Source organism: Lutra lutra, chromosome 16 (genome assembly GCF_902655055.1).
Source record: "Lutra lutra chromosome 16, mLutLut1.2, whole genome shotgun sequence".
NCBI lineage: Eukaryota > Metazoa > Chordata > Mammalia > Carnivora > Mustelidae > Lutra > Lutra lutra.
The window spans coordinates 34,467,176-34,594,821 of NC_062293.1; the positions used below are offsets into that span (position 1 = coordinate 34,467,176).

Genomic DNA, 127,646 nt, shown 5'->3' on the forward strand with positions numbered 1-127,646 from the left:
TGGGACAGACCAGGTTATCAGCTGCCAACATACAAGATGAAAAGAGAATCAACAAGTACAGTTACAGGAAACATCGGAAAAACAAAAGCAGCAAAAGGAAAAGATAGAAGTAGTCTGAGGTCAGGAGAATAGGAAAAATAATTTAGAAGAGAGACATCAGAACAAAGGGAAGAATCATTCATTTCTTAGGTAGCAACAGGCCCCTAACAGGTGATAAGCCCAAGCTAATAGGCCTGGAGGAGAGAGATGAGATGAAGAACCGCCAGTTTCCAGCTTGCAAGGAAGACAGAGCCAGGTACTAACTAGACTGAGAGACAAGTAGCTCCTGCATGCCCTTAGTAGTAGTGTCAGCTTTCCAACACAACTAATTATGGATGCCAGACAGTGAAGGACAAGGAGAACATCAGCCCTCAGAAGGTAACAAATCAACTCTATCCAGAGTGAAGAACTTCAGCCAGTCAAAACAGCTTTGGTTTCATCATGATTACAGTGTTACTATTTTGGCAGTTCATAACGCACTATTTTGAACTTCCTTTTCCCACATCTTACTCAAGTTTTCCCATTAGTTCTCCTAGGAAAACTTGTAATAAATAATCTGCACGAGAATAAAGGGATTAAATAAGATATAAGTAAGATCATGGGGGTAAAAATTGTCTTGTAAACACTTAATTGCTCTACAAATGCAAAATGCTATTATTTTTAAGGGAAGCAGGTTCAAGTATTAGTGTTCGGAGAGAGAAGTGTTGGAGCCCCACGGCTGAGATGAGTAGTTCTAAAGCTGGTAAAAACCACAGACGTTGGGTAGAGACCACATTGCTAATTGCTGGCCTTGTGAACTCTCCTCCCTTGCTCTGACCCTCACTTCTGTCCCAACGCCCAACAGTTTTGAAAGTGGTGTTTGGTATCATTTAACTTCAGACAAGTTTGTAAACTGAGGTTGCAAAAAAAAAAAAAAAAAGCAAGAGAGAGAGAGCACGCTAATGGGTGTTTAACCACTGTATCAAATTAATAATAAAAAAATCAATAATCAAATATCTGGATACAAGTAACTCAGAAAGAAATGAGAGTAAAGCACAGATAATCATCTCTTCTAGCTTCAATTGTATCAAAGAAAGAAGAATTTCTGAATAGAAAGAATTTCTGAATAGGGAAGCAAAATTTATGGGGAAATACTTGTAGGCTGAAAGGAGGGCAGGCACAGTAATAAGAATAATTTCTTAAATTAATCTTATCATAAACACTACGGGAGGTCTGTAAGGGCCTTTTCTGCTAAATTAGCCTCAACTACAAAGCCATAGAAATATACCAGAAAAGATGTTTGACTCTGTCTATAAGATTCAAAATAATTTTCACTTACTCTTATTCAGCAAGTATTTATTGAGTAATTATATACATGGTATTCTCTGCCTTCAGTTCACTGAAGTACATTCACTGTACTATTATACAGGCATATGTTTTTCATAGTTTAATCAGAGTATGCTATTTTGTGTCTCTTCTCTCCTGTTTATATTACTCTATACACATTTCCATGTACAGACCTAAGTGAGGCTCTTATCAATTTTGGTAGCTACTTGGCATTCCATTATATCCATATAGGCTGTGGGCCTTTCGAATCATCACTGAGTTGCGCAAAGTTATGTAAGCCAACACTAATACTTTGTGTTAATGTTTTTTAATAGAAAAATAATATCTGTAGCTGCTTTGTAAATTATGTTTAAAAAATCACATTTTCTTAATCTAGTTTACTCATATTTTCTTTTTTAAAAGGAGACCAGCTCATTCTGTGTGTTTTCTAAGTGTTATTCTTATTTAAGTTTTTTAAAGAATATAAAATGAAGACAATTATCATATGATCTCACTGATATGAGGAATCAGAAACATGACAAAGGATCATAGAGGAAGGGAGGGAAAAATGAAACAAGATGAAACCAGAGAGGGAGACAAACCATAAGAGACTCTTAATCTCAGGAAACAAACTGAGGGTTGCTGGGGGCCCAGAATAGGGGGTGCGAAGGATGGGGTGGCTGGGTGATGGACATTGGGGAGGGTATGTGCTATGGTGAGAAAAATAAATAAAATAAAATTAGGAGCCCCTGGGTGGCTCAGTGGGTATAAGCCTCTGCCTTCGGCTTGGGTCATGATCCCAGGGTCCTGGGATCCACCGGGCTCTCTGGTCAGTGGGGAGCCTGCTTCCCCCCCCCTTTCTCTGCTTGCCTCTCTACCTACTTGTGATCTCTCTCTGTCAAATAAATAAATAAAATCTTTAAAAAAATTAAAAAGTATATAAAATTGTTAAGGTACAAATATACGCAAAGTAAATAGTTTTGCATCGAAAATTGTCAAGCCCATTTAGTACTGATTCGAAATGTGTACATATTTAGATTCCTGATTATTTTTTGTAATTTGTCTTTCTGGTCATGGCTATTCTGCATTTGAATATATAAAAAGACCTTAAAAAATATGATTCTTCTCCATTTTTTTTCCATCTCCCCTATTTCCTTCTCTCCTTTCCATCTGGAAAATAGAGGAAAAGAGTCTTACAAAGGTGAATACCTCCAAAGTTTTTTCAATACTTCTCAAAATGTCTCAAAATTTATAACATTTATTTTCCAAAGTCCAATTTTGGGAAAATTAAGCCCAGATTTATAATGTAATGATCATTTCGTGGTTTTGCAGTGTCTTATTTTTCTTGAAGGTCATTATTATGAAAAAAAGCAGATTTTTAAAAATGTCTAGTTCATATTTGAATTGCAGATTGAATAGACTGCTTTGCATCCAGAGAAAACTGAAAGGCAAGGAGTAACACAACCATAAATTAAGCTTTTTAATCATTGTTATTTTTGTAGTTCCTTCATTTCAACATTTTGAAATCACTAATCACAATATGTCTCCTAAGACAAGGGAAACAAAAGCAAAAATAAACTATTGGGACTACATCAGAATAAAAGCTTCTGCACAGTGAAGAAAACAATCAACAAAACTAAAAGTCAATCTACAGAATGGGAGAAGATATTTGCAAATGACATATCTGATAAAGGGGTATATATATATGTGTGTGTGTGTGTACATATATATATACATATACATATATATATATATATCCCTTTAAAAACTCAGCACCTCAAAACCAAATAATCCAATTAAAAATGGGCAGAAGACACGAACAGACATTTTTCCAAAGAAGACATACAGATGAGGGCACCTGGGTGGGTCAGTTGGTTAAGTGTCTGCGTTCAGCTCAGGTCGTGATCTCAGGGTCCTGGGATTGAGCCCTGCCTCAGGCTTCCTGGTCAGCGGGAATCTGCTTCTCCTTCTCTCTCCCTTGGCCCCACCCCACCCTGCTCATGTGCTTGTTCTCTTTCCCTCTCTCTCAAATAAGTAAGTAAATCTTAAAAAAAAGAAGAAGAAGAAGAAGAAGAAGAAGACATACAGATGGCCAACAGACACATGAAAAGATGCTCATCATCACTTATCATCAGGGAAATGCAAATCAAAACTATAATGAGGTGTCACCTCACACCTGCCAGAATGGCTAAAATAAAAAACACAGAAACTTTAAGTGTTGGCAAGGATGTGGAGAAAAAGGAACCCTAGTGTCCTGTTAGAGGGAATGCAAACTGGTATAGACACTGTGAAAAACAGCATGGAGGTTCTTCAAAAAGTTAAAAATAGAACTACCTTATCTAGCAATCATACTACTGGGCACTGCACTCCTATGTTTATAGCAGAATTATTTACAATAGCCAAGATAAAACAGCCCAAATGTCCCTCAACTGATTGGATAAAGATGTTATACACATCATTATATCCATCTCTGGATACATGTTATACACATCATTATATCCATCTCTGGATACATGTTATACACACACACATACACACACACATGCGTGCATGCAGAGGAATATTTTTTTAAAGGATTTTATTTATTTATTTGACAGACAGAGATCACAAGTAGGCAGAGAGGCAGGCAGAGAGAGAGGAGGAAGCAGGCTCCTGCTGAGCAGAGAGCCCCATGTGGGGCTCGATCCCAGGACCCTGAGATCATGACCTGAGCTGAAGGCGGAGACTTAACCCACTGAGCTACCCAGGTGCCCCCATGCAGAGGAATATTATCCAGCCATAAATAAGAATGGAATTTTGCCATTTGTAACCATGTAGAAGGAGCTAGAGAGTATAATGCTAAGTGAAATAAGTCAGTCAGAGAAAGAAAATACCATATGATTTCACTCATATGTGGAATTTCAGAAATGAAACAAACAAGCAAAGGGAGAAAAATAATAGAGAAGTCAAGAAACATACTCTTAATTATTGAGAACAAACTGATAGTTATCAGATGGGGGGATGGGTTAAATAGGTGATGGGGATTAAGGAGTACTCTTGTTGAGAAGAGCACTGGGTGATGTGTGGAATTGTTGATCACTATATTGTACACTTGAAACTAATATAACACTGTGTGCTAATTACTGGAATGAAAATAAATTTTTTTTTTGAAAATAAACTTTAAAAAAGTCACTAATCACAGATGTTATGTAGCACCAGGAGTAGATAAGAACTGAAGACTGCAAGGTGAACTCATGGGTAGTAGCATTGCTTGCCCAAATTGTTAAGAGTAACTATCATTTGAGACAATACTGCGGAGGACATGGGGAGCTGGAGAGGAGAAGGGAGTTGGGGGAAATTGGAGGGGAAGATGAACCATGAGAGACTGTGGACTCTGAGAGACAATTTGAGGGTTTTGGAGGGGAGGGGTATGGGAGGCTGGGTGAGCCTGGTGGTGGGTATTATGGAGGGCACGTACTGGCAAGGAGCACTGGGTGTGGTGCATAAACAATGAATTCAGGAACACTGAAAAGAAATTAAAAAAAAATAAATAAAGGCTATAAAGAGTAACTGTCATTTGTTGAGCCCTCACTCTGACAGGCATTTTGCTAAGTATTATATTATATAATTTAATCCTCAGTTTGGTTATAGTCCCTCCATTCTGCAGATTAGTAAACAGAGGTTTGGAGAAGTATGGTAACTTGCACGAGGTCATACGACTAGCAGAGTCAGGATAGAAATCTTAAATTCCAAAGTTTATGCTTTTCATATACCATACTGCCTTTATTTGGCACATCACTGAGGGAAAGTGCAATAGTTTACCTTTGGAATAGTCTCCTAGAGAAGAGATATATAAAGGTCAAGGTTGTTCTTATAAGAAAAATTTAAGTCTTTTTATTAATTAAAATGTCAACATTTATTCTGGTTATATACTTTTAGTATCTTATCCCACATTAAAAGGTACAGATTTTGAGTGAATGCAGTTTGGACTTTTAAAAGAAAAAAGTTACTGATTATTTATATAATTTTCATGTGCTTAAAAAGAGGCCTTCTAAAATCAAGCCTGTCAGATATTATATATACCTGCCCCCTCCCAAAAGATGAGTTTGTTTACAGTGAGTAGAAAAATAAAATAACTGGTACCACAAACTACTTTTCTTCATCAATGATGAAATTTCAGCCTTCAGATAAATCTTTGTTCTTGAGAGATTCCTGGCTTGCTTAACTTTTGCGGTAAGAAATCCCATACGTTTTTTGAAAACAGAAATCTAGAAGACTGGCAAACCTTGCACTGGAATTTTTCACAATTTGACCAGAGAATATGGTGCTTTCAATATGGCTACATGATTTGGCTATCCAAGATGTCTTGAAAGTAGCTTTGTTTGAGGGAAAGAATATTAACAGAGGCATCTAGAAAGATAGAAAATACACTCTGGTAGCTATCCTCCAAGATAACATAGACTGATCCTCATATCTTGGTATTTCCCCTCCTACATTGAATCAGGGCTGATTCTTGTGACAGATTATTATAGAAGTGACAATGTAGGCCTTCTGAGGCTAAACAATAAAAGACAATATAATTTTTGCCATGGCTCCTTCGGTCCCTTGCCCTGGGGAAAGGCAGTCACCATGAATGCAAGGACCCCTGAAAATTAACTGAGGCCTCCTGTTGACAGCCAGCACTAACTTGCCATTCATGTAAGTGAGCCACCTTAGAAGCAGGTCTAGGAGCCTCAGTTGAGTCTTCAGATGATTGCAGGCACAACCACCATCTGACTTAACCTCATGAAAATCTCTAAGCTAGAACCAAACAGCCACAGAAGCTATGAGAGATAATAAATGTTATTGTTTGAGCCAAAAAGTTTGGGGATAATTTGTTTTGCAGAAATAGGTAACTAATGTACACATTAACATTTAAATATTTCTTTTCTTAAAAGATGTTTATACTCTAATTACTAGCTCATTGTTTCCCTGAGATATACTTCCACCTTCTTTTCTTTTCTTTTTTCTTTTTTTTTTTTGAAGATTTTTTATTTATTTATTTGACAGACAGAGATCACAGGTAGGCAGAGAGGCAGGCAGAGAGAGAGGAAGGGAAGCAGGCTCCCTGCCAAGCAAAGAGCCTGACTCGGGGCTCGATCCCAGGGACTCGATCCCAGGACCCTGGGATCACGACCTGAGCCAAAGGCAGAGGCTATAACCCACTGAGCCACCCAGGCGCCCCATCCATCTTCTTTTATCACCAATTCTTTTCAAAAAAGAATTCCTCTATCTTTTAACTTCTCTGACAAAACTGGTTTTTAGGGGCATACATCGAAGCATTTTCTTTCCTCCTGAGGAAATATCATTCTCTTTTCTCTAGTTCACTAATTATACTAGGTAATTCTGCATATAAAAGGAAAATAAAGGGTATTGCTATAATTAAACAGTTTAGCTCAACAATTCTAACTTTGTACCTAACAGGAGGCAACCTTCAGTGACTCCCCAGTGCCTATAGGATCAAGTTCAAACACCTTGCCCTATATGATTCAGCCTCCACCCTCTTCTCACCATGTTTTCTACTGCTTTCCTTCACAAGCTCATTGTTCCAGTCAAATTGAACTATGATGTTTCTAATTCATGGTTTTTGCATCCAAGCTATTAGGTGCATGTAAAACCAAAACAAACAAACAAAAAAAGCAGGGCTTGTGATAAAAGGAATTTGGGAAATGCTGTCTGTTGTAGATTTCTCAGGGAGGTTTACAATGTATTTAGCATATTAAGGGCTCTGAAAAGTCCCACAGTAAAGAAATCTGTTCACCTCAAACAAAACTTTGTTCAACTCAACAAGACTTAGTTGACTAACATATGAATCAGGATCCAGAACAGAAAACAGCACCTATGCCAGGGAATCAATAAAAGGAACCTGACATGAGAAACTAGTTTTTAACATTTTAGAGGAATTCAAAGAGTAACAGTGGGACAGCCCACAGATGAACAATATGAGGGAGATGCTACCCCCTAGACTCTAGGGACTAAGGGAAGAGGTAGTGCTGCCCAGATGTGGTAATACATTTTTTGGTAGATTCTCCAGCCCCAGTTAAGCCTTGTGGTAACAGAAGTTCTAGCTGACATTCTGTCTGATTGCATCTTCATTAGAAAGCCTGAGCCAGAACCTCATAGCCAAGCCAGGTCTCAGGATTCCTGATCCTCAGAAAGTGTGTGAGATAATAAATAAATATTTGCTGTTTTAAACTGGTAAGTTTCAGAATAATATGTTTCATAGACGTAGATAATTAATGCAGGTATTGGTACCTAGAAGTACGATTCTCCTGTAACAGAATCCTAAAATGCAGAGGTGACTTTGGAACTGGGGGCTGGACTCTGGAGATAGTGAAAGTCCAAAGTACTTGAGGAAACCATTAATAGAGGTATCAGGATTCAGGTGAAGGCTTGCAAGAAAATGAGGTGATGTTATTTGCTACTAGAGGAAAGGGGATCCTTATTATACAGTGGCAAAAAGTTCAGCAACACTGTTGCCTGCTGTAACTGAAAGGTAGAAAATGTGTCTAATGAACTAGGTGTCAGGCAAAGCTCTCTTCTTGTTGCCTATAGGAACATGTGGAGGACCAAAGTAAAATAAAGGAAGAACTTTCAACAAAAAGGAGACTGAGTTTGCTGATTTTGAAAATTCTCACCTCTCCAAATAGTAAACAGTTCTAACATTAAGATACAGCTTCTGAGCAAAGATCAAGTCCAGGGCATTGCCAGTAAAACACAGTCTAAAGATGAAACAATGGTGTAACAGTAAATCTTTTGTCAGATTCTCAAAAAGATTTAAGGTTGTGTGTGAGAGTACTATTCTGTTCAGATAAAATGTCCTCTAAGGAGACTAAAGGTATGTCTCACATAGTCTCTCAATAAAAAGATAAAGCATCTAGGAAGCTTAGAGTCATTAGCCTTCAGCCATCTCATCAGAAAGATATTTGTTGGTGTACCTTTTGTCTAATTGGGGTGAATCCAGTAAGAATCACAGAAAGAATAAAAGGCCTTTAGTCTCTCAAAGTTCTACTGGCAGAAGTAGGCTGAGAAAACTCCTCAGCTGTAAACATGGGCTCTCTTTCATGGAAAAGGGAGAATGACTCAGAAGTCAGAACCAAGACCCCAGAACATGAAGCTCAGAGTCAGGGAGAATTATTCTGAGACCTTGAGACTTAATCAAGGAACCTTCAACATTTGCTCAGCTGGATTTAGGAATTACAATGGACAAGTGACTCCTCTGTGCCTGCCATTTTCCCTCTTTTTAAGCAGGAATATCTATAGCAGTTACACTATTATGCCTGTCTCTCCATTGTATGTTGGGTGAATGCAGGGCAGATAATATTGCTTTAGCTTCCATGGGGGAGAGGGACTGTATTCATTAAGGAACCATACTCAGGGAGCCTCAGCTGCCCTGGGACTTGATTTAGATAATGACGCGCTGACTTCAAGCTATTGCTAAAGGAGACTTTTGGTGACTTTGGGAGAAAGTAAATATACTTTACATGTGAGAGGGACATAGATCATTGGGGACCACAGGATTTACTGTGGTAAATAGCCTCCAAGAGAGCCTTCATATCCTTGCCTGTTGGTATTCATAGCCTTGTGTGTGTCCCTTCCACACTCAATCACAGTTAGTCTGTGTTACCAGCAGCATGTGACAGACGTGATGGTTTGTTAGTTCTGAGATTAGGGTATTAAAAAGACTGCGGCTTCTATTCTGGTATCTCTATCTCCTGGGTAGCTTCCTGTTGGAGAAACAAGTGGCCATGTTGTATGCAGCTATGAGGAGGCCACCTGGCAGAATACCGAAGTCTCTGGCCAATGGTCGGCTAGGAGCTCTGTCCTGCCAACAAGCGTGTGAATGAACTTGGAAGTGAACTCGGCAGCCCTACTCTGGCCTTGAGACAACTGGAGCCCCAGCCAAATCTTGACTGCAACCTCATGTGAGACCTTGAGCCAGAATCACCTGGCTAAGTCACTCTCAGATTACTAAACCTCAGGAATTGTGCGACATAATAAAATTTTTGTTGTTTTAAGCTGTGAAGTTTCAAGGTAACTTAACATGCATCAGTAGATAAGAAACACACAGCCCAGGAGCCAGGCCTACCCAGCAGAAGCTGGGACCACCAAGAGAAGGACTGTCCATCTGCAGTTGGAACCACAAAGGGGATGCAGTCACTACTGGAGATACTATCTGAAGTACAGGGAGAAAGAAAGATCTACCCTGCCCATGGTTCCTCATCTGCTGCCCTTGCCTTCAGTGGCCAAGCCAAACCACAAAGAAATTGATAAGAGAGCCTGAGAAATGTCATTTGTAAGGAGCAACTTCTTGAAATACAAAACATGGCAGCAGGAGAGAAGGAAAACAATTTGAGAACAAATAGGCCACTTACCAGCACAACTCAAAATGCTGTTTACCTGGAATTTCCAATATTCTTCAGTACCTTGTTTTCAAAGTCTACTGTGGGAAATAGTGGCCTAAATTGCTCTTTCCCAAATCTCTGCAAGTCCAAATCTTATACATAAATTATTGTCCACTTTAAATGCAAAGTTTTATTCCACTAACCTCTTGTTTCCCATTACTTGGGGTAACCCCATCTTCTTTAGATTCCATAATATTTTAGCTACACCCATTTTATGCATTTTTAAACCCAACTTACAGTTATTTAACATATCTTACTGTCTGAGAATTAATAAGCTTCTTCAGATTCAGATCTATTTCTTTTTTTTTTTAAAGATTTTATTTATTTATTTGACAGAGAGAGAGAGAGAGCACAAGTAGGCAGAGAGGCAGGCAGAGAGAGAGGGGGAAGCAGGCACCCCGCCAAGCAGAGAGCCCGATGTGGGGCTTGATCCCAGGACCCTGAGATCATGACCTGAGCCGAAGGCAGAGGCTTAACCCACTGAGCCACCCAGGCGCCCCCAGATCTATTTCTGATGTACTGTTGCATATCGCCTTATCATAGCACCTATCTCAGAATGCTGCTTATAGTAAATATCGATCGGTGTTAATTGAATGAATGAGCAGATGAATGGATGTCAAAGCTAGTGGTAGAAATGGTACGAAGCTATCACCTTCCTCTATGTTACTATTAAATCCCTTCCATACATGTAAGTCCTGTATGGTAGAAATAAGAGATTCTAGAATAATATTCCTATTTTATTGGCTCATTACCTCTTTTGAATTCCTGTGAACCTTTTCTTGGGGGAAGGGAACAATAAAATTGCAAACCGGTTTATATCTGGGTAGGAATAATTATCCTGTGAGATCAAAGTCCTGTCTGGAACTTTTTAGCAGGAGGAGAAGGTTCAGAGAACTGTGCTTGTCTCCTCTCAACATTGGCTGCTATTCTGAGAAAAATCATCTGCTTAGTAAGAAAGGAATGCTCAGCATTTTGCAAAAGCAATTTTCTCTACTTCCCTATCTTCCTTGCTAATAGAGGGAATAAATGTGAAGCAGGAAGGATGTTTCTTTTCTTTCATTCTTTCTCTCTCTCTCTCTCTTTCTTTCTTTTTATCTCTCTCTTTCTTTCTTTCAGGGGTGAGGGAGGGGCAGAGGGAAGAATCTTAAGCTGCCTCACACCCACCCTGGAGCCTCATGTGGGGCTTGACCTCCAGGGGCTCAATCTCACTTTTTTTTTTTTTTTTAAGATTCTGTTTATTTATTTGAGAGCAAGAGAGATAGTGAGAGAGCATGAGCAGGGAAGAGGGAGAAGCAGGCTCCCTGCTAAGCAGGGAGCTTGATGTGGGGCTTGATCCCAGGATCCTGGGGTCATGACCTGACCCAAAGGCAGACTCTTAACCGACTGAGCCACCCAGATGCCCCTCAATCTCTCTTTAGATAAGCCCCTCTTAATTAGCTTAGGCCTCTTCACTTCCTGTCTGGATTTCCATAATGCCCCCAACAAGTATCCTGGCATCTTACTTCTAAAAACAAATCTTAGCTCAGTACTGTCATGTTTAAATTTCTTCAATGGCGGGGCGCCTGGGTGGCTCAGTGGGTTAAAGCCTCTGCCTTCAGCTCAGGTCATGATCCCAGGACTCTGGGATCAAGCCTTGAGTTGGGTCCTCGGCTCAGCCGGGAGCCTGCTTCCCTTCCTCTCTCTCTGCCTGCCTGTGCATTCACTCAGCTTTTTAAAAAAAATTGAATTAAGTACAACATGAAACCATTAACATGACCTTAAGAAAATCAGTATTGTCCCCAGGCTCAAGACCATTCACTCCACAGCTTACTTGGTCCTTAACTCGCAGCTTTCATAGACGTGTGTTATCCAACACAGTAGCTACTAACCTTGTGTCGCTATTGGGCACTTGAAATGTGGCTTGTGTGAAATGAAATATACTGTAAGTAGAAATTCAAACAGGGATTTTGAAAAGTTTGGTTAAAAGAAAAAAGACAAGGGGCGCCTGGATGGCTCAGTGGGTTAAAGCCTCTGCCTTCAGCTCAGGTCATGATCCCAGCGTCCTGGGATCAAGCCCCTCATTGGGCTCTCTGCTCACTGGGAAGCCTGCTTCCTCCTCGCTCTCTGCCTGCTTCTCTGCCTACTCTCTTTCTCTATCAGATAAATAAAATCTTAAAAAAAAAGAATAAAAAGTAAAACTATCTCAATTTTTAAAAAGATTTATTTATTTGAGAGAGAGACAGAACACAAGAGTGTATGCGAGTAGGGGGAGGCACCCAGGGAGAGGGAGAGAGAGAATCCCAAGCAGACCTTGGGCTGAGCATGGAGCCCGATGGAGGGCTTGATCCCACAATCCCGAGATAATGACCTGAGCCAAAACCAAGAGTTAAGTGCTCAACTGACAGCCACCCAGGGACGCCATTTCAATAATTTTTTATATTGATTACATGTAAAATTATATTTAATTTAATTTTATATAATTATATTGGGATAAATAAATAATTAAAATTAATTTCACCTATTTCTTTTTTATCTTTTTTAATGTGGCTAATTAAAAATTTTTAATGTGGCTAATTAAAAAATTACTTCTTTAGCTAATGTTATATTTGCACTGGATAGCTCTGTTCTAGACCCTGTGATTTTTCAGAACAGGTGGGGAACATTAGTCCTAAGGTCAAACTTTGCTCTTTCCTGGACTATCTCTGCTTAGATGATGTAACTGTCACCCTTCCTGGAGGCCAGGCACATCCACTATCCCATTCAGAACGGAGCCCTTAAAAGGGTAGAGGAGTTAAAGAACAATTTTAAAGAACAAACAAACAATTGTTTGTTCAAGATCATTGAACAAACAAATGTAGTTTCAGAGAGTCAAAGACAACAGGTGATTATTATTCAAGGCAATGTCTAACATTCACCTTAATGTTCCTGATTGGCTCTCCTATTTTACTTAGATTATCTCTTTTAATTGCTACAACTCTAACATTTAGGTGCTAATTTTGCACATGCATTTTACTAATGAGTAATTGGAAGTTAGGGAGTTAGCAGGCAGTGGTGTGGAGTTTTGATCTTAGTTGGTCCAACTATCCAATTGCCTTATCTAGCAAGATTATGTGCTCCTTGTATATCCTATGCCTTGTCTATACATGACTGGACATGCATACTAGATAGTAAGTAAAATGTGTATATACTACAAGTAAGTATATACTATAAGTAAGTAAAATGTGTATATACTATAACTTCAGCTATGTGGGGATATATTTATGGAAATATATATTATTTACACCTATAAATATATTACATATATTATATATAGTTACAGTATATATTATATATAATTTATAAATTATATGAATATATAATATATTATATGAATATATTCATGTAATATATATGGAAAAGTCTGGAAAGAAAAAAAATCAGAATGTTAAGAGATGGTTGATTATGAATGATGACATGGGCATTTTTTTTTTAAAGATTTTATTTATTTATTTGACAGAGAGAGAGAAATTACAAGTAGGCAGACAGGCAGGCAGAGAGAGAAGGGAAAGCAGGATCCCCGCTGAGCAGAGAGCCTGATGCAGGGCTCATTCCCAGGACCCTGGGATCATGACCTGAGCCGAAGGCAGAGGCTTTAACCCACTGAGCCACCCAGGCGCCCTGGCATGGGCATTTTTAAAATAATGTGCATTTAAATGTTTTTCCTCTTTACACTTTATTGCATCTTCCAAATAGAAGATACTTTTTTGTATCTTTTTTTTGACAATGTGTGTATACTGTTTTAATTTCCATTACTTTTAAAATTGCAGAAAATAACGTTTTAAGGGAAGGTAGGTGGTTACTGACATGTTCTCTGCGTGCTAACATTGATCTTTTCTCTTCTCCTCGTGGTATTTCCATTCCTCTCACGTTTGGTGTCCTTCTCCTCCACTTCCTTCTCCATTCTCTCTCTCAATTTCTCTCTTTTGCTTTTTCACCTCTCTCTTTCTGTCTTGCTCCTTTCATGATCTTCTCTGAGATGTTCCCTCCCCCCCCCCCCCCCCCCCCCCCCCGGGTCTTCTTCCCTTGTCTCTTATCTCTCTCTTCTTTTCGAGAAGACTGATAGTCTAAAGAAAGGTCAAATGTTACTTTGCACCTGGTAGGTTTCAGGAGATTCTAGCTGCATCTGGAAGTCCTGAGGAAGGTGCTCAAGTTGGGGGCCGAGCAGTGAAGGGAAAGACTTCTAAAGAGGAGGGATATGTTTTAGATAAAAGGTGGGGGAGGATATTTCAGAGTGACAGAAGCAGTGGGAACAAAGGTCTGAGGATTCTATCAGGGAAAGAGAGATGAGGAGAGGGGTTCTTACCTTATGGGGTCTGAGGATTGCTGTCTCCTGGTGCTGGCTTTCAGAAAGGATATGGACTTCAACTGATTTGAGCTCCTGGATTAAATTAGTCTTGGTTGTATCACTGACTTTGATATGTGGCCTTTGGATCTGAATTGGGCTTAATAAGATTTAACTGCTTCAAAGGGCTTTGTAAGAATTCATTTTATCCTTCAAATTTGATTTCAAATGCTACATACTTTAAGACACCTTTTCTGATTTTGGTGCTCCTCCCGCAGAGCTCTTATTGTGCCCTAGTTGATACATACCTTATTCAAGCAATTACCTCCATTGTATTTTATCTTATTCTGTTGGAAGTGTTTCTTTTATTACCTCTCTTCAGGAATCTTGAGGGACAGGCAGGTATCTTATTCATATTTGTATCCCAGGCCTACCAAAGACCAGGAACACACTCAGTTGAGCACGCAGGTGCTCAATAATGATTTTTGAAAGTATTTTAATAGCTAACATTAATAAGCACTATGGTAAGCCCTATACCTACACTGTTTCATTCATCAGACACTTTAGGAGAAAAGTACTTTTATTATCCTCATTTTACAATAAGAAAACTGAGAGAGAAATTAATTTCATTTTGGACTAAATTTTACTTTGAAACCAATGAAACAGTGGCAGAACCTTTTCTACAGGCTTTAGGCTTCAAGATTTGGGCTCTTAATCATCATGGATGAATGAATGGGTAGATGAGGAATGCTTTTCATTCCATGGCTGAAGAGGTGACTTGGAAGAGTCCATCATTTATATTACAAAGGCAATTATGATGCCAAGTTATGGTAAATCCTAACTCACTAATGTTTCTAACTTTTAAATCACCTTTACCTTTACCTCTCTCCTTTCTTCCCTTACCTCCTCCCTTTCCTGCGGTCTCTCTCTCCTCTCCAAAACTCAAAGAAAATGTTTGAACTCATATACTGAAGTGTAATCTAGTGTTTTATAGGAAAGGGAAGTAACATTTGGTTCCCACTTCTTACCATTCATTCATTTGCAAATTTACAAATACCAAACACCTACTGTGTGCTAGTAAGCTTTTTTTAAGCACTAGAGTTATAGCTGTAAGCAAAACAAGGTTCTGATTCTCGGGAAGATTACACTAGTGGCACTTTACATACACTGGTTCAATTCCTCACAATAATCTTATGAGGTGAGGAAGACAGCAATGATAGATAACTCTTAGCAATGCATATCTGTGTCAGGCACTGGGCTACGTGCTTTATTTGTATTAACTCAGTTATCACAACACTCCTGTGAGATGGGGTTATGTTTTCCCCATTTTACAAGTGAGAAAACTGAGACACAGAACTGACGCACTCAAGGTTTGAACCCGAGCAAGTGTGGCTCTAACTCCTAGGCTTGTAACCATAAGGCTATATTGTTTCTCATACATTTCTTTCTTAATCTCACAACTTTTAAGTGTTCAAGGTATGTCTCAGATCGTCTGACTCCCCAGCTCAGGGGTTTGCGAGTGAAAATGACTGGGAATTTTTGCAACACTTTCTCTTCCGACGAAATCAAACTGATTTCCACGTAAATCTCCGATTTCTGATGTGAACCCTCTTGCACTGTAAATTCACTGGCAAGGAGAACGGGCCTGGGACGGGGTCATCTTACACTGGCTGGGGCACCCAGCAGATGGCGCTATCTTAGTAGCCGCCAGCTGGCTGTCCGGTCCCCAGGGCTCACCGCCTCCGCCGAAAGCTTCCCGGCCCTCTCTCACTCCCCTCTCTCTCCTCCTCCCCACGGAGCCCGGGCCCACGTGACCTCAAGGCGGCCAATGGGCGAGCAGAGAGGGCGAGCTGGTCCCTGTGGCCGCCATTAAAGCGAAGGGAAAACCCGTGAATTCGGATTAAAGGGGGAAAAACACCGCCCGCTGGGCCCACAAAATGGGGGAGACTACGGCGTCTGGGCGGTGAGGCCGCAGTAGAGCAGACATTAGGCCAGCTTGGCCCAGGGACGACACGAAGACATAGCCAGAGAATGGTCTGAGCCCGCAGACGCCGCCACCACCTCCGCCACTGAGGAGATTCTGGGCTTAAGGACATCGCCGCTGCCGGGCCGGGGGCCTGGGCTTCTCTCCCGGTTCTTGCCCTTCCTGCCCCTCTGCGGGCGCTTCCCCTCCCGGGAGAACCCTCAAGGGCTTGGGCTCTGCCCTCTCGGACTCGATTTTAATTATTTATTGTGTAATTTATTATTTTTTCTTGTGGAAGGGGCACATATCTCCTCCGTCGCCCAGAGAGGGACGAGCGTCCGCGGGCTCCGCGGCGGCCGCAGTCCGGCCCGCGGGGCAAGCGCGGCGCGGCCCTTCCGCCGGCCCTGGGCCCCCGGCGGCTAGGTGCCGGCCGGGCGGCGGGGGCTGCTCGCGGCGGCGGGGGGGGTGGGTGGGGAGGGCGGGCGGCCCGGCGGCCTCCTCTTCCACCGCTCCCCCAACCACCACCCCCCCGCCCTCCCCGGTGTCTGTGTTTCTCTCTCTGGTCGGAGGCGGCGGTAATGGCGGATGGTGGGTTGTGGCGCCGGCGGCGGCTGCTGTGAGGGACGATGAGTTCCTCCTTCGTGCCGAACGGGGCCAGCCTGGAAGATTGTCACTGTAACCTCTTCTGCCTGGTGAGTGCAGGGGCCGCGGGCGGGGGCCGTGGCAAGCGGGGCGGTGGGGGAGGGGGCCGCGAGGTGCGCCCTTGGGCCGTGGGGGAGGGGGTCCGGGTCTGATCCAGATGCCCGAGTCCCTAGGCTAGGCCCAGCCGGAGCTGGCGCGGCGGCAGAGCTCCGCACCCACCCCCTGAAACAGGTTCTTTCTCCCACCATCCTAGACTCTGGTTAAGGAGTGCAGGCTTTTTTTTTTTTTTTTTTTTTTTTTCTTTCTTGTTTCCGACTCTTCTTCACCGTAGTCTTGTCTTCAACTTGTGCTCCTATCTGGCAGGACAGTCACATTTTCCTCTGTGTTTCTTGCTTAACTATTGCTTTTCTCCTTATTGACCATGTATCCCTTCTTAACACTTTCCATTATTGCCTGTTCTCCCAGTGCCTTTATGCCTCACTCTGGTAATTTGGTTTCCCCCAATAAACAGGACACCGGAACTTATGTACTAAAAATCTCTTCGTTTTACATTTTCTAATGAGTCGAACTAACGGAAGATTAGTTTCTCCCTTAGATGAGTTAAGATCTCTCTGTGAAAATCAGTAGATACCATTTCATATGTTTTCTCTTTAAACTTTGAGGACATTTTGCCATTTTGACAATTTCTAGCCATCTTGCTTTTATTAGAACATTATGTTTGAAACGGGCTAATGGAGGTTCTGTGGTTTTGCACTAACTTTTATTATTATCATTACTTTTTTGTATTTGTTTTGCTTGTATTTTTAGAGTGCTTTGAGCAGGCTGCTCCTCCTTTTACTGAAAACTCTAGGGAAGCTGGATGTAGGAATGACAATTGTATAGGTTGGCCCAGTTCTGGGAACGGCCACAGTTAAGACTTTGAAAACTACCAACTGTTGCAAATATTTAGTCCTCTGTTGGACAGTAGCTTAGCTCCGTTCATGATTTAAAGTTTCAGTGACTTTCTTTTTTCATTTTTTGTGTGCTAGGAGAAATTCTAAGAGTATGTGATAGGTAAGTGAACTGAGTGGGCGGAGCACAACTAGTTGGCAAGTGTAAACTGCCAGTCATGTATCAGCAGTTTCATTTTTGGCACCTTATGCTTTGCACCTCTAAGTTAAAGAATAATTGAATTTCTTCTCTTGAATTTCTTTCACCGTGCCAAATTGGGATTTTTAATGCCGTCTCTTAGAAAATGTTTTCTTGTATAGTGTCCATTAATCAGCATCTCTTCGGATGCAGCAAAACATAACAGCAGGTTTTACATTTGTCTTCTTTGACTCTATTTTTAGTACTTTTAAGATCAAGTTCTTTGAAAGTAGATTAGTACAAATCTAACAGTTCTTTGTGAGCGCCTATTTCACTTTTCCTAAAAGGGATATGTGAAGAACTAACAATTTTTTCAGTTATAGTTCACATTTCTTTTCATTAGAGCCATCACTTCTATACACATGAAATGATGAGTCTTTTTTTTTTTTTTTAAGATTTTATTTATTTGACAGATCACAAGTAGGCAGAGAGGCAGGTGCAGAGAGAGAGGGGAAAGCAGGCTCCCTGCAGAGCAGAGAGCCCTATGTGGGGCTCCATCCCAGGACCCTGAGATCATGACCCTAGCTCCAGGACCCTGAGATCATGACCCTAGCCGAAGGTAGAGGCGTAACCCAAGTGAGCCACCCAGATGCCCTGAAATGATGAGTCTTTAAAAATTAATTTTCTGTTACATGTTTGACACCAGGGAATAAACATGACCAGTTGGAACAGAACTTAGAGGAAATGTTTACTAAGTGTGCTATATTAAAGTACATGTTTATATTTAACATTGTTAAGTTTCTTTTATTTATTTAATTTTATTTTTCTTTGGGACACATTTATTGCTATTCAGTGACATGTCAGTGTTAATAGTTTGGCTATTGAATGATCAAAGAATCATTTTTTTTGTCAGCTGCTTTAATATCTTACGTATATATTGAAAAATCGTAATGTCTCAATGAAATAAGGAGCTTTAAGAGAAAGTACTATTGACTTTGAATATGCGGTAATAATCATGCTTTCTTTTCTTTAGGCTGACTTGACGGGAATTAAATGGAAAAGATATGTATGGCAAGGCCCAACTTCTGCCCCTATTCTGTTTCCGGTGACAGAGGAAGACCCCATTTTGAGCAGTTTTAGTCGCTGCCTTAAGGCAGATGTACTTGGTGTTTGGCGGCGAGATCAAAGACCTGGAAGAAGAGAATTGTGGATATTTTGGTGGGGTGAAGACCCCAGTTTTGCTGACCTAATTCACCATGACTTGTCAGGTGAAAGCAACTTACTCTTTTTTTTTTTTTTTTTAAGATTTTATTTATTTATTTGACAGAGAGAGCACAAGTAGGGGAAGCAGCAGGCAGGGGGAGAAGCAGGTTCCCTGCCAAGCAAGGAGCCCAGTGCAGAACTTGATCCCAAGACTTTGGGATCATGAGCTGAGCTGAAGGCAGACAGAAACTTAATGGACTGAGTCACCCAGGCGTCCCACAACTTATCATTTCTAACTATAATGATATATAGCAACATTATATACTTTTTCTAAAAATCATTTATATTACAAATTATGATTTTTTTTTTTTTTCTGTGAAACACTGTTAGGTGTTAAGCCAGATAAAAATTTAGCTTACTGTTATATTTCACTGTGGTTGTTTTATTTTATGTAAATTTATCCATTTTATGGCAGGGTTTAGCCTTGAATAATTGTTCTTTCACCACCCAGCTTCCTTGTGAATTTCTTGCAGACAGGGAAGGCATGTTATTTAAGAAAAATGGAATGGGGGAGCATAAAGTTCCTGACAAAGTCATTTGCAGGCACCTGTAATTCACCATTTGAGTCCATTCTGCCACTGCTCTCTTGTATGAATATGCAGACAGTTGTAGGAGTATCTAGAAACGTTGTAACTTTTTCATGTGTTTTTTCAAGTTACATATTTTGTTGTTAATTGTGGTTGTATTAACATATGAAAACATATGTTAATTTTGTTATTTTTTGAGAGTGATTCTTTTAGATATTGTTCCTTCAAAGACTGACTAAAATGAGACTAGTGCCAACTTGTTTAGCTTTTATAGGACATGGAATCATACTCTGTAAAGTTACACAGAAATAATTTTATTATGAACCTATCAGTAAGACTACTTAGGACCAAATACTACTTTAGAAAGAGACTATCTCTCCATGTAGTCAGTGAAGCTTGTGCTTGCTTTAGACTCTTAAGAGTCAATGTTAACTGAATCTCAGGATAGGAATGTAAATGATTAGTTATTTGCTGCAAGGTCCATGGACTTCAGCAAGATGTTTGGTAATGATTCTTGCTTGACAGGTAAATTTTGGATTTTTAGATAACTAAAAGCATTTTTATTTGAAATTGAGTACTCTGAAGTTTCTGTTACTGTCCATTTGCCTTATAAGACCTATTTTATTTTTGGATATAATGTAATCCAGGTGACTGTCTGAAGACATTAAGAACACTAATGTTTCTGTAGAAATGTATGTGTTGCATTTGTTTTGATAGTTCCTTTTACCTTCTAATGAACAAAGCCTTTGGTGCTAATCTTTATTTTTGAGAGTGATTATAATTCTTTTCTGATAAATGCTTTTTAGCTTTTCTGGCTTTCCTAAGAAGATCTCTGCTGGAGATATTTGTCCTTCCTTCTGAATATGGTCTTTGAGTATGCAGTGTAGTTCTAAATATGTACAATGATGTCTTCACATATGTATGTGTATGTATAAGTATATGTGTATGCACACACACACACACATGTGTCAGGATATGACATTTCTCTATTAAGCTTGCAGGCTTCCTTTTTCCTTCCATTGACTTTGGTATGGTGGAATTATTTTATTCTTTATTTTAAGTGGTCATAAAGACCTTAACTAAAATGTTTGGAGACTGTTTTAATGTTATTGATAAACTATGCGCTATATAAACTAGTTGATAAACTATATACTATATGAACTGTAATGCTGACTTGGGGATTTCAGTATTGATAAAGTTGGCAGAGCATTTGAACAGACCATTTCCCCCCCAGATTTCATGTAATACATTTTGTAGAATCAGATAATTTTAACAGATGTGTAGTATTTAGTTTTACTGTAGTAGGCCTGTTCTTTTCAAAGCCTATTAAAATTAAATGTGAGCTGTCTTGATATATATTAAAACACTATGTGGATTTTTCCCCCTAAATTATGAATTAAATATGTTTTCTCCTAAAACTGGGCTACAGTTTAAAAAATTGCTTCTGTGGTTTAACTTTGCTTTTTTTGCATAATTTTAAAAAATGGTAATACCTGTAGTTTTAAAATACTGATCTTGAATGTGAATGAATATAATTTTGGAAGAATAGGTTTTAATTGTTAGATTTTGCTGAATGCCATTGAATGTTAATTAACTTTGAAAAACTTATCAGAGTGAAAGAATTGAAATAGCAAAGCAAAATATATTAGTAGTAGTATGTCTAATCGTAATTACCATTCCAAAGCCTGTTCTGTACTGTCTTAAACGATGTTTATAGTCAGTAGTATTTATGTAATGTTTTAGCTTTTTTCCTCCCTAACTTGTCACTTACTTCAGAATGTTGTTACTTATATCAGACCTATTTTAAAGAATAACAAGGTCTTTTCGGATGGAGTATATTTGTCTCGCCCTTTTCTTTGCTCCAGGGATACCGTCTGCCTCCCTTTTGGGATAATTAGTCTGCCTCTGTCTCTCTGGCTAACCCCTTTTTCATTTCTTTCCATCTGTGGCACTCTATTCCCTTCTTTTAAGCTCCCCTGAGAAGAGAGCAGCTGGACAGTAGGGGTGGCATCAGCTGCAGGAGGCAGTCCTGAGTTCCAAGTGGAGGTGTAGCACTGAGGAAAGGGGAACCGGAAGGACCCAGGTGGTAACTAAAAATCTGGTTAATTTAGTTGGAGCTTGCTGTTTGCAGGCACAGGCAGTGCCCTTCTGTTTGGCTTAGCACCTACCACATCTTGTTACTGAAATGTTGGTGACTATGGTGTTATTTCCCTTCTTGATGAGGGAAAGAGGGAAGGCGTTCTGTTTTGCAAAGATTAGAGTTCTGTTTTTCTTATTAACTGAAAGATCCAGTTATAAAAGTATAGAATTGCTTTTGCTCAGCCCCTTTTTTCTTTCATGTCCCCTATAGAGTATTTTAAAAAATAAACTTTTAATTTTAAAAGTGTTTTAGATTTATACAGAATTTGGGAAGATAGTATAGTGAGTTCCTATATAACCCTCACCCAGCTTCTTTTATTGTTACTACCAAGTATTGTGTACATTTTGCACAACTAATGAACCAATATTGATGCTGTTATTAACTAAAGCCTGTACTTTATTTGGATTTCCTTTATTTTTACCCAGAGTTCTTTTTCTATCCTATGTTCTCATCCAGCATACTACATTTAGTTGTGGTGTCTCCTTAGGCTATTCCAGATTGTGATATTTTCTCACACTTGCCTTGTTTTGATGATCCTTGATAGTTTTGAAGAGTCTAAACAGGTTCTATGGTGCATTTTAAATTTTGCCTGTCTGAATATCATGTGGCATGTGTTTCGGTCATTTTCATTTCAAGTGTAGATGAGATATAGAAACAATGTAAACTTAACTTTATTGCTAATTGGTGAAAATCTGTTAACAGCAAACCAAATCTAATTTGATACATACTTTAAACCCCTGTAACTGGTTTTGTAGCAGTAGCAGTCAGTACTGTTTAGTAATTTGCAAAGACCTAACGATTTTTGGGTTAGAAGTTTTGTTAACTAGTAATAGCTTAACTATAACATTCTAGGGAGAGATTTGTTCAGAATATCCCTTGAATCCCAAAGCCAAAAACTTTTTTTTTTTTTTAACTTTTTTGCTTTGCTTCCTCTAAGAGAATGGTTAGTTGAATCAATATCATTATGTTTTGTAGAAGAAGGATTAGGGAACAAAACTCTCTGATCATAGCTTTTTAAATTTTATTTATGCATATTTTTTAATTTAAAATTTGTAGCAGACCTCATTTAGTGGTTGTATGATAGAGGTATAAAATCGGTGCTGGGAAAATTTTAACTTAATTCCTCTGGTCATAACTCTCTGTATAATAGATAGGACTGATTGGTTCTTTTAAGTGTACTATTAGTTTTCATCAAAGCAAGATTGTTTTATTACCATTAATGTGTCCTTGAATGAGAAGAGTTTTCGGGTATTTTTCTTTTGTGCCTTAACCTTTTTGGAACTTTATTGCTGTCATTATTGGCTTTTAGTCCTCCCCTTAAGACAAAAATAAAAATAAAAACTACTCCCTCTCATGAGGTTGCATCTTTAAAAAAAAAAAAAAAACTATAGCAAGCTAGACTGCGATGAGACTCTTTGAGAAAACTGATACCTTGAGAACTAAAAAAACAGACTCAGGCAGGGCTAAAAATATTTGTTATTTTTTCTGGCTCCTGTGGTGTATATATGGGATTTTAGTAACTTGTCCAGATACTTTCATTATACCAGAATTTCATCATAATACTTTTAAACTAAATGGGCCATTGGTTGCTCTTAGAATTTAATTTTAGATTCTTTTATTGAAGGATGTTAATTATAGTGGAATTTTAACCTTAAGTGGCAGCTTTAAGAGGATTGAGAAACAGATAAATAGCAGCCAAGTATAGGAATCTAGTGTCAGCCAAATTAAAAAAAAAATTGTTATGTGCCCCAGCTGGCCTAAAGGGAGTTAATTCATTTCTATCTTCTGTTCCGTAGTTTACTTGTGACCCAACTTTTTGTATTATTTAGTCTAGGGACAATTTTGCTTGCCATATTTCTTCTGTGTACTGCCCATTTTAAGCAAAAACATACATCTTTTAAATTTTCAAATCAAAGATAATTATTTTATCAACATATATTCAGGGGATTTTTAAACCAGAGGTTTTCAGGTTTTGCCAGAGATCAGTGGTGCTGCCAGCTTAACGCTCTGAGTAATATTTGTTGAATGAATGGCTTTGAAAGAGCAATTATTACTTAAGACAAACACTGATTTAGATATTTAAACATTTCTCTTTATTCTCTGAGGAAATTCCGGTATTTTCTATAATTTTTGACCCATTCATTATTCATTAGTATATGTGGTGTTTTAAAAGGTTGGCAGAATTATTTAGGAAAAGATACTTTTTTTACTGGTTTATTACTGTGGAGTTATTAAAGATGTCAGTTCTGAGAAAAATGTTGAATGCGAGTACTGGGTGTATCAGCTTTTTTGTTTTTTCATTTTTTTTTCCACTCAGAATTATTTTGTTGACCGATCACATAGTTTGTGTCATCACTATAATCTATCCTTAGGAAGATTTTTGTGGTAATCAAATTTAGCATTTGAACTTTTGTATTGTTTTCTTCAAATATTTTGTAAAAAATTTTCAGGTAATGACGACAAAGAGTTCTAATCTAAGAGTTCTAATGAAAAAGTACTATGAACAAAATTGAATCTATTATCTTTGGGGATACAGAGACAAGAGGAGAAAAACATTTATTTAAATGCATTAAATAGACTTTTTCCATGAGGCTGTGGTTGATTAAATTCACGAGAGCTAGGTAAAGATTTGCCATGTGTTCCATCTATTTTGTTCTCTGTTAAAATACTGGTGTTAAAATTTAGGGGCTGGTTTTAATTAGTGTAAGAGGTGCATATCACTGTTTTGGGTGTGTTGATTGTACCATTTCACTTTTCATATCTGAATACACATGTAGAGAAGTACTTTTGCTATGCTTATTATAACATCAGGATATTAGAAGCTTGGCTGAGGTAGGCTCTTATTTCTAGATGACCTCCCCAGGCCCCCCACACACCAAGAACAAAACAAAAAAATCATCAGGCTTTTCGTTGAACATTATTAGGACTTATTTCCTCAGCAGTGAAAAATGGAATTGTTGCTTAGTGTAATAGTTGCTTAGTTACTTGCTATAGGTGAAGATAGCAGATATTTGTTGGCTTAGAAAACCCTAACAGGTGGTCCCTTCTTTGTTTTATGCATAACTCCCATTTAGTGTTAATGAAAATTGTGGGTGTTTGAGGGTATAATGTAAAATGAGGATTAAGTTAACCTAAATTTCTCTACATAAAAGCATTAAATTCACCTGATTCCTTAGATAAACTTTAGAGCAATGAGGGAGAAATGCCTGAATATTAGTACTGGCTGAATTTTTAAATTATATTTAGTATTCTTCTTAAACTTTCAACTTCAGGTTTAGCTGAGATAGACTTTTAAAATAAAAATCTTCAGAATTTTATGTAAAAAATGTATGTAAGTTACTGTATTACAGACTTCTGTTACTCCAAAAACTTTTTTATTTACTCTTTGTGGGAAGAAGACAGATTCATTCTCAAGTTTTGAATGAATAATTTTCTGATATTCGAAGTTTATAGTAACTGAACAACTTTGATATGTAATGGTAACAACTCTGTGTCTTGGATATGGATATTTGTGGCTTTAAAACTTAAAACTAGTTAAAAATATTTTGGCAAAGGTTTCTTGTGTAGGACAAATGTTATAACCATTGTGCTTCTCAGAAGGTAAGGAGTTTTGAGGTAAAGAGCAATAAAAATAAAGTATACTTAATAGATTACAAAGAAGTGAAGAACTGGGAGATATTCCCAGCATAACTGGAAATTAAAAGCATGTGTTTTTTTTTTCATAAATCGCAATTTGAGGTAAAACTCTTAATGTGACTAATTTTGAAATGACAGAATCTGATTAGGCTGAAAGCAGATTAAGATTTTTTTTTCTCAGTAACTCACAAATATACTTGTGATCTAGATCCTGAAATAATTAAAGTGAAGTCACTATGTGCCATGTCCCTTTTCTTCTAGCCTACTGTTTTCTTTAATAAAGTGAAACTTGTTAAGTTTTGGCTTTATATGGACATATATAAGGTTGTCTACAATATAACAGAAAATAAAACCTTTTTCTCTTTAATATTAATGATTTAAAATTATTCCAGCCCTCGAGTATTGTCACTTTTTGACGTTTACATCATTTTTTTTTAAAGCTTACCTTTTTGGAAAAACAGTTGACTTGAAAGACTTGCCTAATTTAGGAAACAATTTAAAGAACAACATAAAATCAACATTAACCTTTGTAGTTGCACAAATTTCTAGTGCAGTTAAAGTCCACTGTCACTTTGCTTTTTAGTCTACCCATTTATTGTGTAGATTATGAATATAAACCATGTGTCCCTCTTAATACATGCTTCTGCCTTTATTCAGAAGCATCATAGTTTATTATTATTCTTTGGGTATAGTGGAGACATTTTTAGTGTTGAATTAAGAAAGATTTTATCATTTATTTTTTACTTATATTGAAAGATGACCGGTATTTATAAAATTTTATATATTTATATTTATAAAATTTATAAAAAGTTTATAAAATGTTTATGAAGGTATATAGGAATGATATAAATTATATTTGAAATAGTAAGTTAAAAGCTCAATTATCATTTGTAGCAGGATTCATTGGATGGTTTGTTAAAGATATGAAATGGATAGAGAATAAATTTTTTTGAACTACATCTAGACTTAATTGAAAAATAGCTATGTTAACATTTTTTTGTTAAGCTGAAGTGGTTAATAGATGGGCTGGCAAAATTGAGGCTGTATAGTTAGTAGGGTAGTTATAACTTTGTATTGAAAGTTCTATTTTTTTTTTTTAAAGATTTTATTTATTTGATAGAATACAACCAGGGGGAGGGGCAGAGGGAGAAGTGGACTCTCCACTGGGCAGGGAGCCTGATGTGGGACTCCATCCCAGGACCCTGGGATCGTGACCTGAACTGAAGGCAGATGCTTAACGACTGAGCCACCCAGGTGCACCAAGACTTAAATTTTAAATACAACGCCTGAGTGGCTCATTCGGTTAAGTGCCTGCCTTTGGCTCAGGTCATGATCCCGGGGTCCTGGGATGGAGTCCTGGGTCTGGCTCCCTGCTCAGCGGGGAGACTGCTTCTCCCTTTCCCTCTGCTGCACCCCCTGTTTGTGCTCTCTCTCTATGTCAAATAAGTAAATAAAATCCTTTAAAAAATGTAAGTCTTTATATTTTAAAATTTCTTCAAGTGGGGATCCTATATTGAATAGTAATCATGGGACTCATTTGGTTGAAATGAGACCTAAGGTGGTCAATAATGCATCCCTTGTTGGGCTCTGTGCCACAAGCTTCCTTTTTATTCATCACTTATTTTTATAGTTGAGTCATGGATTAGAATGCTGATGGACCCAAAATATTATGAGTTAATTACTAACTGGCTAGGTCTTTTTTGGCAGGCTGAATGACTGGAGGAATTAGGACAAAGTAACTATCAAGTGAGCCAACTTAGAAATTGGCATCTTAGGTAGAGTACCTAATGTTTCCCAGCTTAATACAGATGTTCTTTGCATTGATATAGAAACCAAACCAGTATGTTTGCAGTATATCATTGACTTTTTACGCGGTAGGAAAATAGTTTTCAGGTACTTTAATGGAATACATGACACTTAACATGTTTTGCTCCTTATGGAGTAACTTTGAAACCTGATTATTTTAAAGTCTAGAGATACATTGAAGTGGTGGTAGCTCAGTATTCTGAGGTTTAGTAGGGTTTATGTAGTAGGGTTTATGAATTTAAACCATAACACTTTTTACTTGGCTCTGAGTAGATATAGTGCCACTACTTTACTTTTTGTTTCTTTCATTTCTCTTGTAGAAGAGGAAGATGGAGTGTGGGAGAATGGACTTTCCTATGAATGTCGTACTTTGCTGTTTAAAGCAGTTCACAATCTGTTGGAACGGTGTTTAATGAATCGGAACTTTGTACGCATTGGCAAATGGTTTGTAAAGCCTTATGAAAAAGATGAAAAACCTATAAATAAAAGGTAAGCTATCTTATGTAAACTCTTAACATTTTTTGGGATTGGTAATTTTTATAGCTTTATAGAAAATGTAGACTAAAACAAGCTGTCATATAGACATATGCAGGAGGTTAACTTCAGCAGAGTACTGTAAGTATTCAGTTTTCCTTGACCACTTCATCCTTTCTTTTATGCATTTTAAGAATTCTCTTGAAGTGGGAATAGGCTGTGTGTCTAATGACCTAAATTTTGGTTTGGGATGATAGAAAAAATGTGGAATGAAAGCAGAGGCTTAAGCAATGAAGTGTACTTTTTTAGTAGTAGTGCAAATATATTTACAGTACTGTTAAAATTAAGTAACATTAATACTTATTAAAGATAGTGATCTGTAGTTGTGTTTTGGATTGAATTAACCCTCTCATTCCCAAACCTCTAATTTTGCTTTAATTAAAGTAATTTAAATTTGTGTTTTTCTATATAAGACATATTTACTCTTGGAGTGTAATTTTCTTGAACTTAGAGTTAAGCAAATTTATGACACTAATTTGTAGAATAGTTGCAGATAGAGACACAGAAGACTTTAAGATAATTTCTTTTCCTGTGTAGTTAAAAGCTTTAGATTGCTGGAATGCCTGGGTGGCTCAGTCGGTTAAGCCACTGCCTTTGGCTCAGGTCATGACCCCAGGGTCCTGGGATCGAGTTCCGCATGGGGCTCCTTGCCGGGCAGGGAAGCTGCTTCTCTCTCCGCCTCTGCCTGCCACTCTGCCTGCTTGTGTGTGCGCCCTTGCTTTCTCGCTCTCTCTCTGACAAATAAATAAATGAAATCTTAAAAAAAAAAAAAAACAAAAACTTTAGATTGCTACCATTCTGTTTTATTTATTTATTTATTTTAGGTTTTATTTATTTACTAATTTGGGGCGGGGGAGAGAATGTATGAGAAGGGGGAGGGGCAGAGGGAGAAGGAGACAGAGAATCCCAGGCCGACTCCCCACCAAAAGCACAGCCTGACTCAGGGCTCTGTCCCATGACCCTGCGATCATGATCCAAGCCAAAATCAAGGGTTGGATACTCAGCCGACTGAGACACCCAGGCTCCCCAGTTCTCTTTGATTTAAATATGATACAAGATATATAGTCTCTTAGAAGATTTGGTCTTAAGCACTAGTTAAATTAGTGAGGCTTGAAGAAAGATGAAACCATAAGATGGGATGTGAGGGAAAAAGCAGTTTTTTAGTTTTCCCAGAAAGATGTGAGGATATGAAGGAAACATTTGGTTATGTTGTATCATTGTTTTTTTTTTTTGTTTGTTTTTGTTTGTTTTTTAAGATTTTATTTATTTGTCAGAGATATCACAAGTAGAGAGGCAGGCAGAGAGAGAGGGGGAAGCAGGCTCCCTGCCGAGCAGAGAGCCCAACAAGGGGCTCTATCCCAGGACCCTGGATCATGACCCGGGCTAAAAGCAGAGGCTTAACCCACTGATTGTTGAGATGCCATCTTTTATGTCACTTTTTTAAGTATTTTTTTGAAAAGATTTTATTTGAGATAGGGAGCACATGGGGGGTAGGTAGAGGCTGGGGAGGGAGGGGCGGATGGACAGGGAGAACCAGACTCCTTTCTGAGCGGGGAGCCGAGTGTTAGATTCGATTCTAGGATCCTGGGATCATACCTGAGCTAAAGGCAGGTGCTTAACCTGCTGTGCCACCCAGGTGTCCCCATCTTTTATGTCTTATGTACACACTGTTTTCAGTGTGTATGAGTCTTCAAACTTCCCTTTTTAGTTTTAAACATTTTTTTTTTTTTCAGATTTTATTATTTATTTGACAGAGAGAGACAGTGAGAGAGGGAACACAAGCAGGGGGAGTAGGAGAGGGAGAAGCAGACTTCTCACTGAGCAGGGAGCCTGATGACCCTGGGATATGACCTGAGCTGAAGGCAGATGCTTAACGACTGAGCCACCCAGGTGCCCCTCTTTTTAGTTTTAGTAGGATGGATGAGTAGATAAGCCTGGACAAATCAAGGCTCTTTCATTTTCTTTCTTTTTGAAAATGAACATAAATCTTTATTGTCAACAAAAATATTGTACAAGTTAGGAATGAATTCATTTGCAAAAGAGAGAACACCTAACTACTTGGCTTATGTAGGAATTGATTTTTCTTGGTAGCAAGGAGTCTGGAGTTAGGTAGCCCAATACTGGTGGGTCTGTTCAATAATGTCATCAAGGACTGGTATCTTGGAGTTTTCTGTGATGTATCTTTAGCCTTTAGCTTTCATCCACTTGGTCCCCAGGAGTGTTGCCTTTCTGGATTTCACTCACAGTGAAATGAGATAGGAAGAGGAAGGGAGAAAGCAAGAAAGGGTGACCCTTGGATCAGAAAATGGGTTCTTCCCTAGAGACTTCAGCTGACCTATCTTTGGCTACACCAACCAAGAGAAACAAATATTTTTTATGTGGGAGGGAGCATTGCCTCTCTGAACAAAATAAGGCTTCTGGTTTGTAAGAAGAAATGGAGAAGAGACATTAAGTAGGCAATAAGAAGAAGGGGAAATAAATGTCAGGTTGGTAATTAGCAGTATTCACCATATACATTAATAAAGTTTTAAGAAGTCGAGCTGATAACTGAGATTTAAAATGATAAAAAGCTGCCATCTGACCACCAAATACTAGATGTGCTCCTCAGAGGCATTCCCTTTTAATTCTTTTAACTTAATTTACCTATTTAGAAATTTAAAAGTAGGGCTTCTGGGTGGCTCAGCTGGTTAAGCGACTGTCTTCAGCTCAGGTCATGATCCTGGAGTCCCAGGATCGAGTCCTGCATCAGGCTCCCAGCTCCATGGGGAGTCCATGTCTCCTTCTGATCTTCTCCCCTCTCATGCTCTCTCTCTCTCAAATAAATAAAATCTTTTTAAAAAATAAAAGTAAATAACATACTGATTCTCGAGTTTTTAATTATTTCAGTTATTTAGTATTAACCTATTGACTTTTTAAAAAAGGATTTTATTTATTAGAGAGAGAGAGAGAGAGAGAGTGCAAGCAGGGGGAGAGGGATAGGGAGAGAGAGAATCTCAAGCAGACCCTGTGCCGAGTGTGGAGCCCAAGCGTGTGGAGCCCAACATGGGCTCGATCCCATGACCTTGACATCATGACTTGAGCTGAAATTAAGAGTCAGATGCTTAACCAGCTGAACTACCAAGGTGCCCCTATATATATTGACTTTGATAGTTTAACTATTTTACATTCTTCCCCCTCCATGCCAACCACTTGTATACACTCTACTTCCTTTGTTTCTTATCTTGCCAATAAGTTTATAAGAGTTGGTAAAAACAATAGCTGTTGTTTATACTATGATTATATAAATACTATCTGTAGCCGAGCCATATAGTATATTAGAATTAATGTTCCATTTTCTCTGTATCTTTTTGTTTTCTTCAGTGTTACGATTATCTTTTTTTTTCACTTAATTATCTATCTCAGATGTTGGTGAACTACCACTCCACAGGGTAAATATAGCCTGCCATGTGTTTTTGTAAATAAAATCTTACTGTAACACAGCCAGTTTCATTCATTTATAGATTATTTTATGCCTGCTTTCATACTATAGCAGAGTTGAATAGATGTGATAGGACAGATGGACCCACAAAGTGTAAAATCATTATCCTATAATATTTACTCTCTGGCTCTTTGCAGATGAAGTTTGCTGACCTCTGATCTAAGTACCTATTTGTGATCTCAGTACCTATTGGTGATTCCTTCCTAGAGGATCTACCAGAAAGAAAATCTCGCCTCTCTACCTTAAAGGAGTTTGTGTAATCTGTTGGTTTCTTTTTTTCTTTTCTCTCTTGTTAATTAATATCTCTGTTTGAACCCTTCATTCTTCTGTTCCAGTTTGGACTAGTTGTTTTATATAGGCTTGTCTCACAGCAGTCATCTTGCGAATTCCCTTTGCCTCTCTTTGTTAGGTTCCTTATTTCCTAGATCTTATAGATCTCATGTTTGCCCTTTTGGGGGGGGGGGGTGTCTTACTATTTTGGTAGTGCTCATCCACCAGTAGTTTCCTGAGAAGGGAATACATGACAAGTAATATTTTGGGATCCTGAATATACGAATCACCTCCTTTTCTACTCTTGAGGCTTCTGGGCACTAAAATGGCTGGAAATTCTATTTGTATGTGAATAGCTATGAAGTAGCAGGCTTTAGTAGATTGATTGGTCAAGGACCAAGCCATTTTATTGGGTGCCTGTTGCCCAGCTGTCTGTCTGTATGTGTCCCTCCCCACTCCCATCCTCTTAAAGTTAATCATTTTTCCCAGAGGAGTCCTTCAGGATCCTAACTAGGGAATATAAGCTTGGCTGTCAACATTTAGGGAGCCTACTAGGTAAAGCAGGCTATCCTTATATATTTATATTAGGGAAACACTATACTTCTATGGTATTTAGATTTTCACTTAATTCTTCTTTTAAATACATCATTTCAGCTGTATTTGCTCTCTCTTAAGTGTTGAGTTCCTGTTTCATCCAATTTAAAGTGAACTTCTAACTTTTCTACTGATAGGGAATAATGTAAAGAACCTGTCTGCAGGATAGAGAAGTGGGTCTAGAGTCTGACTTAAGAACTTACTCAAGAACTTTCATTCCTTTTGTTTTTGGTTGCACCATGCATCCACTTTCAGAGATCTACCAGTATCTTCACTTTTGTGCCTTTCTGGGATTTTGTGGTTTTGATTTAGTTTGCATCTTGTTTTTTCTCCCTTAGGCTTTATCTACTAAGCTAGTTACTATTTTTGCCTTTCTTTGTTAGCTCCCCAAATTTTGTGGCCAGTATTTGTCTGCTACCTTCACTTGTACCATTCTCTTTTTGCTCTTTTGCTCTCTATATGGAAGGTGTTTCACAGAGAAGTAGAGGTAAATGAATGTGTTCAATGAGCCATGTAAGATACTGGAAGTATCTTTATTTCTCTTCATGAAGGAGGCTTTTTTTTTTTTTTTTAAAGATTTTATTTATTTATTTGACAGAGATCTACAAGTAGGCAGAGAGTCAGGCAGAGAGAGAGAGAGGAGGAAGCAGGCTCCCTGCTGAGCAGAGAGCACAATGTGGGGCTCCATCCCAGGACCCTGAGATCATGACCTGAGCCGAAGGCAGAGGCTTCAACCCACTGAGCCACCCAGGCGCCCCTCTCTCAACTGCTTTTAATTACGGTTTGGGACTACATATTTTTCCATTGAATTCAGTGGAATGATAATAGGCATGTAGATAATGACTGGATTATAAATTACATTTCTGTCCCATTATGAGGTGAAACCATTTAGGGCCATATATACTATTTTTGTTTACTGATCCAGACACTTTCTGTTGAACTTGCATAAGCTTTTTTTTTTTTAAATTTTTAAATTTTACAGACAGCATCTGGGAGTAGGGGGAGGGTGAGAGAGAATTTTAAGCAGGCTCTAGGAGCCTGACATAGGGCTCCATCTCACAACCCTGACTGAGATCGTGACCTGAATCCAGATCAAGAGTCAGATGCTTAATTGATTGAGCTACCAAATGCCCCAAGAATTTGTTTAAACATTCTTAAAAAGAATTAATACAGTTGTCTGGGGCAGTGGGTGACTCAGTAGTTAAGCGACCAAGTCTTGATTTCAACTCTGGTCATGATCTCAGGGTTAGGAGATTGGCTGCTAAGGTTCCACATAAGGCCTCTGTGCTCAGTGGGGAGTCTGAGATTCTCTCTCCCTCTGCCCCACCCCCTGCTCATGGGCTCTCTTGTGCATGCTCTGTAAATAAATAAGTAAATAAATTAAAAAAAAATACAATTGTCAAGGAAGGAAGTTGGTATTGTGAAACTGGTTTCATTTGAACAAAGGAGAAAATATTTCTGACCTTTTCTTTCTTCTTCCTTCCTTTATCCTCCTTAAATATAGATTATCATCTAATAATGTGGATTTCAGTGTAGCTAGTTGTCTGATTAACAGTTTTCAGGGACTGAAAGAGAGGAAATGGAGTTAAATCTAGTGGTATAACTAGGTTAGCTATAAAGAACGCTTCAACTGTATAGGTAATTAACCAAGAAATTTAAGAAGTTATTAGGGTAATTAACACTAAGAAATTTAAAAGAATTGCTTTTAAATCTCCCATCTTCAGGTATTATTAAAAGAATGGACAGTGTTTTGTCTTAACAGTTTAGATGTTTTCCTGCAGTGTAGGAAACTAGATCAGATGCAGTTGCTGTGTTTGCTAGTGAAGCCACAGGTAAATGGCTGTAATAAGTACCAATGACTTACTGTAGTTTTAAGTATTATCTCAGTAAAAAGGCATCACAAACTTGTGATGTTTAAGTGTACATTAGGATAAGATTATTATTATTATTTTTTAATATTTTATTTATTTATTTGACAGAGAGAGAGAGATCACAAGTAGGCAGAGAGGCACGCAGAGAGAGGGGGGGGAAGCAGGCTCCCTGCTGAGCAGAGAGCCCCATGCGGGGCTCGATCCCAGGACCCTGAGATCATGACCTGAGCCGAAGGCAGAGGCTTAACCCACTGAGCCACCCAGGCGCCCCAGGATAAGATTATTTTGAAGAAGAACCTAAGTTTGTGCTTTGTTGGCTTTTTATCATTTAAATTTATTATAGCAGTTGAGCTGAATGGCCAGCTAAGTTTGTTTATTTAGTAAGAGTTTTTTTTTTTATTTTTTTTAAAGATTTTGTTTATTTATTTGACAGACAGAGATCACAAATAGGCAGAGAGGCAGGCAGAGAGAGAGAGAGAGAGAGGGAAGCAGGCTCTCCGCTGAGCAGAGAGCCCGATGCGGGGCTCGATCCCAGGACCCCGAGATCATGACCCGAGCCGAAGGCAGAGGCTTTAACCCACTGAGCCACCCAGGCGCCCCATTTAGTAAGAGTTTTAAATGCTTATAGGAAGGTACACAGAGTAGAAAGATATTAATAAGGATTTTTTTAAGACTGTTGGTTTATGTCTTCCAGTATGAATTTACATAGGAGGTCTGCTAATTAAGTGGCAGTTGAGATTGTATAGGAGAGTTAATAGGGGACATTTAATATATAATTTTACTCTGTGCCCTTAACTACAGATATAGCCATATAATTAATTTCTGTGGGAAAAAATGTATTATTCCGTTGGTAAATCTGCTTTGAGTTTTTACTCTACTGTTTAGCCTCAATTTTATTTATTTTTATTATTTTTATTTTTTAAAAGATTTTATGTATTTATTTAACAGAGATCACAAGTAGGCAGAGGGACAGGCAGAGAGAGAAAAAGGGAAGCAGGCTCCCCGCTGGGCAGAGAGCCTGATTCGGGGCTTGATCCCAGGACCCTGGGATCATGACCTGAGCCAAAGGCAGAGGCTTTCACCCACTGAGCCACCCAGGCACCCCTAGCCTCAATTTTAAAAGACAGTATAGAATATCTGTATATCATGTATATATCTGTGTGTATAATCACATGTGTATGCAAATAGGATAGAATAAATTTTTGCTGAATATAACAAAGGAGATTGGATCAAATGTCTGGTTCTGTATTTTTTTTTTTTTTTTAAGATTTTTATTTATTAGAGAGTGTGCGTGTGTGTGTGTGTGAGAGAGAGTGTGTGAGAGGGGAGGGAGAGAGAATCTCAAGCAGACTCACACTGAACATGGAGCCCCATATGGGGCTTGATCCCACGACCCTGAGATTATGACCTGAGCCAAAATCGGGCGTTGGATGCTTAACTGACTAAGCCACCCAGGTGCCCCAGGTTCTGTATGTTCTATGCCCTTATTTTGGGTTCTGGAGTTAAGGGTTAAGTGTTAGCAAAGAATCTGGCCCACAGGAAGAGATTTTGGTCTTGTGGGATGAAGCCGGTAAAGTTCACAGGAAGGAGAGGGGTAATTCCTAAGTATTCATAGAGTTAATTGTAACTAGAATATTAGGGCAAAATAAGGACATTTAATCCTTGCCTATTTATTTCTTTTATTTATTTATTCAAAAGATTTTATTTATTTATTTGACAGAGATTGCAAGTAGGCAGAGAGCTAGGCAGAGAGAGAGGGGAAGCAGGCTCCCTGCTGAGCATAGAGCCCGATGTAGGGCTCAATCCCAGGACTCTGAGATCATGACCTGAGCTAAAGGCAGAGGCTTAACCCACTGAGCCACCCAAGCACCCCTATTTATTTTGTTTTTAAAGCTCTTATTTGTTTGACAGAGAAACAGCAAGAGAGGGAACACAGGCAGGGGGAGAGGGAGAGGGAGAAAGGCTTTCCTCCAAGCAGGGAGTCCGATGGTGGGGCTCGAGTCCAGGTGCTGGGATCATGGCCTGAGCCAAAGGTGGACGCTTTAACAACTGAGTCACCCAAGCACCCTTTTTAAAAAAAAATTTATTTTGGGGCACCTGAGTGGCTCAGTGGGTTAAGCCGCTGCCTTCGGCTCAGGTCATGATCTCAGAGTCCTGGGATCGAGCCCCGCATCGGGCTCTCTGCTCAGCAGGGAGCCTGCTTCCTCCTCTCTCTCTGCCTGCCTCTCTGCCTGCTTGTGATCTGTCAAATAAATAAATAAAATCTTTTAAAAAAATATTTATTTTAATTTTAAAGATGCTTTAGATCTGTGCTGTTCAGGATAGTAGCCACTATTTAAATTTCGATTACTTAAAGAAATAAAATTACAATTCAGTTTCTTAGTTTCACTGGCTACATTTCAAGTTCTCCTGGACTAGTGGCTATTGTATTGGGTAATGTAGATATAGAGTATTTCCTTCATAGCTGAAAGTTCTTTTGGATAATGTTATTTACAGCAGAGCCTTTCCCTTATTATTAAAATAATACTTTAGGAGCTTTACTAAAGAAGTTGGTCAAGGTTGTTTTTGTTTTTAAGGCACTAGATGAAAGACTATACTTTAAATTTCACCCATAGAACTGTGTTTATCTTCCACTACACCTTTGGCTTTTACACAGTTCTTTTATCTCTAATATTTTAATTAAATGTGAGTAATACAAGATTTAAGTTTCCTCTAGTTACATTATTAACCATTTTTATATAGCTTTAGGATTTCCTTTGGTTGGGTTCCTTAATACCTTTGAAAACTTGAGCTTCTAGGGAAGCTAAGAGCAATCATTATGTTTTCTAAGGACTCATTTTCTTTCTTCCTGCCTTCTAAGGTAGCAGTGTCCTGTAAAAATACAATGTGAATCACATATGTAATTTTAAATCTTCTAGTAGGCACATTAAAAAAGGTAAAACAAAAACCCAGCTGAGATAAATATATTTAGCTCAGTATCTAAAATATTTTAGCATGTAATTAATTATGCAAAGAATATTAGTGAGATATTTTACTTTTTTTAAATAAGTTTTTTAAGTTTAATGTATATTCTATACTTAGAGTACATCTCCATTTGGATTGCCCGCATTTTATGTGCTCAGTAGTCATATATATATTGGCTGTTGCATTAACAGCATTTCTAGGGCTTCAAGCCCAACTGAGCTTGATATAATGTTTATTGGTAAAAGATGTTTTCTAACTGGGGCACCTGGGTAGCTTAGTTGATCAAGTGTCTGCCTTTGGCTCAGGTCACGATCTCAGGGTCCTGGGATTGAGCCCTGCTCTCCCTCTCCTCCACCACCACTCTGCTTGTGCTCTCATGGGTGCACTCTCTTTCTGTCAAATAAATAAATAAAATCTTAAAAAAAAAAAAAAAAGATTTTCTAACTGGTCTTCGAGTCCTCTTGGAATTGTATTCTAATATTTTAAAAGATTTCATTCATCCATTTATTTTAGAGAGTGAGAGCATGAGTGTGCAAGCAGTGGGAAGGTCAGAGGGAGAGGGGGGAGAGAGAGAATCTTAAGCAGACTCCATAACCATGAGGAGCCCAGTATGGGGCTTTATCCTACGACCCTGAGACCGTCACTGGAGCTGAAACTAAGAGTCAGACGCCCGACTGACTGGAGTCACCCAGGCACCCCATATGCTGAATTTTGAGTGTGATCTAGACTCTAAAAGATAGGGGAAACCTTCACCTTATCTCAGGGTACCCACTATTTGCCCACTTGGGCATAGTTGCTGTCTTTTTTTTGCCTCTCTGCAGCCTATGTTGGTTTGTTGTTAATGTCTTATCAAGATTATTATGCATCCTATTTTCTGAAACCTTAAGTGATGATATAATTGTACTTACGACCCATGAAATTTCTCTGATGCTTGAGTCATGAGGATTTGCATGATCAGTTGTCTACATTCTCATGCTTTCCAGAAACATTTATGAGAAAAATTAAGTGCTAAGACTTTACTCTTTTTCCTCTCTGTTAAGCTTTTCTTACTATCATTTTTTACATGATTTTTGCCATAGACTCCTATAAATTTGTCCTTTTGAACTATTGGTTTCAGATATGAATAATAATAGGGAAGTTTTGTTCCTGAAGGGGAGAAGGTAGTGAGAAACCTTCGCTTAAGCAGAACTGGCCCGGCTCTGTTTAGAATTAGGGCTTAACATTAACTCATTTCTTACAACTTTGTTCCTCCAGTTTTACAGTTGGTAAATCTAAAGCACAGAGAGGCTAAGTCACTTATCCAAGGTTATATAGTTTGCTAATAATGTTGGAGTAGGGTTATAGGGCATGAAAAATGAAACAGATTTGGGACCCTGTAGACCAACTGTACCTTCTCTTCCTACATCTTTTTTTTTTTAAAGATTGTAATTTTTTGAGAGAGAGAAAGGGAGTACGCGTGCCCACAAATGACTGGGGGGAGAGGCACGGGAGGAGGAACAAGTAGTCTTCCCCCAGAGCAGAAAGCCCAATCTCTGACCAGGGGCCTGGGGTGATGACCTGAGCCAAAGGCCAATGCTTACCCAACTGAACCACCAGGTGTCCTCTGCCTACATCTTTTTAAAGTGATAGAAAGTAGTAAAACAATACTTAAAAATTTCTTATATTGGGGAAATACAGGAATATAAAGAGTACTTGGAGAACACTTGAAGCTGTAAGCTGGAATATCATTGCTTTCTAAGGATTCTTTACTGTGTAGTTTAATATGTTCACTCAGTGAGCAGAAGTATATCCAAAATTCACAGATGAGGTGTTCTTCTGGATTTTAATAAAGGTCTCTTGTTCATGGAGGTATGTTCAGAATACCTAATGTTGAAGTTAATAACTATAAATTTAAAAAATAAAAATGTTATGAGAGGTACAAAAATATAGATGAATGCAGTAGTGAAACTTGTTGGGATGTGGAATACTGTTGAGATTCAAAAATACTGATGCCCTTTTTTAAATTTTGGAGTAGAGCCTAGGCTTTGGAATTTTAAAAAGATCTCCAGGTTATTGTGATAAAAAAGAGGTTCGGAAACTATTGAAATTAATGGGATCATACACCATTTTTCATTATGTTCAGTGGCATTAAGTATATTCACCTTGCTGTCCAGCTATCACCACTATATACAGAACCTTTTTTCATCATCCCACATTGAAAATCTGTCCATTAAAGAACTCCTTATTTTCCCTTTCTTTCAGCTGCTGGTAACCACCATTCTACCTTGTGTCTGAATTTGTTTTATTTACTTTATATAACTGGAGTTAACATAGTATTTGTCCTTTTGTGTCTGGCTTATTTCATTTAGCATAATGTTCTAAGGTTCTCATTCTTGTTATAGTACACACCACAATTTCTTTTTTTCATTTTGGGGGGATGGGGAGGGACAGAGAGAGAGGGAAAGAGAATGCAAGTAGGTTCCACACCCAGCACAGAGCCCTGGCATGGAGCCTGACACAGGGCTCTCTATCTCACAATTCCAAGATCATGACCTGAGCTGAAATCAAGAGTTGGACACCTAAGCAACTGACCTATCTAGGGGACCCATAATTTCATTTCTTTTTAAGGGTGAATGATATTCCATTGTATTTTTCTTTTTTTTCTTTTTCTTTTTTTTTTATAGATCTTATTTATTTATTTGACAGACAGAGATCACAAGTAGGCAGAGGCAGGCAGAGAGAGGGGAGGGGAAGCAGGCTCCCTGCTGAGCAGAGAGCCCGATGCGGGGCTCGAACCCAGGACCCTGGGATCATGACCCGAGCCGAAAGCAGAGGCTTCAACCCACTGAGCCACCCAGGCGCCTCTCCATTGTATTTTTATATTACATCTTGTTTATATATTCATCGGTCAGTAGAGGATTGGGTTTTTCCACTCTTTGTTATGAATAATGCTGTTTTATATATTGATGTGCGAATTTCTTTCAGATCCCTGCTTTTAGTTCTTTCGGGAATATATTTAGAAGTGGAATTGTTGGACCATACAGTAACTCTGTGTTTGATTTTTTATTTTCTTTTTTAAGGAATTGCCGTACTTCTTCATAGTAGCTGCACCATTTTACATTCCCACTAGGAGGGTTCCAGCTTTTCCACATCTTCACCACTTGTTTTCTAAAATGTTTTATTTAATAATAGCCATCGTATGGGTTGAAATGGTATATCATAGTTACGATTTGCATTTCCTTACTGATTAGTGTTGAGCATCTTTTCATGTGCTTGGTGGTCATTTGTATATCTTCTTTGGAGAAATATGTGTTTAAGTCCTTTGTCCATTTTGGTAGGATGACAACGGTTTTTGTTTTGTTTTTGAGAGAGAAAATGCTCTAGCAGGGTTTGGTGATTGAGGGAGAGGGAGAGAGAATCTTAAGCAGGCTCAATGCCTAGCATAGAGCCTGACACAGGGATCTCATGACCCTGAGATCCTGACCTGTGCTGAAATCAAGAATCAGACACTGAACCAACCAAGCCAGGCAGGGGCTCCAGGAAGACTAGGGTTTTAAGTCAGCATTGTCTTTAGTTTTAGGATTTAAGACAAGCCCTTTAACTTCTTTGTGCCTTGAGTTCCCTAACAGCAAAATGGGATATCATCTTTCTGTATCTACCTAACAGAAGTACTAAAAATAAATTAGATATGGCTCCTGCTAAAGCAGCATACATATTAAACTTCTGTATGCATAATTGGGTTCTTACAAAACCCCTTAGAGACATACTTTTCACTTTATGTCCACCAAATTTTTCTGATTTAAAAGTTATGATGGCACTTATTTGTGGAACATAAGGAATAGCATGGAGGACATTAGGAGACGGAAGGGAAAAATGAAGAGGGGAAATCAGAGTGGGAGATGAACCATGGGAGACTATGGACTTGGGGAATCAAACTGAGGGTTTTAGAGGGGAGGGGGGATGGGGGAATGGGGGGATGAGTAGGCTGGGTGAAAGGTGTTAAGGGAGGGCACATATTGCATGGAGCACTGGGTGTCATATGCAAAGATTGAGTCATGAAACACTATGTCAAAAACTAATGATGTACTGTATGGTGACTAACATAATAAAAAATTATATTAAAAAAGACATTTCAGTATACAGTAAAAAAATAATAAACAAATGTTACTATGGACAAATACTCATCGGGCATACGGAAAGGCTATATTGGACCTTCATCTTCATGGGCCATGGTGTTCATATATACCAGATTATATTTATTTTTCTAAATAATATTTACTAGACTCTAAGTAATGTACTTTAAAAAATATTTTCCAAATTATAATAATCTTTTTACGAAAATTTATAGTCACATTATTTGCTTTTTATGTCATGGCAAAAATCTATTTAGAATATCCTTTTTAATTCTCATTTAATATTTTACATATGAAATGAAACAGTTGGAAACTGTATTTTTAAGAACTATACTTCACTGATTAAAAGCAGTAAATATGACGATACAAGATTCAGGTTTCCTAGCCTCTTTGTCTTTTAAAGATAAAGAACATGAGACTGTTTTAGGTGGTTGCTTATACTTGCAAATGTTCTTGGAAATATTTGCAATTCAGATTTTAAAATCTATTCAGTTACTGAATAAGCACACAGCACTCATAATCATTTTTATAGAATACTTGATCCCTAAAACCAAGTTGTAATTTCTCTGTGTAATAGGTTATTCTTACTGGAGTCACTTTTTAATAAATGTTTTCTTTTGACATAAGTATTTTTAGTTAGTAATTCCCCTTTAAACTTAGAATTTTCCCCTTTATTGAGAAATATTTGTCTTCTGAAGTTTCCTAAAAAGTTTTTACCATTGTAATGGTAAGAAATACATAGTCATTCTAACCAGTTGAATATGAATTTTTCTTAACTTTTTTTCAGCATTTTTTCAGAATTTATTACCACCTTTTTGTTGTTTAGAGAAAGAAATGCTTTGAAAATTGATTTCTGCTTGTTTTATGTCAATACATAAAATGGGCATATCCTTCTCAGAAATTAAATATTAGTGGTTTGCTAAGACAAAAGTACTATTTAGGAATTATATATTTATATGCTCTGTTACTCAACCTTAACAATTACAGAAGAACTGTGTCAGAAAAGAGGACATTCAAAGAAAGATAAGTACAAATATGACTATGCATTTCCATATATAGTAACAAAACTTTTGCATATACGCTTGTTTACTTTAGATGCCTTCTTTGAGAAAAATGTATGGAGGCTTAGGAGTAATATTTGAAAATCCTAATGTTTCAGCTGGTACATGTATTTTTAACAAAGGGTATTAGAATCACACTCTTGATTTCTTTTTTTTCCTTGAAGCTGTTATATATAGGCCATACCATCACTTTGTTGAGAAATAGTACTATTTTCTAGCCTACAGGCTGACTGTATTCTCTCTAAATTATGCTTATAAACCAGGTTTTTTTTCCTAGTTCATCTCTTTTTCTTTTTAGTACCTATCAAATATAACTGGTAATAATCAAATTACATTTTGACTTGATCTTTGTTCTCCAACTCTGTAAATTCATTAGGCACATTTTCTGCTTTCTAGATTATTTCAGGCAACAGTTCTTTTTCTTTAAAGATTTTATTTATTAGAGAGAGTATGAGCTGGGGGAAGGGGCAGAAGGAGAGGGAGAAGCAGACTCCTAGCCTAGCAGGGAACCCAGTGCAGGGTTTGATCCCAGGACTCTGGGATCATGACCTGAGCCGGAGGAAGACACAACCTACTGAGCCATCCAGGAGCCCCTTCGGGCAACCGTTCTACGATGTATTTCTCCATTATATAACATGGGTCACAATATAATAATTTCCTCATCACTTTTTAGTGTGTAATGTTCCTTGCTATCAATCATCAGGTCCCCAAACCAGTGCCACATACTTAGATTTTTGTCATGGTAGACCTTTTTTTTTTGCCATTTTCCGTATTAGCCACTGTTGTGTAACAAAGTCCTGCCAAAACATGGAGGCTTAACACAGCAGTTATATATTCTCATTAATGTATCTGCTGGTCACCTGGGGGTTAGCCAGTTTAGTCCACATTGTAAACTGTAGGTGAGTAAAGGTATATTTCATATGATTCTTGTGGCAATGAAAGAAGCATTGGAAGGCAATCCAGATTGTATAAGCATGTTTTAAGCTTCTGCTTGGCCAAAGCAAGTCACAAAGCAAGCTTGAGTCAAGGTTGGGGAAATATATTTCACCTCTAATGGGAGAAACTGCAGTGTTACACCTAAGAGCCTTAATGAAGAGAGGGTGAGCAAAACACATAATTACAAAGCTACAATAATCAAACAGTATGGTAATAGCATACAGACCAGGTAAGCCAGTGGAGTAGAATGTCCAGAAATTAGTGTGGAAGAAAATGTTTGCAAATTATATATCTGATAAGGGGTTAATATCTAGCATGTGCAAATAACTACAACTCAACAACAAAGTCAAGTAACCCAATTTAAAATTGGGTGAAAGACTTGAAAAGATTTCTTCAACGATATAGGGATGGTCAATAGCATATAAAAAGATGGTCAGCATCACTAATCAGAGAAATGCAAGTCATATCTGTTAGGATGGCTACTATCAAAAAAAAGGAAAAAACTAACAAGTATTAAGATAGAGAAATTGGAACCCTTGTTGATTGTTGATGGGATTGTTAAATGATACAACCACTGTGGAAAACATTTATGGAGGTTCCTCAAAAAGTTAAAAATAGAACTACCATATAATCCAGCAGTCCTGCTTCTAAGAGAATTGAAAGGATCCTTTTTGTTTTCTTTTTAGAGTTTTTATTTAAATTCTAGTTAATTAACATATAGTGTAATACTGTTTTCAGAAGTATACTTTAGTGTTTCATCACATGTAACACTCAGTACTTAATCACAAGTGCCCTCCTTAATACCCATCACCCATTTAGCCCATCCCCCTTCTCACCACCCTTCCAGCAACCTTCAGTTTGTTCTCTGTAGTTTAGAGTCTGTTTTATGGTTTGCCTCTCTACCACACACCCCCTTAATATGTTCTGCTTTTTAAACTCCTCATGTGAGCGAAATCGTTAGGTATGTGTCTTTCCCTGACTGACTTATTAGCATAATATACTCTAGCTCCATCCACCTTGTTGCAAAGGGCAAGATTTCATTCGGTTTTATGGCTGAGTAATAGATTCCATTGTGTATGTGTACTACAACTTTATCCATTCACAGTTGATGGATTTGGGGCTCTTTTCATAATTGGCTATTATTGATAATGCTGCTGTAAACATCAGGTTGCGTGTATCCCTTTGAATCAGTTTTTGTATTTTTTTATCCTTTGGCTAAATACCTAGGAGTATGATTGCTGGGTCATAGGATAGTTGAAATTTTAACTTTTTGAGGAACCTCCATGCTGTTTTCCAGAGTGGCTGTACCAGTTTGCATTCCTGCCAACAGTGTAAGAACCTTCCCCTTTCTGGGCATCCTCACTAGCACCCGTTGTTTCTTGTGTTGTTAATTTTAGCCATTCTGACTGGTGTGAGGTGGCATCCCATTGTAGTTTTGTTTCTATTTCCCTGATGTTTAGTGATGTTGAGCATCTTTTCCTGTGTCTGTTAGCCATCTAGATGTCTTCTTTGGAAAAGTTTGTTCTTGTTTTCTGCCCATTTCTTGATTGTTTGTTTTTTGGGTGTTCAGTTTGATTAGTTCTTTGTAGATTTTGGATATTAACCTTTTGTCAGATGTCATTTGCAAATATCTTCTCCCATTCTGAAGGTTGCATTTTAGTTTTGTTGATCATTTCTTTCATTGTGCGAAAGGTTTTTTTTTTTCATCTTGAGGTGCCTGGCTGGCTCACTGGGTTAAGTTACTGACTCTTGGTTTGCTCAGGTCATGGATCTCGGTCTCCGGCTTGAGCCCTGCGTCGTGCTCTGCACTCTCTCAGAAGGGAGTCTACTTAAGGATTCTGTCCCTCCTGCCCCTGCCACCTGCTACTGCACCCTCTCTGTCTCTGTCTCTCTTATCTGTCTCAGATAAATAAATCTTAAAAAAAAGAAAAAAAAAAGCCTTTTATCTTGGTGAAGTCTCAGTAGTTCGTTTTTGCCTTTGTTTCCCTTGCCTCTGGAGATGCATCTAGTAAGAAGTTGTTACAGCCAATGTCAAAAGAGGTTGCTGCCTGTGTTCTCTAGAATTTTGAAGGATTCTTGTGTCACATTTAGGTCTTCCATCCATTTAAAATTTATTTTTATGTATGGTGAAAGAAAGTGGTCCAGTTTCTTTTCTTTTTTGCATGTGGCTGTGTAGTTTTCTCAACACCATTTGTTGAAGAGATTGTCTGTTTTCTGTTGGATATTTTTTCCTGCTTCATTGAAGATGAGTTGGCTATATAGTTCTAGGTCTGTTTCTGGGTTTTCTCTTCTGTTCCATTGATCTGTGTGTCTGTTTTTGTGCTAGTACCACACTGTCTTGACTATGGGAAAACAGGATCTTGAAGAGATTTGCATACCCATGTTCATAGCAGCACTATTACCAGTAGCTAAGAGGTGGAAACAACCCAAATGTCCTTTGATGGATGAATGGTTATGCAAGCTATGTTATGTACATAGTGGATTTTTATTCACCTTTTAAAAGGAGAGAAATCCTGTTACATGCTACACCATGAATCAACCTTGAGGACATTATGTTAAGTGGGAAAAGCCGGTCACAGAGACACAAACTGTATGACTTTACTTACGTGAGGTAGATCTAAAATAGATAAATTCATAGAAACAGAAAATATAATGGTGATTGCCAGGGGCTGGAAGAAGTAGAAGGAATTGTTGTTTAATGGGTATAATTTCAGATTTGCAATATGAAAAGTTGTGGTGATTTTTTTCAAAACAATGTGAAGGGGCGCCTGGGTGGCTCAGTGGGTTCTGCCTTCAGCCCAGGTCATGATCTCAGGGTCCTGGGATGGAGCCCCTCGTCGGGCTCTCTGCTCTGCGGGGAGCTTGCTTACCCCCATCTCTCTGCCTGCCTCTCTGCCTACTTGTGATCTCTCTGTCAAATAAATAAATAAAACCTTAAAAAAACCAATTTCATAAAAAAATCAATTTCAAAACAATGCGAATATACTTAACATTACTGAACAATACACTTAAAAATGATTAAGATGATAAATTTTATGTTGTGTTTTTTACCATGGTTAAAGAAATGAGAAAGAAGGGGGTGAAGAATTGGAACCAATAACTCAATTTTCTACCAATATTAAAGTTATAATTCTTTTTATTAAGGAATTTACAACTTGGCAGGGGAGTTCAATTAGTTAAATAATAAGTATGATGATAAATATTGGGATAAACATAGAGTATTATGGGAGCACGGAGATAATGTTTAAAGGAGTGTTGAAGTGGGGTGCCTGGGTGGCTGAGTCAGTTAAGCATCCAACTCTTGATTTTGGCTCTCATAAGTTCTGAGATCAAGCCTGGGAAGGACTTCTCACTCAGTGGGGAGTCAACTTGAAAGATTCTTTCTCCCTCTGCCCCCTCCTCACACTCCCTTGGACTCTCCCTCTCTCTAAAATAAATAAATCTTAAAAAAAAAAAAAAAGGAGTGTTGAATGCTTAAGAAGTGGGGAGGAATTTGTAGTAAACAAAAGGAGGAGTTCTTGGACTAAGTACCTCTGCCTGGAAAGATTAGCAAGGATCAGATAACAAAGGGTCTAAAGTGCTGTACTATGGGGGTTTTGTTGTTTTTTGTTTTTTTTTCTTTAGGGCATTGGGCAACTGTTGATTTTGAGCCACCAGTTACATGATCAGAATTAATTTTTAAAAAGATGCCTGTCAGCAGTGAAAAGCGAGAAGATAAATTAGAGATTTTAGTAGTTATTCAGAGCTTAAAAAGACAACTGACGAATCATGGGTATTTAAGAACTAGAATCAGGAGTTTAGGAAAAAAGAGTTGAGGATGATTCACTTTTCTAGCTTTGGACAACTATATAGATACAGACTTGATAAGAAAAGCAATGTTTGATTAGAAATAAGTTGCCTCAGATACAGTATTTAGTGCGTACCTACTGTGTGTCAAGGACCTATTCTAAAATCTGTGGATACAACCTTGAATAAAGAAGACACATTCCTCCTCCAGTAGAGCTTACATTCTGGGACAGCTATAAGAAAAAAGTAAATTAAAATTTTAGGTTACGATTATTTAGCCAAAGGAAACCTATCCCAGAATAGGAATTAAAGGACAATTTAAAGTAGGGTGATTGGTAAAATCAGCATCTACAAGGTATCTGAATAAAAAACCTAATGAAAGTGAACGTAGATATGTGGAGTGTTTCAGATTGAATAACAGTAGGTATAAAGGTCTGGTGTGTTTAAGGAACTGCAGAGAGGCCAGTTGAAAAGGAAAAAGTAATAAAGGAAGACTTAACTAGTAAGAGATGAGGTTGGAGAAGAAATAGGTATCTGGGGTAAGCTGATGTAATGTACCATGAGACATAAGGATAACTTTTGTATTGTTATCCAAGTTTGATTCTTTTCCACTTAAGAATCAAAGTTTGTTATCATTATCTAGGTCTTGTTGAGACAGTCTCATAGATCCTGTATCTGGTTTTTAAATAGCACTAAACATAACAGTAATTAAGTGTGTATTTACTATAGTGCCATGTGCTTAGCCATAAAATACTTGTTGAATAAAGGAATAATACTTGCTTTCATCTGGTGGCTTAGTATATAGTTCATTTAGATTTGAATATAATACTAAGTTTAATGTAGAGTTCTTTTGAATGTATGTACATGTTCTGCTTTAAGCATTTGGAGTTAGGTTAACCTATGTGTTTGGTACATTTCCCCTGTTTTACAGTATGCGTGCCTTACCATTGCTGGAAAGCAAAGATAAAATTGTCTTTATTTTAAATGGGTATTAGAAGTGGTCTGCTTTTTGATGGACAGGTCTCAAAAAGTTACTAGTTAAGTCTCTTGATGATTATTTTAGATTTTACTTTATACCTAAGCAAATGTCTGTAGGCTTTGTAATTAGTCAACCAATAGCTGTTCCAATAGGATTGGTCTTTGATAAGTAACAAGTTTAATATATAATTTAATAAATTTAATAAATAATTAAAGTAATTTTATTTCATATTTTAAAACTATTTGGCTTTATCATTTATGGTTCAGTAAACCTGAAAGGAAAGAATCTATTGGCTAAATGCAGGGTTGTATCTTGGATTGGATCCTGAAACCGAAAAATGGTCAAGTGGAAAATCTAGTGAAATCCAAATAAGGACTGGAATTAATGTACCAGTGTTAATTACTTGTTTGATGGATATAGCATTGTTATGTAAGATGTTTAACTTCAGGAGAAACTAGGTTGGATAAAGGATATATGGGAACTGTCTATGATACCTTTGCAACTTTTCTGAAAATTTGAAGTTATTCCAAAAATAAGTTTTTTAATTTTAATTTTTATTTATTTTTAAGGATTTTATTTATTTATTTGAGGGAGAGAGAGAAAGAGATCACAAATAGGCAGAGGCAGGCGAGGCGGGGGTGGGAGCAGGCTCCCTGCTGAGCAGAGAGCACTTGATGTGGGGCTGGATCCCGGAACCCTGAGATCATGACCTGAGCCGAATTAACTCCCTGAGCCACCGAGGTGCCCCAATAAGTTTATTTAAAAAAAAGGGGGGGGGGCAACAAAATCTGTTGGGGTGGGGAAAGATATAGTAAGCATTGATTAAATAATTCATAATTTTTATAAAAGATTATATATGCATTTATTTGAGAGGGAGAAACAGAGACTCCCTGCTGAGTGGAGAGCCCCAAGCAGAGCTTGATCCCAGGATCCTGAGATCATGACCTGAACTGAAGGCAGATGTTTAACCAAGACTGAGCCACCCAGGCATCCCAAGATTCATAATTTTTAAAGATTTAAAAATAATACACTTAAAGCAGTATAGAATAATATAAATTTCGAAAACCTAAAGATCCCTGCTTAATTACTTTAGTCCCATTCCCTAGACGTAACCAGGTTTAGTTTTCATCTTTGTGTTTTAACTTTTTTGCTTACTACTTCTAGTGGTTATTGCCATAATTACAGAGGTGCTTATACCTCTAGACCTTGATCTATCAACTTTAGACAGTATCTACTGATTCTTTACCATGAAAGATTGGTTTATTAGTGATAGTATTGTCAGTTTTTCTGTTGGTTATCTTTTTAACTTGAGAGATAGCTTAAATTTCAGTTTCTTAATATTTCTGTCAACTTCAGACAATCGTTGGCTCCCTGATATATATAAAGTGAAGAAATTCTCAGCTCTGCAGTACTCATCACCTCTTTCTGACATTTTATTTTCCCACTTTTGTTACTTTTACTCCCACTATAGTATTACTTTTACTGTAACTTATTTTTTTGTGCCCTTGTCCAGAAATAATTCAAGAGGGCTTATAGATAGATAACAACAGTATTTTGGCTTATAATGGTTATGTTTTAAAGAACTGGTTCTTTAAAACAAATTATTTTTTTTTCCCTCCCTTAAGATTTTATTTATTTATTTGGCACAGAGAGAGACAACGTGTGCACAAGCAGGGGGAGAGGCAGGCAGAGGGAAAAGGAAAAGCAGACTCCCCACCGAGCAAGGAGCCTGATAAGGGGCTCCATCCCAGGACCTTGGGATCATGACCCATGCCAAAGGCAGATGCTTAACCAACTGCACCACACAAGTGCCCAGGACAAATTCTTAAAATAAATGTGTGGAGAAGAAATAAGAGAAGTGGATTCTTCTTAGTGTACAGTCTTCTCTTCTGGGCCATTTGACCTGTCTGTATTTTATTCTGAGGATCTTTGTGCTTTCCTTCTGGGAACTTTTATTTTCTCAGCCATATCTAAGTTTCATAAGATGTTCTGCTTTGCATATAGCTTGGATTCTAGGATGCCTTCAATTGTAAGATCCTTCATTGCTTTAAAATAACTTACTATTAGGGGTGAGAGGAGAGCAGTACGTTAAATGCTTGACTGATTGAATGTAGTCCAATTTTAGAAATAATAAAATGAGAAAATCTAGTTGCATTTAATTTTTTAATTATAAGGGAAAATAAACATAAACATTAGGTCATCCTTAATTCAATTGCATACTTAGATTTTTTATATATTTTGGTGGATGTATTATAAGGGTATGTGTGGGTATACCTAACTTGTTTACTGGTTCCTCTATTTGCAGCTTTTTCTACTATAAACAGTGCTGTTTTTTTCTTTTTCTTAAAACTAAATCTTTGCTTATATCTGTGACTTTTTTTTTTTTTCTTTCAGATGATGAAGTAGAATTTCTGGGTTAAAGAGATGTGTATTTTTGTAGTATAACTTTTTAATAAAAGCAAGTTAACTTACATTTTCGCTATTAATCATCACTAAAATAAAACTTTTTCTTCTTTATTAGTGAACACTTGTCCTGCTCTTTCACCTTTTTCTTGCATGGAGATAGCAATGTTTGTACCAGTGTGGAAATTAACCAACATCAACCAGTATACCTTCTTAGTGAAGAGCATATCACCCTTGCTCAACAGTCTAATAGCCCATTTCAAGGTAGATTATTTTACTATCTTAGATATTTGATCTCTTATTGTTTCAAGAAAACTCGTACTGCAATTGGTAATTTTAAATTTTGGTATTAATGAGATTTCCCTGTTCTTTAGCCTAGCAATTACTCTTTTTTCCTGTTTTAAGTCAATGAAATAAGCTTTTTAATACAAATATTTTTAAAAATTCTTGTACATGAATGATAACGTATTTTAAAATGCTCTTTTAAATAGCACTTAGCAGATATATATGTTTATGCTTTCAAGGTCATCTTTTGTGTCCAGTCATGTAAGCCATTTTTAATGTTGGTACATGGGGATTTTGATATTTACATGAAATTGCTGATTGGTTTTTAAAGACTGACAGTATGTTCTTGTTTTAATTCTAACCCTAATATTTGCTTTTTAAAAATTTACATGGCAGTGCATAATGAAAGTACTTAGATTTATAGATACATGCACGCACACAGTTTTTCCTTAAGTTGCTTTTTCTTACTGGAAATCAAGAGAACTTGAAGGATATACGTAACACCCCAACTCATGTTGAAATTCTAACCATGTGAGATACTTTGGGTGAACAAAATTTTAAGATTTTATAATAAATATTGTGCTTTATCTTCACAATAGTGAGGTATAATAATTTTTTCTCTGAAATGACTGTTAATATGAGTTTCCTTTTATTTTTTAGATTGCATAATTACTTGTCAAACTATTCATTGTGATCTTACCTGGTGTACCAATCTTTAGTTACTTACTTGATGTCTCTTTTGGGTTTCTAGTAATCTTAAGCCCATTTGGACTAAATGGCACTCTCACAGGACAAGCATTCAAGATGTCTGATTCAGCTACCAAAAAACTGATTGGTGAATGGAAACAATTCTATCCTATCTCATCTTGCTTAAAGGAGATGTCTGAAGAAAAACAGGAAGATATGGATTGGGAAGATGATTCTTTAGCTGCAGTAGAAGTTCTTGTTGGTATGGATTCTGAGTATTAAATTTAAGGGGAAAGTATGTGACTGTATGTTGCTTAGATTTTGTTGAATGATAATTCCAATACCTTAGTGCCTTTCAGCATTAAACATGTATTTCTTTGTTTTCTCCTCACATTACATAAGGGCTGCGGTATGATTGTGGTTTGGCTCCTCATATCTTGTCATTATACAACCTAGGTTCAGTGATTACCCACTCTCAGGGACATGCTGTTCTTAAAGACCAGAGGAATAATAAGTACTGAGTGTAACTATGTAAGTGTATTTAAATCTTCTGCTAGGATATAATGTATGTTACATCTGCTTACACTGCATTAGAAAGAACTAGTCACTTTGTCATGCCAAAGTCATTGGGGCAAGGAAGTATATTTCACCTAGAGGTAAGCATGCTAAAGATGGGAAGAAGATAACTGTGAATGAGTAACATTTGGAAGCCGGAAAGTTGTCCACCAGTGTTGTGTAGTATTTTAACATTCGGTAAAACTTGCCTCTGATAACTTTTGGAAGGTAGAAGATACACTTAAGAACTCATGGCTTTGATCTGCTCTGCCCAGGTCAGCTCTTTTCATATTGGCTCTTCTATATGGTTTTCTCATTCAGGGACCCAGATTAACAAGGTAAACTATATTTGGGACATGTGCATCTTGAGGGAAAGAACAGGAATAAGAGAGGCTGGAGTGATCGTGAAGCACATTTAAAGCTCCTGTTGGGATCTGGTTTATATCACATGCAGGTCACACAGGCAAGCCTAACAATGGAGTGAATAGGTATTCTCCATATTAGAGAGATGGGGGAGGTGTGGGGAATGTATAATTGAGCAGATAATTAGGATTAGAATCTGCAGCAGTGTTTAATGGAATCATGTGGCTATATATGAAGATTGCCTTTTTCACTTTTTTTTTTTTAAATAAAAAGAATACCAGTATTGAATTTTAATAAATGCATTACTACCAGGGTAGTTGTGACAAAACCAGAAACAAAACACAAACATATATTAAGCTTTCATAAAAAGATGTATGAAGAAGAAAGCAGAAAATGGTCCTTAATTCTAGTGTCCAGATTACCTTTGTTAAACTTAAAAAATTTTAAAAATAGAATTATAGTTTTCAGCTTTATATATAAAGATTTAAAAGTAATATACACTCATGGTTAGAAAATCCAAAAATGAAAAGGGAAAGCTGCTTGCTTCTCAGTCTCTCACTGAAGGTAACCATTAAAGGTATTAACAGCTTCTCTTAGTTTCTTCCAAAAAACCTTATGCCAAAAGGAGCATATATTTATAAAAATTACATTAAGAGGGTGCCTGGGTGGCTCAGTGGGTTAAAGCCTCTGCCTTCCGCTCAGGTCATGATGTCAGGGTCCTGGGATCGAGCCCCGCATCAGGCTCTCTGCTCAGCAGGGAGCCTGCTTCCCTTCTTTCTGCCTGCCTCTCTGCCTACTTGTGATCTCTGTGTGTCAAATAAATAAATCTTTAAAAAAAAATACATTAAGTTTATTTAATTAAACAAATATAATCATATAAACTTTTCCATTACAGTACTTTTTTTTTTTTTTTTTTAAAGATTTTATTTATTTGACAGAGATCACAAGCAGGCAGAGAGGCAGGCAGAGAGAGAGGAGGAAGCAGGCTCCCTGCTGAGCAGAGAGCCCGATGCGGGGCTCGATCCCAGGACCCTGAGACCATGACCTGAGCCGAAGGCAGCGGCTTAACCCACTGAGCCACCCAGGCGCCCCTCCATTACAGTACTTTTGAGTGAAACTAATCCCACTATAGTCACAGTGGTAATTTATTTTCCTGTCCATTATTTTTTCCTTTCAGCTGGTGTCCGAATGATCTACCCAGCATGCTTTGTTCTAGTCCCTCAGTCAGACATTCCTACTCCTAGCTCTGTGGGATCCTCTCACTGTTCAGCTTCTTGCTTGGGTGTCCACCAAGTGCCTGCTTCCACAAGAGATCCTGCTATATCTTCAGTTACTCTTACACCACCTACATCTCCTGAGGAAGTCCAAACAGGTATGTATTAATCTGTTTCATTAACACTAGTTATAAATCTGTTGTAATTATTTTGAAATAATTTCAGACTTACTGAAGAGTTTCCATGTATAATACAAAGAACTCCCTCATCCAGATTTCCAAACTGTTAGCATTGGTTCCATCACCCTCTCTAGATGTATACATTTATTATCATTGGTCTTTTTCTGAATCATTTGAGAACAAGCTGCAGACACAATGCCCCATTATGCCCACTGACTCAGTGTTTTTCCCAAATTTAAGAACACTCTCCTGTATAACTACCATTTAATCCTCAAAGTCAGGGAGTTAGCATTGATAGAACACTACCACCAAGTTTACATCCTCTGTTTGGATTTTTTGCTTTCTGTATTTTTTTTTTTTAAGATTTTATTCATTTATTTGACAGAGATCACAAGTAGGCAGAGAGGCAGGCAGTGAGGATGGGGGAGGTAGGTTCCCTGCTGAGCAGAGATCCCCATGCAGGGCTTGATCCCAGGATCCTGGGATGATGACCTGAGCTGAAGGCAGAGCCTTTAACCCACTGAGCCACCCAGGCGCCCATGCTTTCTGTATTTTAAGTAAAGTAACATGCTTTTTGCTTCAAATATATGGAGGCAAATCAGATAACTGTGGAATACACTGCATAACAAATTAACAAGAAAAAAAAACCCAAGCCCAAACCCAAATAATGTTACTTTAAAAGTACTTTTATTCTCCTATAGCCTATTCTTTTTTGTTTGTTTTCAGTTGATCCTCAGTCTGCCCAGAAGTGGGTCAAATTTTCTTCAGTGTCTGATGGCTTCAACTCTGATAGTACTAACCACCATGGTGGGAAAATACCCAGAAAATTAGCAAATCATGTGGTGGATAGAGTTTGGCAAGAATGCAATATGAACAGAGCACAGAACAAGTACGTGTTTTCATTTTCAAGTTTAAAATACTGCATGTTGGTAGTTATTTGCACATAGATATTTAAAGTATAGAGTCATTTGTATGACTTTAAAAGTCTGACTTTTGAACTTCAATTTTAATGCTTAATTCATGGTTATAGAAAACCTTATGATTTCTAATGAATTTTATAATTTCAAATCTTAGGAGGAAATATTCAGCTTCATCAGGTGGTCTGTCTGAAGAAGAGATACCTGATAAAGTAGCATCCTGGGATTTTGTTGAAGCCACACAAAGAACAAACTGCAGCTGTTTGAGGTAGTTTTGCTTTTTTTTTTTCCCCCCTGTTGATGAATGTTTATATATGTGGGTGTGATAGTGTCTTATGCTGTTGAAAAGTTAGGTCTCACTTCGAGCTAGCTTAACCTAAGCACAATTTGTGAGGATTTTTTTCAAAAGAAAAATTTGAGGGGAAAAAAAATTCAGTGACTTGGAGCTGATTATAGAAGTACATACAAATGTGTGCCATAGTCTTTACACAGTTACCAGAGCTGAACTGTGAAGGCTTGGTTTTACAGCTAAATAAAAGAATTTTATACCAGAGTATAGTATATGTAGTATCTATAAGGTAAAAGACACGTAAGTCTCTTGAGAAAAGAGTTCATAGATGGCACTGTGCCTGAGAAATTTCTTCCATAGGTTCTCATCAAAAAGGTGATAGATGATATACTAGATGAAAATTTCTGCAGTCCTTCCCTCCCCGCCCCCCTTTTTAAAGATTTTATTTAAGACAAACCATGAGAGACTGGACTCTGAGAAACGAACTGAGGGTTTTGGAGGGAAGGAAGGTAGGGGCTGGGTGAGCCTCATGGTAGGTATTAAGGAGGGCATGTATTGCATGGAGCACTGGATGTGGTGCATAAAGTGATAAAGAAAGAAAAAAAGTGTCAGAAAATATGAAAAAAAAAAAAAAAAAAACAACCCAGCAAGTAGTCAGTAGTCAGTAATTTTTTAAATAAAAAATAGCTACCTACCCTCAAAAAGAAAAAAAAAAAGATTTTATGTATGTATTAGAGAGTGAGAGAGGGAACACAAACAGAGGAAGTGGAAGAGGGAGAAGCAGGCTTCCTGCCGAGCGGGGAGCCTGATGTGGGGCTTGATCCCAGGACCCTATGATCATGACCTGAGCTGAAGGCAGACGCTTAACGACTGAGCCACCCAGGTGCCCCTTGCAATCCTTTTTATAGTAAATATGGTATTAGGTATTACCCAGCAATTTCTTTTAACATCCTTTTGTGCAAAGTCTAGGGAAATGTTGAAATAAGATTCAGAAGGAACGATTCTACAAGGGATTGAAGCTGCACTGTAAAAATACAAACTTTCTCATAGCCTATATTGGTTAAAGATTAGTAGAAGAATGGATGAACTTGAAATTCTTTGGGCAGTTGTATTTCTGTATTGGAGACTTTGAGATTTGGTTATCAGAGGCATTTGGATTATATTGCCTAGATTTTATTATTTTATTCTAAAATGAAAGGTAGATCATATGCTTTTGCAGTCTTGTAAACAAATAATATCCCTGACATCCCTTACCAGAACTTGTGAGCTAATAGTTGGTTACTCTTTTGCCACAGATGTGAGCCAAAGGAATGGAGTGCATGTATGTTAGGGCCAAGGTTTTTCTTATATTAGCTTTGTTTGATTGAATACAGTGATAGAGGGGCACCTGGGTGGCTCAGTCGGTTAAGCGGCTATCTTTGGCTCAGGTCATGATCCCAGGGTCTGGGATTGAGCCCCTCATTGGGCTGTTCAGCTTGGGTGGAGTAGGGGAGGTCTGTTTCTTTCCCTGTTCAGCTTGGGTGGAGTAGGGGAGTTCTGTTTCTTTCCCTACCTCTGCCTCTACCCCTGCCTGTGTGTGCTCGCACTCTTTCTCTCTCTCTCAAATAAATAAAATCCTAAAAAAAAAAAAAAAAAAAAAAGAATACCGTGAAAGACTCTCAAGTGTTCTGGTTTGTTTTTGTGTAGGTTAAATGTACTTACATAGATTCTTTGCATTAAAGACTGTATAGTTTTTTGAAGTCTGACAACTGTGTTAAAAACTTGTCTAAAAATTTTGTATAATCTATACATGTGACTGACTTTGGTATATTTGCTCCTCTAGGAAGTAACAGTGTTTCTAATAATTTACTTGCCCCTCCCCCCATTACTGCATTTATTAAACAACTTGACAAGTTGTTTAATAGTTTAATAGTTTAATAGTTTAAAATAGTTTAACATCATAGCCATTTGGACAGAGGCGACCCAAACCTAATCTTCAAATGTAGAGCTCCATGACGTTATTTGAGACCAGAGATCAGCAGCTATGATCCATTGGCCAAATTTGGCTCACTGCTTGTTTTTATATGTCCTGTGGGCTGAGAATGATTTTTACATTTTTAAATAGTTGGAAAAAATAAAAAAAAATATTTTGTGACATGTGAAGCTTGCATGAAATTCAAATTTTAATGTCCATAAAGATTTATTGGAACAGAGTCACATCTGTTCATTTACATGTGAACTGTGGCTGCTTTCACAGAGTTGAGTAGTAGTGGCACAGACTACATGGTCTCCGGAGCCTAAAATATTTACCATCTGGTCCTTTGCAGAAAAAGTTTACCAGTTCCTAGTCTAAAATCAGTAGAATGCTTAAATGAAATTAGGCTTTTCTTTCAATATTGGCATTTTTATCAAGCAGCTCTTCTTCTTTAGTTCCTAACCTAGATTTTGTTTTGTTCTTTTTTGAAAGATGCAAGTTTTAAGTATATTTGTTTAAAATGGTTTTGTTTATTTATTTTTAAGATTTTTTTTTTAGTTTTAAAAGTGTTCTTTTTAAGATTTTTATTAGAGGATGAGCAAGGGAGAATGGCAGAGGGAGAGAGAGAAGACTCCCTACTGAGCAGGGAGCCTGATGTGGGGCTCGATCCCAGGACCTTGGGATCATGACCTGAGCCAAAGGCAGACATTTAACTGACTGAGCCACTCAGGAACCCCTAAAATGGTTTTAGAGGAAGACCCTCAAAGTGCATATTGGTAAACATAAGTTTAAGTTTAAATTCTTGGCTTCTAAGCTGAACTTTTATATTTCAAAACTTACTGTGTCTCATATTTCCAGAAATTCCTCCCAGGTATAGAGAGATTTGATATAATGAAATTTTGTATAATCTATACATGTGACTGACTTTGGTATATTTGCTCCTCTAGGAAGTAACAGTGTTTCTAATAATTTACTTGCCCCTCCCCCCATTACTGCATTTTGTACCTCTAATTCCTCCTTCACTTCCCTCAAATCAGGTTCTCTTAATTCTTAAATAAGGCTTAAAATAGATGTTGAGCCACCACGTGTATCATCTGCTGCCATAGAACATAGGAAGTAGGGCACACATTTGATAACTTGACTGTGCTAGTCAGCCAGTTTGCTGTCAGATCTCTCCTGCTTTTTCCCTGCTCTGTTCTGTGTTGCAAGGGATTACATTTCCTAGTGTCCTTTGCTTTCTACATGTGTTTGTTATTGCCCCCACCCCCCAACTTTATTGAGATATCATTGATAAATAACATTGTGAGAGTTTAAAATGTACAATGTGATTATTTGACTAGACCAGCCTGCTTTCTGGATTTGGCAATGGTAGGTGCTAACGGAAGATTGGTGGGTGAGATGAGGAAAGAAGCCAGCGTATTTTTCTACCCCTTTTTTTGAGCCAACTCCAGCAGCACTTCTCTGTCCTATTAATGGCCCCTTCTTCCGTGGTCCAGTTTACCACTGAAGACATCACACTGTGGTTCTAACACCATTCCACGCTTCTTTGATCTGGTGATACTATTTCGTTTTACTACCCTTTTAGTTCAAGAAGTCACAGAAGCTCTCTGCTATTGGTAATCTGTGAGTTGCTTCATTTTCCTCTTTTTTTGGGTAACGGATTCTCTATAGTAGATTTCCTCTTGGTAAGACACAGGACTGGACCCTGAACAACATGTTGATTTCTCTTAGAAATCAACTTGAAGGAAAAAAATGCATAGTTATATAAGCAATTTGAATGAGTATGTAATGTATGATTTGAAGATTTAAATTATACAAATAGAGCTGAAGTTACCCTTGACCACTATCAGTCTCTTTCCAAATGCTACTACTTTTCCTTAGAATTGACTACTGGCCAATTAGGTATTATTTCCATAGTTTTTCTGTAATTCTGTGTATGTCTTTTTCCTCTCAACACAAAAATATGATACGGATGTATTTGACAGCTTATTTTTTTCATTTAATGTGCCTCAGATCGTTCCATTCTAGTTACCTGTAGATCTGCCATATTATTGTTAAAAACTTCTTGGTATTCCACTGAAGTACCATAGTGTATATAATCATTCTGGGTTTGATGGACAAATAGGTTGTTTCCAAAAGTTTTTGTTTGTGTTTACTTTAAAAAAAATAATACTTCTAGGACTGTCAATTATTTATCAGACTTTTTTTGAACACTTACTCTATGATAGATGTCCTAAGCTCAAATACAGTCATGAATACGGCTCCTGCTATTATGCATCCTATACAGTAATGGGATAGATAATTATTAAAATAAGAATTTTTAATCTTTAGATTTTTAAGAGTGGTGAGTGCTAAGAGGAAAAAAGTTAGGTGGGTGATGTGATACAGAGTTGTGTGAGGGGGGGCTGTTAAATACTTGCAAATTCAAAAAGATCCTACCAACTTTATTCCCACTTTTTATATAAGAAGTGCTCGTTTTTCTTGTGCTTTCACTGATCTGAGAACAGTCCTTAAAATTAATTTTTTGCTAGTAGAGTGAATGAAAAGCATAAAATTGTTTTAAATTGGCTTTTTTCAGTTATTAATGAGATTAAATATTGCATATTTATTGAAATTAAGCTTTAGTGTGATAGAGTGTTCTTAAGAAAATTAGCTCTACGCAAGCTATATAAATAGAAAGTGATACAATAAATTTCAGATGTTAACATTAAAATATTAGGAACTTTATCAGTAGGAAAACAAATCTAAAGGAATCTTTCTGTTGGATTTTGCTTTAAGAACACAACTTCTTTTTTGGGACAATTCCCCAAATTAGTTGAGTTCTTTTATGAAATTCACTTGTTTTTTATAAAGGAGACTAGCTTCCCCCCCCTTAAGATTTATTTATTTTTAGAAAGGGAGAGAGAGAAGAGCGGGGGGCCTGACATGAGGCTTGATCTTGGGAGCCTGAGATCATTACCTGAGCTGAAACCAAAAGTTGGAAGCTCAACCAACTGAGCCACCCACGTTCCTCTAGAGGAGACTAGCCTTAAGGAAAGTGTTCATACTGTGTATTGTGTAAGACTGATAAATCTACAGACCTGGACCTCTGAAACAAATAATATATGTTAATAAATATTAACATATTTGACATATGTTAATAATATATGTCAAATATATTATTTGAAACAAATAATATATGTTAACATAATATTATGTTAACATAATAATATATGTTAATATGCCCCATATTTTAGTTAAATTTTAAAGTTCTATTTAATTTATTTAAAAAAACCCCAATAAACCCAGTACACATTAACATGAATAAGAGACTTGTATAGAAATCAATTGTGGGGGCGCCTGGGTGGCTCAGTGGTTAGAGCCTCTGCCTTCGGCTCAGGTCATGATCTCAGGGTCCTGGGATCAAGCCCCGCATTGGGCTCTCTGCTCTGCAGGGAGCTTGCTTCCTCCTCTCTCTCTGCCTGCCTCTCTGCCTACTTGTGATCTCTGTCTGTCAAATAAATAAATAAAATCTTAAAAAAAAAAAAAAAGAAATCAGTTGTGTTTTGTGAAGCAAACAATACTAGAAGAGTGGCATTGTTGTACAGTTCTGCAAATCTCTTCAGTATTGAGCTTAATAGAAGATACCCAGATTCTCATCTCCTTCTGCAATCAGTCTTCTGTGTATGTTGTCTTAGTTGAAGTATGTGAAGAAAATCCAGCCTCACAAAGCTATGCAATTGGAAGAGGGGAAGAGTTTATTTTAATAGCTTTATCAGGTAATTGAGGATATGCTTTGATACTACACCAAAGTTTGACAAGTGGTGGTTTCTAAAAGATTAGTTTAAATGTATAATCTGAAGCCATATTAATCACATTCCTGTATTCCATAATAACTAGATGAATCTTTTACTTATGCGTGATTTGGAAAATTCATCATTTGGTAAATATGAAGTCACTGAATTATGTGGATTCTTGAATGTTAACACATTTTGTTGTATGGTATAAAAAATTTGCGTTTGTTCATATCGCCAGTGATCTCATTAGAAAAATCCTTTTAATATTGGAAAGTTGTGAAGCTTATTGTCGCAGATAAAATTTCCAAATTCTCAGTCTTGCTTAAAAGCTCAAATTTAATTATTTGTTTTTCCTTAAAGTGATAAACTCCTTTTGTTCATTTTTGAGACCCAAATAACCACGTCTGCCAGATAACCAAATCTAGGTAACTAAGGTTTATCAGTTAATTATTGGTGTATTTATTTATTTAATTATTAAAAAAAAATTTTTTTTAAAGATTTTATTTATCCATTTGACAGATCACAAGTAGGCAGAGAGACAGGCAGAGAGAGAGGGGGAAGCAGGCTCCCCGCTAAGCAGGGAGCCCAATGCAGGGCTCGATCCCAGGACGCTGAGATTATGACCTGAGCTGAAGGCAGAGGCTTAACCCACTGAGTCACCCAGGTGCCCTAATTATTGTTTTTTTAAATGAAAACAGTGTTCTATGAAAAAAATGCCTAGTTTAGCTTGCAACTCAAATATATAAGGACTTTCCCTTAAATCAGCCATTGTTTTTAATATGTGGCAGAAATGCTTTATGTGTATTTCCTTTTTTTTTTAATGAGTTTTTTTTTTTTTCAGATTTTATTTATTTATTTGTCAGAGAGAGGGAGAGAGAGCAAGCACAGGCAGACAGAATGGCAGGCAGAGGCAGAGGGAGAAGCAGGCTCCCTGATGATCAAGGACCCCGATTGGGACTCGATCCCAGGACGCTGGGATCATGACCTGAGCCGAAGGCAGCTGCTTAACCAATTGAGCCACCCAGGCGTCCCATGAGTTTTTGTTTTTTAAGTAAACTCTATACCCCAGGCAGGCCTTGAACTCATGACCCTAACTGAGATCAAGAGTCACATGCTCTGCCAACTGAGCAAGCTGGGTGCTCCTCCTATTTCTTTACGTAGAATATGAAAAGCTGTATATGCAAAGATTGAATTTAATAAAGATAACTTTTTTTTTTTTTAAGATTTTGATTATTTATTTATTTGACAGAGAGATCACAAGTAGGCAGAGAGGCAGGCAGAGAGGGGGGGGGAAGCAGGCTCCCCACTGAGCAGAGAGCCTGATGCGGGGCTCGATCCCAGGACCCCGAGATCATGACCTGAGCTGAAGGCAGAGGCTTAACCCATTGAGCCACCCAGGCGACCCTAAAGATTACTTTTTTAATCTTCAGAAGGATATTCTTAAGTGAAACTGACTTTTAAAAAAATTGAGTATGTTGGTAAAGAACATAGTACTTCTACTAATAGTATCACTGTCTTGATTCATGTTTGGTTGCCAGCAGTTTTACTGTCCCTTGCTTTTGTAACTTCATTGTAAATATCACCATAATGAAAAAGGCAAATAATGGGGGCGCTTGGGTAGCTCGGTGGGTTAAAGCTTCTGCTTTTGGCTCAGGTCATGATCCCAGGGTGCTGGGATCGAGCCCCGCATCGGGCTCTCTGCTCAGCGGGGAGCCTGCTTCCTCCTCTCTCTCTGCCTGCTTCTCTGCCTACTTGTGATCTGTCTGTCAAATAAATAAATCTTAAAAAAAAAAAAAAAAGGCAAGTAATGTCTTGATGCTATTATGATAATGGTTTGACCTCCACAAACAACCCCTGAAAGAGTGTGAACCATATTTTGAGGACTTTTGTAGTAGACACTAAAATATTTGAATAGTTATTAAATGAATAAAAACGGTCATGCTATCTACTTATTCTTGCCTTCTTCTGTTTTGTTTTTTTCCTGTGTTTTGTTTTTTTCCTTTGCTTTCCTTTCCCTTTCTTGCTGTTATTATTGATTATTGACTGTTGTCCTTTTTTTCTTAACCTGGCTTAGAAGTTACTCTATTTTAATTCTTCTGTAAGTTGAATCAAACATTTATTGCATTTGTTTTCTGTCAAATTGAAAGTTAATCATTATGTCTGTTTTCCTTATTGCATTGTGTTCTGTCAAATCGAAAGTTAATCTTTATGTCCATTTTCTTTATGGAACAGACAAGGACCTTTGGACATGTTAATCTTGCCCCAGTTATTTTCTGTGTTGTTGTTTTTTGCATTTTAGTTCTACCTTGTTCTGTTGGGAAAATTTTCAAACATGTAGAAAAGTAAGAAAATTGGACTGTGTACTTTTATGTAGCAGCCATCCATATTTACTTACTACATTTACTTCATTTAGACCTCTTCTACTGAAGACTTGTAAAAATTTTAACATTTTATTGAAGTTGATTCATCTAAAATGATTATTTTGACATATCAGTATAAAACTTTGAGATCCTTGGCATCTTTTTTTTCATGTCTTCAAAAACTGGTTTACATTTTACACTTGAAGCACATCTCAATTTGAACTAGACACATTTTGAGTTTCTAGTAGTCACATGTGATTGTAGATATCATTGTTAGACAGCAGAACTTTAGAAATAGAACTAGGACCAATGACTGTAAGATACACAAAAGGGAAGTTTCCATTTAGCATAAATTAATTTTTAACAGGGTGCCTGGCTTGTTGTCTGGACTCTTGATCTTGGGGTCATGAGTTTGAGCCCCACACTGGGGATAGATTACTTAAATAAAATTTTTTTTAATTCTTTTTTAACAACTGGAGCTATTTAACAATGGAATGCATTTCCTTATAAGGTAATGTGGGCCTTGTCATTGAAAGTATTCAAAGACAGGATGATCAGAGAAGGGATTATTCTACATTGGAATAAACTACTGCTTGTTTTTTAATGACCAGTTTTTTATTAAAAATTTTTTAAATGCTAAATTTGAATAATTCAAATAATGCACATGAAATAAAATTAAAAACTTAATTTCCTCTCATATATGTCTGCAGATCTGCCTACTTTCTTTCATACAAATGACATCATGCTATATATACTGTTCTGCAGCTTTCTTTTTTTGATAAACAGTTATCATGGGTATTTTTCTATGTTAACATATATGGACCCTCCTCTGAGTTAAGTTTATACTACTCCATAATACTGTGAAGATGTAATACTTTATTTGGGCATTCCCCTATGCTGTACTCTTGGCTGAAGTTTTTTTTTTAGAGATTTTATTTATTTATTTGAGGGAACGAGAGAGCACTAGCAGGAGGGAGGGGCAGAAGAAGAGGGAGAAGCAGACTCCCCGCTGAGCAGCGAGCCCCATGTGGGGCTCGATCCTAGGACCCTGAGATCATGACCTGAGCTGAAGGCTGGTGCTTAACGAGCTGAGCCACCCAGGCACACCTTGCTGAAAATTTTTAAAGCAAATACTAAGTATCATTTCACTCCTTCAGTACACAACTCTAGTAATTTATTATTAATTATCTATTAATATTTTATTATTTTCTTACATAACTGTAATTTCATTATCACACCTAATAAAAAGAATAGTATTTTCTTAGTATCATCTCATACCGTCTACAGATTTGTCTCTGAAATATCTTTTTGTAGTAGATTTGTTTTGACAAGGATCTGAACAGGAAGTTTACATTTGGTTAAGTCTTCTAGGTCTCTCTTGTAATCCCCTACACCATTTTTATGCCATTGACTTGGTTGGAAAAGCTATGTCAGTTATCCTGTGGAATGTTCCATATTCTGGATTTCTCAGTTTTTCATATATATTATAACCTGTACTTTAAGTGTGTCATTTAATTTCTTCCTTTATCCCTTGCATTTCTATAAATGGAAGTTAGTTGTAGAGCTGTGCTGTCCAGTTCTAGCCACTAGTGGCTATTTAAAGTATTTGGATTTAAATACACTTAAAAATTCAGTTTCTCAGTTGAACTAGTCACATATCAGGTCCTCAGTAGCCAAATAGAACATTTCCATTATTACAGGAAGTTTTGTTGGACAGTGCTGATCTAGAGGCTTAATGTATTCATGTTTAATTTTTAAAAATTTTTAAATTTTATTTTTGAGAGAGCAAATGTGTGAGCTGTGGGTTGGGGGAGAGAGAAAGGATCTTAGGCGGGCTCCACGCCCAGCACACACACCCTGACACTGGGCTCAGTCTCAGGACCCTGAGATCTTGACCTGAGCTGAAATCAAGAGTCAGATGCTCAACCCACTGAGGCACCGAGGCACACCTCAAGCTCAAAATATTTGAGGAGAATACTTTGTAAGTGGTGCTGTGTTGTTTTGTATTGTGTCACATCAGAAGACAAATGTCTGTTTGTTCTTCACTTTTAATAATTAGTTGAGATTGAGGAGGTGATGATCAGCTTTGACCCCTCATTGTAAAGTTGACCATTTTTACTATGAATAATCTCTTTTTTCTTACTACTTTGGCTAAAACTTTCAATAGTTATTGAATAGAAATATTGAATTAATGTTTTTGCTTTGTTCCCAGTTGCAGGGATAAATTTTTCAGTCTTTTATCATTAAGTATGATATTAGTTGTTTCTCATAGATGTCCTTTATCAAATTAAGTTTTAGTCTGCATTTTGAACCTTCTTATAATGAATTATGTGTTGAATTTTGCCATATGTTTTTTTGTACTTTTGGAGATAACTATATGGTTTTCTCTTTTATTCTGTTAATGTGATGAATAATACTGATTTCTGTTGAATGTTCTACCTTCTATTCCTGGGACAGCTATCGTTTGGTCATGATGTATTATACTTTTATAAATTACTGGATTACTAATATTTTGTTAATGATTTACATCTATATTCTTGAGGGATATTATTCTGTGATTTCCTTTTCTTATAATGTCTTTGATTTTGTTAACAGGTTAATGTGGATTTTTAATTATGTCTTTTTGACATAATCCTAATTTTCTTCGATAACTTTCATGCTTTTTTCCCCTTATGCATATAATTATGTCCTAGACTCTGTACGGAGGAGTGTTCAGCATGTTCCCTGAATAGAGAGGGTTCTTCAAAACACCTACAATTGCTTTTTCATACTTTTTGGTTATCTCTGACACAACAAAAATCTAATGAATACTGAATGCTTTTACTTTATATTCCTCCACATTTTTTGCTTAGTTTCTTAGTTTAAAAAATACATTATATACATCATTGTCAGTTGAATTTAGAAATCTCAAGGTGCACAGTATTTTTACTACACTTAAATCTTAAACTCTGAACAAAATTACTAGGTTTTTAGGTATATAGTTTTAAGTTTTTCAGTTTCAGAATTCCTTCACATTATGAGGAAAATAATTCTTTTAGTCAATTTCTTTTCTAGTTAGCTGATTCTTTAGTTTGTAGTGGTAAGACTTGGGAGAAGGAAGGTAGGTGCTGTATGTGGTCCATCAAGCTGTTGCAGTGTGCTATCCAGAATGATTTAACTTCATTTCTGTAGAATAAGTTTTTTGGCTGTTTGCTATAGGATTGTAGATGATGTTTGAGCTCAGCCAATCCAATGATTTATAACAGTTATTCTGAAATATCAGGTACATTCATGAATGAATGAGTTTCAGATCTTTCTATACTTTTTATCTTAAAATAACTAGAATTTTATCTCTGTGTATTCACATACTAAAATATTTAGGTTGTGTGAGGCTCCTGGGTGGTTCAGTTGCTTAAGCATCTGCTTTCAGCTCAAGACATGATCCCAGGATCCTGGGATCAAGCCCTGCATCGGGCTCCCTGCTTAGGAGGGAGCCTGCTTCTCCCTCTCCCTCTGCCTGCCTCTCCCCCCTGCTTGTGCTCTCTCGCTTTCTCTGACAAATAAATAAATAAAATCTTTAAATAAAATAAAAACTTTAGGTTATGTAAGGTAAATCATCTTTGTTATCTGATCACATAGTTATTAAATGAGCAGAAGATAATTGGCTCTTATAAATCTTTCTGAAGTTCATAGTTTCAGGTTGCTGAACAAAGTATTTTTTCCGGGTAAATTCAAATAATTTACTTTTAGATTTATATGTAAAAAAACAAATACATGAATTGTCTAATAGTGTTAACTTGCGTACTTTGATGTAATAGCTATACTGTAACCATTCTTCTAACTTTTTAGGCACAAAAATCTCAAACCAAGAAATCCTGGACAACAAGGACAGGCACCGTCTTTAAGTCAGCAACAACAAGTACTTCCTAAGCACAAGACCAATGAAAAACAAGAAAAGAGTGAAAAACCACAGAAACGCCCCTTGACTCCTTTTCACCATCGTGTATCTGTTAGTGATGATGTTGGCATGGATACAGATTCAGCTAGCCAAAGACTTGTGATCTCCGCTCCAGACAGTCAAGTGAGATTTTCAAATATCCGAACTAATGATGTAGCAAAGACTCCTCAGATGCATGGCACCGAAATGGCAAATTCACCTCAGCCACCTCCACTTAGTCCTCACCCATGTGACGTGGTCGATGAAGGAGTGACTAAAACACCTTCAACTCCTCAAAGTCAGCATTTTTATCAAATGCCAACACCAGATCCCTTGGTTCCTTCTAAACCAATGGAAGATAGGATAGACAGTTTATCCCAGTCTTTCCCAGCTCAGTTCCAGGAAGCTGTAGAACCTACAGTGTATGTTGGTACAGCAGTAAACTTGGAAGAAGATGAAGCTAATATAGCCTGGAAATATTACAAGGTCCCAAAGAAAAAAGATGTAGAGTTTTTACCACCTCAGCTTCCAAGTGATAAATTCAAGGATGATCCAGTTGGACCTTTTGGACAGGAAAGTGTAACATCAGTTACAGAGTATGTATTTTTTTAATAGTCGCTATTTATAATTTAAGGGTAGAAATGATGTAAGTTCTTGATACTAGGACTCCAGAATTGGTTTCAGGGTTCGATTTATAATAATAATCCTTTAAGTATTCGTTTTGCATAACTTCTTTAGTGTGTTTTTTTCCTCAGGGCACCTCTTTATTGTGAAATATTAGTCACAAAAAAAGTGGAGAAAATAATAGCCCTTATCTATCTACCAACTTCATGGTTTTGCATATAATTAGAACTACTGTGTACAATTTTTCTTCCTCTATTTTTCCTTCCTCTGTCCTAAATTTGGTATTTATATCATTTCTATAGATGTTTTTATACATGTAGTTCTAGTTAGTTCATTTTAATTGCTTTATAGTGTTTCTTTGTTATGAATAATACATAATTTATCTACTTTCTTAAAGATGGACATGTTATTTTCAGTGTTTTTCCAGTTACATAGGATGTAGCAGTAAGCTTTTTTGTACATATTTCCTTATGTATTTGTATAAAATTTCTCCAGGGAATGCATTTAAAAATGGAATTGCTGGGCCTTGGGGTCATTGCCAGGTTGGCTCTCCACCTATACCAGTTTACATCTTCATCAACCAGGAGAGTATGAGAATGGTATTTTCCTCAGTGTTTGGTATTACAAGACTTTTAGTTTGGCTAATCTTCTGTATACAGAATGGCATCTTATTCTCTTAATATGTGTTTTCCAGATTCCTAACAAGATTAAGCATCATTTAAAATGTTCACTGGACATTTAGATTTCGTCCTTTGTGAACTGTCTATAGTCTATTTTTCTTTCACTTTTTCCCCCAATTCTTTGCATGTTCTGGCTATTAATCTTAGTTACATTTGTTATAGATATCTTCCTCCATTCTGTGGATTGTCATTGTCCACTTTCTGTGTGACATACTTGGGGTGGGAAGCTTTTTTGGGTTGCCCTTTACTATGTTACCCTGATTACATTTATATTCTGTCCCATAAATTTTTGCACTTTTATCTATAAATTTCTCTAAAAGGTGAAAATCAACCAACAAAACATTAATTTCATTAAAAATGTCTGTCTTCTTACCAGTGCAAGACCAAAGAGTGTGCAAAGGTTATTGTCAGCAAAAGTATTTAAGGTTTTGATTTTAGCTTAGAATTTTAAAATTTCAGAAGAATATGTGCAGGTATAGTGATCCTTGGTTGTCTTTACTGGGCATTTGCAGTGAGCTCGATCAGTTTGAATTCTTTTTTTGTCCTTCTGGGAAGTTTTTATATCCCCCCCCCCTTCTCTGTGGAACCTCTGTAATTCATATGTTGGATTTCTGTATTTTCTTTCATTTCCCATGCAATTTTTCCTTTGTATTCTAAGAGGATTCCTCAAATTTCTTCTAATGCTTTCTTGAAGCCTTAATATTTATTGCTTATGTTTTCTTATTTCTAAACTTTTTAAAAAATAGCATTCCCTTATTTAATGTTCTATAATTTTTTCTTTAAAATTACTTTATTTTCCTTTTTTAAATAATTATTTCTTCATACACTTATTTTTTTCTTTTTTGAGAGAGATGTACTGAGAGGGTGGAGGGGAGAGGAAAAGAGAGAATCTTAAGCAGGTTCCATGCCCAGCATGGAACCCAAGCCCAGTGTTTGTGGGGGGCAGGGGGGAGCTCATTCCCTCAATCCTGACATTATGACCTGAGTTGAAATCAAGAGTCACATGCTTAAGTGGCTCAGCCATCTGTGCCCCTCTTCATACATTTTAGAATGAAGGAATAGGGGAGCTGATTGGCAGGCCTTACTCATTTAGTAAATAATTTAGTATATTCTTTGTATTAATTCTGTATACTGCTTTATGATAACTGTGTGGGGGATGATTTGGAGGGGAGGCCTGGTACCTAAATTCCAGAATAAAAAGATGTCAGATCTTGGGTTTTCATCAGGTAGCTTATTCATTTTTCTTAGAGAAGGAACTCTTACTCCTCCATTTTCAGCTCTTATTTTTCAATTCTGTCTGGAGATACAGGTCCAAATTTTCTCTCTCTCTCTCTCTCTCTCTCTTTTTTTTTTTTTTTTTTTTTTGAGAGTTTGGCTCTCCTGTTGTTTATATAGGTTGCCTATAGCCCCCTCTTGCATGTTCTAGGCCATGACCTTTCTCTGCTGTGTTTCATTGATTTTGAGCTTCCCTGAGACTAAGTAAAATGTGTAGCCCATTTGTAGCCTCAGCCTATCTCATTTTCCTGTTAAAGGTTTATTCTCTTTTTATATTCTTTATTTTAGTGGACAAACCTGTGTGCCTTATCTAGCTCTTTGAATCTTAAAGATACTCTGGTATTTTTTTTTTTTTTTAATTAGAATTAATCTGGATTTGAAACTTAGGGACTTCAGGATACCCTTATGATCATGGAAGAAACCTAGCTTATTAGTTTTTAGTCAGGAGATCTCATGAAAGCAAATGATGTCTTGGACACAAATCTAAAAGATCTGAGTACTGGAGGTATTATAAAAGTCCTCAATTCTTGTCTAGAACTACTGTTGGTCTTTCTGTTTCTGTACTTCTCTACATACCTAGTAGAGTGATCATTATAAGTTAAATGTTATGTTACTCATTTGCTTAAAACCCTTGAGTAGTTTTCCTTTACATTTAGAATAAAATCCAGACTCCTTCCTTATCTGAAAGATTCTGCCCAGTTCCTGCTAGTTCTTCACTCTTATTTACTAACTCTCTTATTTGCTTCTTGATTTCATGACATCAACTTTCTTGCTATTCCTTCAGAAAGCCAACCTCATTCCTAATGACCTTTAGAATTGTATTACAGATGGGCAGACAGTTCACCTCTTTCTTATTTAGCCCTGTTGAAAAGTTACCTTCTCAGGAGGTATTTTCCTTACTATTATTATCTAAACTCCCCAAATCACTGCCTATCTTGTACACTGCTTTTTAAAAATTTTTTATGTTTATTTTTTATTTTTTCTTTATATAGGTTATCTGAAATTACATTATGTATTTGTTAATGATCTTTTCATTAAAATGTAACCTATATGAGGGCAAGGACTCTCTGTCTTGTTTACTGCTGTATTTCTCTAGCATACACACACACATATACATGCCTAGAACAATTCTAGGTCCATAGCAGACATTTGGCAAATGTTGGGATAAATGAAACAATGGTATGGCCCTAGGGTTACTGATTTTAGAACTTGTTTTCTTTCTAGATTTTATTTTCTTATTTAATGTATATAAAATGTAGCATTGTGAATATTTTTAGCTTTACAAACTTACAGGGTGAGTTTTTATGGGCACATCATATTCATAAGATCCAAGAGTCCTAGCCATAACTTTAAGTAAGTGTATTAGCTGCTTGTGTGCATGAATGAACAAGTGAAATGAAATGAAGGTCTCTTAGAAGTTAATGCAGTTTAATCTTAGAATCTGTTCTGATAATATTTGACATTTTTGTCACTGAATAAGAATGAGAAGGAAGAAGCATAATGCAGGAAGGCAGCATGCAGAGTAGAATGGTGCTGGGTCATGATTATTTAAATTAAGGAAATGACATGCTTCCATCTGTTCCTAGTCACCATTTTTTCTACTTCATAAAAAGAAAGGAAAAGAATGAATAAAAGGTGTGTGTGTTTTTTTTTTTTTTAATTCTGTGTCTCATGTAAGTATTGTTTTGGTTTTACTAGTTACTAAATGTATATTGTGTCACAATTTACTTTTAGATGAATCCTTTTTATTATTATAGTAGATTAGAATATAAAAAATACCACAAAAAAGTAAGCCCTCAGCTTAGCTGCTTGAAACATGAACTAAAACATTTATGGAATATAATTGTTCTGTATTTGATAGGTTAGAAGTTTTTTGATTTTATTCTTTCCTTTTGTAGTTAACTGTTCTATGGCTGTAGTTCTCAGTTGGGGCAATTTCTTATTTCCCCACTCATACCTTCAGGTGACATGGGGTAGTGTTGTCACAACATGGGGCTTGCTAAATATCCTACCATATATATAGTACGGTCCCCAACAACAAAGCCCAAAATGTTAATAGTGTTGAAGTGCTTTAATATCATGAATCATTTTTAACAGAAATTTGAACTCTAGGATAGATTACTAAATTAGGCCAAACCTGTTTACTGATTAGTTTTACTAGGGAGATTCCCCCATACTATTTTATTATCCAGTAAAATATCTGGCATGGGCTTTAGTGTTAGCATTATGCTAAAGCAGAAGTTTTGGTTTTTTGATTTGTTTGTTTCCATATGTTAAAAGGATCTTGCTTGGGTAATTTAGTGATTCTGGTCCAGCTATTAATGTTACTTGAGATAGGAAGCCATGAGGATCATCTGTCAGATGATATTCCTTGTCATTAAAATAAGTTCTGTGAATTAATATTCTCTCACTGGCATTTAAACAACCTTAAATTTTTAAAAGAAGCATTGTATAGCTTTAAAGATAGGACTTTTCAGGGCACCTGGGTGGCTCAGTGGGTTAAAGCCTCTGCCTTCAGCTCAGGTCCTGATCCCAGGGTCTTGGGATAGAGCCCTGCATCAGGCTCCCTGCTTAGCAGGGAGCCTGCTTCCTCCTCTCTCTCTCTGCCTGCGTCTCTGCCTACTTGTGATCTCTGTCAAATAAATAAAAAATCTTTAAAAAAAAAAAAAAGATTTTTCTAGTCAGAGTAATCCATTCAGAAGTCTAGATTTTTATATAAATAAATTTTTGAATTCTTACTAGACATTGTAAATTTCTAATCTTTTTCCATACTCTTGAGTTTTGAAAGCATATTTAAATATATGGCAGGCAGTTAGGGGGCTGTTGTATCTCCTATGTTCTTTCACCCTTTTTAAAAGATCATACTCCTCAAAGATACATTTTATCAGTTTGAATAAAACTGAAGTTTCTCTAATATGCAAAATGCTATAAGGCACTGTTGGAGTATAAAATAAATTTGGTCCTGGCCCTAAATGAAATTGTAATCTAATGGAAAATAATGTTAAATTCTCTGATAGAAGTATACATAAAATATATTAGGGATGGAGAACCAGAGTAAAGAATAATTTCATTCCATTTATGAAGATCCAGAAGCTTTATGTAGTTTGGTATGGCTAGATTATCTGGTGTTGCTTACTAGTTTGGTATGTCATGATGAGTAAGGAGTCGTGAAAGGTGGGGTAGGGCTATATAATGGAATAGCAAAATATTGTTTATAAGTTTATGTATTAATGTATTATCCTTGAGATGATAGGGGCACTGGTGGAAGCTTTTTTGAAGTAGATAAAATAACAGGTTTTGGAAGATAGGATTTTAGAAATACTAACCAAGTAGCATTATTGAAAGACTGTTTAGATGAAGAGAGATGTATGAAAGGATGTCAGTTTGGACATCTTGAATAGCTCAGATACAAGGTAATTGAGGGCCAAAGGAAAATTAGAACGAGATCATTAGAGATGTATGGATTTTGTGGATGTAGAGTAGGCTGAAGAACTTTACAGCCAATCATTGAATAGTAAAGTAGGGGAGTAATAGAAGTGTTAAAGACCAGCATATTTATTTTATGAGGGAAAGAGGAAAAACAGATTTGAATGCTGCTTTCCTACTTTTTTACTTTGGACTAAATCTTCAGCTTAATTTTTATAATTTTTTTAAAGCGAAAGAAGCTGTAAATCTCTTGTTATCTTGAAGGAGAGGGATTGGGAAATTTTTATGTCTCTGTTAGGCCTTTGTGTAGAATATGACTTTTAACTATGTGCTTGTAATACATATACGTTGTAAATTTGTGAATTCAGTTTTAGGAGCCTGCTTAAAGATTCAGTCAGGCAGTTGTCAAGTGTTTCAAGCTTAGGAGAAAACTTATATTAACCCAGTTGGAGTAATACAGAGGCATAGAGGAGCAAGAATGTATCAGTAGAAATTTAAAAAGAAACTTTTTAAATAAAAATTGACAGGTGTGTGTCTTTTTTAGAAAGTGATGAAGGAGGAACTTGGATGTTTGTTTTATTTATGTTAAGTGAAAACTCATTTCCATTTGGTGTAAGTTAAGTTTTCCATTGATTGCTGTTAAAAGGTGGCATTGTGCTTCCATAATAGGCGAATAAAGAAAGCAATACTCTTGGTTTTTCTCATTAATTTTAGGTGCTGTTGGCTGCCTAACTAGGACAGAGTAATAGGATTCATCATTTTTAAACACCTTCCCAGTGTGCAGCATTGATGCCAGATTTTTTAGCAACTACTTTAAAGCAAAATTCCTTTTTAAATGTTTTAGTATTTGTTCAAGGAGAAAGGTTGGGTGGCACATAGCATATCCTACATACACGATATACACATCTGTGGCTATCCTCTTTTTGCTTCTAGTTATTTTTAGTTTCTCTATTAGTTAATGATAGCATCTATTTTAGAATAGTGGCTTTTAAGACCTTGTAAGTTTTGAAGATAGAGTTTCTGCAAAGAAACATGACAGTTTTTAATATCATTTTTCAAGGGCTTAGCTTAATACTTAATTCTAGTATTATTTGTGATTGCTTAAAATGGTCTTCTGTTCTGAATCAGAGGGAAACATTTCTAAACCCTGAGCAAGGAAGAACTATGCTTGAGCATATTTGTATCATGTTTTGTTTGGTAGTAAGGCCACATACATCAGGGTATTTTAACCATAGCATTCATCAATAGAACTAGATCCTACATTGTATTAGTGATATATCTAGTTTTTTATTGTATATATTAAATGGTTTTTAGAGTGTGTTATTTGACCTTTAAAAGTTAGTTTTAGTTATTTTGTTTCATAGAAGTCTATGATGAAATAAACTTCTGATTTACTGTATTCTAAATCTTTTAAGTAAATCTTATTTGATAATACAATAAAGCTTTACTTTTGACAGCAAGCTTGACTCAGTTTAAGGATTGATTCTGAAGATTGGAGATGATATTAGAAAAGGTACAATTAAAGAAAATAGGGGATTTTTTTATATTTATTGAATTCATTTATTCCTTAACATCTCCTTCTGTAGTTTATCTCTTTTTATAAATGTCAATCTTAATATTGTCATATCTTGTCTGGAAAGAATTTTATTGAATAAAGGCTTAAAAGCATGTGCTACTCTAAGGTATGTTAAATTCTCTACAATTGTATTTCAGGAGGGGCATGTGGGTGGCTCAGTTGAGTGTCCTAACTCTTGATTTTGGCTCAGGTCATGATCTCTCAGGTGGTGAGTTCAAGCCCCTTGTCAGGCTCCATGGTCAGTGGGGAGTCTGCTGGAGATTCTGTTCATCTCCCTCTGCCCCTCCCGCTGCTCATGTGCACAGGCATTCTCTCTCTCTCTCTTTAATAAATCTTACATAATTATTTTTAGGATGGAATGTTACTGTTGTCATAGTAAAAGAAAAGAGATACAATTAATGAATAATATAAAAGTAATTTCAATTTGCTTTGGGCTTTGCAAAGCTTCCTGTTCATGGCTGTACCTAATCCTCTTCCAGCTGGTCTGTATTTAGCTTTATATTTGATTGAAACTATCTCTGTAGTTAACCATTTGGCTATATGTCAGTTTCTTTTAGAAAAGGAGAGGTGTTATTCCTGTTTCACAAAAGTATGTGTATACTACATAATTGGATAGTGTTAAAGTGACTGAGTTTCTGAGTTTTTAATTTGGCATCTTTTAAAAATCGCAATTTTTTCTACTCTTAATTATTTTTAAATACAGAAGGATGTGTAATGTAAATAATTTATATTTTAATATTTGTTATGACTTGATACTCTTGATACTATTAACTACATTTAAATTCTTTGCATATCCTAATGTCTGTGATAACCGTTCAATAAAATAACAAGTTGTCTTTAGGCACTGCATTTGCTTTACTCATTTTTATTCTTCGTAGAGCCCTATGCAGTAGGATTGATCCTTTTAATGTTACTGCACATTAATTTAACTACCTATGTAAACAGTGTGGCAGTTTTTCTGCTTCTGCTAGAGGACAACTTAATATGAAAAGCAGAGTTGTGTTTTTCAGCCCTTCACAGAGTAGTGTTGTCTTTCAGGTTGGTGGTGGAGAGGGGTAGGGGTAGTGCGATTTTACACTTTGACCCTATGAATAGTTAATTTGAATATACATACTTAAAATCTGTCTAGCCCAACTTTGCTATATATTATCTTAGCAAACCATTTTTTTCTGCATAGTTTGCACATCAAAGAGACATACCCTTCATTTCCTATCTTATAACGTTAAACGTAAGTTTTAAGTAAGAAAATCTATGTCAAAGTAGATGGAAAAACCATTTTCACAGTATTTATGTTAAAATCTAATAGTTCAAAAAATAGTTACTTAGGGTCTAACATGGTAAGGTATAAAGCTACTTTTAAGAAATAAATGTTCATTTATAGAACAGTACTATTCTAAAAATTGTTTTTTTGGTTTTTTTTTTTAAGATTTTATTTATTTATTTTAGATGGAGACAGAGTAGGAGCAGAGGTGGGGCAAAGGGAGAGGGCGAAGCAGGCTCCCCAACAAGCAGGGAGACCAACACACAGGATCATGACCTGAGCTGAAGGCAGACACTTAACAGACCAAGCCACCCAGGCACCCTGTCCTAACAATTAATTGTAAAACATATCCCTGTTGACTAGATAGCCACATGTTTTCATGGAAGAAAGTCTTTGTAGACTTGGGATTTTAGTTTTGGGGATAAATGGGCATATTAGGAATAAAAATGGCATGCATGATATTTGATAGCAGGTTTAGAAAATACCAGTTACCTTTTTTATGGCTTCTGTTTCAACCTTAGTTTATAGAGTATAGAGTGCTTCTAGTGCTGGGCATTGGTGAATAGATTTAAAAATATATCCCTCTCATTCCAGGATTTTCTGAACTAGCATATGCTTTCGTCATTCCCAGATCTTAGATCTCTTAGGATTTTTTTGTGTTAAATTGTTGGACAGAAAGTGGTAGCCATACCACTTTCTGATGAATAAAGATGGCTTGTTTCAAAGTACAGGATTTAGGATTATTAGTGCAACCCCAACATCTCTATCCTATATGGCTTTTAGATTTGACATATTCATTTAGGAAATACTTACTGAGTTACTTTAACATGCCAGGTGCTGTTCTAGGCATTTGGAATATTTCAGTGAACAAAGACAAGATCCTCATCATTTAGGGACTTATATTCTACTGAGAGTGACAATCAGCTATGAACATAAGCAAGTTCAGAAGTATGTTAAAAGATAACTGCTAAGGAAAAATAGAGCAGGGCAAGGGGGTTCAGTGTTGAGGTAGTTGAGCATTTTGCAATTTTAAATAAGGACTCATACATAGGGTGACATTTAAACAGAAACTTTTAGGAAGTGAGGGAGATGGCCATGCTGATATTTCGAGAAAGGATGCTCCAAACAAAGGGAACACTCAGCAGTGTATCAGGCCTGTTTGAGGAATATCAAGAAAGTTCTTGGAAGCAGAGTGAGAGAGGAAGGAGCAGAATAACAGAAGGTGAAGTTGGGAGAGGAAAAGAGAAAGATCATGGAAAACTGTGGTAGGATATTATAAGGACTTTAGTTTTTATTCAGAATAAAATAGTCCTGCAGGATTTTGACCATGGTCTGACTAGAGGTTTAGCTGCTTCTTTCTGGCAGCATAGGAAACTCAGCTTTACAGACAACAGAGAACATGAAATTGGGAGTCAAAAAGTGTCTTACACAAATCAAAATCAAATCATTTAGTATTCACACTCACCAAGCACCCCCGTCTTCAGAGATGGAAAAGTTCTGATGCTTTCCAGAATTCTGGTGTGCAAATCAGCTTGTGGCTTCTTTTAACCTTAGATTTTAGCTTTCTCTGATCTGTAAGTTTCTAGTAGTTTGTTTTTCCAACTTCACTGTTGTTTCCCTCTCTTGTTCTGTTGTTCTTTGTCATTTTATTGGATATTTATTGGAGAATATAAAGAAACAACGTTTATTACTCACCACGTGAAACCATAAGGCTGATAATATAAAAATAAATTTTTCAGCGTGATCAGAAAAAATCTTTAAAGTACTTGTGCTGAAACTTGCTATTATAAAACCTCTTGTCTGAATTAATAATAGTTATAACGTTATTTGTGGAAGACACAGACTAGGTCTTTAAAATATTTTGTAACCATTCATGCAGTGGGAAGATGATAATCACTTTCATTGTATAAATGTATAAATTGTATAAACTTGTCTCACCATATAGTCCACATTTTGGGAGTTCCTATCTTGGAGCAGTTGCAATTTAAGAGTCCCTTTCAGTGAATGGATTTGGACACGTTAATGCATTTGAGGATTTGGGAAAAAAGTGGATTACCAAAAGAGTATATTTTGGTGAAAGAACATAGCAAGAAGAGGCTTAGATTTTAGCTTCATTTCTTTATTGCTAAATTTGAAGGTTTAATAAATCATATAACCTTTCTGTGCTCTGGTTTCTTCATTTATATAATGAAGGATTGCAGGTTAGATGATCTCTAAATAATCCTGAAAACTTTATGATTCTTAAGGCATATTGTAATTTTTTTAATGATTTTATGGAAAATAAATACTAATTTTCTAATTTTGTTTTTTTTTTATGCAGGTTAATGGTGCAATGTAAGAAACCTTTAAAAGTTTCTGATGAATTAGTACAGCAATATCAAATTAAAAATCAGTATCTTTCAGCAATAGCATCTGATGCAGAGCAAGAATCTAAAATCGATCCATATGCATTTGTTGAAGGAGATGAGGAATTCCTTTTTCCTGATAAGAAAGAAAGACAAAATAGTGAGAGAGAAGCTGTAAAAAAACACAAGGTGAGTAAAAGAAATCAAAGTACACCAAAGGGTCACTGATGATTTGTAACACTGCATATAGTACCACACTTCTCATTATTGTCTTTTAAAATAGAACAGATTAAAAAAAATAGAACAGATTTATCATTGTAACTTAGGAAAACTTTTTTTTTTTTTTTTTTTTTAAAGCAAGAAAGACCAGGGTGAGGGGAGGGCAGAGAGAGAGAGAGAAAATCTTTTTTTTTTTTTTTTTTAAGATTTTATTTATTTATTAGAGAGAGAGTAGGAATAGGGAGGGAGGGAGGGAGGGGCAGAGGGAGAGGAAGATGCAAACTCCCTGCTGAGCAGGGAAGCCTGACACAGGGCTTAGTCCCAGGATTCTGAGATCATGACCTGAGCTGAAGTCAGATGCTTAACCAACTGAGCCACCCAGGTGCCCTGAAAGAGAATGTTAAGCAGGCTCCATGCCCAGTGAAGAGCCCAACATGGGGCTCAAGCTCATGACCCTGAGATCATAACCTGAGCCGAAATCAAGAGTCAGATGCTTAACTGACTGAGCACCCATGTGCCCCAGGAAGATACGTTTTTTTTTTTTTTAATAGGTGCGTCAGGCACATTATACAAAATTTAAGAGCTTGTGTGGACTTTATAGCTGGTCTCTCATAATGAGAAGATTCTTACTGTTTAAGAGTTTTTGGATTAGAGAAAGTACATTAACTTCTGCGATACTGAAATCAGGGCATTTAAGTAGATAAACTCTTTTGATAAACTGAATTAAAATATGCTATAGGTAAATTGCCAGTTTTCAAAAATACAATAAAATACACAATGCCTAGTTTATAAAATACATGATATTTTTTAATGTGAGTTAAGAACTTATAGTGTCCCTTAAAGTAATGTATTTTGTGTAGGATATAGAAATATTTATTAAAATGTAAAAAAATCAAATATTAGAGGGTCTATTAAGCACAAGATCATGCTGTTAAGAATTTTGCCTTAAAAACGAAATGTAGACATTAAAAGCTATAAAATTGTGAAAAGGATCCAATAATAAGTGTAATACAAAGAATTCATTTCCCAAAGTTTTTAGCCTTAACTGTGTGGCCGGTACTTGAAAATTTGTCCTTTTGTAAATATGAGAACAGTAGTAGCTGGGAAGGCTATAGGTGCTCTAGAAAGAATGTGGACTTTGGAAATTGAGAGATTTATGTTGGAATCCCAGCTCCACTATTTATTTATCGGATATATTTATTTATCAGATATATTTCCTGGGTTATCTTTAACACTACTTTTTGCCTGTGAGTCGAGCATAGTACTTACTTATCATATAGGTTAGTTGTGGGAATTAGTATGTCTGTAGAAAACCTGGCAGGATGCTTGACATGACACGTAGTTACTCAATACTTGGAAGATTTTGTTATTTTAAATTATATATTTTAATCTAATATGTAATACTGTTTGCAGGGAGAAGATGGGCCATCTAGTGTAACAGTTTTATCACATGAGGAAGATGCTATGTCATTATTTAGTCCCTCTATCAAGCAAGGTAAAACTTCTGTTTCCTAATAAAAATATTGCATTGCAGGATTATTACTACAAACTAACTTGATATTATTAGACTTCTGTTGTTCCTTTTTGTATAATTCATAGGTTTTATAGAGAGGTACCTATCTTAAAATGATGGCTTTATTGTTTATTTTGCACTGGGAGAAGCAAGTTGAGGTGGTAAAAATCCTTTGTTTTCCATTGTTGGAAGTTTGCTTTCTCACAAATAAAAATAGTTCTCATCTTTAAAATGAGATTTAAGAGATCATCACCTAAGGTCCCTCTCAGATCTGAAAATTTACAAATTAGGCTTGACTATAATTTTGTTGTCCTTTTCTCTCAAATTAGGAGAACTGTTGCTGAAATTAGTAATTTAACAAATAATTTTCAAGCAGGTGTTACATGTAGGCACAGTTCTTGACACTTTGAAAGTATCTGACTAGTTTTGTTGTGCTTGGAATAGGCATACGACAGCACGTTCTTTTACAAGTTCTGTTTAACTTTTGATGAAGGCAGAAGAAGTTGTCCTTCGGTAGGTTTTTTTAGGGACAAAGTTCTGTTTTAATATTTGAAATAGAGAGGGTCAGGCCCTCAGAATAAGGAAAAAATGGTCTTTAATGAAGTAAATTCAATTGATAATTTTGAGTAGCTTCATAGGTTAACAGTTTGGGTTCTTTGAGCTATTTACCTACCGTAGGATGTAGAGAACATGTAATTGCTATCTTGTACTTTCTCACAATCTGGACCACATACTGCATTCTGGATCATCTTTTGAGGTGGAGATTGCAAATCTTGGTTTTTAATAAGTACCCTAGATGATTTTTTTTACGCCAAATTTCAGAATTAATGTTCTAGTGAATTTTTAGAACTGACATGCAGAGGCACTTGGAAAGTGGCTTTTATGTTTCTGAAAGTGAGGGCTATTTCAAGTCATTTGATACTCCAAGGATGCTTCAGAAGGTTATATATCAAACTACAAATTTGTTTTTTGTGTGTGGGAATGTAAGAGGAGTTTAACTTCCATTGGTATTTGTACTTTTTTCTTAAGTAATCATATATTTTTCCCCCTGCATCTTGGGGGGAAAAAAGGGAAAAGGGAAATAAAATTCTAGAACTAAAAGGAAGCTTAACCAAAAGGTAATATTTATTGAGTACTTAAGTGCCTAGCACTGGATAAAGTGTTTTAGCTATATCCTTTCATGTTTAGTTCTTGCCATTACTAAGGTACAGAGAGGTTAAGTAACTTGCTCAGGGTCATTCTATTAGTGTGAGTTGGGAATTCAAATTAATAATAGTCCATCTTACTCAAGAGCCAGAGCACTTAGTCATCATACTATGCTTGTTTTACATTTCAGGAAGATAGAAAAATAAGAATGTGTGTGTGTCTACTGTAGTTCTAAGACTATATATCTTTTTATTTGATATATAAAATTGGAGTACTTAGCCGTGTTATGGATTACGTAGCGTTTGGTGAGCTTCCTGGAGAAGTTAGTACTGTTATGTTTGCAACTTTATTTCTATAAACAAATTTCTTAGATTTAAGCAAATCACAGTTTTTTATTGTATAATACTCTTACAAGTTTAAAGTTAGAGGTCTAGTTTAAATTAATAGAATAATATTTGGTCAGTTGTAGAATTTTTTATTTTGTTTTTCTGATTGACATATATAGATGCTCCACGCCCTACTAGTCATGCCCGTCCTCCATCAACCAGTTTGATTTATGACTCAGACCTGGCTGTCTCTTACACTGACCTTGATAATCTCTTCAATTCTGATGAAGATGAACTAACAGTGAGTATTCTGTTAATGGTTAAGGTTATATTTTCTTTTCCTTGATCTTATATAGACTTACTTTTCAGAAGTGATGTGTGACTTGAATAGTATGTTTTGCCCTGAAAAATAGGAAATATTTTGAAATTAGATTTTATTAATTGGTTTCTTTTTTTAAACTTATATTTGAGCAATCTTGCAATAGTGTCACATACAAACTGTAAAGGTTTTTTCTTAATTTTTTTATATTTGAAGGACATGTGTGATTAAGCTTAATTTCTACTATATATTCTTTTTCTGCAGTCTTTAGGAAGCAGAATTATTTTCCTGTTCTTTGATCTCTCATTTGAGAAATGACCCTAGAATTGACTCATGCATAAAATAATAACATTATAATTATGTGCCTTGTCAATTTATTAAGGAATACTGCTCCTTTGAATATGTTTGACATTCTAGCCATTATTATAAGACAGCTATATACTATAATAGTGAAAGAGGTAGAAAAAGAAATATTTAACTTTGAACATCCATTTGCAGAGGAAGATGATTATAAAAGAAAGCTTAAAATGAGATTTGCTAGAATGTCAAGTCTCTAGCAAATTAATGAACTGAGTGCTGCATTATTATAAAAAGAATTCCATTTTCATCTGCATAAAGGTAGCTTAGAAACTTCTATAGTACTTTTGGTCATTCTTGTTCTATATAATATGTACTTTTAATCCTCTCTATGATACACACATACACACTACATATGTATATTTATGTATATATGTATATACACATATATGCACATTTGGTGTCTTCATTTAAGTGACCTAAGGTAGATATAGCTATACATAAACTTAAGTTCTATATCCCTGAATACTTGTGTAGTTTTATGCTTTCTCTCTGTTACCATTCATGTATCAGCTGTGCCTCTTGTGAGGTAAAAAGGTTGTAATTAGAACTCAGTCTGTATATTTATGACAAAGTGGCTAACAAAAGGCTTGGAACCAAGTTGTCAGGTCTGAAAACATTGGTGACAGATTGGAGATGGTAAAACGACTTGTTCAATGTATTAAAACTAATTTTTAGTTAGGTATCCTGTTACTTATCATATGAGATCTTTCTGAAGTTTGTGCTTTGTTTTACATGTTGTAACATTTTTGTAAGGGTAAGGAGATTATTAAACAAGATAAAAGTGTAAATTAGATTTCAGAGGTGTGATTTATATAGGAAACTTCATTGTGTTTTATTTAAGGGGACAAATGCTTTATGGGTATCTTTTACTAAGAAGTAGTTCGGATATTACAGATCCTTATTGCACAGTTCCTTTTCTTTCATTTTTTTTTTTTTTTTTTTAATAGGCTTTAAGTGGTAGGTTATTTTTGCTTCTGTGTGTTCTGAAAGTATTGGTCCTGTGTTTTGGAGGAACTTTTCCCTCTGTTAATTTGTAGGATTATCAAATAAACAGAGAAATTAATCTGGATTCATTGATTGCCTAAAAAGTGTTCTACATCTTTTTGAATTGTTTCTAATAACTAATATTTGTCTCTGGCACAACCAGAATAATATATTTGACGAATAGGGTTGACTTTCAAGTTATATCTTAATGATTACCATCTTGAATCACATTGGTCTTAAAATTTTAGATAAATAGTATGTTTTTGTTTTTGTTAATAGCCTGGATCTAAAAAGTCAGCAAATGGAACAGATGATAAATCAAGCAGTAAGGAATCAAAGACAGGAAATCTGGACCCACTATCTTGCATAAGTAAGCTTCCCAAATCTGCTCCAGATAAGTTTGCAAATTTTTAATCTGAATAAAATTCCCCACCCCTTTCTTTTAAACACAGATTTACTTCTTTTTAGTCTTATGTTAAAGTGTGTGTTTTATTAAATACAGGCACTGCAGATCTTCATAAAATGTATCCTACACCACCATCGTTGGAACAACATATTATGGGATTTTCCCCAATGAATATGAGTAATAAAGAATATGGTAGTATGGATATAACACCTGGAGGAACTGTTCTAGAAGGAAATAGTTCTAGTATAGGAACGCAGTTCAAAATTGAGGTTGATGAAGGATTCTGTAGCCCCAAACCTTCTGAAATTAAAGTAAGTATTTTATTTTTCTAGAAAAATAATTGACTTCCTATATATATTTTGTATATGGGGAGGGGAGAGGGGAGGCTGGGGAGGAGCAGAAGGAGAGGGAGAGAGGTTCTTAAACAGGCTCCACGCCCAGTGTGGAGGCTGAAGTGGGGCTCTGTCTCGCAACCCTGAGAGAGTGACTTGAGCTGAAGTCAAAAGTCAGAGACACCCAACCAACTGAGCCACCCAGGTGCCCCTCCAGTATTTTCTTACAGAGTCAGTATATTGCTATATTAAAAAATCTGTTCATGGTGAATCCTATATTGTGGTTGACAGATTTGAAGACTAAGTAGTGGTTATACTATTAAGAATGCATTTAAGAACACTTAGGCTGGGGCACCTGGGTGGCTCAGTGGGTTATAAGCCTCTGCCTTCGGCTCAGGTCATGATCCCAGGGTCCTGGGATCGAGCCCCGCATCGGGCTCTCTGCTCAGCAGGGAACCTGCTTCCTCCTCTCTCTCTGCCTGTCTCTCTGCCTACTTGTGATCTCTGTCAAATGAATAAATAAAAAAAATAAAAAAAAAAAAGAACACTTAGGCTGCTTCCATAATTTGGCTATTGTAAATAATGGTGCTATAAACATAGGGGTGCATGAATCCCTTTGAATTAGTGTTTTTGTAATTTTTTAAAAAGATTTTATTTATTTATTTGACAGAGCACAAGCAGGGGTAGTAGCAGGCAGAGCAAGGTGAAAAATCAGACTCCCTGCTGAGCAGGGGACCCAACTTGGGGCTTGATCCTAGGACTGTGGGCTGAACTGAAGGCAGCTACCTAACCAACTGAGCCACTCAGGTGCCCCACGTACCTTTTGAGTAGATACTCAGCAGTGTGATTATTGAATTGTAGGGTAGTTCTATTTTTAACTTATTTAGGAACCTTCATTGTTTTCCACAATGACTTCACCAGTTTGCATTGCTACCAGCGGTGCAAGAGGGTTCCTTTATCTCCATCAACACCTATTGTTTCTTGTGTGTGTGTGTGTTTTTTTAAACATTTGATTTATTTGACAGCGTTAAGTAGGGGGAGCAGCAGGCAGAGGGTAAGGGAGAAGTAGGCTCCCCACTGAGCAGGGAGCCCAACATGGGGCTTGATCCCAGGATCAAGACCTGAGCTGAAGGCAGATGCCCAACTGACTGAGCCACCCAGGCTCTCCACTTGTGTTTTTTATTTTAACCATTCTTATAAGTGTGAGGTGATTTTACTCTAGTTTGTTTGTTTGCTTAGTTTCTTTTTAAGGTAAACTCTATGCCAGACACAGGGCTCAAACTTAAAATCCTGAGATCAAGAGTTGCATGCTCTACCACCTTAGCCAGGCAGGCACCTCTCTCATTGTAGTTTTGATTTGCATAACCCTGATGATGAATGATGCTGAGCAGATGAATGGATAAAGGGGTATGTGTATACACACACACACACACACACACACACGCACGAATATTATTCAGCCATAAAAAAGAATGAAATCTTGCCATTTTTAATGACATGGATGGAGCTAGAGAGTGTAATGCTAAGCAAAATAAGTCAGACAGGAAAAGACAAATATCATATGCTTTTATTTATATGTGGAATTTAAGAAACAAAGGGGAAATGAGAAAAGGAAAAAAAAAAAAAGACAAACTAAGAAACACTTGACGATAAAGAATAATCCAATGGTTACCAGAGGGGAAGTTGGTAGGGGGATGGATGAAATAGCTGATGGGGATTAAGGAGTGCCCTTGTGATGAGCACTGGGTGATGTATGGTATTGTTCAATCACTAGTGTACACTTGAACTAATACAGCACTGTTAATTAACTGGAATTAGAATGAATGCATTTAAGAACAGAATTATATTGGGTACCTGGCTGGCTCTGTCAGCGGAGCATATGACTCTTGGTCTCAGGGTTGTGAGTTGAAGACCTACTTTGGTCATGGAGCCTAGTTTAAAAAAAAAAAAAAAAAAGAATAGAATTTTATTTGTATTTTATTATTTTGTTTAAAGAGAGGGGGTAAAAGGGCTGGAGTTAGTTTGCAGTTTTCCCCTGGAAGGTAAGTTGCTGAAAGTCATGGTCTTTGTATTATAGGATTTTTCTTATGTCTATAAGCCTGAAAATTGTCAAGTTCTGGTGGGATGTTCGATGTTTGCACCTCTAAAAAGTCTACCAAGCCAATGTTTGCCTCCTATCAAATTGCCTGAAGAATGTATTTACCGTCAGAGTTGGACTGTGGGAAAATTAGAATTGCTTCCTTCAGGGCCTGCAGTGCCATTCATCAAAGAAGGGTATGATTTTGATTTATGTTACTGGTATAGTGTAGGTGTGCTTACCTAGCTTTAATTTTTTTCATAGAAGTACCTGCTTTGCTAGTACTTAGAAAAAAGATACTGGTTTTTGAAAATTCTAAAGATTGTTTTTTGATCAATAAATTATAATGGTGTTAGTTGCATGTGGGTAAACTGTTGGAAAACTTAAGACCATTATGCTTTGATTATTTGTCTTCATTTGGAGGGGTTGTCTTCAGAAATACCTTTTATTTTGTTCTAAAATACTAAATCCCATTTGTTTATTTGCCATATCACACACTTTTAATATTTCAGTATTTCTGGAATTGGGATGTATTATACTCGGTAGCCTCTTAAAATTGCCTTTGTCCCTTATTGTATGTAAACATCTCTAAAATCAGGATTTTTTAAAAAATAGTAACATCTTAGGATCAATGAAATTTGATTATTTGTAGTATAAGAAATATAGATAGTAAATGTGGATATCTAGGTGTGGATAAATGTAAATATATTTTATTTGCAATTTTGGAACTAGTTGGTTAGTCCACAGTCTATAACAGTCACTAGAGTGGATATTATAACCAGAAATATGTTTTAGTTATACTTGTAGTTTTTGCCTAATTGTGTTTTCATAATTTTCAGTGTTACTGAAAAATACTGGGACATTTTTAGTTCTGTTTCATATTGTTAATATGTTCCTTTATATATGTGTTTAATTTTCTTTTACCCCGGTGACACTAGTGATGGAAGTACTATTGATCAAGAATATGGTCCTGCTTATACACCTCAGACTCATACTTCTTTTGGGATGCCTCCTAGCAGTGCACCTCCTAGTAACAGTGGAGCAGGAATTCTTCCTTCTCCGTCTACGCCTAGGTTTCCGACTCCAAGGACTCCAAGGACTCCAAGGACTCCTCGGGCTGGTGGACCTGCTAGTGCTCAAGGTTCAGTCAAATATGAAAATTCAGACTTGTATTCACCAGCTTCTACCCCATCCACATGCAGACCCCTTAATTCTGTTGAACCTGCAACTGTTCCCTCCATCCCTGAAGCACACAGTCTTTATGTAAACCTCATTCTTTCAGAATCAGTTATGAATTTGTTCAAAGACTGTAACTTTGATAGTTGTTGTATCTGTGTCTGCAACATGAATATCAAGGGTGCCGATGTTGGAGTTTACATTCCAGATCCAATGCAGGAAGCACAGTATAGGTGTACCTGCGGCTTCAGTGCTGTCATGAACAGAAAATTTGGAAACAATTCAGGATTATTTCTTGAAGATGAACTAGATATCATAGGACGCAACACAGAATGTGGCAAAGAAGCAGAAAAACGTTTTGAAGCTCTCAGGGCTACTTCTGCTGAACATGTTAATGGAGGACTAAAGGAATCTGAAAAATTCCCTGATGAGTTGATATTATTGCTACAAGATCAGTGCACTAATTTATTTTCACCCTTTGGAGCAGCAGACCAAGATCCTTTTCCCAGGATTGGTGTAATTAGTAACTGGGTACGTGTTGAAGAGCGGGACTGTTGCAATGACTGCTACCTTGCATTGGAACATGGGCGTCAGTTCATGGATAACATGTCAGGAGGAAAAGTTGATGAAGCACTTGTGAAAAGTTCATGCTTACACCCCTGGTCCAAAAGAAATGGTAAGCGTCCTAATGGAATAATTTTTCTGTTTATCTTCCTTTAGTTGTAAGACTGCTTTTCTTTCTTAGGAAAAAGTGTTAAAGGCAGTTTTCTGTGTAGCTAATAGAGACATTGAAATTTGGACTTAAAATTCCTGTAAGAATGACATTTTTAGAGGGAGAATTCCCTAGCAGTTTAGTTTGATTTCACCAATAAAAGTATGGTTATAGTAAATCTGTAATTAGCGTACTTACGTAGGAGTATAAAAGGCACTTTGCAGATGTTAATTAGCAGAAAATTGCTAGTTGTCTGCTTTATTCAACATTCTTTCACTCATTAAATATTTACTGAGCACCTGATATGTGTGCCACACAGTGTTTCTTTATAAAGTACAGCATTAAATGAAGCAAACATACTTCCTGCCCTTTTTGAGCCTGTAATTTATGAGAGAAGACATAAAAAAAAAGTAATTATATAATGTTAGATAGTAACAATTGCTTTGAAGAAAAAGGTGAAAGAAGTGGAAAAAAGAGTGTACTATTTTAGATGTATGGTTAGAGAAGATATTACGGAGGCACTTGAGCAAAAACTGCAGCAAGTGGGAAAATGGAGCTATGTGGCTAACCAAGGGAAGAGTGTTTCAGACAGTGCAAAGACCCTGAGGGAGTAGTGTGGTTAATGTGTTAAGAAGACACTGTTGCTGGAATGAACTGAGTGATGGGAGATTGGTCAGACATGATATCTGAGAGCTGGTCAAACACCAAATGTAGGGATGTTAAGGACCATGCAAGACTTTTATTGTTTATTCTAAGACTGATGGGAAGCTATCAGTTTTGAACAAAGTTTTGAAGCACCTGTTTTGAACAAAGAAATAATATGGTCTTTTTATGTTAATTTTTAAAAAGATCACTCTGGCTGTTGTGTTGTGGATGCTGAAGGTAAGAATAGAAGCAGATAGAATAGTTAGGAGGCAGTTGCAATAGTCCAGATGAAAGATGATGGTAATTTAGAGAAGATTGGAAGCAGTAGAGATATGAGTAGTGGGTTCTAGGTATTTTTGGGAAATAGAACCTACAGGATTCATATAAGAAAAGATGAGGCATCACAAGTAGCTTGAGCTTGAATTGATGGTCCCATTTATAAAAGAGGGAAACTTTGGGGAAGGAGGTCAAGTACACAATTAGAGATAACAGTTTTAAATTCAGAGGAGTGGTTGGGGTTGTAGAATAAAATTTTCTTGTGTAAGTTATCAGTATTAAAATCTATGGAGCTGTATCAAACAACCAAGAGAGTGACTAGAGAGAAGTCTAAGGATGGAACTGACGTTTAGAGGTAGAGAAGAAAGGGAGGATCCAGGATAGGAAAACAAGGAGGTGGGAGGAAAACCAAGAGAGTATGGTGTCCTGGAAGTCACGTATAGGAATTGTTTGAAGGAGAGAATGGTCTCAATGTCAAATGTTACACAAATACAATGTCAGATACTTGTATAGAGTTCTGAAGATCTAATGTGTTAATCCATATTAAATGCTTAGTGCAGTGCTTGGAACATAGTACTGAACTAATACAAGCTGCTGTTATTACTAAAATAATCAATTAAATATTTTTCTTTCAGCCACAACCAATCTAACACTTTCTAAAAGATGTCTCAATATACCACTAACTTTTTAAACTTTTGGTTATTATACAGAAAATTAGCCTCCTTCCAAATGTGGTTTTGGGTAGGGATCTTTTCTAAGGTGATATGTTCCATATAATAACTTTTCGTTGGTCCGTGTGTCATTCGTTAATTCGGTAATTTTTTTTGACACATATGCAGAACAATGTGCTTGGTATTCTAGGCGATATGAAGATACCTGACCCTTAAATTGCTTATGCAGTACTCAGAGAACCGAAACTATAGTGCAGGGTTGAAAGAAGTAAAAACACCCTAAATACCCGTTGATGGGAGAATGGATAAATGATTTTGATAGTACAGATAGAATGTTGCATAGTTCTAGACATAAATAAGACTATATAGAACAAACAGGTGAATCTTAATATTGAGAGGAAGGCGAGTGGAAACAGTCCTAGAAGATTATATATGGCAAGTTACCTTTTTGTAAAGTTTTAAAACAAGCAAAACTAAATACTTTTTAGATGCCATAAAATTCAGGGCAGTGGTTGATTTTTAAAAAAGCTGAAGGAGGGTTAGGATAGGAAGAAGCGCTAATAAGATTGTTGTGGTGGTGTTCTAGTTCTTGGGCTGTGAGATCATAGTTGTTCATAATGTTATTACTATTAAAGAAAATTTGTGATGTGGGAGGGCAGTACATGGTTAATATTTTGTTCATGACATAGTTTGATGATTCATGGAACTCCTTATACTCAAAGACCAAGTAAAAAAGAAAACGGTATAAGTAAATGCCATAGATGTTTTAAAAAAAGGGCAGAATTGTTTTCAGCCATAGGTAGTTGCTAAGAACATGTGCTGTGGAGGCAGACGGCTTGAGTTTGAAATATGGCTTTATCACTATATACTATGATATTGGGCAAGTTACTTAAGCTCTCTGTGCCTCAATTTTCTTAAATTGTGTCAGTAATAATATTTACCCCAGAGAGTGTTGAAACGATCAGTGTTCAGTGCAACAGAGAGAGTGGTGCCTGGCACAAAGTAAGAACTCAAATATTAGCAAGTTGGTAATAATAAGAGCAGAAGCAGTTGTATTAGTGGTACTCTTTTTCTATTACTTGTTTTTAAGAACCAACTCATCTTGAAAGTTTTCATCACAAGAAAAATAGTATGTAACTGTGTACGGTGATGGATGTTGACTGGACTTAGTGTGGTCATCATTTTGCAATATATACAAATACTGAGTCATTGTGCACCTGAAACTAATGTTATGCTGGTTTTACCTTGATAAAAAAATGAACCAACTTATGCTAGTTGTACCTCAAAAAAAAGGACCAACTTCTCTGCCAAATAGAAGACATTGAGCCTCAGCATTTTCTGTGTAACAGTAAACACTGATGTAAATAGGAAACTTTACAGCCATAAGGATAAATTTCATCCTAACAACTTGTATTAAAATAATTCAAAACAGGGTACCTGGGTGGGCTCAGTTGGTTAAGCAACTGCCTTTCGCTCAGGTCACGATCCCAGAGTCCTGGGATCAAGTCCCACATCTGGCTCCCTGCTCAGCGGTAGCCTGCTTCGCCATGCTCCTGTCCTCTCTCACTATCTCTGTCTCGCTCTCTCCAATAAATAAAATCTTTAAAAAAAAAAAAAATTCAAGGGGCGCCTGGGTGGCTCAGTGGGTTAAAGCATCTGCCTTTGGCTCAGGTCATGATCTCAGGGTCCTGGGATTGAGCCCTGCGTCGTCGGGCTCTCTGCTCAGCAGGGAGCCTGCTTCCTCCTCTCTCTCTCTGCCTACTCCTGATCTCTCTGTCAATAAATAAATAAAATCTTTAAAAAAAAAAAAGATTTTATTTATTTATTTATTTGAGAGAGAATGAGAGTGAGAGAGAGAGCATGAGAGGGGAAAGCATCAGCAGGGAGAAGCAGACTCCCCTCTGAGCAGGCAGCCCAGTGCGGAACTCAATCCTAGGACTCCAGGATCATGACCTGAGCCCAAGGCAGTTGCTTAACCAACTGAGCCACCCAGGTACCCAGTTTGGCAGTTTCTTAAAAGGAGACAACAATTAAGTTTGCCACATTGATTCTTTCATGAACAATTTCTCTGTAGTATGAGGTGCTGTTTGATAGCATTTTACCCACAGTGGAACTTCTTTCAAAATTGGAGTCAATTCTTTCAAATTCTCCTTCTGCTTTATCAACTAAGTTTATAGATATTTTGAATCCTTTGTTGTCATTTCAGCAATTCACAGTGTCATCACTGGAAGTAGATTTCATCTCAGGAATAAGGAGCAACTTATCATCCATTAAAGTTTTATCATGAGATTGAAGCAATTCAGTCACATCTGTTTCCAATTCTAGTTCTTTCACTATTTCTACCACATTTCCACTGAAATCTTGAATCCCTCAAAATCATCCTTGAGGGTTACAGTCAGCTCCTTCCAAATTTGTGTTACTGTTGATATTTTGACCTCTTCCCATGAATCACAAATGTTCCTAAATGGCATCTAGACTAGTGAATCACTCCCAGAAGCTTTTCAATTTACTTTGCCCAAATCCATCAAAGGAATCACTATCTATGGCAGCTACAGCTTTATGAAATGTATTTCTTAAATAGTAAGACTTGAAAGTTGAAATTGCTCCTTGATCCATGGGATGCAGAATGGGTTACAGGCGTGAAAACAACATTAATGTCATTGTACATCACCATCAGAGCTCTGGGATGACCAATGAGCAGTCATATTTTGAGGAGATTGGTTGCGTTTAGGGTGGTATGGCCATTGACTGAGCAGTCATTTTTTTTTAAATTTCAATTTCCCTTTATTAAATTAACCTTATTTCACTTATTAACTTTAATCATTTTGCTTAGTAGAGAGATATTTTAATATATAACTTTTAATATATTCTTTTTATTTTTATTTATTTATTTATTTTTATAAACATTTATTTTTATCCCCAGGGGTACAGGTCTGTGAATCACCAGGTTTACACACTTCACAGCACTCACCATAGCACATACCCTTCCCAATGTCCATAACCCCACCTCCCTTCTCCCAACCCCCCTCCCCACAGCAACCCTCAGTTTGTTTTGTGAGATTGAGTCACTTCTGCTTTGTCTCCCTCCCAATCCCATCTTGTTTCATTTATTCTTCTCCTACCCCCTTAACCCCCCATGTTGCATCTCCACTTTCTCATATCAGGGAGATCATATGATAGTTGTCTTTCTCTGATTGACTTATTTCGCTAAGCATGATACCCTCTAGTTCCATCCACGTTGTCGCAAATGGCAAGGTTTCATTTCTTTTGATGGCTGCATAGTATTCCATTGTGTATATATACCACATCTTCTTTATCCATTTATCTGTTGACAGACATCTAGGTTCTTTCCATAGTTTGGCTGTTGTAGACATTGCTGCTATAAACCTTCAGGTGCACGTGCCCCTTCGGATCAGAACGTTTGTATCTTTAGGGTAAATACCCAGTAGTGCAATTGCTGGGTCATAGGGTAGTTCTATTTTCAACATTTTGAGGAGCCTCCATGCTGTTTTCCAGAGTGGTTGCACCAGCTTGCATTCCCACCAACAGTGTAGGAGGGTTCCCCTTTCTCCGCATTCCTCGCCAGCATCTGAGCAGTCATATTTTGAAAGGAATCTTTTTCTGAGCAGTAAATCTCAGCAGTGGACTTAACATATTCAGTAAATCATGTTGTAAACAGATGTGCTGTCATCTAGGCTTTGCTGTTCCAGTTATAGAGCAGGGGCAGAGTAGATTTCGCATAATTCTTAAGGGCCTTAGGATTTTCAAAATGGTAAGTGAGCGTTGGCTTCAACATAATGTCGCCAGGTGCATTAGTCCCTAACAAGAGAGAGAACATGTCCTTTGAAGCTTTGGAACTATGCATCAACTTCTCTTTAGCTGTGAAAACCCCTGGATGATATCTTCTTCCAATAGAATGTTGTTTCATTTCTATTGAAAAGTCTCCTATTTAGTGTAGCTATCTTCATTAATGATCTTAGCTTAGTCTTCTGGATAACTTGCTGCAGCTTCTACATCAGCACTTATTACTTTGCACTTTGATGTTACAGAGATGTCTTCTTTGCCTAAACATCATGAACCAGCCTCTGCTAGCTTCAGATTTTTCTTCTGCAGTTTCCTTACTTGTCTCAGCCCTCACAGAATTGAAAAAAGGTCTTGCTTTGGATTAGGTTTTGCCTTAAGAAAATGTTCCGTTCTGTCCAGACCATTAAAACTTTCTCCATATCAGCAGACAGGCTGTTTCACTTTTCTTATCATTCATGTGTTCACTGGAGTTGCACTTCTAATTTTCTTTGAGAACCTATCCTTTGCATTCACAACTTGACTCTTTGGTATAAGGGGCCTAGCTTTCAGCCTGTGTGGGCTTTTAACATACCTTCCTCACTAAGCTTAATTACTTTTAGCTTTTGATGTAAAGTACAATTCTTTGTTCACTTGAACACTTAGAGACCCCAGCAAGGTTTTTATTTGGCCTAATTTCAATATTGTTGTGTCTCGGGGAATAAAGAGGCCCAAGGAGAGGGAGAGAGACATGGGGAATAGCCAGTTCTGGAGCAGTCAGAACACACACAGAACAACACTTACTAAGTGTGCCGTCTTATATGAACATGGTTCTTGGTGTCCCCCAGAATTTACAATAGTGACATCAAAGATCACTAATGGTCGCAGATCACCATAACAAATACAAGAATAATGAGGAACTTTGAAATACTGAATTACCAAAGTGTGACACAGCGATACTAGAAAAATGTTCCTAACGGACCTGCTTATTGCAGGGCTGCCACAAACTGTCACCCTGTTAAAAAAAACAAACAGTATTTTTGAAACAGAATAAAGCAAGGTATCCCTGTATTCACAGAGTTGTGTAGCCATCACCACAGTCAATTTTAGAGCATTTTCATCACCATGAAAAGAAACACCATGCCTCTTAGAGGTCACTCCCTATTCCCTCCAAACCCCCCGTCCCCATGCCAGTCAACTACATTCTCTCCATACAGATTTTTTTTTAACATTTCACATTAATAGAATCATACACCATATGGTCTTTTATGATTGGCTTCTTTTAGTTAGCATTCTCAAAGTTCATCCATGTAGCATGCATTAGTACTTAATTGGTAAGTAATAATCTATTGTATTCAGGGTATACCACACTTTATTCATTCATCTGTTGATGCACCTTTCAGTTGTTTCTGCATTTTGGCTCTTATGAATAATGCTGGTGTGCATCCGTGTACAATTTTTCATGTGACCATATATTTTCATTACTCGGGGGTGGACTTGGTGGGCTATAGAACTCTGATTTACCTTTTGAGGAATTGCCATACTGTTTTTGAAAGCAGCTGTACCATTTTATATTCCCACCAGCCATGTGTGAGTGTTCTGCTTTCTCCACATCTTCATTAACACTTGTCTTATTGTCTTTTTGATTATGGTCATCATAGTGAGTATGAAGTGTCCTCTCATTGTGGTTGATTTGCATTTCCCTAATGGTTTTTCATGTGCTTATTGTCCATTTGTATATCTTTGGAGAAATGTCTTTTCAGAACCTTTGTCCCATTTTTTAATTAGACTTTTTTGTTTTCATCATTGAGTTGGAGGTATGATTTGCAAACATTTTCTCCTATTCTCTGGGTTGTCTTTTCTTTTTTTGATGGTATCCTTTGAAGCAGAAAAGTTTTTAATTTTAATCAAGTTCAATACTCTTGTTGCTTGTGCTTTTGGTGTCATATCTTAAAAGGCTTTTCCTGGGGCTCCTGGGTGGCTCAGTGGGTTAAGGTCTCTGCCTTTGGCTCAGGTCGTGGTCTCAGGGTCCTGGGATCGAGCCCCACGTCGGGCTCACTGTTTGGCGGGGGGCCTGCTTCCTCCTCTCTCTCTGCCTCTCTGCCTGCTTGTGATCTGTCTGTCAAAAAATAAATAATAAAAAGGCTTTTCCTAACCTTAAGGAAGTCATGAATATTTACTCCTGTGTTTTTTCTAGGAGTTTTATAGTTATAGCACTATTTAGGTGTATAATCCATTCTGAATTAACTTTTGTATTAGGTGTGAGAAAAGGGTCCAGCTTTATTCTTCTGCATGTGGATATCCAGCTGTCTTAGAACCATTTGTTAAAGAAATTATCTTTCCTCATTAAATTGTCTTGACACCCTATAAAAAATTAATTGACTATAAATGTGAGATTTCTGGATGTTCAGTACTGTTCTACTGATCTATGTGTCTATGCTTCGTGATGATGATTTTAAAAATATTTACAACTGGGGCACCTGAATGGCTCAGTGGGGAACCTGCTTCCTCCTCTCTCTGCCTGCCTCTCCACCTACTTGAGATCTCCTGTCCAATAAATAAATAATATCTTTAAAAAAAATACTTAAAACCTTTTAATCATTGCTTTCCACCCAGTTTTCAGCTTCATAGAGAAATGGCACCTGTTGCTGTATACAGTTATAATTCTTTTCCATGTCAGTCTCCCCCACAAGATAATAAAATCCTTCAAGATACGAATAAGAATTTGTTTACGTAATATTCCCCACAGCTAGAACAATTCCTAGCCCATGGGAGGTCTTCAATAAATATATTTTCTAAAGAAATGAAAAAGTATTTAAGACTCTGAGTTAAAATCAAAATACAAATTGCTGAGCTAAACCCATGCCAGAATTTCTCATGGTAGCTCTGCATAAATGTCCTTAAAAAGTTCCCATGTGATTATGATAAATAATCTTACCCAACAGCAACTTTTTCTGGACTTCGTTTTATGTGAATATTCAGATATGAATACACATAATTGTATTTTTTTTTAAAGATTTTATTTATTTGACAGAGATCACAAGTAGACGGAGAGGCAGGCAGAGAGAGAGAGAGGAGGAAGCAGGCTACCCACTGAGCAGAGAACCCGATTCGGGGCTTGATCCCAGGACTCGGATTATGACTTGAGCTGAAGGCAGAGGCTTTAACCCACTGAGCCACCCAGGCGCCCCCCACATAATTGTATTTTATACTTTTGGTGTAAAATATCTTCTACAGATAGTTTTATAACGTGCTTTGATTTACCAGTCCATTTCAGATAGCTCTGTTGTTAACTTAGTGACTACATACTGTATTATGTATGAGGTAGGTTATTTTTTTGTTTAAGAGGGAGAATGGGGGAGGGGCAAAGGGAGAGGGGTAGAATTTTTTTTTTAAAGATTTTATTTACTTTTTGAGAGAGAGAGAGAGAAGGGGCAGAGGGAGAAGGAAAAGCAGACTCCTCACTGAGCAGGGAACCCACTGTGGGGCTCCATCCCAGGGCTACAAGATCATGACCTAAGCTGAAGGCAGACACTTAACCAGCTGAGCCACCCAAGTGCCTGGGAAAGAGGGAATCTTAAGCAGGCTCCACCCCCCAGTGCAGAACCCAATGTGGGGCTTGATCTCAGAGCCCTGAGATCATGACCTGCATTGAAATCAAGAGTAGGATCTCAAACCAACTGAGCCATGCAGGTGACCAACCCTATAGTAGGTTATTTAAATGTAATAGTGATTAAGCAGTATAGCTAAAATTAAATTATTTAAAATTCTGTATACTATTTAGATCTAGGGAATGAAAGGCAGAAATAATAAATTAGGCAGTAATAATAATGAATTAAAGTTGAGTGATTTAGGGCCACCTGGGTGGCACAGTCAGTTAAGTGTCCGCCTTTGGCTCAGGTCATGATCCCAAGGTCCTGGGATTGAGCCCCTCGGTCAGATTCCCTTCTCAGCAGGGGAGTCTGCTTCTCCCTTTCCCTCTCCTGGTGTGTTCTCTCTCTTTTTCTCTCTCTCTTTTGCTCAGTCTCTCAAATTAATAAATAAAATCTTCTTTTTTAAAAATTGAATGATTTAAGGTACAAGTGCTCAAACATGTTTAATGGTACAACTGAATGTACTGGGAGCACGGATTAATTATATCAGTAACATATAGTGATTTTTTTTCTTTTTTAAAGCCATTTGACATTTAGGGGTAGCATCTTTTTTTTTTTTTTTTTTAAGATTTTATTTATTTATTCGACAGAGAGAAATCACAAGTAAGCAGAGAGGCAGGCAGAGAGAGAGGAGGAAGCAGGCTCCCCGCTGAGCAGAAAGCCCGGTGCGGGGCTCGAACCCAGGACCTGGGATCATGACCTGAGCCGAAGGCAGCGGCTTAACCCACTGAGCCACCCAGGCGCCCCTAGGGGTAGCATCTTTCATACCCATTCTGATAGTTGGTCAGAAATGCAGGTCATAGTAATATAATCTATAAATCTAGGTTTATAAATTATCTATGGATATTATAACACCTTTTCTAGTGTGAGCAAGTTTATGTTACGTACAAGTACTATATTTCAGAATTGTTACAGTCTATTTTTCCCAAATTAAACCTTAATCAGTAATTAAAAACCAGTCTTATCTATCCGATCATTTTATCATAGTGGTGGTTAATAAGGTACAGTTTATAACTCACTTCAGTGTGAGGTAGAGTTCTTTCTGGGAAAATACCTACAAGCACCAAAAAACAACAATAACAAATGCAAAAAAATGGAACAAATTTATTTGATTAATTTAATTGGTTATTGAGGTAATGAGTGACATTTTCATGGAGAGGAGTTATAGTAACTTTTTTATTATGTCTGTTCTAGGTAAGTATCTAAAGGAACCATTTCTACAGATCATTTGAAATTGAACCTAATACAGTTCTGTGCACAGGCAGATGCTTAATCTTGATGATTGAAGTTGAACTTTCATGTATTTTGTTTATAAATTTTATTTCTTTGTGTTGGCAATAGTAATTCTTACCTTTTTTTTTTGTAATGGTTGTAGATGTGAGTATGCAGTGCTCGCAGGATATACTTCGAATGCTCCTATCTCTTCAGCCAGTTCTTCAGGATGCTATTCAGAAAAAAAGAACAGTAAGGCCTTGGGGAGTTCAAGGTCCTCTCACTTGGCAACAGTTTCATAAAATGGCTGGCCGAGGCTCTTATGGTAAGTAATTTATTGTAATGTGTATTGACTGATTTTATATCAGCCCTTCATTTTTGTGCCCAACTTGGAATAAGCACATTTGTCTTCCTTAAATATTTTTGTGGCATATGCTTGACTTAAGGCCAGTGTGGTCAGTCTTAGCCTTCATTACTTGCACATTTCCAACATTCAACTTACTAGGTTCTCCAGCCTCTCTTTAGACAGAACAGCTTCACTTAGATCTATTTTTATAGATTAGAATGACCAGTAAGATTTTATTTGAAGAAAGAATCATGCCGCCAAAATTTTTTAAATGAATGAACACTACTTTCATTGTAAATTACCATTTTACAAAGTTGAATGAAGAATGGGGCAAAAAGAAGGGGATAATACTAGTGATGAAAGACCCCAAGTTCTTCATTTAAAAAAAAAAGAAGTTTGCTGGTTGTAAGAGTAGCAAAGGAATACTCTAAATATGGTGCATAGTAGAGGGGCGCCTGACTGGCTCAGCCACTGGAGCATGTGGCTCTTGATCTCAGGGTTGTGAGTTTAAGCTCCATATTGGGTATAGAGATTACTTAAATAAGAAATCTTTAAAATATATGTATATGGTACACAGATTTATGGTCATCAGTCCAGGCAAAGAACATTCAAAATACTTGAACTATCTGTTGAAGATTGTCTCTGAAAGGTGGGAGCTTTTAAAAATATATTTGGGAGGTGCTTGGGTGGCTCAGTCAGTTAAGCATCTGCCTTTAGGTCATGTCGTGATTCCAGGGTTCTCAGATTGAGCCCTGCGATTGGGCTGCTTGCTCAGCAGGGAACTCTGTTTCTCTCTCTCTCCCTCTATCTCTCCCCACTGCTTGTCTCCCTCTCTCCAAAAAAAAAAATTATATATATTTTATATATATATATACACACACACACACACAAGTATATATATACATATATATGGAATAATAGGTTTTTTTTTTTTAAATAATAGTTTTTAACATTTAAATCTTTGACTTTCATGCATGGTTTTAGAATGCATTATGTACAGAAGTAGTAGATTTGCTCATATTTTCATTTTCCTCCTTTTATTAACAGCTAAATAGTGATCATTAAAAGCTTGACATTTAGTGAAAAATGCAGGTTAATTATATTTTTACATTCTTTTAAAAACCAAATAGTGTACACACACACGCATGCACGTGCACAGTTCTGCACCTTACTGACCAGTACATACAGAGCTATCTTTCTTTATTTTTAAGGGGTTCATGTATTGCATTGTTCTTTACATGTGGTATTATTTTACCAGTCTGCTGTTTATGGACATACATATTGTTTCTGTCATTGCCATCACAACTGTTTTTCTGTAATGCACAAGTTTCTGGCTTAAAGATTGTGTGTTTTGTTGTTGTTGTTGTTTAATGTTGCCAAATTACTCTCTGTATACTAATTTAAACTCCCTCCAGCAAAATGCCTGTTCTGCAAAACCCTTGCTGAGTAGATGGGTGAGAATGGTGGTTTTATTATAGCTTGAGAAATAACATAGTACAGACCCTAAGAGTAGGTTTCTTGGTCTCTAATCCCATGTCTATCATTTCTTGTGTGATTCTGGACAAGTTGCTTAACTTCTTCATTCCAGTTTTCTAAAATGAGGTTAATATTAGTATCTGCCTTATATGGCTTTGTGAGGGTTAAATGAGTTAATATGTATAAAGTTAGCATGTGTAAAGATCTTTCAACAGTATCCAGCACATAGTAAATGGTATAATTTTTCACCATTAATTATTTTAAATTGCTTTCTCTTAATGAGATTGAGCAGTTTTTTATGTGTAAGGTATTTCTATTTCTGTAAACTTAGTTCATATCCTTTACCCATTTTTCTGTTAGGTTGCTGATCATTTTCTTAGGGATTTATATGTTCCCTTTATATGGTAAGGAATTTAACCTTTTGTCATATGCATTACAAATCTTTTTTCCAATTTGTTGTTAATCATTTGGCTCTTTTATAATGTTCTTTTATGCCAATTTTTAAAATTTATACAGTAAGATGGATCAACTTTTAGATGGACAGGTTTTATGTTATGCATAGAAAGGCTTTCCCCAGTCCAAATTTATAAAAAATAAAATATAACTCCACTCCCATGTTTTCTTTTGTACTTCTAACTTTTCATCTGAATTAATTTTTCTTAAATGATGGTATAGGTCATATGTTTCCTAAAGACCATTTAGCAAATTCCTAACTATGGAAACGTCTCAGACATTAATTGGCTTTAGATATTTTTGTCTTTGATCAAATATTTTTGCTAATGATTTCAGTAACTTTGACATTTAAATAAAAGGAAGACATGTGACTGCGTTAAAATATTTTCTTAAAATATGTTTTTCTTATTTAGGAACTGATGAATCCCCAGAACCACTGCCAATCCCTACGTTTTTGTTGGGTTATGATTATGATTTTCTGGTGCTTTCTCCATTTGCGCTCCCTTATTGGGAGAGACTTATGCTGGAACCCTATGGATCTCAAAGAGATATAGCCTATGTTGTATTATGTCCAGAAAATGAAGCCTTGTTAAATGGAGCCAAAAGCTTTTTTAGAGACCTCACTGCAATATATGAGGTAGGTGTTTAAAAAGAGGTAGCATTCTGGTGGGGAGTCTGCTTCTCCCTCTTCCTCTGCCCCTCCTGCTGTCTCTTGAGCACATGAGTACGCTCTTGCTCTCTCTTAAATAAATTAAAAACTTAAAAAAAAAAAAGAGGTAGCATTTTAAAACCATAATTTGTATACTTATATACAAATACTGGGCAGTTCAGTTGATTGGGACAGAGTAATAATGATGTGAAACTAGTCATGTAGTTCTCATGCTAGCCCGTTATAGTCTTTACAGCATTTGACACCTGGACTGTTTGTTAGATGGGTGTGCTTTGGTTACAGTAGAAATTGCTGTATTGGGGAAAAACCATTGAGGACATATATATGTCATTTTAGATTATCTTTTTTTTTTTTAATTTAAATAAAGGGTTGCATTATTAAGTAGCCAGGAAAGAAATTACATTTATAAAAATTCTGGACGTGATTCTCTAGGACCTTAGGTGCTGACACTAGGCCTCACTTTCATAAAATAAAGCTGTGCTTGAGTTCTCTATGAGTTATATCATTTCTGAAATTCTTGACTGATCTTTTAAATTCTTAGCTGATGTTAATAATTCTGATGTTGTATCCATCTCTGAGTGCAGTGATTACAAATTTTAAGTGCTTCAGGACATAAAGTCTTAACTTCATTATATTTTCCTTTCCCTGTAAATGCTTAGAAATCCAGTCTTTAAAATTTAATTTCTTCTACAGTCTGAGTTGTTAGTTTGTGCTGGTTTAGCTCCTTATAAATATTCTACTTAATTACAAGGTATCTGCCCTATAGATTTGGGAAATAAATATTTCCTAAAGAGTGTTACTTGGGGGCACCTGGGTGGCTCAGTGGGTTAAGCCTCTGCCTTTGGCTCAGGTCATGATCTCAGGGTTCTGAGATCGAGCCCCACATCGGACTCTCTCCTCAGCGGGGAGCCTGCTTCCCCCTCTCTGTCTCTGCCTGCCTCTCTGCCAACTTGTGGTCTCTCTCTCTGTTAAATAAATAAAATCTTAAAAAAAAAAAAAAAAAAAAAGAGTGTTACTTGGAACTACTAGTTCTGCAAAATATTCCCAGAAAAAATTCCATAATTAAACAGGCTTGGGGAAACATGTCTTATATTACTAAGAGATTCACTATTCATACTGGATTATTAAAGCCTTTGAAAGTCTTAACAGTAAAGACATCCTCTGTCTAAGGGTGCCTGGCTGACTCAGTTGGTGGAACTTGTGACTCTTGATCTCAGGGTTGTGAGGTCAAGCCCCACCTTGGGTGTGGAGCCTACTTAAAAAAAAAAAAAATAAAAAAAAAAATCCTCTGTCTAAATATTCTTGATTTAGTATTACAAACTTATTTGATATTGGGCTTCTTGTAATAAACATCAGTGGCCCACAGAATTAGAGAGTGAGCTGACAAATATATAGTATATTCATAGAACAATTTTTATTTTGATTTGACTTGGATATATGTGCATTTTTTTTTTGCTCACTTAGATCTGAATTCTGTAAGTTTTCATTGTTCATACCAAATGGTCCTTGTGCCATTATTATGTAGGTGTTGTATTTCATTGGAGATAGTTTAATTTTGAAAAAAAAATTTTTAATGGATTTCTAATGTAAAAAAGAAAAAGATGTACCATTTCACGTGATATTTTTATCTCAAATGTTAATTATAAATTGTAAGGCTTAGTTTAAGTAGCTTAAATGCCTGGGACACCTGTCTGACTCAGTTGGTAGAGCACGCGACTCTTGATCTCAGGGTTGTGAGTTCAAGTCCCATATTGGGTATAGAGATTACTTAGAAATATAGCTTTTAAAAAATAAATAACTTAAATGCTTTATTTTGTAATGCATACTCAGATACTATAATAAATTCACTAATTCTGCCCTCTGTATGTATATCTGTAGTCCTGTCGATTAGGTCAACACAGACCTATTTCTCGACTGTTGACGGACGGAATCATGAGAGTTGGATCTACTGCATCAAAGAAACTATCAGAAAAGTTGGTAGCAGAATGGTTTTCTCAGGCAGCTGATGGTAACAATGAAGCATTTTCTAAACTCAAGCTTTATGCACAAGTCTGCAGATATGACCTAGGTATTGAATTTGTATTTTTTTTTTTATAAAACCAGTGGTCACAAAATATGGCCCAGTGTATCTGCTGTTTTTGTAAATAAAATTTTATTGGAACCCAGCTCTGCTCACTTACTTACATATTCTCTGTGGCTGCTTTTGTGCTATAAGATTAGAGCTGAATAGTTGAGACAGACTGTGACCCACAAAACTAAAATATTTACTGTCTGACGGTTGACAGGAAAAGTTTGCTGATCCTAAAATAGGGATCCCATCACGTAAAAAGAAATTGTGGGTATAAATAGTTATACTTCTGTAGGATCTGATGAATTTGTGTTTTTAATGAAGCTTATTAACATTAAAATTTTTGATTTCTTAATGGTTTAGAGATGAAATAACTTGTAGTTACTTCTGCAACATTAAGAAACAGTTCTTTGTTGGAACTAAGAAAATGACAACTATTTAAGACTTGCTTTTAACGCCCTTGAATTAACATTGAATTAAATATTGATGGACTTTAGTAGACTTAATCCAAAGAAACACAGAACCAAAATATTGACCCTTCTTAGGCATCTCTATAATATGAACCCCATGATAACATTTTTCATTTTATATCTAGTTAGCTCTCAGTTTAGGCAATATTCATTCAACTTGTGATTTAGGAACCTTTGAATTATTTAATAAAAATTTGCTAGATATTATTTTCATTCAGTTAATTATGTCTAGTAAATATAATTTAGTTATACTTTCACAGGATCTGTTTATTTTGTATGAAAATGCTGTTTACTTTTTTAGTTCCATTTAAAATTTGTTTCTTCAGTTTCTGGGCAAAATAAGAAGCTTGTATCTGCTACATTGTTAGCATGCAACTAAGGGAGGATAATTACCAAAAAGCATTAACTAGATTATTATTCATATAGTAGAATAAAGAAAGAACCAATCTTAATAAAGAATTAAATATCCTGCCTGTTTTTGTTATCTTTAGGTCCTTATCTTGCTTCCCAGCCTTTGGACAGCTCTCTACTTTCCCAACCAAATTTAGTTGCCCCTACAAGTCAGTCTTTGATTACTCCATCTCAGATGACAAGTACTGGAAATGCTAATACTCCATCTGCCACCCTAGCATCTGCAGCAAGTAGTACTATGACAATGACATCAGGGGTTACCATGTCTTCTTCAGTTGCCACAGCTAATTCAACTTTGACCACAACTTCAACTTCATCTTCATCATCCTCCAACTTGAATAGTGGAGTATCATCAAATAAACTACCTTCATTTCCACCCTTTGGCAGTATAAACAGTAGTGCTACAGGATCCATGTCTACACAAGCAAGTACAGTTCAGAATGGCCAGCTAGGAGGGCAACAGTCATCAGCTCTACAAACAGCTGGGATTTCTGGAGAATCATCTTCACTTCCCACTCAGCCTCATCCTGATGTGTCTGAAAGGTACCTTTGAATATACTATTCTTTGCAGAAATGTAAATATATTATGCTTCTTTCTGTCTGAGGTAATCCTTGTGAATGAACATGGAGAGTTTTTTGATCTTATCCTTGAAAAATTTTAGTTTTTGTTTTATAATTAATTATTTTAGTTTTTGTAAAGTTGATTATTTTATCTTTATAATGTAGACTCTTCATAAAGTCTTTAGCATAGAATCCTAAAATCTCATTGTGGTTTTTAAGACTTTGAAAACCATTTAGTTCAACTATACTGTGATGTTTGAATATGTTCTGTGACATGACTGTTAAGTAAATTTTCCTCTGCAAATCACTACCTTGATTTAGAAGTCACTACTGAACCAGTCTGTTCAGAGCTTATTAAGAACCATACAGAGATTTGAATCTCAGCTCTGCTATTTACTGGCTATGTGACTTTAGGAAAGTTGTCTGACTTTTTGAGCATGTTATCTGTAAAATGGGAACAGTAGGACAATAATGGACACTAAGTGCTCTATACAATGTTTTCAAACACGTGTGATGATTGCAGCTCTTTATTCTTTTTATGATGAAGGTATTGAGTGAGCTTCCTTTTTGATTTATAGGTTAGGTTAACATGAGCTTGGTAATATCTTTCAGCTACCCAGATGCATTTTGCTCAAAGTTAAACTTATTTATGTGAGTAAAAACAAACTATTAATTTACCCAGATTGATGCATTCATCTTGAACATCTAAATAGATTTGGAGTTTAAAAAAATCTTATCACCATCCAGGAATGAAGCTTGTGCATTATTAAAGTTATGAAGTGTGAAATGAATGTGTATAGACTATTAATGTAATAGAACATTGACTAAGTCTGAAGACCTGGTTTCTTTCTGGTCTAGCTCTGCCTTGTGATTTAGCAGCTGAGTTAACCTATCTTTGTCTCAGTTTTATCACTTAAGCACTAAGATTTCTAGTGTTTCTGGATATTCTGTGGTTTTAGAAATTCTATCCCCCTTTTTAATACAAGCCCTCCTAATGTAAGGGTATTTGTATTACTTACAAATTACTTACTATTCTATTTGGAGGGAAAGAGATGTCCCCAATTTTTAGAGAAGGTCCCCCACCAGAAAAAGAGGGGAGGTTATTAAGAACCTGCTTTTTGATATTACCTCAGAAAGTAATGGTACAACTTTTTTCCTAACTGTATATTTCTACCTTAAATTTTAGCACAATGGATCGGGATAAAGTGGGTATCCCCACAGATGGTGATTCACATGCAGTCACTTATCCACCTGCAATTGTTGTTTATATAATTGATCCTTTTACCTATGAAAATAAAGATGAGAGCACTAATTCTTCTAATGTATGGACTTTGGGGCTACTTCGATGCTTTCTGGAAATGGTCCAGACTCTTCCTCCTCATATTAAAAATACTGTTTCTGTACAGGTAAGAATGATCACTTTTGCAAGTTAAATTTATATAAAACAGTTTGATGTAGACAGAAGTTTCAGAAATACTATTTAGTATCAAAGTTGGTTTTTTTTTAAAGCCAGGTTCTGTTATATTTCACTTTAAGAGATACTATAATAGAATCTTTAGGGATTTTATAAAAAATAAACATAGGGGTGCCTAGGTGGCTCAGTCATTAAGTGTCTGCCTTTGGCTCAGGCCATGATCCCAGGGTCCCGGAATCAAGCCCCACATTGGGCTCCCTGCTTCTCCCTCTCCCACCGCACCCTGCTTTTGTTCCTCTCTCCTCTCTCAGTCTGTCTCTCTCTCTGTCAAATAAATAAATAAAATCTTAAAAAGAAATAAACTTAACAATCATACCACAATAATAATGGAAGATAAAAAGATTGCATTTAAGTACATTAACTATTTCTCTTGTGTTATTTTTATAAACCAGTTTTTAAATTCATAAGCTTAAATAGAAGACCAGAGCATGGATCTATATAAACTAGAGTTCTAAATAAGATAGATTGCAAGTAAAAGTAGAAATTAATGATACTAGGGTGCTAGGGTGGGTCAGTTGGTTAAGTTTGTGACTCTTGATCTTAGCTCATGTCTTGATCTCAGGGTCATGAGTTCAAGCCCTGCATTGGGTTCCGGGCTGGGAAGCTCAGTTGGTTAAGTGCCTTATTCTTGATTGCAAGAGTTCAGATTATGATCTCAGGATCCTGGGATTGAGCTCCTTGTCGGGCTCTGTGCTCAGTAGGGCATCTACCTGAGGATTCTCTCTTCCTCCGTCCTTCCTGCCACTCACATGTGCTCTCGTGCACTCTCAAACAACTCTTTTTGAAAATAAAAAAAGAAAAAGAAATTAATGATATTAACTTGCTTGCAGAGATTCTGAATTATTTCTTTACAGACTCTAGTAGGACTAATCAATGACAATATTAAGTGCCATGTAGAAATTTTAAAAGGTTTTTACATAAACTTTTAGTAAAATTGATTATTAAAAACCTATATAAGAAAATTCTTTAGAATATAGTTTTAATTACATTCAAATTTTATAGTAAACGTTTTTAGTTTTAGACCCATGATTCTTTTTATTTTTATTTTTGGAAGTTTAACCTTTGTAATATTTGCCTATAATTCTTAGATTGTTCCTTGTCAGTACCTGTTGCAACCTGTGAAACACGAAGATAGACAAATCTATACCCAGCATTTAAAATCCCTGGCTTTTTCGGCCTTTACCCAGTGTCGGAGACCACTTCCAACATCGACCAACGTGAAAACATTGACTGGCTTTGGTCCAGGTTTAGCCATGGAAACTGCTCTTAAGAGTCCTGATGTAAGTGTGTTTTCCATGACTCGTTATTGAATGACTATATACATTTTATGATTTTATACAAAACTAAGTGCAGTTCTCTGTTTAGTTCTCATTTTCCAATTATCTTATAATTGGGTAGAGATAGTATATCACATTTTCAATAAAATATTTTTTATGATTATGTAATACCATAGTACCTTAATTTTTTATTTTACAGAGACCAGAGTGTATTCGACTTTATACACCTCCTTTTATTCTGGCTCCAGTGAAGGATAAACAGACAGAGCTAGGAGAAACATTTGGAGAAGCTGGACAGAAATACAATGTTCTTTTCGTGGGCTACTGTTTATCACATGATCAAAGATGGATTCTTGCATCTTGTACAGATCTATATGGAGAACTTTTAGAAACTTGTATCATTAACATTGATGTCCCAAATAGGTACCTGTTTCTTTAAGTGTATCACTGTATCATCCATTTAAAGAAATTCTCTAACACACACAATGTTTCATTTTTAATGAATAGAAAACTGTTTGGAGGGTCATGTACATTAAGTTTTGAGATTGTGGGTGTTTTTCATTTTGGGGGGTGGTGAATATATTGTATAATTAGAATTAGAAATAATTGTGAGTGGCTTTGTTACACAGACAAAAGAGATTAAAGTCTCAATTCTATGTAATGAAGTTTGAGGCAATAATTTCAGCCTAAGAAATTTTAAAGAATGGAATGAGAGCCCTCTTCATTTAAAAAAAAGCGTCCTATAGCATTTACTTCTCTCAAGTGCCATCTGAAATACAGTCCCGAATTAATTGAATTAACCTCCTTTACTAAAATTGTTGACTGAAAATGTTCCTTTTAAATGTTGGAATGTTTTCTGAAAATGGTGGCCTTGTTTTTAGAATTCTTCTTGGTGGTAATTAGCTGTCATACTCAGTTATTTATGAGGGCTGTAATAGATCACAACAGGTAAGCCTCATATTAACTTAAAACCTATAACTTACATTAACTTATAACTTAAAATCTAATAGATATTTCTAGTAATGTGTTTCAAGGGTAGTGAAACTGAAAGGCAAGTCCATGAAGTAATGTTCAATTTTGAGGTTTGGTTCCAGCCCTTATTTTTTTATTATATAAAGATCAGTTTCCTTAAGTTCAGAAATTAATTATATGCAGAAATGTTTAATGAATATTAGGTTATAGTGGTGCTGAAGAAGTAGAATAGAGAAACATTAATCTTAGATTATTGGTTATAAAGATTTATTGACCATTTTTTTATAAACCTTAAAGAAATACTTCATACCTTATTTCCTTGAAACAATTTTGATTTTTTAAAATGCTCATTAAGTGAATTTTGGAAATATTATGCTTATCTATGAAGGATGAGGAAGAGTAGAGAACGAATAAATCACCTTTCCAATATAAAGACAGTATTGCCATTTTACTGAAAGTAGAAGTGAGGTAATGGTTAAAAGGTCCAACTCCACAGAGTTGTGGTGACCTGGGTTCAAATCCCAACTCTTCTACTTACTGGGTATGTGATCTTGAGAAAATCAGGTTAGCTAGCCGAGCTTCAGCTTGCTTCTCTGTAAAACTGGTTGAATAAAAAACAACAACAACAACAACAACAAAAAAACAAAAAAAAAACCCTGGTTGAATAATTTTGTCTGCCTCATAGGATTTGTTAGGCCGAAATGAGGTATTACATGTAAACTGACTGGCCATAATGCTTCCTACGTATTAAGTACTCAGTAAATCATAGTTACCATTGCTCAGCCACAGAGTCATGTACTTGCCTAATAAAGGACATGCATGCAGAAAACACAGCAGTGTTGTTTGGTCTGAGAAGTATAGTATTTTGTTTAATATTCTTCAATTTAAAGTATAGAGCAAGGGTTGGCACATCATAGCCTGTGGGCCAAATTTGGCTACACAAATTTGTTTAAGTATTATGTATAGCTGCCTTCATGCTATAGAACAGAATTTTTGTTAGAACAGAATCTTGATGGCCTGGAAAGTTTACTCTATTGGCCCTTTAGGGAAAAAGTTTGCCGGTCTCTGGTGTAGAACAGTGTTTCTGATGAATTTTGGTGATTCATGGACAATTTTTCTTTTTCTTTTTCTTTTTTTTTTTTTTGATAATTTTTAAGTTAATCTGTTTTAGTGTGTATTATGAAAAACACAAAGTAGCATGCAAAACCTATTGTTTTATGTATATTCTTGCTTAGGACTTAAAAAGTGTCAAGCATTAAAATTAAGGGATTAGTTTTTGCACCAAATTTGAGCTTTTTTAAAATGTTCTCATATGAATTTTAAAATACTCAATTATCTATTTACTTAAAACAGGGCTCGTCGGAAAAAAGGATCTGCTAGGAGGTTTGGTCTACAGAAGCTTTGGGAGTGGTGCTTAGGACTTGTACAAATGAGTTCATTACCGTGGAGAGTTGTAATTGGCCGCTTAGGAAGGATTGGTCATGGAGAACTGAAAGGTAAGGTTGTGCTTTGATTGTCAAGTACTTCCAACTTCTGTTTTATGCTAATTAATTAATTAATTAATTAATGATCTGTTTTATGTTAATTAATTAAGTAATACACCATCATACTACATCTAGATATATGTACTGAATAAAATGCAGAGGTTATAAAAACTAGTTTTTTGTTTTCAAAGAGTTATCACATATGTCTAGGTCACAAATGGCCTAATTCCAATTTTAAAAGGACATTTTACTATATTTTGACTTTAATACCAGTGTTATTACTACTGTTCTTATTTATTGTCTTCCATTTTTCCTCTTTCTGCTTATTATTCAGCTCATCCCCTGTTTAACAGATACTAATTGATGTTGATATACATTAAAGTTAGGGGGATAAAGGATATTGAGTAACATCAGCAAGAAGAGATTTTTGGCTTGATGATTACTCCTATTATGAGGAATTCACTGACTTTAAAACGACTGTGTTTTAACTTTGGTTTTAGAGGGCTTAACAGTGCTGTTACTTTTGATGTTTTTTTTTTCTACTGTTGATACCCACAGATTGGAGCAGCTTGCTGAGTCGTCGAAATTTGCAATCTCTAAGTAAAAGGCTCAAAGACATGTGTAGAATGTGTGGTATATCTGCTGCAGACTCTCCCAGCATTCTCAGTGCTTGTTTGGTAGCAATGGAACCCCAAGGCTCTTTTGTTATTATGCCAGGTAGCTATCCTTAGTTTATGTCAGATTTAATTCTTCATGTGCTTGTGTTTCTAGTATTATGTAAAGTTGATTCTTTTTTTATTGAAAGAAAAAATAAATTCTCTTTATTTTCAGATTCTGTGTCAACTGGTTCTGTATTTGGAAGAAGCACCACTCTAAACATGCAGACCTCTCAGCTAAGTACCCCACAGGATACATCATGTACTCATATACTTGTGTTCCCTACTTCTGCTTCTGTACAAGTAGCTTCAGCTACTTATACCACTGAAAATTTGGACTTAGCTTTTAATCCCAACAATGGTAGGTGAATTGTTCTTTAAAGGTTTGCAAATATAAAATAAGTCTTGATGCTTGTGGCTGATTTTAGGCTGAAGAGTGCCTCCCCAATCCTATCCTTGTCCGGTAAATGTTTCTGAAACCTATGAATGTTAACCTTAGATGACCAAAAAAGACTTTGCATATGTGATTAAGTTAAAGATTTTGAGATGGAGAGGTTATCCTGGGTTATGCAGGTGGGCACTAAATGCAATCACATGTATCCTTATAAAGGGAAGTAAAGGGAAATTTGATGATGCACAAGAGGAGAAAGTCACGTGATGGAAATGGAGGGAAGAAAAGTCAGAGAAATGATGCTGTGCTGCTGACTTTGAAGATGGAGGAAGGGACCATGAGCCAAGGAATGCAAGGAATGTAGTGCTAAATGCTGGAAAAGAGAAGAAAACAGATTTCCCCTGGAGCCTCCAGAAAGAACATAGGCCTCCTGGTTCTTGATTTTGACCTAATGACCAGTACTTTGATTTCAGCCCAGTAAAACTGATTTTGGACTTTTGGACCCCAGAACTGTAAGAGAATGAAGGTGTGTTGTTTTGAGTCAATAAGTTTGTGATAACTGGTTAAAAGACAATAGGAAACTAATAGAACCATTCTTCTACCTTATTGATATTGGAACTAGTGCTGTGAATTATCTTATAAATATTTACTTATTTTAAAAGGCAACAATTGATCATAAAATGCACAGGTTTTTGTCTGTGCTGCTTGCTACCTGTGCATAGACCATAGACTTGGCAGCACATTGTATATTCCTTTCTGAATTGATTTGCTGTATTTATATAAACTGCCATAGTAGGAAATAACTCTTACAGATAAATTTACAGATTACATTTTACTAGAAGAGAAAATAAATAGTATTCCATTGTTGCTCTGAGGTACCTTAGAAAACGGCATATCTCTATAAAGTCACAAGTAGGGGGCACCTGGGTGGCTCAGTCATTTGAGCATCCCTCTCTTAATTTCAGCTCAGATCGTGATCTCAGGGTCCTGGGATCCAGCCCCATGTCAGGCTCTCTGCTCAGCACAGATTCTGCTTGAGTTTCTGTCCCTCTGCTACTCCCCCCACTCTCTCTCTCAGATAAATTAAAAAAAAAAATCACAAGGAATATTTATTTTCTTCTTTCAGTGTGTTATACAATAACTTGAATATATTTTACATAATAATTAGACTATTGTGTATAGTCCCACTTTAAGTACATTTTCATTTCTAGCATATTACGTTTGTTCTGTATTCATTTGCTGTTGCTGCTGTAGCAAATTGACGCATGCTTAGTAGCTTTAAACATCACATGTTTATTATGTTACAGTTCTGGAGATCAAAAGTTTAAAATCGGTCTTAACTGGGCTAAAGTCAGTGTGTCTGCAAGGTTGGTTCTTTCTGGAAGCTCTAAGGGAGAATCTGTTTCTTTGCCTTTGCTAACTTCTAGAGACCCCCTGCACCTCTTGCTCATGGACCCTTCTTCCATCCTCAGCAGCAGCAGTGTAGCATCATCACATCTCCATCACTGACTCTAACCCTACTGCCTCCCTCTTATTAGGACCCCTGTGATTACATTGGACCCACCTGGATAATCCAGAATAATCTCCCCATCTCAAGATCCTTAGCTTGATCACATCTGCAGAGTTCTTTATGGTAACATATTCACACGTTCCTGGGATTAGGATGTGGACATCTTGTGGGGGAGGGCATTATTCACACTACCACATGCTTGTTTATAATATATAATTGTTTATATGGCTCCTAAAACAGTACCTGGCACATGGTAGACATTCAGTAGATGTTAATTAAATTAACCCATTTTGGTTAAAATTCATTAATTTATTTTAACCCTCCGATATGACCGCGGGATGTGAAAAATGGAGGATTTATTTATTTTTCTTTCTCCTATGTAGATGGAGCAGATGGAATGGGTATCTTTGATTTGTTAGACACAGGAGATGATCTTGATCCTGATATCATTAATATTCTTCCTGCATCTCCAACGGGGTCTCCTGTACATTCTCCAGGATCTCATTACCCCCATGGAGGTGATGCTGGCAAGGTAACCCTGTTACAAAAGTTTAGTCAGTCTGTCATTCATTAACTTATTAATGGATTGATACGTGAGCTAAAACACTATTTTTTCCTTGGAAATTAGCAAGAAGTGAGATTCATAGTACATTCTTGCACTTCTGTCTTACAGATGTTATTACTTTGAATTGTGCATTATAAAGAGAGTCTCTTAAGGTTCTTCTGTCCCTGACTTTGTTTTCTAGACTACTTGGCTTTAGTACTACTTTTGTAGTTTTCCTGCCACTTTACCATACCTTCTAATTAGGTAGAGGATCAGGTTATCTGCAAATTAGTATATGCTGTAAGAGCTGCCATTCATATCAGGGCTTTTTTGGAGGAATGTAATAGAAATACTGATTCTTGGGGCGCCTGGGTGGCTCTGTGGGTTAAGCCTCTGCCTTCGGCTCAGGTCATGATCTCGGAGTCCTGGGATCGAGCCCTGCATCGGGCGCTCTGCTCAGCAGGGAGCCTGCTTCTCCCTCTCTCTGCCTGCCTCTCTGCCTACTTGTGATCTCTAAAGAAAAAAGAAATACTGATTTTCTCCTAAGAACAGAAGAAACACTGACCATCTTCCTTCTTTCCTCTATGTTAATTTTCAATATTTGGCTGTCTTGTCCTTCTATTTGAACCTAAAACTAATGGGGTTTCATTTGAATAACATCTTTATTTGAGTAAAATTATATATAGTGGTTATTTGATTGTTATAGAATGCACATGTTTAGAACCTGCCCTTTTAAAATAAGGATCTTTCTCCAGTTTTACCTTGGATTCTTTCCTTCCCCTCTTTTTTAAAACCTGGACAGAAGTGAGATTATTGTAGTACCTGTTGGGTCAGCTGGTAAAGTATGCAACTCTTGATTTGGGGGTTTTAAATTTGGGTGTAGAGATTACATAAAAATTAAAAAAAAAACACAAAAACTTGGGGGGAAAGGTGAGATTATTGAAAAAAAAATATGTATATAGAATAGCACCAGTAATCTGACCACTTCGATAAAATTGATTTTTACTTTTAGCAGATTACTTTCCTTTCACATGTATTTATATTTTAACTTTTCAGTACATATAAATTTAAGTATAATGAGCTTTTTAACGTTGTTCTCCCATAATTGTTATATCATTCCCAAAATGTTGGATATTTAAGTATCTTATTTTTTTCTGTTACAGATAATGTTGCAATGAACATTTCCTTGCATATCATTTTCTTCTTTTTATTTATTTCCTTAATGTAAAGGCCAAGAAATACATGGACTAATCTAAAGGATATGAGCATCACTTGATAGTCATCCCTTCCTGTTGCCATAGTGCTTTCCAAAACACTAGTAACTGCATTTTATAGTGTTAGATGAACAAAGCTAAATTTAATTTACCTATTGGATTGGGGTGTGGTGATCAGGAATTAGTTGAGGTAATAATTAGGAAGTAAGTTAGGAATTTCATTGAACATTTTGTATTTTCAGTTAGCTGGAAAGGTTTAAACACATATACTGAACATGGGCTCGGCATCATAATACAAACTTATTAAACAGTTCGTATATTTATTTCCTCATATAACTCTTAAAACTCATTCTTTTAATATTGTTACTAATTATGCTCGTCTAAGTACATAGCAATTGATTTTTTTCAATATCCTTTAGTGTGTTTTTTTTTTAAGTTGATGTCATAAGATAGTGAGACTGATTGCCATAAACCACTCTGTATATCTAGTGCCAAGGTGTTTCAAATGAACTAACATACTTTTAATTTTCTCTCTTTAAGGGTCAGGGTACTGATCGGCTACTTTCAACAGAATCTCATGATGAAGTAACTAATATTCTTCAGCAACCATTGGCCCTTGGTTACTTTGTATCAACTGCCAAAGCAGGTCCATTACCTGACTGGTTCTGGTCAGCATGTCCTCAAGCACAATATCAGTGTCCCCTTTTTCTTAAGGTATTTCCATTTCTATGCCACTTCCTAAATAATGCTGATTGATGCCTTAGTTCCAAAGAAATATAGAGTTGTCTAAGGTCTTATTAAATGAATTGTGAAATATGACAAGATCACAAAGAAGTTATCTAATTATGAAACAGCTCTACTAAGTTTGAACTTTTAATTTATCTTTTCGTATTTCTGGGACCCTTGCTCTTAATATTCGCAGCTGCTCATATGAAGTATAGAGCTGGGTGAACCTTATATTACTTTTAATCTAACCTTTTCATTTTCTAGGTGAGCATATTAAAGTTCAGAAAAACTTATTTGTCCGAAGTCATAAATTGGTAGTAGACCCAGAACTACAGTCTGGGTCTTTTCATGATTATACTATTATTCTTTGAATTACATCATACTGCTATTATGCCACAGTATTTTGGGGATTAAAGGATTCATAATTTTCTAAGAATATATTTGATATTTAGGTCCATTTACTATCTCCTTAAAATTTCGTTCTAGCTTTGTGTAAATTGCTATGTTAAAACTATTAAGTGGTTTCCAAGTGCTAAGATTCTCAGACCCATACTGACTTATCAAAACAAGTTCATTAGCAAGTGACATAATGAGGTTTAGATACATTGTAAAGTGGTAAAATGAGATGTGAAAGCTCTATCCAGGATTTGTTACTTCTGTAGCTTACTGCTATTCCAAAATAGGAAATTCAGATCTGATTCACTTTTTCTTACCTACATGCACCAGAAGTTGACTTTTATTCCAGAAGTCATGCTAATTTCTAATTAGTCCTAGACTAATTAGACTAAGAAGTCTAATAACTTCTTGCCGATTGATTTTTACTCTTAGGGTAAAGGTTGGATACTATGCTTTAGTTTTGGGGGATTATATTTTAGTGGGTACCTGAACCAATAGGCTTGCCCTCTCTTAAGCCTGTTGCTATCTTGTTACCCCTGGCCCACATACCATTGAATCAGTGACATTTGAGCCTAAGCATTGAACTTCTGTAGCACATTCATAAAGAATACAACAGCTCTTGATGTGAATTGACTATTGATGCAATAATATATTTAGGGAGTGTCAGCCAGGGTAATAAAGTTTGATCATATATGACTTTTCTTCCCCTTCCAATATATATACAGTGGTCTATACAGATCTCATTACAAGAACATATTCCCAAGAGTGTTTCTGCAAAATAGTAGTCCTTGGTGTTTCTAGAAAACAAAGGGTTCTTTGGTCCTTTGGGAAATGTTGCACATGCTTTCTGTCCCCCTTTTGTTGTTATAATACATGTATGCACATTAAAATCTTTGAAAAAACAGCAGTAAATAACATTGTATACCTACTATTTTCCAAACTTACTTTAATACACAAAAAAGCAATTATGTAACACCAGTTCATAGTTCATGACCTTAGTGTTTCACAGAACATTTTTTTAGGAAACACCACTTTACAAAAAGTCCAAGGGACTATCCAGATTCTTTTCTACTCAATATTTATTTGCAGAGAGGATAGTGTAAAGTGGGCATTCACCCTCAGATACAGTGTAACAAGATTAGGACTTCTGGTCTGAATTACCAGGTAAGGCATAATTTACCGTAATTTTGTTCACCTTTTGTTTTCATACATTCCATTTTATTTCCTATACCATAGGCAATAAAATCACTTGATGTGTTTTTCTTTACTTGGAAAAATAATGGATTGTTACCTAGATGATTAAAAAATCTTTTTATCATAGAAATTAAATAGTAATTTCTAGTACTGACTATTCATCTAATTTGTAGTGATCTGCCATATGAGACTTCTTATGACTTATAAATCAAGGGTTTATGGGCAGTTAAAAAATATATATCTGTGGTTATATTCTTGAATATATAACACAAGAATATAAATATGTATATATAATTATATTCTTGAATATATAATACAAGAATATAAATATATATAAATACAGTTGTAGAGGAGAAATCACCTAAATATGAAATAGTACCTTTTACAGTATACAGATCTGCTAAAAGAGTTTCTCCATCTCTCATAGTTTTTTTTTTAAACACTTTATATATATTGACTCAATAAACAAAAAATGATTCACTTTAATTGAAATTCCTTTTTTCCACTCTTCATTGTCATACCGAAATGGGTGTGACAGTTGTCACCAAGCCTCCAGTATGAAATTGCATGGCCAAAAGAAGGCATTCTATGCACTGTACTAGAGTGCTCACAATTCCACCATAGGTAGGTTTGTTTAAAATTATAGATTTGTAAGCAGTATATTTGCATATGCTTACTCCTCGTATATTTTTCAGTGCTAGAGCTTCATGTATGTGTATAATCTAAAGTTCTAAGTAACCTGTAGACAGACTGTTCAGGTTTATCAGCTTAGGGCTTCTTTAAACATTTACACATCTAGGCATGTTACATTCAGAAAATAGATGACTTTTAAAATACCTTTTAAATAAGTTTTTTAAGGATTATTATGTGGTCTCAAAAGCGGTAGAGATTATGAAAATAAAGTAAGATTGAATGTAAGTTATGCACTTAAAAATTAATTCTGTAATAAGTTGGTTAAGCAAGAAGAACAAGCATCTTTAATAGTAGTGGCCATTCAATACATAGGTCTAAAATGTATTTCATCAAGGACGAGACCTTGGAAAAATAAGGTAAAACCAACAACTTTTCCATTTGGCTGACTGATTTCCTATTTTTTTAGGCCTCTTTGCACCTCCACGTGCCTTCAGTGCAATCTGATGAGCTGCTTCACAGTAAACACTCCCACCCACTTGACTCAAATCAGACTTCAGATGTCCTCAGGTATAACTCTTTTTTACCATTAAAGGTTCTCCATTGCATCTTTGAAAGAATATAATGTTGATTCTCATGTAGTTTTCTCATATTTGGCAATAATTTACAGTCCTGTACCCTTGGATCTCTAGATGAAGTACATCATTCAGAATGAGTGCTTTTCTTCCTAGCATGTGTAATCTACTTTTGAGAGTACTTTTTGTGAAAATTAGTTAATCTTTAATCTCCCCTAGAACTCTTTATTCTATACCTTCCACCATTTTTCAAAGTGGCTTTGAATCTTAGATGCCATAACTGGGAACTGCTTCCAAAATCTACAGTGAAAATAAATACATGACTTATACTTTTCAGGTTTGTTTTGGAACAGTACAATGCACTCTCCTGGCTAACCTGTGACCCTGCAATCCAGGACAGACGCTCATGTCTCCCAATTCATTTTGTGGTGCTGAATCAGTTATATAACTTTATCATGAATATGCTGTGATCTTCATTCAGTGGAACTGTACAAGAAAAAAACAAGGAAAATATTTCGCTGCAAGATTAAGTTAAAGTTATCTTCTCAGTGAAAGTCATCTGTGATGGGGTCTAATTCTTATTACTTCAACAAATATTGTTTTGACTTGGGGGGAGGGGCTATAACCCTGCTATTTTTCACTGACTATACTGAACTCTTTAGGATGATGACTGATCATACAAAACGTATTATAACATTTTCGTAGCAAAATTAACCTTTTTTTTTCCAGTCACAGTATTTGTGAAAAGTAATGAGCCATAGTACCCAGTCATGTTAAATGAATATTAAAAGCATGGAGAGGAAACATGAGGAACAATGAATTTCAACATATGGCTTCAGAACATCAAGATGTTCTTGTATTGGATTATAGTATCTAGTATTCAAAAATGCCTGCATCTCTTATTTATTGTAAGTTTTTAAATGTATAAATTGTCTTATATTTCTTAACCTCTTTTATAAAAATTTTCCTAGAAGGTTTATACTGCCTTCTTGCTTTAAAGCAATTGGTCTAAAATATATGTAATCGTCTTAATTAAAAAGTTGCAGTAGGGTTGCTTTTAGAGTATTATTTTTTTGTAAGGGGGTGGGTGGGACGGACAGTAAATTTGTATTGTCTTGATGTACAGTTTAATGGGGATAGAGGGGGAATAATGTCCATACCATTGTGTGTGGAGGATTTACAGCTAAGCTGTAGTTGCAGAGTACATGTACAGTAATGAAGTTCACTGTGTTTATAAATTAAAAAGGTACCAGGTCTTACAGCATTTTATATATCACACCTTTACAGAATAACATGATGGCAATATACAAGTGATATTGTTGGGTGGTTTAACTTAGAATAAAATGAGAATTCTTCAGTTATATTTTGTACTATGGTTTAGGGCTATGACTAATATTTCAGGCCATTTCCAGTGAAAGAAACTTAGTTTTACAAGAAAAACATTTGCTACTGAATGCTTAAACTAATTTTGGTGTTTAATGTTACATGCTTAAATGTTTCGGGTTTTTTTTGTTTGTTTGTTTGTTTTTTGTTTTTTCCTTCAGTTTTGACAGTGGCACATCTAGGCATGGGAATATTATTAATTATAAAAATTATCTTCAGGATCTACTATAAGGTTGAAATTTAGCCCAGCTCTAGGCATTTTACAAATTATTTTAAGAATAGTCACTCTGATTGTTTGACTTTTTTTGTTTTTTTTTAAATTAAAGATTGGGTATGTGTGTGAGAGTATGCATATGTATGGGTGTATATGTGTGTGTGTGTGTGTGTGTGTGTGTGTGCGTGCAATCAAACTGTGGTGTAAATAGATTCTCAGTGAATTCTGGTATTCAGACTCTATTCCACTAGTTAAAGAACCATTTTCTAAACTTAACCTGTTTCCTTTTGCCTTTTTTATTTATTTAATTTTCTTGGTTTGGAGATGGCAGTCCCAAACACCAGAGTCTGTACTTTTCTGTAACACAGCTCAGATTAAGGCAGGGCATATGCCAAGGAGGTTCTCACCTCCCTAAAGAAGGGACTTGAATTTTAGGGACTTTAATTCACCCCTTCCTTCAATACAGCTTTCCCCCTTCTTGTTTGCACATGCCAAGAGAAATGCTTTTATGCAGGCTTTACCCCGTTAAAGCGTTATTTCTACAGTGCTGCTCACAAGAGAGTCCAAGTTAGCCTCCTACTTGTGTTGCTGACTTGAATTCACAGTCACCAAGTCTACCTATCTTTCTTGGAAGCAGTCTAGCAAAATTCCGAATTTGTACATTCACTAATTCTCCACAAAGACAAAATCAGTTGTATTTACAAAACTGTAATTCGGTATGTTTTATTTTGTTTTTACTGAAACTTGTTTTGTAAATACTATATGCTTAGCTTAAATATCACTTTCTTATGAACAGTATAACTTCTTCAAATTGTGTATATTAAAACATTAGCAGGTCTTGTTTTTTCTATAAAGAACACAACTGGTGACAAAGGTTTTCAATCACTTCTTCAAAATTACAATGCAATTCCAGTGGTCAGCATTTTTGAAATTAGAATTTAAAGATTACATCTCTGCATTCATTTTTAAATTATGCTAGCACACTACAGATTATGTTGGCATGTTTTGTTCTGTACTTAAACTTGTCTGAGATTTGAGGGAAAAGATGTTTATTTGGAATTTCTATAAAAAGTATCCTTTTTTATATACTTAGCTCAGTAGTGACTTTTAAAAATAAAAGCTATATTCTCAGTTGTTTAATATCACTAGCTTATAGTAACCACACCTCAGTTTGAAAATAGATTTTTAAAAAATTATTCCCTGACAGTTTCTTTTATATGGAGCCATAAAGAAGAAACCCAGTATACAATTCCTTTTTATCTGGGAATCAGGGAGTAGTTCCCAAATATACAGGATTTACTGATAAGATTTTTTTTTCTTCCCTTCACATACAAGTTCACACTTAAATAGAACATTATTAAATAGCCATTAGAAAAGGTCAGGAGACTTATTTCAGAAAAAAACTAAGCCTTTTATGCAGGATGATGGATCTGACTTACTAACGTACTGTCACAGACAAGTATGGGTAGTTTTTTTGTTTAAATGGTAAAGCAAAATAATACATACTTTATACCAGTTGATCACCAACACCTTGACTTCTTTGTTACAGTGCTAATGTGTTTTTTGTGCAGTTATCCATTACCAAGCAGGGTGGAAGTTCAGTATTTTGGCATTTAAAAAGATTAGTTATATAATGTCTGCTTCCAGCCAGTGAGAAACATCTAGCCATACTTTCTTATGCAAGCCATTCAGTTATCAGGACTGTGAATTAACACTGTATGAATAAATTTCTGTACACCTTATTGTTTGGCCAGAAGGCCACCAAGTGTACTTATATGTAATCCTTAAATTTTAAAGTAGCTGTAATTTTTAAATCTTTCTAAACTTTTCTTAAACCACTAAAATTAAGCTCTTACTACTTAGTCAACTATCCTCAGCTGTATTCGTACTCAATTGTCAGTATGGCACAGATTACTGTATTAAAATATTCTTTTCGTCTTCATATTTACCTTCTGAGGTAATTTTTTAACTTAATGTGTTACTACAAAGATTTGCAGATCTTTAATCAAGCACTATGTTAATACTGTAATATCAAAATACTATGTTGCATTATTTAAAATGTTCAAATTGAATACATTAAAAGGAAGTTTTTAAATGCTGTTGCATCATATAATTTGCTATTCATCCACTATGGCATCACATATCAGTCTATTAATACATTTAATGTTGCATGAGTAATGTTTTGGTCTGGGTTTCCTCTTAAGATTTTAGTTTTTCTAAATTAAGGAAAAATGTTTTTGACATACTTTTTTTTTTTGTCCCCCCCCCCCCCCCCCCCATCAGCTAGAAATCTTAACCTTCTGGTTTTTCTTGGTGTTTTAATGGGCCCAAGAACTGTGGTTTAAATTTTCATGTTTTCTCTTTTGTGGAGTATGAATTAAAAACTGGATTTGGGACCTAAAATACTCCTCAGGTTGATGTATTCATGAAGTTTTAAAATAGCTTTAGTTTTCAAAGTAAACTGGATTTGTGGACCTTAAAGTTACTGAGTTTAAACTACAAATTGTAACGTCATTACTGGACATGTCAGCATCAACTCTCTCAAAATAGCTTGGTCACTTTATGAAGGGGCGTTTTAAAGTTGTTGTTTAGCAGTGACATTTAATATGGTCCAATTTTTTTTTTTTATGTGACAAAAAAAAAAGAATAAGGAACAAACACTATTGCTGCCGAATGCCATAACACTGAGTTGTACAAATTGTGATTGAGGAAATGAAAAGGTTTATACTTTTTAAAAAAAAAAAAACAAAAAAAACAAAACAAAACTTCAAATGGAATAAATTATTCATGAAGCCTTCATTGTGGTGTCTCATTCTGTTAAAAATATTTCCATCTTAAACTTATATAAAAATTAATAGTATTTTTTTTCATTCTAAGTGGAAAGGGGTAACCTAAAAATTAATGGACTTTTAATTTCTCTATCTGAAGTATTTTATTTAAAAGGAGATTTTTAACTATATCAGTGATTAATATACAAGAAAACTGTGTATGTACATACATATTTCTTTTAGACTGATCAGTTTGGTATCAGTTTTCTAGTCTAAACAAGTTACTTTCAAATATTTAAAGCTTAGTTCGGTCCTATTTGATCACATAAATGTTTTGAAACATAGGGGTTCAGATATGAACAATCCATTAAAAATACTTTGTATAGGTACCCATTTTAAATATTTTTGTACAACTTAAGCTGAGTAAGGACAAACCCCCAAATTGTTGTGTTCATTTTGAAATAGTTTCTGCCAGCAGAAGTTTTAAAATAAGGCTTTAAAAGGAGGTGTATGTTGTTGGAGCTTGTACCTTACTAAGTTATTCTACATCTCACAGTTCATATTACCTGTAATTTTTTTTCATGGTAGCTTAAAATCCTTTATGGCTGCTTCTTGGTCTAAATACCAAAAGTCTTGGGGACGCCTGGGTGGCTCAGTTGGTTAAGCAACTGCCTTCAGCTCAGGTCATGATCCCAGGGTCCTAGGATCGAGCCCCACATCGGGCTTCTTGCTCAGTGTGGAGCCTGCTACTCCCTCTCCCTGCTACTCTGCCTACTTGTGCGCTCTCTCTCTCTCTCTCTCTGTGTGTGTGTGTCAAATAAATAAATAAAACAAAACAATGACAAAAGTCTTATCTATACCCTGCTTTCTTTTCACAAACCTCAAAATGGGCTTCTTTCATATATTTTCCTCCCAGTCTCTTAGGCATATGAATTCTTTGAAAGCCCTATGGTTATTTTTGTCTTAAGGCTTTCCCACTTTCCAAATACATCCTTTATGTTCTGTAAAAGGCTCAAATCTGGAATAATTAAGGCATGCCAGAGGAAAAAAAATGCTTAAAGGCTATAACAGGACTTTTTAAAAACATGCTTCTAGGGGCGCCTGGGTGGCTCATTTGGTTGAGTCTCCCTTCAGGTCTGGTCAATGTCTTGGGGTCCTGGGATTGAGTCCCACAGAGCTGCTCAGTGGGGACCCTGCTTCTCACTCTCCCTCTCAAATGAATAAAATCCTAAGAAAAATTTAAAAATATGCTTTTAGCAAGATCAAGGATGGAAAAAATGCAAAGAATCAAGTATTTAATACTTTTTATCTTCCTTCTAAAGGGAGAGACTAAAAACCAGCTTGAAGGGTCAGGTCATGATCCTGGAGTCTCCGGATCTAGTACCGCATCAGGCTCCCAGCTCCACGGGGAGTTTGCTTCTCCCTCTGACCTTCTCCCCTCTCATGCTCTCTCACTCTCTCTCTCAAATAAAATCTTTAAAAAAAAAAAAAAACCTCTACAATGTAAAATAACTATGATGAAATTAAAATCTGAGATAGTTAACTGACAAAAAGAACTTAAAGGTGCCAGGTCCAAGAAAGTTACATCCTTGGTACTAAAAGAATTTGTAGATAATGATTTCAGAAACGCTGTAGAAAACTGGAAGATGCCAGAGGAGTGGAAATATACAACTTCCCCGTTTTTTGGTTTTAAAAAGTCAAACTACAGACAAATTTAGTTGAAGAAAAAGATCATTAGAAACCAGCATAGTTTCAGCACTCTCCATTTAATAGACTATCTGCTGTACACTAGTTTTGAGATACAAATCTTTGACCTTTAGCTCTAGTCTACTGACAAACATACTCGTATATATATATAATTACCACCATAGGCCTTCTACTGTAATATAATAATGCAGTGCATATACAAGAAAGAGTAGAGTAGTTGAAATCAATCTCTACATTTTATTTTGACAGCATTAGCAAACAATACAGAGATGCATATTTAGGTTATTTAATAAGGTTTCATGGTATCATTACACTGAAATCATTAATCCAAACCAGTATTCAGTACCATACTGTGCCAAAGGCAAAGAAATAAAATATAGTTCTTGCCCTCCAAGTATGCTGGTAGGAGGGATGAGGGGTTTTTGTTCTTGTTTTTTGTCTGGTTGGTGTGTGTTTTGTATTTTTAGGAGAGACAAGTTCAAACAATACAGTGCAAAATGTGAAGTACTATGATGGAAGGAAGCAAAAGGTGTCTTGGGAACATCGATAAGGGATACTTAAATCTAATGAAGAGATAGGTGGTTTGTCAAGAAAAGATTTGGAAACACAAAGTGAGACTTAAAGGATACATAGGTATTATATAAAGAGAATAAAGAAATTTCAGACAGAAGGAACCAGTTGAGGGGGGCGGGGAGAGGACCCATGAATACCACGAAGGATTTGGGAAACAAGCAGTTCCAACAGACTAAAACAGGTGCTTATGAGAGATAGATAATGCAGGAGTCCAAGCCAGAATTAAGAAGTCAGACCATGAAAAGCTCTTAATTTTGAGTGCAACCTTAGGGAAAGTGAACTTTATCCCAAAGCAGGGAAGTGTTGTAGTAGCTGGGATGATTAATAATTAATTGAACAATCATCCAAAAGGCTTGATTAATGGAGCTGTATCAACCTGGAGGGTTGTCTCCAATCTTGTGCTATAGAATCTTGGTTGGACCTAATTCTATTCAATATTTTATTCATGAAATTAATGAGTATATGATCTGCATAGCCAAAGCAGACAGCCAGTGTAAAAGAAAAGTCCAAAAGATCTCAAAGGAGAAAATAGAAGGAATCTTAATGATATAAAATAGGACACTATTGAGGACAATTATAAAAAGAGTACCATGTTGGGACGCTTGCCTGGCTCAGTTAAGCATCTGCCTTCAGCTCAGGTCATGATCCTTGGGATCAGATCCCACATCTGGCTCCTTGCTCAGTGGGAAGCCTGCTTCCCCCTCAGCCTCCTACTCCTCCTGCATGTGCACTCTCTCTCTTCCTGCCCCCCCCACACCGTGACAAATAAATAAATAAAACCTTAGGAAAGTCCCACGTTGAGAAAACTGGAACTAGATGACTCCTGAGGTTGTTTTATTTTGACATTCTATGATCATATTTCCAAAGAATATTGGTCTATAAATACAGAGGTCTTCTAATTTCTTGAAGCTCATTTCCTTGGCAGTAATCTACACCTAGTATAGCTGAAACATCATTGTTTTTCTTTCTGTTTCTCCTTTCTCTCCTTAGTCTTACTGAAAAATAAAGTGGAAAAGAGTAAAGTAAGCCAGTCAGAGGGGAATATTTACTTCACTTAGGAAGGAGTTGCTATTTTGACCTGAAGCATGTTTCACCATATCTAAACACCAGTAATTGTAAGATATAATTTTATGTACCACTAAAACATAAAAATGCTAAGTAAATTATGCTACTGATTTTGAGACATCCCAATTTCAGAGCTCATTGGTGGCTCAGTTGGTTAAGCATTTGACTTGATTTTGGCTCAGGTCATGATCTCAAAGGCTGTGAGATGGAGCTCCACCATGGACTCTGCATTGGGCATGAAGCCTGCTTAAGATTCTCCACCTCTCCCTCTGCCACTTCGCCCCACTTGTGCGCATGCTCTCTCTAATATTTTTTAAAAAGACATTCCAATTTAATAAATGTTAAAAAGTAAAAAAATGGGGCACCTGGGTAGCTCTGTCAGTTAAGTGTCTGAGTGTCTTAATTTTGGCTCGGGTCACGATCTCACACTCTTGAGATCTTGAGATCAAGCCCGACATGGAGCTCTGTGCTCAATGCAGAGTATGCTTGAGGATTCTCTTTATACCTCTCCCCCTGTCCCTCCTCCCATTTTCTCTCTCTCAAAAAAATAAAAAATTAAAGATTTTATTTATTTATTTGACAGAGAGAGATCACAAGCAGGCAGAGAGGCAGGCAGAGAGAGAGGAGGAAGCAGGCTCCCTGCTGAGCAGAGAGCCCGATGCGGGGCTCGATCCCAGGTACCCTGAGATCATGACCTGAGCCAAAGGCAGCGGCTTAACCCACTGAGCCACCCAGGCGCCCCTCAAAAAAATAAAAAATTTAAAAAAAATAAAATCTGAAAAAAAGTTATCACAGAGTCGATGAAATATATCTTTTTGTGAGTAGAAATGGTAATGAGCTCAGTGCCACATTAATCTTAAAAGGGGGTTATTTCCTCAAGCATTTTATATCACAAAGTGTACACCATAATTAGATAAGATACTCCTTCAATAATCAAAGTTTTGTGGTTTATAAGCAACTAAATGTTAGGGCTACTTTACCCTTCTATAAGTTCTTAATCTGTCTAAATACCACAGCTGCAAAATCTTTAAAAATTTATTTTAGTATAGTTTGGGAATGAGTGTCAGAGGAAGCAGATCTAAAACTCAGAAGTTCATGAGTAGTGGTATATAGATATCTACAATGGAATACTATGCAGCCATCAAAATATGAAATCTTGCCATTTGCAATGATGTGGATGGAACTAGAGGGTATTATGCTAAGCAAAATAAGTCAATCAGAGAAAGACAATTATATGATCTCTCTGATAGGAATTTGAGAGGCAGGGCAGGGAGTCTTGGGGGGAAGGGAGGGAAAAATGAAACAAGATGGGACCAGGGAGGGAGACAAACTATATAAGAGACTCTTAATCTCAGGAAACAAACTGAGGGTTGCTGGAAGGGGAGGCGGGTGGGAGGGATGGGGTGACTGGGTGATGGATATTGGGGAGGGTATGTACTATGGTGAGTGCTATGAATTGTGTAAGACTGATGATTCACAAAGCTGTACCCCTGAAGCCAATAATACATTATATGTTAATAAAAAAAAGTTCATGAGTAAATCTTTTTTCCCTATGTTCTATATGATGGTCAAATGATTTCACTGGCAAACACTGCAATGTAGATTTGAAAGACTGACTGTGTGGATGTAAGTGGGGAGAGGCCTGGAGCCTGGGATGACTTCCAGGTTTCTGGCTTGAGCAATTCTGGGTAGGGGGTGATTGGAATTGGAAGAGAAGAATGGGATGCCTGGGTGGCTCAGTGAGTTAAGCAGTTAAGCATGTGCCTTTGGCTCAGGTCATGATTCCAAGGGTCCTGGGATTGAGTCCTGCATCAGGCTCCTTGGCTCAGGGAGGAGCCTACTTCTTCCTCTTTCTCCGCCACTCCCCCTGCTTGTACGCTCTCTCTGAAATATAAATCTTTAAAAAAAAAAAAAAGATTTTATTTGACAGAGATAGAGATCACAAGTACGCAGAGAGGCAGGCAGAGAGAGAGGAGAAGCAGGCTCCCTGCTGAGCAGAGAGCCTGATGTGGGGCTCGATCCCAGGACCCTGAGATCATGACCTGAGCCAAAGTCAGAGGCTTAACCCACTGAGCCACTCAGCACCCCCTGACAAATCATAAAAATAATTGGAAGGGAAAGAAAGGGGACTTAGTGTCAAACTCATCACCTTTATACTCCAGCTATCTTATTTGGGCTGGGTGTGTTCTGTTGTTTTCTTCTTCTTCTTTTCTTTCTTTTCTTTTTTTTTTTTTTTTTTAGATTTTATGTATTTATTTGAGAGAGAGAACATGAGAAGGAGAAGGGTCAGGGGGAGAACCAGATTTCTGAGCGGGGAGCCCTATGCAGGACTTGTTCCCGTGATTCTGGAATCATTACCTGAGTTGAAGGCAGACACTTAACTGACTGAGCCACCCAGGCACCCTTTTCTCCTTTTTTAAAATTTAAATTCAATTAATTAACATAAAATGTATTACTAGCTTCAGAGGTAGAGGTCAGTGATTTATCAGTCTATTTTTAAATATAATTAGCCTTCCCTTTATATATATTATTACACTTTTCCTCATTTTTAAAAAATTTAAATTCATTTAATTAACAAATAATGTATTATTAATTTCAGCAGTAGAGGTCAGTGATTCATCAGTCTTATATGTAATACCCGGTGCCCTTCTTAATGTCCATCACCCAGTTACCCAATCCCCACCACCCCGACCCCACTGGCCAACAACCCTGTTTGCTTCCTATGATTAAGAGTCTCTTATGGTTTGTCTCCCTCTCTGATTTCTTCTTGCTTTATTTTGTCCTCTCTTCCCCTGTGATCCCCTTTTATGTCTTAAATTCTGAGTGAGATCATATGATAATTGTGAGTG

At 36.5% G+C, this 127,646-nt stretch overlaps 1 protein-coding gene across 2 annotated transcripts; it reads left to right on the top strand.

Annotated features, from left to right (window-relative positions):
• The first annotated feature begins 15,906 nt into the window (after positions 1-15,906).
• On the top strand, positions 15,907-121,483 carry MED13 (mediator complex subunit 13). 2 transcript variants are annotated; one of them, XM_047706011.1, is made up of 30 exons: positions 15,907-16,722; positions 18,774-19,008; positions 27,433-27,601; positions 50,219-50,364; positions 51,137-51,334; positions 53,168-53,362; positions 54,110-54,272; positions 54,458-54,568; positions 66,508-67,191; positions 77,758-77,971; positions 79,415-79,496; positions 81,166-81,287; positions 82,929-83,019; positions 83,152-83,366; positions 85,465-85,661; positions 86,403-87,316; positions 97,753-97,914; positions 100,278-100,501; positions 102,413-102,602; positions 103,564-104,026; positions 105,231-105,450; positions 106,607-106,798; positions 106,995-107,218; positions 109,121-109,263; positions 109,810-109,968; positions 110,083-110,268; positions 112,192-112,340; positions 114,107-114,280; positions 116,982-117,082; positions 117,425-121,483. In XM_047706011.1, the coding sequence occupies exons 1-30, from the start codon at positions 16,657-16,659 to the stop codon at positions 117,555-117,557; spliced, it is 6,522 nt and encodes a 2,173-aa protein (XP_047561967.1). In that variant the 5' UTR covers positions 15,907-16,656; the 3' UTR covers positions 117,558-121,483. The 2 variants fall into 2 exon arrangements, with proteins under 2 accessions (XP_047561967.1, XP_047561968.1); XM_047706012.1 differs by lacking the exons at positions 112,192-112,340; positions 114,107-114,280; positions 116,982-117,082; positions 117,425-121,483 and adding an exon at positions 111,837-111,931.
• Positions 121,484-127,646: the final 6,163 nt, after the last annotated feature.

What these genes read in the sequence shown, in the direction of transcription:
- MED13 (XM_047706011.1), top strand. Translation starts at nt 16,657, where the DNA reads ATGAGTTCCTCCTTCGTGCCGAACGGGGCCAGCCTGGAAGATTGTCAC. An exon ending in CTGATGAAGATGAACTAACA is followed by an intron (nt 81,288 to 82,928) that starts GTGAGTATTCTG and finishes TTTTGTTAATAG; the next exon opens with CCTGGATCTAAAAAGTCAGC. An exon ending in CAGACTTCAGATGTCCTCAG is followed by an intron (nt 117,083 to 117,424) that starts GTATAACTCTTT and finishes TATACTTTTCAG; the next exon opens with GTTTGTTTTGGAACAGTACA.